Source organism: Dromaius novaehollandiae, chromosome 3, assembly GCF_036370855.1.
Source record: "Dromaius novaehollandiae isolate bDroNov1 chromosome 3, bDroNov1.hap1, whole genome shotgun sequence".
Classification (NCBI taxonomy): Eukaryota; Metazoa; Chordata; class Aves; order Casuariiformes; family Dromaiidae; genus Dromaius; species Dromaius novaehollandiae.
In genome coordinates, this window is record NC_088100.1 from 127,854,349 (window position 1) to 127,959,288 (window position 104,940).

Genomic DNA, 104,940 nt, shown 5'->3' on the forward strand with positions numbered 1-104,940 from the left:
CTGAGGACACCTGTAACAAAAGGTGGCAGAAAGAGCACCGGGAAATGCTTTCTGGTTCCTTGCAGATCACCTCTAACTTCGTCGCACATCCAACGCCGGCTCAGTGTTACCAGCTCACCGCTTTTAGCTGACAGTAGTTCTGTTCCCTCCCTGCTTCTGCTGCTCGAGAGCTTTCTGTAGTCCTGACGTAACACGCACTGTTTACATGTCACCGAGCCAGATGGATAAATATATCTTTTGCAGGTGCATTAGCAAAGCTACGCCAAGAAATCCTGGATCAGAGGACGCAGACGAGAGCCTTCCAAAAAACCTAAAGGGCTTGAAGCATAAATGGCTCAGCTTCATATGGCGTTTCTTACTGTTTTAGAGGCAAGCCCCAAACCGTAGCTGGATAAAGGACCTTAAACAATAGAAGCCGCTCCGTGCAGGGAGATTTCCCAATAGATGCTGATGAAACCAGCTATTTTTAGCACCGGTTTTAGCAGCTTTGGTCAGACGGGTGGTTGGTGGGTTGGATCACCCGCATCAGCCTCTGCTTCTGCCTGGTCTCCCCGGCACGGAGAGAGGGGCCACTTGCTGCTGGAAGAGCCACGTCCAACGTATTAAAGCGGGCTAAATTGGGGAAGCGGCTGTCGTTAAACAGAAGATCATTCCAGGAACAAAATGGCAAGACCGGTGAGGTGTGTAAGGGAAAGACACTTGATGAGCAGGGCTGCGGTGGTCGTGGCCACGAAACCCAGCCTGGGGCATCAAGCCCCTGGGGCAAGCCCATGCCCCACCAGGCTCGCTAGCTTCCCGGCGGGAGACCTGCACGGGGCAAAATAACCTTTTCTTTTGAGTCTGTGGGGAGGGAATGGCAGGAGACAAGTGTTAAGGGAGATGACTGGAGGGGGATCTCTGGCTACTGGCGGGACTCATAAATATCTGAGACCGGCAGAAGGGTTTCAGAAATACGCTCTAAAATTACACCATGAGCCAGTGGGGATGACCAGGAGAGGAAATAAAGATAGGGAGAGAGATTTTTCTAATGCGTTTGTATGATTTAGGGGGCCAAGGGCTATTTTCAGAGGGACTAAGGCATCTGTGAGACTAGGATTGCTGACAGGCAACATGTCTGTGGCTGTTGCCTGTTCACGATTTGCTATTTGCTTTTACTTGGGTGTATAACTGTGGTAGGATGGTTCTGAAGAAAACGCACAAAAAACCCACAGATTTGCAGCACTGATAGCAGGGCCTGCGGAAAATAGCCACGGGCAGCCCTTCGTGCTTTGAGCCATGGCAGTCAGACAGAGGACCTCACTGCAGACAAGGTAATACGGCAGCACGTCGAGCAGTGACTGACCCAACTCAACTCTAGCAGGAGGGCAAGATGCACCGGTGCCAACGGCCATGCAGCAACACGTCGTCTTTCCAGCGCAGCTCCATCCTCACTGCTTACCCCAGGCAGCCTGTCTGCCTCATCTACTAAATAAATGTACATCAGCTTGCAGAACGAAGGAAAGGAAGGGAAAGAAGTTTTCCACCTGTGGTTTGTAATTTGCATTTGTCACAGACAGCTCAGTCCTGAACATAGCTGCTTTCTGCAGGCTCAGGCCTATAGTCCTCCTGCTCAAACCGACCTTTTGCATCTGTCTAAACCTGTCTCACTCCCCTCACTCTGGTCTTGACACCATCCTAATCCAAAGCAAGGGGTGAAATAACGTCCTGGTGCAGAACTGGAAACGCAGGACCCATGGTTTCTTTCTGTCCAGGGAGGAAAGCAGTGTAGGGATGAAAGGGGAAGAGGCAGAGAGCAGGGAGCACCAGGAGCCAAGGGGCAAGGGAAGGGCAGAGCTTACAGGGAGAAGTGAAGCCAGGCCCCCCAGAAACGGTGCCACTGGGACAGGCGGGATGTGGCCGCCAGATGGGCTCTTGTGGGAGCAAGAAGGAAGCTTTTCCGCAGAGACATTTGCAGCGCATCTTGATGCGAAGGAGCTGCCTCTCTCCCCCGCGCTCCCAGCTGAAGTGGATCCGAGCAGTCCCGCGCCTTCTCGCGCTCCCACCCTGGGAAACATGAAGTGGTCAGCATCCTGCCGGCGCGGCCCGCTTCGCCCAACGCCCCCGCCACAGAGAAGGGCCAGGAGCGGTCCCCAGGGGCCCGGCTGCGTCCATCGTCCCGCAGGGCTGTATCTTTTCCCATGTCACAACCTCGACGTAACAGCAAAGCGGGACTAATGAGTCTCGCTGGAAACTGCTCCCAGCAACAGCCAGGCCAGCAGCTGCGTTTCCCAGCGTGACCCCACCGCGGAGCATCATCGTGGGTTATTGGTTTGGCATCCTCCAGCATTCCCAGAAAACCACACTGGCAGTCAGGTTCCTCCGTTAACCGAAGCGCCCGCCCTTTTCCCAGAGAGCTGCTAACGTGCTTACAGCCTGCGTCCGCTCTGGGTTTGGAGCGAACGTTCTTCTTTTTCAGGTGGGCACGGGGCTAGTGGGGCTCACCCCACCGCCGCCCGCACCGCAGGAGAAGACGGGAGCTGAGCCAGGCCTTCAGAAGCGGGCAGGGGTGGAGAACCAGGCATGCGCCGGCTCTGCTGCAGGACAGAAAAGGAGAAAGGCACCCAACGCAACGCTTGAAAGCGAGCAGCTCTGGTGCGGCTTCGTGGGGGCACTTCCTCGCCGAAGGCGACGCTCTCGCTGTTGCGCGCTGAGAAGTGGGTGCGCGGACCTGCTCGGCCCGTGCAGCTCCTCGGATCAAGGAGAGGCTCTCTGCCCTCACCTCCACCGAGGGCTGATGCTGCCACCAGATTTACTCAGTCAGATGCACAGATAAGGGCAGGCGAGGAGAGTTCACGGTGACAGCGATAAATTTACGGTCTCTCCTGCGCAAGCCATGAACGTGATTTTAAAAACAGTTAAAGGTCACAAGCGAGGAGAGCGCTGGGTGTGTGGGCTCCCGTCCCAGCCTTCAACAACACAGATGACAAAAACACTCTGCTCTGGCAATGAATCAACTCAAACGTCTCATAACAAAAGCTGCATTGTCTGTGTTTGGAGGATCCTTCCTCCTCTCACCCCGGCGCTGGGGAGGTTATCGGTGTCTGCGTTATTTCATTGTTCAGGAGTTCAAATATCAGCTGCAGAGGTTAGGAAAATACCCCTCTGAGAAGGAAAGGCATGAGGGCGCACGTGTGGGACGTGGTCTGCCTCTCCCCACGCCGGGCGGGCTGGAGGGACGGGCACCGAGCCGCAGCCGTGCAGAGCTCCGCTACCTGCGGCCCCACCTCTCAGCATCCCCCTCTGCTCCGGACCGGGGCTGGGATCCGGATGGCCCTGCACGGGAAACCGGGGACCGCGGGAAGAGCTGCCTGCCGGAGCACAACGCCGGGGGTCACTGAACCCAAAGGTGGCCTGTCCTCTCCTGGCAACGTGCGTCTGCCCAGAGGGAGGGGGCTGTGACCGCAGGGAGACGACACGTCTGCTAGAGGTACCGCGGCACCGCCGAACCCTGTCCCTGGGGCAGGACAGCCCCTTGCAACGGGCCGGGGTGGCTGGGAGGGGAGCAGCGCTGCACAACAGGGCCTGGGGGTCCCGGGGCTCTACACGGTGCCTGTGAGCCAGCAGGGCGTCTTTGTGGCCATGGAGGCCAACCACCTCCTGGGCTGCACTAGCAAGGGTGCGGGAGGTCCAGGGAAGGAGGTGTCGCCTCTGTTTGGCATTTGTGAGCCCACGTCAGGATGCTACACCCAGCGTGCGTGCCCCGGTACAGGACAGACACTGATGTACTGGAGCAAGTCCAGCGGTGGCCACTGGGACGGTGGGCAGCCGGAGCACCTGACGTAGGAGGGGAGGCTGAGGGACTGGGCTTGTCCAGCCTGGGGTGGGGAAGCCCGCAGGGGATCTCATTGCTCCCCACGGCTGTGTAACGGGAGGGTGCAGAGAGGACAGAGACAGACTTCTTGGAGGTGCACAGCACAAGGACGAGGGGCAGCGGACACAAGTTGCAACACAGGAAATCCCAGCTAGGTGTTAGCAAAAAAGACTTTCACCATGGAGGCTGTCAGACACTGGGACAGTGGCCCAAAGAGGATGTGGGATCTCCACCATTAGAGATGTTCAAACCTCAAATGGGTGCAACCCTGAGGAACCCCAGGCCCAAAAGAGCCTGTGACATTTGACTTGCCTTTGACTTCTCCTGCTCAGACAGACGGCTGGGTGCTGACAGCCATCCCAAGCACTGGAGCCAGCAAGGGACATTTCTAAAACTAAGTAAAGTTTGCAAGCAGAGGTTATGTCTTCTAATAGGGCAATATATAGTGAGGAGAAAAATGACATAGCAAAGCTTTTGGGCACCTGCACCCTTTTTCAGCTTGTCCTCTGGAAAGCACTGTCTGGTTTTTTTCCCGTCTCTATCAGTCAAGCTAATAAAAGCTGTGACCTCTCTCCGCAAACCTTGCCTCTCTCAGGATGACATGGAAAAGGCCGCCTGCTCACCCGACAGTGATGGAAAACATGCCCATCCCCATGGTCTGAGAGAGACTGTTCGTCTGCAAACAGCTCCCTGTAGAAACACTTGTCACATGCTCTCCGCTGGCAAGATGCTTGTCCTGACTTTCTCGGTCCGGTTCATTCCTCAACCAGCATTTTCTGCTCTTTCTGGACACCTTTTTACCCAGTTTTCTGTAACTGTCATCTGGCTGTTTTACACGACAAGTACTGTGGGTTAAGGGAGTTTTTATAGCAGCACAGTATGTCAAGGACAGAGGCAATATTTCTTCCTCCATAGGAAATGGGGCTGGAGGTCCACGACCTCTTGTCCTGTCTGTACCAGTGTGGCAAATTTCATCTTTGCAGCAACCACATTCAAAGACTTCTTTGTTCTGTCTCACCTCAGTTTTCTGCAGACTGGACAACCCTGCTTCTTCCAGGGGTTTTCCAGACCTCAGGACACTTACTGCTTTTCCCAGCACCAGTTCCCACTGCTCCAAAGCCTTCCCGACGTGCGGTCCACGAACCTGCACGCAATACCTCAGAGATGCTCTTTCCCATTTGTCCCCACCTGTTCCCATATCTCTTTCAGACCTCTCAGGTTGGTCAAAAACAATTCCCATCCCAGTCCTGCCCTCCTGAGCACCTGCAGCCATTTCCAGCACGGCCTCACGTGACATTTCCCAAGCCTGTCCCCTGTTCTTCCAGCCAACGCATTTGTGACACTGGGAGTAGTGCTGGCCTCGGGACGCACATTTCCACCACCACCCCCAGCTTGACGAGGCCCCATTAAGAGCCTATTCTTCATTGGGACCATATTCCCTTGTTTACTTCTCAGATAATAACGCAGGTGGAAAGGGACCTCTGGAGGTCTCTGGCGCAGTCCCCCCCTCCGAGCAGTGCCAACCTGCAACGGGTTGCTAAGGGCAATGTCCAGTAAAGTCGTGAATATTTACAAGGATAGGAATCGTGCGTGCTCAGTGCACCTCTAAAAAACACCTGGCTCCATCACCTCCATACCCTGCCATTGGGCAGCTGAGGACAGCAACGAGATCCCTCTTGAGCACCCCAGGGGAAAAGCTTGTGTAAAGCCCCTAGTTGGGAACCAAATCACCGTGGGACGAGCAGGGGCATATTCATCATCAGGGTTAGAGCATCTCCATGTCAGATAGTGCCTGATCCCCAGATGCCCGCTTCCTGCTGCCTCTCCACGTCTTTCTCAGCTCTCCCTGGGTCCTCGGCTCAGCATCCTCAAGGCCAAGGAAGCAGGCTCCCTGCCCCTCCACCTCCGCTCATGATTCAGAAGTTCACCAGCTAGAAGTTTCATTTTTCTTAAAAGGAAAAAAAAAATTGCAGAACTCTATCTCTTCGGCTTTTCTCCCTTTCGCTCTGAAAACAGCTCATAACACTGGTGGAGGGAAGAATGACTCCTTTCTTCTACTGCCTGGGCTGTTAACTGCTCCTGTGCTGTAACAGTCCTACGTCAGGGCAGCAAGCGATGGCTACGTCAGGAAGAGCCAGCACCACCGGTGCACGGGCGGTTGCCATCTGGGGACCTGCAGCCCCACAGCTTCCCTGCCGACAAGCCTGGCGGGTGACCTACAGCCAACACCAGCCCCCATGCAGCACGGGGGCTGTCCTAGGAGCCCCACGTGGGAGAACCCCCTCCTAAATGCTCCCTGTCCTGTTCACCCCAGGAGAGAAGCTACATGTATTGCTCAAGCAGGTGCAGTGATTTAGCTCAGCCCCTGGATCAGCCTTTCTGTAACCTCCTTCCTTGCAATACGGAAGATTTATGGTCCAATGGCTTGCACCATGGGCTCTCCTGTAAATTTTTACAGCATATTTTAAGCTTTGTCAGTACTGAAAAGCAAGCACAGATCACATTTACGTATCCACATTTTAGGCCCAGAACAAGCCTTTTCCTTCCATAAGATCCATTATTTGAATCTAGCCTGTAAGTTATTCAGTATTTTACAGCATCATTAAATTCATGAATTTTGTAACACCATTAGAAAGAAAACTGCTGATATACAGGGTACAGGATCAATCGCATCTACTAGAGAACAGGAGAGCAATGATGCTCCTTGCACCTTTTTACTGGCAACAGGAGTCACAGAAACTGGACTCGAATGGCCTGCCCAGATCGCGGTGACACGCTGGGGACGCAGGAGAGAGTAAACGGGCAAAACCCTTTTGGTAGCACAGCAAGGCTTGTGCATTTGGGCTGCCAGCTGGCTGAACCCGCTCTGCAGATGCAGAGCAAATCAGGAGGGTTGTGAAGACACTGTACTCGGCCTCGGAGGCACTGGAGAACATCACTTCAATGTCACCAAGGAAAGAATAACTAAGGCCTGCTTTTGGATACACAGCTCCAGGATATTATTTGCTTTGGATGAGCTAAGCACCTGCACGCTGAAGCTTTACGCTTTGCCATCCTCTCCCACTCTTCAGCACACCTGCGGTCCCAGGGTTTTGCTCCCAAGAAACCAGTCCAGTTGCCTTTCAAAGACACGTGGCCATCAAAGCATTTGCCCAATACACAGCTCTGAACTCATATTACATTTGTGCTGGGCATGCCTTCTTTAGGCCTGTTGTTACCTTTTTTTTTTTTTTTTTTCCTCTGTTAGGAGGTGGTATTTGTAACCAACCTTGTTTGCTTTCCCTCTGTTTATTACACCGAATTTCTGTTTTGCATAATTTCGGCACGGTGAGGAGTACGGTTCTTATTTGTTTCAAGAAAATAAACCAACCTGAAAATGTCTTACTGGTGTGTTTTTACTCTCCGATTAAGATCAAGTTCAGAAATTAGTCATTTATCAGTGAATAACCCCACGAAGTAGTAAAACAAAGACTGTTTTAATCAGCTAAAACCAGGCTTTTTCAAACTCACTCGATGTAAAAAAATGGGCTTTGTGATATCGAAGTGGGCCGTAACAGACACTCAACCACTGGCAAAGTTTGACAAAACAAGACAAAATGATTGCTATATTTCCTCCCCAGCTTAATAGTCTCGCTGTACGAAGCGGTGCAACAGGCAGGATGTCAGCTAGCATGAAAGGCTGTGGAGCGATGAGATAAGCCCTTCCCATGGGCTCCTGCTGAATTTCCCAGAATTTAGACAAGAAGAAAACCTCTAAGCCCAGCACACGTTGAGCAAACAGAGATTTGGGGTCTAGGACTACTGAATGTGTGCTGTGCAGCCTCCCACGAGAGCTGTCTCAGGGCTCAGAGCCCCGAGCAGGGTAAGCATGACTCCTTGCTCAGAGATAGCTTCAGGATGGACATGCCGGGCTGCTCTGACAAGGTGGCCCCAGCCCACTCCAGACCTGCCAGGTTGCTGGCCGTGAGCAAGCTTTCCTCCGAGAGGTGCATCTTATTGGCATCACTCAGATTCCTGCAAGGCTCTTTCAAATAGGGGCTGAAAGCATGTCTTGGGCCAACCTTGGGACAAGCTGTTTGACAGCCAAGGGCAAACAACGCATTGGCATGTCTGCAGCACCTTTCACTCACCAGTGCATATGGGAAATGTTCACCCATGAGTAAAAGGCATCTTCTGCAGGTATGGTGCCTGGCATCAGTTTAACACCAAGCAAAACCTCTGCACGCAATGGTTTGCGTTTGTCTCCAAACATTGGCATGGCTGAGCTGGGCAATCTCTAGCCTTGAGCCTGGGAGCATCGAGCCCTTGACATCTCCAGGCCAGCTGGGAAGGAGGTGTCAGTGCATATGCAGTAGTAGTTAATCCCCCATTTCAGGGCTTGTCTTCTGCTTCCAAAGCACTGGAGATCAGCTGCTGCTGGAGAAATGGGGTAGGCTCATGCGTATGGGGGAATTAACACCTCTCCGTGGTGGGATAACAGGTCCTGCTGATCTAGCTAGGCTCAATGGGACCCCCAGATTTGAAGGCAGAGTTGGGCAATGTTTTTGCCTGTATGGTGTGGAGCGGGTAGCCTGGGGACGCTGCAGGAGAAAGCATCACTTCCAGGAGTGGGATACCAGATCCCAGTGTATTTTGCTACAACTTTGGAATACAGTGATTCCCGAGGTTTCTCAGAAAACCTCTGCCAGTGATGTGACTCGGATCTTCACCCAGGTCACGCAGAGCACAGGATCTCTTAACGGACAGTTTGAGGCACCTCTGCTTGGGGGAAGCAGCGCTGCTGCTTCCAGGGTCCCTGCTTCAGGCTTCACTTCTGGGGTCACAGCCCCATCTCCCTTGGCACCTCCTGGCTGGGACTCCAAACGGGGGTCTCAATCGCTTTCCCGAGGCATCACCTGCCCGCAGCCACGTGCCCCACGGCAGTGTTTCGGGACACGCTCCAGGCATCCCCAGCGTGCTTCTCTTTGTAGTTCGACACAACCAAATTCTGTGGCAGTTTTAACTCTTTCAGCACTTTTACAATCAGCTCCTAATCTTACGACTGTTGGTGCTGTGGTTACTTCAGTGACAATACACGTAGCCACAATGACAAGACAAACCAGCTGCTAGCCACTAACTGCGCTGCTTGGCAAGCACCGACACTGCCGCTGCGCTGGGAGGGACCGACCTTGCCTGATGGACTCGCCACCGACAAAGCCGGGCCAAGACGAGCCGGGAAACCTGAGCGGAGACCGAACACGGTTCAGTTTCTTTGGTGCGTTCTCTTTTGATCTGATAAGAGCTAGTGTCTGTGGGCCAGGGAAAAACACAAGCCAGTTAGTATTATAATCTGTGGCTTTCATATATTTCTCACGTGAGAAGCAAAAATTCTTTCTGCACAGATGCTGCCGGCGACTCTATCACAATATATTTTATGAAAGAAACTAACTATAGCATTGATGCTTCCTATCATGTCAGAAACACATTGAGGGCAATTTGGGATTAATTATATAGGGTTCAACATCTTTGGACAGACAAGAATTTGAGTTTGCTCTCTAATGTCAGCTCCCCGTTGAGCTCATTTTGCTGTCATGTTTTTCTCTTCCCTTTTCCCATGAAGGGCTGGAGATAGCTTAGCAGGCTTTGTTTTGTTTTTCTAGAAATTGGGAAAAACATGCATCCTGCCATGCTGGTTCCAATTTTTCTCTGCCATGTCATCTGAGATGGTCCGTAAGAGGTGAGGGCCTGGCAGGTTACTTTTGACATCTGTCATGAGTGTGAGCGGATCAAGCTGGATTCCACAGCAAAAGACAGTAGCTGTTAGGGGGATACAGGAGGGGATGCATGTGAGTTCTTAAATACATCCGAGCAGAGGCACCATGTGCTCCTCTGACACAGTTTTGGTCTGTGGCGGGTTATTTTCATTGGTTTCAGAACTGGCTGGAATTGGCCATGAGCAGCACTGGATGGTTCGTGGCATCCTCCCATGCAGGGCACCCCGCAGCCCCTGCTGCCAAAACCCTGCAGTTTACGCCCAATACGCTCCACCCTCCACCTCTGCAAAACACGTTTAAGAACTGTTTGAATAGATATCCATAAAAACGCTATTTTTGACATCATCACAACCTTAACATACATTTATAAAGCTAACGCTTCCTCCCAGACAATTGGCACCGTGCAAGGGTACATACACTCAATAAAACTCCTCCCTCGCCCCGGGAACCAGATTATCAGGGTTAACGCTGCCACAGTCCGAGTATGCACTCTGCACAACCTCCACCCCTTGGCCCTGCAGAGCAGGCTCCGGGGGCTAGCACTGCCACAAGCTGAGCAGGTACATCTTGCAAACATCACCCTTGTCCCAGTAAAACACAAAACCCAGAAGGTTACAGCAGTTTGAATATTCAGTGTGCTTTAGCATACAAGCCAACGACTGAGATAGCATGAGCAACGGGTAACGCTGCTGCGGGAGGTACCGATAGGTTAATGGCTCCGGTCACTGTAGGCTTCATCCAGACCTGAAATGAGTGGTGAACAGTGTCCGCTCGATGCAGTAGGGGCATTTCCTTATCTGGGGAGCAAAACGATGAACCAAACAGTTTTGCTCTCCTCAAGCTTCATACAAAAGCATTAGCTGAGCTCCGACCTCTGATCTCGAAAGGGCTTTCTGTCCCACCTCATCACATCCTTCCCCTTTTTCTTCAGGAACATCCATAAGTCCCAGCATGTCAGGCAGAAACGTGGAAAATTTTCAGCCTTTCTTGACACCTTTTCCCAGGCTGACCACGCTACTGGACTCTCTGCAGCATCCTTGGCCATGCTGCTGATCTCACACCTGTCTTCCACCATGCTCCCCCCAGTGCAACATGTACAAGTCTCTCCTTGATGAACAGGACTTCCCACCAGCTTATGAGGTGGTACCAGCAGAGGGGTGTTGTGACTGCCTGGCTGTCAGAGCCTTTGGGCATCAGCGATCACTGCTTTTCCAGGGTCCCTTCCCCCTTGCACGCAACCACAGCTGATCACCTCCTCCTTCCCAGTGCCTCCACAGAGGTTTCTTACCTGCAGGATCACCAAGACCGGACCATTGCTCCACATAACCCTCCATGAGCTGACCCCAGAGCCCTCTGTTGCACAGGGCACTGGCACAAGCGGTGCAGGCCCCGAGCTCCCCAGTGATGCTCTCTCGAGCTTGTGTTTCTTGGCTGCGTCCCACCAGCTCCCATTTCACGGCACTGCCACATCCACCACAGGAGCACCGCCCCGGGGCAGCGGCTGTAGGTGTCCTGCACTTCTTTAAGTTCACTCTGGGTAAAGACATCCGAGTCCTTAGTTTCCCACCTCCGGCGCTGGGTGCAGATTGCATCCATCCCTCCACCCAGTGAGCACCCCACTGCCACCACAGCACGCCGCCACAGATGCCCAGCGCCAGAACCAAGGCTCCTTCCGCAGTCTCGAAAACGCAGCAGTTCCTCCAGCACCAGGCTCTGCCCAAACTGGGGGTTGCCCACGTCTTCCACCGATTATTATCACGGGCAAAACAGCCCCTTCCAGGGTGAGCCTGCCCCGGCATGGGTCCTGCAGACAGCCCCTCGGAGGGCTATCTCCCCCAGCACGGAGCACCTCCTTCCACGAGTGTGCCTCCAGCTGTGTCCCCTACAGTGTCCCCTTCTCCTGGCCTCCTCCACTTCTTTTCTCTAAACGGGTTTCTTCGTATTTCTCCTTACACGTCCCCTTTTGTGTCTTCTCTCACATCCCTCATTCTGTCAGTGATGGGGCCACAGCCCTCAACCCAGAAGGTCCGTCAATGAGCACCACAAGTTGCATTGAACCAGGTCTCATTCCCAATTTTCCTGTTCTTTCCCTGAAATCCTTGGCTGGCAACGTGAGGGAAGCCGCGACCACCCTGCAGAGCACCAAGCCGGCAAGAGGAGCCACAGGCTGTGCGTGGGAGGACGCGGCGTGCAGGTGAGATGGTGGTGGTGTTTGTGCTAGAGCTGCGCGTCGGGCGGCAGATTTGTGGCACATCCTAGAGTCTGTGGTTTGGGGTTAGGGGTGCAGTATCTGAGGCAAACAGGTCTGCCTGGAAATGACATTTTCTGCGCTCTGGGTAAATATCCTCCCACTGGCCTATGGTCCATGATGGCCTTGGCAAGAAAGGGCCCTTGGAAGGGCACTGGGGTCAGCTATATGGAAACTTCCTGGATAAATGTCTGTCCTGCACCTTTTTAGGGCCCTCCAGGGCGATGTCAAGATACCACAGGATGGGACTGTGGGCAGGGAGCAGTGAAGTGTTCACCCAGCACAGCAATATGGGGTATCCTTGTCTTTAGAAGGATTTCTACAGGTTTCCCCACTGCTTTTTGAACATCTTTGAGCGCTCAGAGGACCCTGCACCAGGGAGCTCCACAGCTTAGCCCCAGCTGCACAGAGAAGCATCCCCGGCTCTTTGGTTTTGAATCTGATCCATCAGCGTTTTGTTCAGTACTCCCTAGCCCTTGTATTGGGAAAACAGTGAAGGCTGAAGGAAAAAGGTGCAGTAAAGGTCTGGGTTTGGTTTGACCCCTTATGTGGGATCTGACTGGGAGTGAGGGCCCCTCTTACAGATGCCCTGGTGCCACAGCCATATTTAACGACAGCTATAGCTATCCCCCCATCAGTTTCACACCAGAATTCACCATCGGTGGTCATTAACAGTTAATTAATTCATGCTGGAGCACAACAAGCTGTGAAAGTGCAGACACACTCAACAGAGAGGGAGGCTGATGCTCCTCAGGGCTATTAAATCTCTGCGTTAGTGCGTTGCATGCCCAAAGAGGGATGGCAGGTGGATTTTGGAGCCCAAGGAGAACCTGGCCACCAAACCACAAGTTCTTGGCAATCCCTGCTCAAGCAGCATGATGCCCAGCTATAATAGGGGCTTTGTCCCTTTTCCCATGGAGAAAGGGGTGACTTTTTCCCCACGTGGACACGCTGGCAGCAGAGAGCACTGCTGATTTGCAGCAGGTTGAGGTGGGTCCCAGGCTTTCATTTGGGACCACTGGAGGTCATTACAGATGGATTAATTTGGGGCTTTTAGTGTCTGCCTATCCCAAAGAGCTGTAAAAATACCCACTTGCCGCACGACTGTGCCTGAACTCATCTCCGCCCCCTTTTCCTTTTGGTTAGGAGAGAAAAAAAGGGAGAGAGAGCAGCACATGATCCCTCCTTTCTAATTATTTCAATATGCGGATAAACGAGACTTACATTGGAAGCGATGTGCCGTTTTGTGGCCAACTTGGCTGAATTTCAAGGGATAAAAAGCCCCAAAATGAACCCAGAACCTGTTTATGTTAAAGGCATTAGAGCACGAGGCCTTCTACCTTGCAGGGTAATCCATTCAGCTGGGCTGATGACCACGCAGAGGGAGGCATCTAGGACAGGTCTCCAGGGACCTGGGGGGATTTTGTCCCCTTGCTGCCCGGCAGGGACGTCCCCCTGGGGAGGAAGGACCTGAGCCTGCCTGCACCAGCCCGGGGTAGCAGCTCAGATGCACGTTAGCTGCTCCGAAAAGCAATTGCAACCTGCAGCAACGCAGCACGGCCGAGCTACACGGGCATCCCTCTGCATCCTCCTGCTTGCAGGGGTGCAGTTTTGCCTGGCCCCCAAACCTCTCCTCCCCTGCATGCTCAGCAGCGCCGTACTACACCGAATTGCCAGACCAGGCCGCCAGCATGGCAAGGATTAGCAGCCGGGGCTGAGCGGAGCCCAGATCTTACCCCAGCACAGGTGGAGCGTGAAGGCGGGCGGAAAATGTCCTACCTGCAAGAGAGCCAGAAGAAACAGCCCCAAGAGCATCACTCCTGCATCCACGTCCCTGCTCACGTGTCCCTGGGGCAGGGAGAGGCAGAGACCTAAAACAGAAGCATCAAACGACGTGTCAGGCACGGGCTTGCAAAGCTCCTTTGCAAGCATGTGGGCATATAGGTATACGTGCAGCAAACACACGTGCCTCCACGCAAACACGCTCACACGCATAGGCTGCACGCTATCCACGGGGAAGCATAAAGAAATAAAAACCATGACTCCCCTCTTGTGCGTCTTCCCTGTAGCAGCTAAATAAAACACTTTGCAAGACAAGCCTTTGCACTGCACGTGCCCCGGCTCCCACGGATGACACCTCTAGGCTATTTCCACTGTGGGTTGTGACAAAAAAGGTGAAACTTCATTTCTAGGGATAAAACAGTAACGTTTGCAGGCACGCAGAGGAGGAGGGGTGCTACACAGGCAGCTATTGCTCTTTGGAAAACATACAGTGTCTTCCCCTCGCATGTCCTCCCCTTAGAATATTGCAACAAAAATGGAAAAAATCACTACAGGCCTTATCTGTGGAAAAAGTTGGTTTTCTGGCCAAGCTTCAAACCCAGGAAGATGTAGCCAGAAAACACCAAACCTTCTCAGCTTGTGGAAGCATGATTCATTTTAAGCTTCACAAGAAGCTAAAGCTTTCTGTAGAAAGGAGAAAGGCTTTTTTGGTTAAATTTTTGTTGTTGTCAAAAATCCAATTTTCCTTCCAAAAAAAAAAAAAGAAAAGAAGAAAAAGAAAGAAAGAAAAGAAAACCCGGTGGAAAATTTTCAACCTGCCCTCAGTGTAGCTATCAGCGAGCTGGCCTTACGCCCAGGATGTGTAGAGAAAATGTGTAACATAAGACGGACCCAGCTGTTCAAAGAAACAACTGACTCAGGCAGAAGTTAGACACACGGTATCTTTTTGGGGTTGGAGTGGAAAAAAAAAAAATCTTTTAAAAGCAGCATTTGCAAGAAAATACACAGGTATTTTCTTTTGGATGTGTTGGTCCTTCCTTGGTCATGCATTATGCAAGTGCAAAAAGTATTGCACATGCTGTTAATTAAAAAAAAAACACAAAAAAGTTAATTGTAATCTGTGAAAGTGTAATTAGATCTTTTCTGACCCTAACGAAACCAGAGCCCCAAAATGGGTATATACTCATATAACACCACACTCGATACCGCGAAGGCCTTCTTGAAGGGTCGGTTTACGCTTTGCTGAGCCGTCGGAGACATCGCACGGGGCTGCGGGATGCGGAGAAACGCCACGTGCGTGCAGACCCAGCACGCCGGGGGGGTATCGCTTTTTGGGGGGCAGATGGGGGGGTTGGAGAAGGCGCCCGGCAGCCCAGCGCTGCGGGAGAGGGAGCGTCGTTTCCGACGTCGCCTGCCCTTCCCGCGGGTCCGGCGAGCGCGGGAGCGGCGCGGGAAGGGCGAACGGGCGTCGGGCTGCCGCCCGCAGCACCTGCCATCCCGGGGAGCAAAAACAAGTCGCTCGTCACAGCAAAACCATGAAAGAAAAACCGCAAAGACCGACGCACTTCTGAGTCATTCCCCCGGCCTGGTGCAGGGCCGCGTTCCTCCAAAACCCGCCGCCACCTGCAACCCGCCCCGAGCTGCTGCTCCGCGCTCCCCGCGCGCCCCGTTTCCCTGCCCGTCCCGGGTCCCAGCACCACGGGCTCGGCCGGGCGAAGCCTCCGGGAAACGGATCCCTAAGAGCTCCGGCGGGACCGTGGGGACGGGCGCCGCGGGCCAGCGCAGCTCCATCTTAAAGAGCGGAGAGCAAAGCACAGCGCGGAGGTGGCAGTTTGCAAGGTCTTAGCACCCTCAGCTGGGCCAACGCGTGCTCTGCCGAAGGTCTCCTTCGGCTTTGCTCTAACGCAGATCCCGCGGCCGCCTCGGAGCCCCGCGCTGGGAGCAGACGTCCCCCACCGCGGCGGGCTCGGAGGTCACGCACGGCTCAGCGAAGCCTCCAGCCCCTTTCCTGTAAAATCGCATGCGTTTTTTGTTGCTTTCTTGTTTTTTTCAAATTGTGAAGAGGCTCATTTGAAGCTTGAATGGAGATCAAGCCTTCACAGAAAGCGCTATCAGAATTAGTCACCGGCCGTAGCCCTGCTGTTTACGTGAGTCACGGAGGTTAGCTGCGAGGCTCCTCGATTAAAGCCCCGCCGGGTTTTCAATTTTTGGGCTGTCCTCGGAAGACCTTTCGGTAACTTTTCGCCAGTTCTGCTCAGAAGTGGCAGCTGCTCTCGGGCATGTGTGTTTACCGAAATACCAGTAGTCACTGCAAACACTTTACACGTGATTACGGGCGGCAGCCGAGGCTGTTTTGGCCGCGTGTCAGTCAAGCTCCCCCAGCTGCTCGGCCCCGCCGGGGCTCCTCGGTGCCCAGAAATCGTGGATTCGGAGCCTGCGGCGCTGGCTCGCTCCTTGCTTTTACACGGGAGCCTTGGAGGCTCTGCGTCCCGGGCCGCCGCGGGCTTGGAAATTCCCCGTGTTGCTCATAAGAGGAGAAGGATGGCCAGCGTTGGGTGGTTGGAGAAGACATCTCCACCAGAGCTCAGGGATGCTACGAGCTCAACCAGAGCGACCGCGGCAGCGTTGAGCCTCCTCCGCCGGGACCGAGCCCGCGCTTACTGCCACCCCGGCGGTCGCGGCACGGCGAGAGGACCCGGGCGCTGGTGGCTTGGCCTTGGAGGTCCAACAGCTCGGAGAGCCAAAGCCAGCCCTGCCCACGGGGCCGGCGCCGGCAGAGGTCACTGTTGCCGAAAAATTGGCGCGGCGTGCGCGCGCGAGCCAAAAAAGGGAACTTTGCGGGGGGAAAGGCGCTCGTCACCCATTGGGCGGGCCGGATTTTGAAAAAGCGCGGCGCCCGCGTTGCCTGGAGCGGCCGGGCTCCCGGGGAGGACGAGACCCCGGGGTCGGCCGGCGCGGGACGACGGGCCGCCTTCCCGTGAGCCGAGCCGAGCCAAGCCGAGCCGAGCCGCGGGGCTGCCGGAGGCCGGGCGCTGCGCTAACCGCTTCCTGCACCGCAGGCAAGCTGCCTTACTGGAAACGGGAGAGTCAGAAATTACCCTTCAGATTGCTCAAAGAAAGAAAAAAATAGAAAAGAGAAAAAAAGCAGCGTCGCTCCACCTCGGACGCTCCCCGGGACCGCACTCGCTCATCGCCCGGGAAGCCGGGTGCCCAAACCCGACTCTCCTCCGATCTGCCCGTGTTTTTCACTGCTGCCTCGCGAGCGCGGAGCCGGGGCTCGACACCTGACTAAATTTATGAATCGTTAAAGGAGGGAAACTATGGGGGGGGGGTAAGAAAGCAAAACAAAAAGATGTGGTTTGAGGCAGGCGGGTTGCTTTTTGACGGGGCGCCCGGCACGTGACTGGCGCTGGCAGGAGCGGAAAGTCACGGCGAGTTTTTCGAATTTCTGCGGCGGCAGATTTGCTCCGGTTCGCCGGAATAGGAGAGCGGCCACCGTGGCTGCCGCTGCAAGGCCAAACTCTGCCCTACCCCTCAACATCGTGTTTTTCCCTGTCTCAAGCTTACAGTGAAGCACATGGATCAAGCTGGCTTCAGTTCACCCCCGAGCACCACTTGCCCATCCTGGTGCCTCCTGGCATCCCTGAAGGAATCCGAGCAACGATAGAAGTTTCCGATAAAGAAAAGCTCTGTTTTCACCCCAAAGTAGCAGCAGCCTGGCTAAAAGGTGGCCTCGGCCAATTCGCTTTCAAGAGAGTTTGAGATTAAGTTCCCAGCGAAAGCAGCAAAGAGGAGGGGAACGTGATAAAAACCTGCATAACGTGGGAAGGGGTGGAGAAGCCGCCTTCTCCTCGTCCCTTAAAGCCAAGCGAGGGACTTCTGGTAATACAGAGCCACCAGAGATTAGAAGAAAATGAGAAAAGGAAATAGCCTTTACACATAGCGTGCAGCTAGAAGGGGAACTCATTGCCACAGGATATTGCTGAGGCCAAAAATTTAGCAAGACGCAAGGCGGGACGGGATAGCTACAGCCGAGAAAGCGCAGTAGTTGGAGCGCTAATGATGGGAAGAGGGCCGAAAGGGGCAAAAAATCTCCCCCCACCCATGGATGGACTCAAACATGGGGACAGGTTACCCCACGCAGGGGATCTGTCCTGGTTGGCAATAGCCACAGCAGGGAGGGAAAGCCAGGGCCGCTGAATATTGCATCTGCAATGACATTGCACCCACTTTGATGGATAAACCAGTGTTTCCCAGCATGAGCTGGGGTGCTGCTAGCTCTCCAATTAAATCCTATTAGCAGATTAGGAAGGCTATTAAACCCTTAGTAAAGAGATTTGGTTCCAAAAGGGCAATAGCAAAACATAAACTCCCACTAAATGAGGTCTGAGATGATCTGAAAAGACATCTTTGCTTCCCATGGCCAGAAAGGTGCCATTCCTGTGGATTTGGTCAGGGGCAGGTCCTGAAGTCTGAGTCAGGCCAGCTTGTTTTCACTGGCGAACAAGCGAGCATCCCAAAATACGGATGTCCCGTGTCTTGCCTGTGCTGGCCCACCAATGAGTGCAAGGGCATTTGTTGCGTTTTAACTCTGGGATCAGGTCCCATCAGCTCAGAAGAGAGGCTGTGCTGGATCCAAGCCTAAATCAGGGGCAAGATGACATCTCACTGCTATCTTTCCTCTCTGTCCTCACCCAAAGCCCAAGGGAGAGCATGCTCGTGCTAAGCACTCTTGGTCTTATCCCATGACTTCAGATGTCCCCAGCCTCAGTTGCTTGCTGTGCCATACCACTGCTACAAGCCCTCGTCTGAGACTAATCTGGGCGCAGGAACCCAGACCTGAGAGGAACAGCCTCACAAGTCCTGCTTGCGTGTGGCAGAAACCCTTGATGTCTATGTTTCACCATCTCTCTTCTGCTGGGAGATGCACACGCAACAAGCCCCATGGCACGAGTGGAGCTGTCACCCTCTGCAAATTCCCCCCATGGGGCCAAGCCCTTAGTGAGCACCCCATGGCCCAAGCCTCAGCGTGTGGGCAATCTTCCCACCTCTGTTTGACTGTCCAAGGGACCTGGTGGTCCCACAGGCTGCAGGAGACCCAGCACAGGAGCTGGATGGAAGCAGAGGTCAGAGCAAACCTCGATACAGCAGTCACGGGGACCAGAGCGAGGGGCTGGACCCCAATGCCTCTGGGCCCAGCCACACAACTTGGACAGTCAGCTAGTTGTGGTGTTGGCCAGGTCTTGCCCGCTCAGAGCCACAACACACCCTTCAACCAGGTTCTCTTGCCAAAGCGGTGCTTGTTAACACGTCCGCTCGCATGGAAGAGCACATGCCCACGGTGGGAACAAGCTAACGGCTTCAGTCCTGCGAGTGGGCTGGGACAGGCTTCAAGGTCCCAGGATGCTTCGCAAGGAGGCACCACCCTAACAGCACAGTCACAGAAGGCAAGGTGAAGCAGAAGAGAGGTGCTACAGGATAATCCCTCTCTGCTGGGCAGAGAAGACACTCCTCTGCAAGGTCCCAGCGCTTGCTGAACCTCTCCTTCCCTGGCAGGTCTCACTCTCTCCACCACCCAGGCTTTGTAGTGTCCACACGTGGACCTGCGGACCTGTGTGGGAGTCTGGAGCCGTCCTCCAGCTCCCTCCCAGCTGGGCACGCATCCCACTGAAGTCCTACACCATGCCTCACCCAGAGCCCAATCTTTCCAAACGAATGACCCTACCCAGGACAAGGTCTGAGGGAGAGGGCCAGCGAGGCTGCCCTACCGCTGCCCATGGACCTGGAACGGTCCTGGCAAAACCAAAATATAAACTTGCATATCCATAGGTTTCATGAGCAGACAGATCTCAAGGGTTTAAACATGCAAACTTTAAGCTACATCCATACCACATTGAGGGCACAGAACCCAGTCCAAGCAAGAAACAGCAGCACGAGGAACGCAAGGGCTTGCAGAAACTAATCTTTTTGCAATTTAAAGACACCAACAGATAAATCAACCAGCCTCAGCATTTTAAGTGACTCCCAAAGACCTGCCCATACCAGTAAATCACATCTTACCCTTGCTTGCTGGAAGAGCAGACAGTGGGTGCCCAGCTGCATCTCAGCCTGGCTGCCTTCAGGAGCGGCCCGCAGGCAGCCCCGTCTCGCCCGTGCTCCACGTGGGGAGGAGAAGGCCAAGCTGGCATTCGTAACGGGCGCCAGGCGCAGCTGAAACTCCCCCGTCTCTCTGCCCAGATCATTGGTCCAGGTCGCAGCAGCGGCTGCTTTCAAATTCTGTTAAGCCTTAAAAAGGAAACAGGAAGCTTCTCAGCTCTTGACTTCACGCAGCTCGTGAGGCTCACACACACGCACACACACACTCTCCTTCCTACCCCAAGGGCTGAAGCAACTGCAGGCAGGGTGCTTGCAGGAGGAGTCGGCCACAGACTTCAGGTCCATGCACTGTTGCTCAAAACTCCTCTAAACTTGCACAAACCCCCCATTTGTCGGGTAGGAGAGTGACACTTTCCTTAGTGAACCTCAAATTCAGGTTTCTCAATTTTTCTGTTGAAATCTAGCATTTTCTGTGTCATCTTCCCTTCCTCCCACAGCACAACAACACAGAACAAACAAGAAAGATAATCTTGTTCAGCTGATTCCTACTTATGCAGTATGGGCTTCAGGAGGCTAATAAAACATCTGTCCTCATAAAACTCAGGGGCTGGAGAGCTGGGAGAAGCATGGTTTTATTTGCTTGAGGTGTATTTAATGCTTCATGGCTCTCCAGTTTAGAAGGAAGAAGAAAACAAGTTCCTCAAGCTGTGAACAAGGGACATGAGCATATGCACTCACATGTACATATACAGGGGACAACAAAAGTATGTTCTACAGCTTTCCTAATCCTTTTACCACCAATCAAGACTTTATGTATTGATGACAAAAAGCAAGTATTAGCCCTTTCTCTCTCTCCTGTAATGGTATAAACCTCCTATTGAAGAGTCACTGAGCAAGACCACTTATGGCAGAATCAAAATAAACTCTTTTGAGCTCTTGTTCCCAAACCTTTGCCTTCCAAAGTTAAGTTTATTCAAGCTCTGTGCTCTGTATACAGGTAAAGACATCAAAATCACCTCAAATTTTCTACACAGCTTGGTCTTTCACACACTTAACAGGTTTGTGAAAATTTTACCCTTACTGGCCCTAGTTTGAACTGCAACCCACACTCCCTGTCCACAGGAAGGAATAAACAAGGGCACTGGCTTTCTAAACCTCTGTTTTGAGCTGGGAACATAACTGTAATCCAAGCAGAAGACTACAGGTCCATCCCTAGCCTGGCAAACAGGTAACAGCTCTCATCTGGGTAGCTCAGGTGACAGCGGTCTAACACAGAGGATGTGAAAATCCAGGGCTGCGTGGCTAGGTCTCATGACTCCATGTGACAGAAGTGGATTTTCCATATTTCTTCTAAGTAAATGGTTTTATTTAATTCACATAGCAAAGAAAATATCTTTACAGAAGGGTTTTCTTTTTTTCCTGTTTTTCTTTTAGCCAGAACAGGTTGTCCAGTCAGGTTTGGAGTCTCCCCAAGGATGGAGACTCCATATCCTCTCTGGACAACCTGTTCCAGCATCCAACCACCCCCACAGAGAAAACCAACTTTCTTACGGTCAGACAGAGTTTCCTGTGTTTTAGTTTGTGCCCGTTGCCAATGTTCCTGGGTTCCAGGTGTCCGAGGGGTCCTGCTAGCTGCTCCTGCTCCTTTCCAGAATCTGGAATGCAAATTCTTGCCAGCGTTGACTTAGGCATCTTCTCATGCACTCCGTGCAGAAAGTGCCCCAGGACACATCTGATTTCCTCCAGCACTTGCTGTTCCACCCAGCAACGTGGTATGTGTCAGGCTCATCCTTTTTTGTAACCTCTCTTCTGACCCAGAGGCTACGATCACGGGCCAGAAGCAGAATCTGTCCAGCTAGCACACCCAGAGCGAAAACCCATGCGCTCAATTCCCATTGCTAATGGTGGAGCCATGCAATTCAAAACCAGATTAGCTAAACGCACAAACATCTGAGCTAAGGCTCTAAAGTGCTTGTGTTTGAACTCTGTACTTTGCCCATCATGCTGGTTAAAGACTTAACTTCTCCTGAAACAAAAGATTGACTTTCCTGTGATGGATACCCAAAGAAATTTGATCAACTTCTAAACCGTTCAAATAAAAGGAGATTTGCCATGGGTTCCACATGGCTGTCACAGGCAGAGCTGGTAACAGATCTCTTCTTCCTTCAGAAGGCCTGGAACCACTGCAAACCTTTGTGAATAAACACGCCAAACTTGTTTTTAATAATGTCTTAAAAGTCTGTAAAAGTTTTCTACCTTTGCTTTTTTCATAATCACTCTTATTTTTATTCCTCCTTGCATTTCCCCCCTCATCCCAATCTTTTTGTTCCCCCACTTGAGGGTTCGGAAAAGGGGGACCAAGATCTGTGCAAGTCCCACAGAAAAAGATCAAATCTGAAATTTCAGAATAAGCAAAGTCCAACAACTTGGCTGTGGCTACTTTTCTAGTAGTAACTAATTCCACCTCTGGCTGCTTTTATTGGAGTAACTCCACCTGTATTATGAAAAATTAAGTGCTTTGCCTGCCCAGAACAAATATAGAGCGAGCCATGTTCCAAGTTCAGTGCTCTGGGGAGATACATAAGGCATGTAGCAGAGATTAAGGAAACGCAAACGAATGCCCAATTATTTAAATTGTCTGTGACTAGTTTCAGTTCTTGCCCAGACATAACGTAACATTGTGGAGGCAGGTGTTTTCTCAGCAGCCACTGACTAATTGCAGAACAAAGATTAGAAAAATTAAAAAAAAGACATAAACAGTGCAATAGTGAGTATGTGGCAGAAGAGTCAGAGCAGAACAATTTATACTTACAGAGTAAGAACACTTATGCAAGAGATACCCAGTAGCCTGTCTGAGACAGAAAGGTCACGTGAATGAGACTAAAAGATCATGCCAGTTCTTGAAAGGCATTACTTGGCAAAATCCAAGCAGCACAGCAGGCAGCTTGCTCTCCTTTCCAGCCTGATACCCCAGAGGAAAAGCAAGTTTGGCTTCCTCCAGGCTGCCTATCTTCTAAAATCTACAGTACCTCATCGAAGCAGATTAAGATACACCACAGGCAATGAAGTTATAAAAACAAGGAAATTACATGGTTCCCAGCCAAGGCCTTTTCAGAATTCACCACAAAAGACGTATTTGTAAACAAGCTTTAGTTACAAAAGTAAATTTATTATTAGTTCACTTTTACACATTTCTTAATTCATTGTAACAATTTATAAATAACTCCTGCTCACAGTCACCACATCTAGGGACAAGTTCGAAGTTTTTGCTGTTTGGGAAGTTACAAAATTAAAGCACATTTTACCTGTCTGTCTTTCAAATAACATGAATCAATGCACAGCTGGCTCTGTCGTTCAGTCGCCACATGGAAAATGAACGCCATGAGTTTCCACGCTGGCATAACTACAGCACCATGGATTGTGGATTTCTAAGCAACAGAGGAGCGAGCCTTAGTAGCGCACGAACTGGCATATTCAACTGCTTGAACTTCAAAAGCAGCTCAGAGAAGTTTGTACTTCCTAAAGAGATTAAAGAAAAAGAAAATGATTACATATTGGTGTTACACATGCCCAGGTAGAGAGTTATCAATAGAGCACGGAGAGTCAGCCAGTGTTCAGGTTTGTATTTCGAGATATGTGCTCCTTGCCACTCATTTTGTTGCAACACTGTATTAATGAAAATTTTACTGCCTAACCAAGCAGAAATTAAAGAAACCTCAAATTTGTTTAGGATGGCAGGAACTCCCAGAATAGAGGCTTGTAACAGAGAAGACACAGCAAAACAGGATAGAGGTCATTTGACCTGAACAGATGCCCAGGCACCTGACCTAAAAATATCCCAGAAAAGCCCAGGGTGCAATGGCCTGCGCAGTCTCCTGGGCCAGAGGGCTGGGCCCTCTAGTTAGGCTTCAGCAATAGATTCCTCTCATTCACCACTGAGATAGTAACATTCATTTCACACCCCTAAGGAAGCCACGGAGTTCCCCAAATCAAAGCCTAGCTGCGTTTCTCTCACAACCTGAGAAACTAAGTCAGTCCTTAGGCAAGCAAACAAGGACTGGTATATCCTCAGGTTGGGCTGATGGGGGGCAAAAGAAAAGCTGCCAAATGGGCTCAGAATTTCCATGGTTTCCAGATCAGACTACCATTAGAAACCTAGAAGAACAGGTGATCACTCTGACTAGGTTCTTAAAGGAAAAAGACTTAACGACATCCATTTTTGTTACGGATAACTACATAACAAAAAGGTTGCTTTCCCCTGTCACAGCCTCTCATCTGGTCTTGCTACCCTTTAAGAATGTTGTTGCTTGTAGGTCAGGAAAAGGCCAAGATGCTTTTACATTGGCTAATTCTGGCCTTCCTAGTCCTACTTAAAGTGTCTACCTTACACGTTAATACCATTCACAAAGAGGAAAAAGAAATGATGGAACAGCTTTCAGAGGAAATGCGCATCGCCACATAATGTACAGGATTTACTCCTCTTAATATACAGCACAAGCCCCCAAAATGTGTGTCTACATCAGTTCAGCGTGCTGTGTCACACTCCAACCCTACCTTCCAAGCCTCCAGCTGCCAGCTGGCTTGGTGTTGGGACCGAGTGGTAAATGAGGAAGCAAGCCAGCATGCTCAGTTGGGATTCTTCCGTAGGCTGCCCACTTAAGTAGGAATGCAAAGAGATGTCCCCTCCAGCTGTAACATATAAGACAATCTGATGAAGCTTAAGGAGCATTTGTGGGATGAAACAAAGGCGAGACAATTTTTCTGTGCCACAGGAAGAGCCTGCTGAAAAGGGTCTCCATCTCCCCACACAAAGTGGGCTGAGTTTGCAAACTTTCTTCCTTCTGCTGTGGCCACTTTTCAGCCTAATCCCCTTCTCTGCTGTGGTCACCCCTCACTTCTGCTCCTAGAAAATTCTCCCAATGCAACGCTAGAAAAGCTTTCCCTAGGAAACATAATAACCTTTCCAATTAACTCAACTTGCCACCCAATAGAGCCATCAAACAATTCTTCAATGAATAGTTCACACCCAAACCACTACACTAAAAACTTAATACTGGTTGTCCCACATGACTGTCTTAATTTTTCACTCAGCTGTACAAGATGAGATAGATGCCTTCATACACATACAAATACACACAGAAGTACTCAGAACAATACTGAACAGTACGCACTATATTACTACTTTCTTACTAAAAAGGACACGCATCACTAGATTTTGGAGATTTTAAAATTACAGTAGGACTGGCCTTAAGAGAACACTTCAGCTTTTAAAGCTGCCTGTATTCATGGAAATATTTAAGAGATTAAGACGTGCACAAAAAAAAAAAAAAAGAAGTACTGACTGCTTTGAAATCCATAACTGAAGCTTACATCATTGATTCTATCTGGCTAACGATTAGAAAAACAGATTAAAAAGTGCATAGCCTGATCTATTCTTTCCCTTGATTGACTTCCAGTGGCAAGTTAAAGAAAACCTAAACAAACAGCAGGTAGGCAAAATATGAAAGAGAGAGTTACAAAGAAGCCCTATATGGACGTGACTTCAGATCTCATATGTAAATTGCCTTATATAAGTCTTCCCCTCAGTTCTAAAAACAAAATGTTGTTTTGCTCATATATGTGGCATGTGATCGTAAGGCTAAAAAGGCAGACAAGTTGTTTTATGCTAACATACAAGTGCCTTGCCTTCTGTTATCATTTGGCAGTATTTTGAAGTAAAAGTGCACCTGGATAGGCAGAAAGGACAAGAATGCTGAATTGCACCCATGGCTGTAGCATTAAAGTAATGTTCTCCATACCTTGGAGCCATTGATCCAAAGCATTATCAATAGTGCACTTCATCACCGGCAGAAATTCAGAGTTCATGAAGAGTCCTCGGTTTGGATTCCTGCTCATCCTCTCCTGGTGACTTCGGGAACTGAAAAATTCTAACACCAGCTTAATCTGCCACAGTTCAAATGTCTCCGACATTTCTCTTCTTTCTAATCGTCTCACAGCCTAGCAGAGGGGAAATACAAAGCAACTGTAAGAACGTGAAGTATAGGAGGAAACAAATGTTGCTGTCATAAACGTGAAGTGAACGAACACGCTCAAGAACACACTCCAAGTGCACCCCTTCTCAGTACCTACTGAGAGAAACTGCTGACTAATGTTTCTTGTGTAATTTCAGTCTTCATTACCTCAGACTGTTTTCCAATTTGATTTAAAATCTCTGCTGTCTCCCTCAAGCTCATTAATATGTTTACCGCTCTTCCTTCCCGATGTTTGTAAAAGTGTGTGCAACTAACAACAGTCTTGCACCAAAGTATGGCTATTAAACAAAATAGTATTTACTTCACCTGATCTATTGCTATGTACGTGGGCAGCATCTCTGGATTTTCTTGAGTAACACACTCATAAAGAATTGAAGAGAAAAGATCCAGGATTTCCTGTTTCTGATAAAAGACACATGTTTTACAAAGTGCACATGCTAGGTACAATTTATTACAGGTTCTTACATTGCACACATTTCCTTCCATTAAAGTTAACCCGTGCACTGACATTACATAAATTAATGATGGTTAATAATGGTAGTACACAGCTTGCTTTAGTTCTCGCGCTTATTAAAACTAGCCAAGATGTGGTTATATTTTACTCCCTCCCTTAAGTCATTTTGGACAGAGAAGCAGTTCTCCATGCAAAAACCCAACACTTCTGCTGTGATTTCACCTGAAAATTGCAGGACACTAAACAGGACTCTCAGTATTCGTTAAACACATCCTGCAATGAATACAACTGGTGTATTTTCTAACACAACTAGCAGAAACTATGAGGTAAGTAATGGAAAAAACCCTGTAGGGTCAACACTGTTTTGCCTCTTTTGTATTACAGAGCATCCCTTACAATATTCCCTGTCCCCACTACTTGAAGGATTGTATTACTGAACTCTGCTCCTTGCAGTTTAATGTAGATTTTCCTACTTTCTATTTATGAAAACAAGAAACCATGTTAGTCCACCTCTAGGCATCATACCTGGCCCATGTTCACAGTTGGTTTGCAAAAATAATCAGCAAATGAAAACAGAGCAGGATCGGAAGTGAAAGCCGAAATTGCTTCTGGCTAAAAACAGATTAAAACATACTGTTAAAATGAACTTTTTTGTTTTACTGCACAAATGAAATAGCAATTTACATCCACCCTTTTCTTCCCAGCACACAAATGGGAACATTGCAATCTACAGAAAGCACATCACGGGCAAGATCAGTCCAACACTTCTGTCTGTCCACAACAAATGCACATGCATGTGGTGGCTCTTGGCCCAAGCTCATCCCATGCCCTGTGAAAGCCACCAGACTTCCTTTCCCCAAAGTCAAGTAAATAACTTCAATACTCATAACCATGTGGCAGAGCTGAAAAAATACAGCATAAGCTGTTGTGCCTCACTTAACCATTCCAGAGGGGCCATTCCCATTTCCCTGCCAGTCTGTCCTTGGGTGCACCTCACTTCACTGCTAAAGCTCTTTTTAACAAAGATTTACCAGCGTTCACTGCTATATGCAATATTGCCTGGGTAAGCAGAGGTCTCCCTGCTGCTCTGCTCCAGCTCCAAAACCAGTTTGGGAGCAATACCTTGAACGCCCGAGCTTCGGAGTTGCGGTGAGTAACAGTCTGTGCTAAGAGACTGCGCCAGCCCATTGGGTCCTCCTTGTACGAGAGCTGCCCAGCTCTCAGTTTCACATACAAGACGCCACCCTTAGAAAGAATCGACCTGAAATAAGAACAACTATGCTTACTTCACAGTGGTACTTATATGCAATGAGGCGGACCTGTAAAAGATACGTGAAATGCAACAGCCATATGTGATAATATCCCTTGCCCTGATTATTTAAACCCTGTCTCACATGCACATACATAGAAATCTTGCTTTCTTCTGGGGCAGGTTGCTCTCAAATGATGATGTGGTGGCAGACAACAGGAGAGCAAAAAGGGGTGAGCCATACTGATACAAGGAATATAACCTGGAGCCACTGCAGGTTCTCGCTAGATCATTAAAGGATGAGCTCCCACCACCAAGGACAACCACATAAGTTGTGTAAGTATCCACAGCTTTAAGGGCATGCTGTGATGGTGAAGCGTCCTTCCTCGATGCAAAAAAACCCCCCTGACATTCCTGACCAAGCCTACAAACAGAAGCGTGCAACAGTTTAAAGTAGCACTACTGCAAAGCAGCTGCATGTTTTATCTGATTTAGAACAATATCAACTGTGCAATTAACTTCAGGCCCCTGGGTGTCCTTAAAAATAACTACATTACCTGTACTGAAACTAACTACTTAGCATAACAACGTAGTAGCAATTCACATGTAGTAAGACAGGAAAAAAGATTTCTCCCACACATGCACACATCTCCAAAACACCACCAGCCAGCCAGCTCTCTACCATTTTTAAGGGCTGTGGATAGGAAAACATATCAGCCTTCTGACATGAGGGAAAGCCGACAGATTGAAAGCATCTGGAGTCCGAGGGAACAGGTGAATCCCAAAGAAGGCAAGTTCCCTGATCACCCATGTAGCTTTCTGCTGCAGCAGCACGAAAAGGCTTTTTTAGACAGATAAGTTCCAAAATGTGATCAGTCTAAAGGAAAGACTCAACCCAGGAGGAGAAAAGCGGGTTTCTGCCAGCTACGGTGCGGTAGATGAATCAGTACATGCCTTCTGATCCAGGCAACTCTGCACTCCGCAGCAGTTCTCTCTTAGGTATCTTTAAAGGCACGGACCAATGCATGCTGCATTGCAGTGCTTAATCTAATCTCAATGGAGTCACTTAAAGTAATCAGAATAATTATATTATTGATGAAAAATGCAGCTGGCTTCTTCTATACTAGTCACAGTGACAAGTTACATTGCAAGCTGTTAAGCACAAAGGTGAGAATTATTTTGCCTACTGAAACTGTATTCCGGTAAGACTTCTGTTTTGCACAGTTGCCCGATAGCGAGTTAAAACGTTAGCTAACGTGCATTAAGTAGGACTTTGTATACTTCTTGTAACATCAGAAAAATAGTATTTCACAAAGCAGTAACAGTTAGCTAACTCACGTATCAACAGCCTGGGAAATATGACATCACATCAACTCAACTCAAAACTAAAACCATGAGTTTAAGGTAGTTTCTGATACTGCTCAATCCCGCTGCCAATATCTGTGGTTTTTACTATTAAGTTTTCCCCCACCCTGTTTTTGCATGAATAATTCACAACAACAGGTGAAACCAACTACGCAGTTTCTTTCTTCACCTTAAAGTGCTGCCAAATGCACAAAAGTGAACCAATCAAAACCCAAATTCTTTCCAAACCGTAGGTGTTACAACTACAGGAGGTTAAAAAAAAAAAACCTACAAGGTCATTAACCAGTTAAGTAATATAAAGAATACTTACTTGAGATGGTGTGTTCCCTTGCTTAAATCTATTAATAATTCCCAGTACCGTGGTCCCTTCACTCTGATCTGTCAATGTAAGCATTTTTATTACTAGATATAACCAGAATCATAAAATCAAGAGTTTTCTAGATAAGACTAAAGTTCTTTCTGTGCCCTCAGAAGGACACGTGCCCCTTTATAGTACTACCTGCCCTGAAAACTCAGAGGGAAGAGAATCCAGCTATGTTTATCCTGTGAACAGTGAAGCTCTCCAGCATAGGGAATTCTCTGCTACATCAGATCTTAAAAGCATGACAGTCAAGTCTGAGGAGCAGTGCAGGCAAAAAGTTAGCATATGCATCCCATAGCAATGGAATTGTCCTCAGAGCCATTACCATAGCACAGAGATGCCCAGAGTCTGGCTAAGGTTGAACGGGGATCTGTCTGAGGTTAGACGGGGAATCAAAGAAAAGTCACTTAAGTCTCTCTTCTTGCAGTGAGTGTGGCACAGAATCTGGGCAATTAAATTTCTCATTACAGTGAAGACTTCCTTTACCTGCTTCAGTAAGTGAAGCTCTGGAAGAAGGGTGGGTGCCATCAATTCCTCCGTGGCTTCTGCATACCACTGCGTGCCCTTTAAAATGCCACCAACATTCACGTATTAGTAAAGCTCATTTCAGTGCAAAGAAAAAGAAAATGTGCACCTCATTTAAAACAATTTAGTTGGCACAAGTCAGCCAGTTTCTATCCCTGGGTTCTGATTAAATACATGGCCAGTTTTTGGCAGAACTAGGGAAAGGCTGTTAAAACCACTGCCAGTTCCAACCAGCTCTGTGCCTTTGAAAAGTTCTCCCTCTTCAGAAAGATGAGAACTGTGACCCTGGCTCAGTTTTTACACACTTGTCTGTCTGAAGACTTTGTGGTGCCTTTTACTTGTCCCATGTTCTGCTCTCAAGGTGTCATCAAAGCACATGTAACGTGTGAGTGGGCTGAGCACACCCCTTCAATTATTTGCCTACAGAGCATGGCTTGTCTCCACCACAACTTGAAAATAAACCCAAGACTGCTGGCCACAACAATGAAAACAGCATGCCTTTGGTACATCAGCACTTTTGGTCGTCTCCCACACCTTCTCAAAGGCCTTCTCTCTTTCTCCCCCCTCCCAGACACATTACCTTGTATGTAACCTCTATCAGCGCATAACAAGGGGTGTTCGAATCCACATCAACAGGCGTCAAGAGTCTAGGTTCTGCTGCCAGCACATACAAGTGGCGCAAGGCCTGAAGATGGTACCTGTGTGTGGGAATGAGGAATTCAGCACCTTTGTATACCAAACTGCACACAGCTCAATAGCCAAATACAGTTGTCAAACAAGCTAGAGTGAAATCTGTAGTAATGTAGTAGTTCTTCTGATTTTGTTAACATATGCACTTTAGCTAAACAGGACACGAATTCAGGGATCACATATCTAAAACTGATTAAGAGTCAGAAATGGATAGATCTTGCAAGTAAACTTTTTTGCTGGAATAGCTATGTCACAGCAGCATAGAGTAGAGCCTCAAGAAATCTGCTTGCATTTCTTTGCTGATCAAAGATCACTACCACCATCCTAAATCTTCACTTATTTCTTCTGGTTGTCAAAGGTTTTTTGGAAAGCCTCAAAAAAAATTATTTACAGGGCACCTAGGTAAAAGTTCTAGATCATTTGTCTGTAGATAACTTCTTTTGCAAGGAGATGATTTAGCTTAAATTAAGAAAATACAAACCATAGAAAACTCTTACCGATTGTCCGTGCTGTGAACAGGGAAATGAGGGTACAGCGCACAAAGGAGAGCAGCAATTGAAGAATTTGAAGTGCTCAGGGAGTATCTGTAGAAGAAACATTTTCTGTTAGTTTTCAGTGCTAACAGTTACTGGCAACTCAACCACAGGTGCTCAAAATATTTTTGTGTCCCACAGAAGGGAGGGACAGTAGCAAAGTGCAGAAACGCAGTGAACTTCCAGATGTGTTCCTATAGTAGACAAAATGAACACGTAGCGGTGGTAAATGAACACAAGCCAGAAACATTCCTATGCCATTTCTAAGTAATGTAGTATCTAGAAGACAGTAAGATTTGCATTTGCAATAGAAAACATCTCTATGCAACTATATATTCAAAAAAAAAAGTAAATGTCTAGATAAATGTCTAGATCTTCCAGACAATGGGGAGAGTTTCCAAGCTGCCACACTTAGAGTTTTTTTTTTTTTTTTTTTTTTTTAAAGGCCTCGACAAAATGTAAATTACTTTTGCATCGATGTTTGTCTTGTCTCTTGCAAAGCAGGGAACGATACAGTTAGAAAGGCAGCGCACTTAAAATAGTAACAATCCTAGGAGATGACTGTGCCTAATATATAACGAAGATGATGGAAAAGCCATGTCAGCATCAAGTAGAGACGAAACAGAGATAGCTGCCAGTTCTCACTTTTACTGACCCAGGAAGAATGAGATGTGCTGTGCTCTCTGACTGCAGCCTCTGGAAGTAAAAAGCTCTGTTCCAGTCAATAGAAGGCCAAAGAAAGGAATGTGGCACCACAGAGATGACCAACAGAGAAATCCATATTGCGTGAGCTATCTGTCATGTAGCTCTATAAAGCTTCATGCTAGAGTATGCATTTAAGGAAACTAAGCAGAACAAAGAATTAAGCAGAAGATACAAAATTTTGGCCAACTGGAGTGCGGCAGGAAGGTGGAGGATATTGCATTGAAAGAATGCTTAAGAGGGGGCAAGTGATGAGCATCAAGACACGGGAAAAAAAAAAGAAAGATGAGAATGATGCAAATGAATCTTTCCAGAGAAGAATGCCTGGAATAATGGAGCCATTGCAGTCAAGTGGTTTTTGCTTACTCATTAAGTTGTATCAGGTCACCCTGACAGAAAAGAGGACTAAAGGAAGGGGCAATTTAAGCAAATGGAGAAACAAACAGAGGAAAGGGATAGTTCTCTCCCAGGGCAGACCCAAGCAGCTCACTTAGAGCAGTTCCTCCTCCCAGTCCCAACATTGGGTGGCTGTTGTGCTTTTTTTGGTATATTTATGCACAGCACTTTAAAGCACTGCACTTACTAGACTGCCATGGCTTTATCCTCCTCTACTTTGTTATATACAAAGATATTCAAATGATAGTAACTACTAAAAACCTGACCCAAAACTGTTGTGTGCACAAGCTGAGCTCTGACAAGAAAACAAGCTGTTAATAGCTGTGACAGTATCTGCTGTTCGTGTCATCAGCTCTCTAAATTCTAAGCGACTATCCAGTCTCCAGGAGTCCAAATATGAGGTTCACTGTGCAGACAGTATCAAACACAAAGTGACAAATAAAAGATCAAACAACTGATACTGAAATATCAAAAGCAGTAAGTGTAGGTATGAGTACAGAAAAAGAGGAAAAAAGTCCCCTGGACCCAAAGCACAGTCAAAGACATGCAAATCCTCCTCCTCCAGAAAACGTCTCTGTCATTTGCCCATGAGTTATCTTCTCTCTAACTTACTCTTTGGATCTCGAGAACTCGCATGCTTTTCTGCGCATTGCTCCAGCTTCCACAGGAGAGGTGGAAGATGAAGAAAGTTGTCTTTGGAGATGGCAAGTTACCTTCCTCCTCCCAGAAAGAGAAGCCCCAAAGCCATGTGGTGAGCCAGGTGGAACCCGTAGTTCATCTCTCCGCCTGTCTTCTTGTGCATGAAACGGCAAAGCTGAAGGACTTTCAGGTTTCCAGAGCCAGCCATCACCATCGCGAGAGACAGCAACAAGACGCTCAAGCATGTTTCGAGATTATAGTGACCTGTCTTCAAGTAGATTAGGGAAAGAGTTATTACACTTCTGCGGTCAAACACATGCTGTTGGTCAGACCTAATACGTTGTTCTCTACCCCAGAGTTCAAAAACCACATTCCACAGAAACAGGGAGAGTGGAGAACCAGCAAAGTCCTTAACAAAAATGATTCACAGCCTTGTCACATTCTGTAAATACATCCGTAAGACAGAAAAGTAAAAGGGATGTTTTTGTTTGCATTAAGGCTTCAGTGAGGGTAGAAGTATATCACACAACAAAGCCTCCTTTCCATTGAAAAAAAACTTCAAAGAACTTACTATTGAAGCTGTTGGAGCTGACAAACACTTCAGGAAATCTGTTGCATATTTGTACTGGAAAGAAAAGAAATACGTATTAAATAGAGATACAAAGGATAGATTAGAACTCTACAGGAAATCAAGGGGAAAAAAGTACAAAAACCTCTTACCAAGCACTTAAACGCTGCCAGATTTTCTGAACCAGCAAATCGAAATCCCAGTGACAAACATGCACCAGCAATGATGTAGACATGAGCTTGCCTAATAAGCAATACAAACAGGAAATGAGTAAGTGTTTCTCTTTTCCTAATCTGAATAAGCATCACACACTTCTTGATTATATATATATATAAAAAAAGACTCCTGCTTTAAAGAAAGCTGAGAATAAAATTCCCCTAATATCAAGGCACAGATTTTCTTTGCATATTGATATCTCTATAAAAGTTCAGTTGCATGTTTCAGAAGTAAAATTTGGTTTGTACAATCTTCCTCTCTAGCTGCGACTAATCTTTATATGCAGTACTTACGCCAGTGTCTCTAAACTCAGGTCTTCAGATGAAGGCAGCTCTGTTGCATGAAGGGATATACTATTCTCTCTTATGATCTAAAAAAGCACAAGACGTAGAAAAATTAATCCAGCGGATCCTCTCTGAACCTTTCTGGACATCTAGGGTTCATAAGTCACACAAAACAGAAGGTCTGTTTCACAGGATTATAAAAGCTAACTTTTCTTCCACTAGCTAAAATTCCAGTGGTGGCAAGTCCATGCTCTGTGCAATATATCTTAGAGTATCGTGGATGAGGAGAAAAGTTTAATCCTTTTCTCTTTCTGGCACTTTCTTCTGTCTTGAAGAGTTGTATCTCTCCCCAGTCCTCTCTTCTGTAGCTCTAGAGCATCAATATACTCTACAAAGAGTCCCCAACACTCCCATCATGGTCCAGAAATCCAGTGCAACAGTCATCTCTGTCATGTGAGTATCAAATTCAAAACTTATCTTGATTGGAGTCCTTGGCCCAACACCACCTGAAATGTCTCATAGGAAGGGAAGTCTGGAAGTCTCTGGTTCAAGCTCCTGCTCAAAGCAGGCCACCTTCAAACCTAGATCAGGTTTACTCAGGGCCTTATCCAGTTTAGCTTTGAATAACCTCAAAGACAGAGATCACACAGACTCTCTGGGCTCCTCTTCTAATATTTGATTACCCACACTGTGAACATTTTTTTTTTTGTCCTCATATATAATCAGAAATTCCCATGTTGTAATTTGTGTCCATTACTTTCATTCTTACTGCCTTTCTTCAATGGCCCACTAAGTTTTATTTAGCCTGTCAAGACTTCTTTGTAAAAACAAAGCTGTCAGTCCAGCTCACGGTCTCTCCTACCTCATATTAAGTTTCACATAGCAAAGAAATATTACAAATTAACTTGTGTTTTATCATGAAGCTCAGGTGACAAAGGAAATGCTCACATGTGTAACAATACACTGAGTTGTAAAATTGGGAAGCAAACACATTAAGCGTAAATACCTACTTGAGGCACATTGCTATTAACCCACTTGGAATTGGGCAAGATGTCATCCCACAAAATCAGGCATCGAGCCAGGGTCTAGAAAGGTGAGAAAGCCAAAATGTAAGGATGGAAAAAAAGTACACAATGACAACTGTTTTTTGGGTGCTTTTTTTTTTTTTTTTTTTAAACATAATAAATGCATCCAGAAAAAAGAACAGAAAATCTAGCCACCCCCCAGCAGCTCTTTCATTGCTTCTCAGCCTTCATATCAGAAACAACAGAAAAGCTCTTTTGTTTTAGGAAATTCACATTGTGTTTGCAGACAAAAGATCCACAGAATAAATTCTTCTGAGGTCTGTATTTTTAGCTGGTAAATTTAGCTGAAAGTACAACATATACTCGTAACAGATCCTGAGGCCTGACTGAATTTTTTAATAGCTGAAGGTCATTCAGAAAAGCTACAGAAATTTACTTAAACTGTCCAATTTAATTTAAGACTCCTCATAAAACATATCATTCAAACATTTCTCATTAAATTCTGCCTCTCTCTAGGGCTGCATGACAAGCAAACTGCCCTCCTACAAGCAGAGATATGTTTGAAGGTCAAAGTTCGGCAGGCAAGCAATGAATTTCTGAGTTATCAGATATCTAAGGTCTTCTACATGACAGACGTGCACTGGATTTTAAGATGCATTTTTAGTATTGTTAAATAAACTGAGAAATGAAACAAAAGAAAATCTTACTCTCAATAAAAGGAACTCTGGTTTTACAAAGTCCAGCAGATACATCGTATCTGGTGCTTGAAGCCAGTCAGCAATGGATCTGCAGAGCACAGTAAAGGAACAGGGTTTACAGATCATACTTCCACGGGGTGCAAAATTGCCTGAGCCATACAATGCAGGGCTAATATTATGGCGGTTTAATTATTACAAAAAATCCAAGTAATTCCAAGGTCAATACCTGTTATTAGTCTTCAGATAGATCATCGCAAGTGCGAGTGTGGCACCTGGACAAGTAACATCCACATTTATGGTGTCTCCTTCCTGTGAAAATACAAAACACTTTCAGCGCAGGTAACTAGGAAGGCAACAGCCTGTAGCGATGAGCATAAGCATTCAAAACTCCCATGCTGCACTGAGAACTTCTGCAGACTTCTAAGCCACCACTATGTTCAGCTTAAGTGAGCAAGAATGACAAACAGTTAGTTATAACACGTACCTTAATCTGGTAACTGGGAGACTTGTGCTTCTCTCTGTGCATTCCTGCCTGGAAGCGCCGGTGACCTCCAACCATGTACTGGTAAAGCTGCTCAGGAACATTGAGGTCTGACATGCCTATCAAATTACTGCCATGCTAAGGAACAAAGAGGAGAAGAAATAAGAAGAAAGTGCCTTTTTGTACAAGAAAAAAAGTGCATTTGGCTGAAAGCAGTTGGAAGTCAAGGATGAAACAGTTCTCAGCGCCCCTACGCCAGCATATAATGATTCTTCTACTAATTGCAGCTTAAACAAAAAGACGCTCTTACCCCCAGGCAAACCATGCCTAAGGCTAGCCCAGATGCAAGTGAGTAGGACTCTCTGTCTGTGCAGTACTCCATTTCTGGTCCGGGGGGACGTCCTTGAGAAAACAAAACAGCAAGATTCATCTTCTAAAATTCCAGCTAAATAAACATGGTTTAATTAAGCATTGCATTTCTAATGAAATGAGAAAAAAACCTGGTGCTTCAAGAAAATCAGGAAAGTTCTCTCTCCAATAATTGTTATTAAACTGTCCATCATCAATCCATCAGCAGTATATATTGCCAAGTGATATGGCTGGAATTCACAGACCCGGTGAAAATGCATTGCTACAACTACATATACTCTGAAGATACTTATACCTACCAGATGTTGGCTGCAGAGTTCAAAAGCTGTAGCCAGAAAAGACTGCATATATCAAACTACCAGAAACACAATAGATATAATTTCATCCTTAAAATTTATCCCATTCTCAATTTAGTAAACCATAGTCTCTTTTAACAGAAGAGTTACATATAAACATGAATTAAAACTTAACTGTCAGAAATAAAATCAGAACAGCTATACAGAGAACTCAGCTGATCAGAAATTTACTGCTCAAAACCACCCATCAGAGAGAGCTGTTTGGAAGGCCTTACACCACACAATTTGAAACAGGAGACTTGAGGAAATGATGGCTCCACTTCCACCAGCTTAGTGAGCCAAACGGACTGTCCTTGCTAGACACAAGCTTTTTTTCCATGCAGTGCCTCAGTCTCTAGTTTCTACCGGGACAACTCCTTTATGGACAGACATGAATAACAACATGTCTGGGAAGCGCCAGCTTCATCGAGGATACACAATGGAACAGATCTGCTCAGGTGCTGTAGAGGGTCAGGATTTCCACATTTATAGCACCCAAGTCAGGAGGAACATGTCATTACTGGAGGCCATTTACAAAACAGCTGGCAACCCCAAACCAGTTCTACTCGGACAAAATGTCCACGTGCAAAGGTAAGTAGGTCCACTCCTGATGCTGTTATTACATTTCTACTAATCCAGTGAGCGCTCTCTGTGCTGCAGAACGCACTGTTCACAGTAGCGCCCATTCCTTTGAACAGCAGAGGATAAGCTTTGGCAAATGAGCGGTGAATATTGCAGTGGCAGAGGTACTACTGAAATAAAATATGCATTAAAACTTTCAGGTCACCAATGCACCCTGTAAAACACGCGTGTCTTGTGTCTCTCTCCCAGTCCGCACCCAATTTTTCCCGTGTTAGCACTTACCTATTTCAGCCAGCAGAACCTCAGCCGTGTGCCTGTGAGCGGTGCCTTGATAAACGAGGCCTATTCCGATCACGGCTGCCACCTGCACGTTGTGCGGGACATCCAGCTCCGTTGAAGTTGGTGGCAGGAGGGCAGGTATGTGAATGCTGAGGAGCCGCGTAATAGCCATATCCATTGTGCCCAGCTTGGCAGCAGAAACACCAAGCAACAGTCCAATACTCGTCATCTCATGGCCCTGAGACAGGAAACAAGTATGCACGATGACAGAAGGCAGGGATGTTTGGAAAGGGAAAAACGCTTGTCCCAGCTGAAATTTCAATCTTACATTCTCAAATATACACAGCGGTTAAGCTTTTTGAATCCACCTCTTACGGAAAATGAATGCTCACTGTTACAGGTGTAAAGCTATTTTCCAAATTTACGCTCTTGTTGCAGAGGCAGACTTCAATCCAAATGGAAATTCTTACACAATGAAACGCTAAGCATGGTTATAATGGGGACTTTTAGTTTCCAAAAAGTAATTTGGCTTGTTTTAAAAACAAAACCTGAAGTTTTTGCTTTTAAAGGTCCTCATCTCCCTAGCAGATCATTTTCAGTCCTTCCCTCCCACCAAGCCTGATGTAATGTTCATTGGTGTTTAAGTTTGGAAAGAATCACATATTTACAACTTCTTACAATATAAGGTGGGATTTTAAGAGCACATATGATTTTCAGCCCTTTAACACAAACTCCACAAAATCCCGAGTGGCTAAGCTCTCACTCTGTATCGCAGAAAGATTAACAACATGAACTTTTTGATGCAAAATGAGCAGAGGTAATTCATCTGCCACAATGAGCTGTGCATCAACATAGTGCAGAAGGATCTAGTGACAAAACTTCTGGAAAACTCTTAAACAGAAATAAAGTCATACACTACTAACATTAATAACATAATTGTGAGATTCCCCTGTATCAGTGTTTCAGAGTAATTTTTTTTTTTTAATGTTTAAAGAATTGAAGTCCTATAGATATTTCTCTCTGTTGCATATCGAAGAAGGCCTCACCTTTGTTAAGTAGTCATGTATATTGAGCGTGGCAAGTTTTGTGAGATGCCCGTTGAGACCCAAAGCCATGAGGAAGCCTGCATATTCATTTGCTAGTTCGGCAATTTTTGGTTTGTTATAGACAATCCACGCAGAATCTATCTGCGAGGCAGGTGCTATCTTCAGCCCAGCAGCCACGCCGTTGTGAAAGCTAGCCCAGCAAGCCATGTTTGGAGGTACATCGATGTTCCCACTGTTTAGGTCAACAGTAGTGTTCCTAGGAGGGGCACGGCCTGCCCATGACAGAATCATTAAAAACAATTAAGACAAACTAAAAGACAAAACAGCAAAGAAATAACTCTGTTTAGCAGTGCTGCCTTGCTGTTTCATTGATATCCCAGAGGAAAAATATATAAAAAAAAATCACTAGAGCTAATCCAAAGAACTTCAGAAACAGCTCTCAGCTTCAGTAGGATGCTAAGTAAACAAACACTGACAGCGTGCTAGGTAACACTTCTATTCTGAAGACAGTCACAGGTATCCTCAGACATGGCAGATGACAGAAGCACAGTATACGAGATAAAACAGCACTTCGGATTTTGAAGTATCTATGTCCTATATGGCCCAAATACTGACCTAATACTGCATTGCCTTGGGCAGCTTTTTTCACTCATCTCGCTTCTCAAAACATAGCTCACATAAGAGCTCAATGGTAGATAACAACACTGGCCTTAACCATAGAGAACAAGAAACTAGCAGGTGCCAGATTCAAAACACTAAAGAGTTACTTCTACACAGAAAGCACACTTAAGCTATGGATTGTTACCTAAGCTACATGTCTTTGTGAAAAGACACAGAAGATGCTAAAAAGTTTAGATAGCTTCAAAAACCAATGGGATAACTGCTGAGAGAAACTCCATCATATTCTGTTAAATGCAAAAATAGCTCTAGGGGCACAAGTCACTGGCTATTGAAAGAATATATCAGGGTAGCATCGCTGCTGCTTGTTCTCAGTCTTTCCTTGGCAGCTATCAGATGGGACACTGTGCCAGAAGCCTGAGGACCACAAACTTAGGCTATGTGAGGGGAAAGGAGCAGGGCAGAAAAGCAAGAAGGGAGTGGGAGGACCTGGAAAGAATAAGGGGAAAGGAGTCAAGCTTGGGGGAAATGGGCAGAAAAAGAATCTGACCTCTAGCACATGTTCCTCCTCCAGAGCCTAGAGCAGAACTGAGTTTCCCTAAAGCCTCACCATTCCTCTGCTGTCAGGAAATACCTGTGAAGCCCACTGGCCAAATTCCCCTTTTCCTCTCTGGCTAGTCCACAAAGGACAATAGCTTTCTGCTGCAATTTGTTTTATCTACCATTGCACTGAATTCAAGTGGCAGGATCTTTGTGATGGCTGCACAAGTTCCAACGCAGCAAGAAGTTACTGTCTGCAGATACGTATTTGGAGACACAATTTAGGTACTACTTGCAGGGAAGACAAAGTGCTCTCTTCACTTTAACTGGGTTACTCGTGTTGACAAAGTCAACACAATTAGCAAAGCACGTTCCTACATTCTTGAGAAGGGCACTACATCTGCTTTGCTGGATAAATATTCTGGCAGGCAAACCCCGAAGAAAATGCTGACCAACGTACCAGTTAGATTCAATTTTGGGATAGGCAATTGTTCTGTTGGAACAGGATGATACGAGAACAAAGTAAACATTCCTCTTCCGACAGGCAGTGCCATGGTTCGCTGGCACAGCTGTAACAACCTGTTGGGGAGATGAAATCAGAACCAAGACAACTCCTTAATACGGACAAATATTCCAAACACAGGATACAGAATGAACCTACAGAACAGGCACCAGAGAGAGTCATTTTTCTGACTATGAGACAACATATTGTCTTTACTTTTTTAGTAGGATAAACTAGTGAACCAAAATTTTCAGTGTTTAAAAGGTTAATCTCAAAGATATGCTGTAGCTGACCACATGTTGAAACTTTCCTCTGTTTTTTTCTTAAAGCTGGGGATTGTTAAATAAACATGCTATAGACAATTTACTAGGCATATCAGAGAGAAAGAAGAAAGCAGAAAGCAAAACAAAGTTGATTGCCATATGCAATCTTGCTATGACTAGTGATCACATCTAGTAATAACCTGTGTACAGAATTAATAACATACTTCCAGGAATGCTGACCACAATTCTCTACGATTTACTCTGGAAACACTTTCTAGACTTGTTAGATTACTCAGCCTGTTATGTCAGACAATAACTCACTGCATTCCTTCTGCTTCCAACTTCGCAGAGTGCTTTGCATGTTAATGATCTTCTGAAGATTTAGTTTTCAGTGAGAAGATGCTTTTAAAATCCCCAAAACAAAAAGCTCAGCGAATATAAGACTGCATACATCCAAGCTAATGTGAACAGCCTGTGCCAAGCTTACTAAACTGTGTAGCAATTCTGTGGCCTGCAACCACTGGCTTTCACCTCACTCAGCAATATATTCAGGAAGAGCTGACTATATGAATATATTTAAGATGCGTGTGTGTGTGCACGCGTGTGTGTGTATATTCAATACATAAAGATGATTGGATAGACAGCCTGGCAGCAAGTCAAGATTCAGTGAAATCTGTTGGACATCTTAGCTTATCAATGTTACGTGGTATCTTCTATGAACAGTATTTCCCTGTACCTTTTCCTATGAAGAACTGGGTGCCAATGGAAGTAAACCTAGTTAAAGGGAGACAAATGAGGAAGCACAGGGTGGGTGAAATTCCACTGCTGCATTATATACCCACCCCTAAACCCACTAGCACCTCCACAGGAACACTTCCACTGACAAAGAAAGGGACGGTCTTTAACACAGCAGTCCAAATGGGTGCTTGAAGCCTCGCAGCTCTGGGTCTGCAAGGACCTGCATGCCCAGGAAAGGACAGGGGTGTAGGGCAGCGGATGGCATGACACCAGAACACAGCAGGCAAAGGGGCTGGAGCGAGTCCTGGCTTTGGGGGCAATCAGAGGATGGAGGGAGGGCATGAATGTTTGTGATACATGACATTATTCAGACCAGGGCTTGAGAGAAGGAAGCAGGACTGACTGACATATTACCTAGACTGGGGAGGGAGGGTGCCTATGACGTGTAGAGTCTGTATCACACACAGACTAACCTTTACTAGACAAATATGCCCCATTTAACCCCATGCTATGACTACGATGCCCTCTCTACAGTGTGTTTCTCCAGAGTAGCTCCTGCTTATATTTAATCTGCTCTTATCCTGCTTTTTAGATGGAGAAAAGAATGCTGCAACCTGCTCTCACGTCGTAATTGATCTCAACATGCTGTTTGGAGTTCAAACCAACAATCTTTCCCATATGCAGCTTCAGTCCTGAGAGCACTCCAGCTCCATACGGAACAGTTTTGATGTCCACTGAACCTCGAAGACTTTCATTCTGAAATCCAACATCTTCTATGAGTGTTTACACTCAGGCCTGCCTATTTTAATGTTCAGTTCAGAACTAGAATATATCGCACTGCTTGGTAGGCATACTTAACTTTAAGCCACCAAAAATATTCACAGGTTTTCGCCTGAATGAAATACTAATGAAAAACTGCCAGAAACGGAGAGAATCCTTTACCGGTTTTCTTTTTCTTCTATGTATTCATGGTCACTAGCTTCTGGCATCTGCACTACGTTGACACGTACAGGACGGGCACTTTGCAGGAGTCTTCGTACTTCCTGTACTCTCAAATCCTCACTCCATATTAGCGACATCACTTCTTCATTCATATCATTCATGCCATCCTCATCCTCTTCCGATTCAGATCCAGAGGGAATATCGGAGGACAGCACTTGGCCCACAGACTGAAAGGGAAAGAAAAAGGAAAAATATTATTTCCAGAAGTACAGACACACACAGAACACTAAGTACCAGAAAGGCAGCAAATACTAGCACCATAACTGGAATGCGCTCAGCAGTTACCCGCACTGAGATTAGTTTGCAAATCAAATGGACAGAGATTCTTGCCATCACGAGTGACATCATTCATGCATTCGTGCCATTCATTTAAAAAGCCCCTAGGACTTCCGAACATTGTAATCAACTATTTTTGCACAGCTGAATGGGATAAATAACTATCAAGAGAGGAGGAGATGACACCTCAAAGATGCAGCAAAGGTTCTTGGCAAGGATTGAAAAGCAGGAGCTTGAAGAGGTGATTTCAGAAATCTTGCTCTCTTTCTTCCTAAACAAGCTCTTGTTTCAGAGCTGTAGGATGAAAGAGCTTTCCTTCCTTGCCTATACAATTATCTATGACTGCTAAGAAAACACTTGTGCTTCCTCTCCAATTTCAGCAGTGAAAAACAGAAACCTAGACCAGCATTTCAACAAGTATTTGAATAGAGGTTAAACTCCTGAGGGCACAGATACAGTCTGTTGTGGACAACCTGGGTTTTAGATCTGCCAATACTCTCACCCCTACTGGGACTGCTGTTCTGCATACCTAGTGCATCCCTATTCAGGCACATGCTTTATTGTCCTGATTATGCATATTCTCCTGAATCAGAACTTTAATTTGGATTTGATTTTTTTCCAACAACCTTTGGAAAAAAACAGGCTACCTATTAAAATAAAGAGTTAACCCACAGAGAAGTGAAATCCAACTGTTGTCGTCATCAACCAGCTTGCGTTTCATTGTGGTACTGGAATGTTTTTTTGAACTCACATGCCAGCTTCTTCGTGACCAGAAGATACTGAAGCATTTAAAGTGTTTGGAAGCACTGTGGAATTGCCCTCTCTTTCTTTGCATGATTTATAAAATCCTGGTTTAGGTCTCTGTCTCCCCTGTTCATTTGCATCACACTAGTGAGGGACAGGACTAACAAGAATGACAAGGATGATATCGGTCAAGATGCAACAGAGTATGCCCACAATTTGCATACACTACACTTGCTCCAAACTAGTCTGTCACTCCATATGAAGCACAAATTCATTTAATTTGTAAGAAGTTCTACAGAAATAAGCCTTCCAGCTGAATGCAGAATTTCCTTATGGCCTGATCAAATAATCTGAACATCAGCCCTATGGTGGGCTAGCACGTTCCTCTTTCTTCTCCATCTGTCATGAAGACAAATATTGATATGATTAACCTAGGAACAACAACAACAAAATCACTAAACTGGTTATTTTTCCTGTTTTACTCCTCAGAACTTTAGCAAGCTGACAGATACAGAATCACACAGACGGCACCTAACACAAGGTCTTCCTAAGCCTCACTGGTAAGACATGACACCAGGAATGCAAGTAAATTAACAGCTGATGAATGAAAACCAATTTCTTCTGATAAATATGCACTAAATCTCAATACATAACTGCACCACCCATATAGCCAGCGTCCGTTTTGAAACAGGAAACTCCACCCTGCCCCACTGAGAAATGACAAACAATTTGGCGTTTGAAGATCACTTTATCCTTTTAAGGTAACACATATTTGAGGCATTGTTATAAAGTGGTGAGATTGGATTTATCATCGTTTTAGATTTAGCACTGTTACATGAGGGCAGAAAGTTCACCAGCTGAAAATGAAATGGATTTTTAATGAACAGTGGTAAATAAGATCTGAACAAGTAATTTGTTCACTTTTCCTCCAAATTAATTTAAAAAATAACTTTTCTGATATGTAGTTAGCCATGAAGGCCTTGTTTTTAAAAAAAAAAAAAAAGAAAAGAAAAAGAAAAAAGGCAATTTAAAATCACTTCCAAAGCTAAGACAGCATTTAAAGAGCCTTGACCAAGATGTACTTGAGAATGCAAGTTTCCTCTTCGTGACTTCTGAGAAGACTGCAGACAATCTGCATAATAGGAGCAGAGAGTTTTATGCATTCCACTAGCCAGCTTTCAAGTAGAGTTTTGGCTTACCATACAGTCCTCGACAAAAAACACCTAATTGAGCCGAGAAGCCACATTTCCACTATCAGAAGAGAACGTTTTAGGGAAAACAACATAAAACACATGCTTTTTTCTCTTTACTTCAGGATACAAAGAATTAAAGCCTTTTCGAGAAAGAAGAGAAATATGAAGACAGGGTATTTCAGCATACCAGCTCTTCCAGAGAAAAGAGATCCCAGCTATGCCAACTCACGAAGGTGCCAGACTGACAAAAACCCACTTCCCTTCACTGTGCCATCACCTGTTTTGATGGCAGTCTCTCTGCATGGAGCACCAAAACCTCTCTAACACCTCTCAAAAATGAAGCTATTTTGGAGCAGAGGACTTACAGAGGCATTACTCCACAGGCAAAACTTTTGAACACCATACTTACATGAAGTTTAAAATCTATTTGATATCAATAATCTCCAAAGTTATGCACAGTTACTCTTCCTGTGCCAGATGCTGGTTTTTATATTGAAACCCTCACAGGGGCATAGACCATACGCTGCCCTCTCTCTCGAATCCTGAACCTTCTGTATGATGTAACCTATAACGCTGAACATCTACAGAGGGTGGGCAGGTTTCTAAACAGCCAGAGTGCTCTGCCCAGTATGCAGTATCATGAAATCCATGTATGCCCATACTCACAGATTTACCCTTTTGCAGGTTCCCTTCACATGCTTGCTTGGACAGATCCTGGCGCCCAATCAAGAGACAAACTGCTTCTGGCCAGTCTGATGCAGGCTGCTCTCGGCAATAATATATTGCATCTCTAATAGGAAGGGCTACACCGAAGGGGAGAGACTCCAGATCCCTTAAGGTGAAACCTTAAAATTAGCGAGGGGAAAAGAAAAAAAAGGAGAAACTTTTAACAATCAAAACTAGGCAAAATGCATTTCAGATTATGCAAGCACAAGACTATTATGCATGGTTGTTACCATTTCGCACATTGACAAAGCTGCTCTTACCAACATTAGTCATCCAAATAACTAACTTTTCAGCCAGGCTAGAAACAGATGTGCTCTGTCTGAAGCTACATCTGTAAAATAATGGGGAATAAAGGAGAAGCCAATAAAAGCTGGTCAGAAACTCAGCAGAGAGTCAAAAAAAGTATAATATGATAATTGAACAGCATTAAAGACATACCGATTGTCATCCTGCTCTATTTGCTGTTTTCGTTGTCCTAGGAAAGATAAATAACGCCATGTTAGTCCCATGTTCTCCAAGCAAAAGGACAGCATGCAACACACACAAAAGACACTGGGAGATATTACGAGGGCATCAGAGCAGCATTACCTGATGTAATTTTGTACAAGTAATGGGAGGCTTCATTAGACACAGCTCTCTCATCACCAAGTATGTACAGAGCCACACTCTGAATAGGAAAGAAACACCATGATACTAAGTCATTTAGTCTGCAGCTAACACTATATTGCCTATCAAAACCGACAGAAGATACCTTTAGTAACTTAAGTAGTGGGACAGGTCTATTATGAAAACATCATTAGTAAACACAGATTAAAAACAACTGAAGCAAGTAAATGAAACCCTTCTGCTTTAGATTTTTGTCTCTAAGTTTATCAAAACAAATCTTGAAGCAATTAAATGAATTTTCCCCGATGATTGTTTCAAAGGAAAAAAATATATATATACGTTCTCTAAACAGAAAACATATTCCCAGTGATTTTTGCTACGTTCCTCACATTTCTCTGAATTCCTTTTGTTAAACACACACATTTTCTACAAACACAGTTTTTCATACACAGTCCCTCCACATCTTGAATGTCGGCTACTTTGTGAAGGCTGCAAGTGAAAGCTTTTCCCATGCAAAACAGGGTTCATTTCATCTCGCTAGCCAACGAAACCAAAGTGATCTGTCACCATATTTACCTTTTGATACTGCCAAACAAGATGGCATGCCAAAGGCAAAAAAAAAAAGAAAAGAAAAGAAAAAAGAAAAAAGAAAAAGAGAAAAGCAAGAAAATACAATCTTTTAATTTGAAGGAATTTCAGTGGTGCTGCTTCAACTCCCCACACTTTCAAGGAAAGGACAGACTGGCTCCTGGCCACTCAGATCAGCGACTCTGCAACTAGTCCTGGACACTTGGGTCACAGCAGAGTCTCTTTGGCCCATTTTTCCTCTTCAGGCATGTCAGTCTCAACGTTTCTGTTTTGAATCCTGTACTGAAAAGTTTTCTCCATATATCTTTTGTGAATAAGGGAGCAAGGCTGGCCAGAAAATACTATCAGCACTGATAACTTCTCACGCAACTAAATGCTTATGTTGGTACATGCTCAAGAAAAAAAAGCTGGGAAATTCTCACTCACAAAATACGGTTAACTCTGAGTTACATTATTACTTTGCACATGCCATTGCTGCAAACCACAAAAAAAAACATAAGCAGTGAAGCGTAGGCCACTCACTCTGCATTCACCAGCTCTTCTTCCCAACCTCAAATATCTCCTCCCACCTGCTAAAACCCATCCACACCCTGAAGTAATATTGATGTGATAACAAAGAGACAGGGACTCTCAGGGATTTCTCTCTGCTAAAAGCATATTATTCCCATTGCAGAGAGGCTGACACCACACAATTCATTATATTAGAGATACTCCAGAGAATTTCATGCAGATGGGTAAGGTTTATTCAGTATGGAGCAGCAATGCTCAGAGATTGTGTGCTCAGGTCTCCAAACAGCACAGCCAAAGTTATATCCCTCAGGAGAGTTATTTAGCACAGGCTCAACACTGTTCCAGTACAGCTACTAATCTGCTTCAGCATGCAACCTCTGCTCCACAGAGGACAATTAAGCCCTTTGTAAATTTGATTTTGCTCTGAGGACACTTCACTTGCAGGAAATTAAACACGTGGGGGACAAACCCTGGCAGCACTGGTGCCACTGTGCTGCTATGCCAACAGAAGACGAAGCATCCTTTTTGCCAAATTACATACCAGTACTACCAGTTTGCTCCTTTCACAGATTCCTGGTAAGTAAGGATAAGGCTGCACTCCTTCTCCCTTCAGACAGGAACTCAGCCACTGAAAGATACTTGGAGGCTCAGCAGAAAAAAATGAGGGATGGTGCATGAAACCTGTTTGGACTTAATCATATGAATAGTAATGACACTGAGCTCATAGCAAATGCACAAAAATTCTCCACTATTCGCAAGGCAAGCCCTACAGTATTTCTAACTGAAAAAACAAAATAAAAAAAACAGTATTTCCTCAAAACATTATAAATCTCACCTCCCTACGGTTAGATAGAGGTTTATAGATGGACCATAATGAAAGCGTGAAACATCTGTCTGTCTTCCAAGAACAAACATCTCAGCCCATAGTCAAAAGAAACATGCATAATTAGTAATTCTCAAAACCTCAGTGGAACAGTCCTGCAATACAACAACATTAAATTGCTAAAGTAAGAGGACAGCTTAACTATAATATATTTGCCTTTCCTGTCCACAAACACAGGCAGGAAAGGCTGCCCAATCCTTTGAGATAATTTTTTTGGTCAGGAGAGGTAGTAGTTTGTCTTACACCACTAGTGAATTTCAGCTGGTAAGACAGTAAACAGATGCGCAAAGAAGATATGCCCTTATTTTATCTTCAGGGGTTGCTTGCTTTTAGCTCTAATTTAGTTCTTAACCAAATGTGAACTGAGAGCCTGCTGGCCTGTAGATGCTTGTCCACAGGAGAGGCACAACTCATTCCCAGGCTTTTGCACAGCTTTCTGCTGACATTTCTCAGCCAGCCCAAGAGGGAACCATCATTCCCTCCCAAGCCCTTGTTCCGTAAAGGGTCCCATGAGGCACTGGACTGAAGGCACCAACCCAGGGCTGTGCAATTCTAATAGCTCTCCAGTCTTTGTAAGAAGCTATTAAAAGCAAAGGAGCGAGGCAACCTCAGCACTGTGAGCATGGTTTTGCATGTGGGGACTAAGCCCTGACCAGCTTTACAGAGAACAGTTACCAACAAACAGTTTGAGAGAGATTACTGGCACACCATTATCAGTGACTTTTCAGCTTCACATAGCCTTAAGCTCACCTTGATCAATTATGCAAGCCTGTCTGGAAGTCTTCACAAGGGCTGGATAGTCTCTGTAGTAATAATCTATATAAGCTTCAAGTTTTAAGTCTCTAGAATGAAAGATACATGAATCATATTAGAACACAAAGAAACCTATGTGCATTTCTGTGACATTTTCTGTTATGTTTATTCAATGTCTGTGTACATGCTAGATATGTGAGGTGAAATTCTGACCTGCTTACCTAAGACCATGCTCATGGACACTGTTCCTTTCCTAAGTAGCTAACTTATATGTTTAATTTTTCCCAAGTGCAATTCTCTCCAATTATTCGCTTGGTCTGCTTTGTCCCACACCACCACCACCAGTGGTGAGGCCTGTCACTATAGTTTTCCCAAAATTTTACTGGGAAAAATTTTAAAGCTAGCAATACATTTGGTTATCTGCAAGACGTGCATACATACAAAGGCTAGGAAGTTGGCAACCTCAAAAGAAAGATGCAATCCTTCATTGTAGACTTGTTTTTCACTGGCATGACACAATAAAGAACAGGGCAACCCTTTCAGCATTAAGGACTAGATGCCACTTCTGGGAAATATCCAGCTAGTCATCAGTGCTACTGGGGAAGAATCTGTTGCCACAGGGATATTTTGGTAACAATAGCAAATACCACTTGGGGAGATGACACTGGGTCTTTTATTTATAGGTGTATCTGTATCTATACTTCATGTATAGAGATATAATAACTTCATGTATAGAGATATAATAAAAATTGAAGGCAGTTGTGGAACAGACACATGAAGATGCAGCCTTTGGCACAGAGGAAGGCACAAGAACCCATGTGTCCCATGGAAGACAGAAAGGAGGCCATTAACAGAGGGAGAATAATCTAATATAACAAGAGCACCGTTGCATGGATTCTCAGAGAATCCTCAATTATTCAAGATATTACTTAGGTAGTTTCTGAAGCACAGGATTACAATTTTATTTGGCACCTAAGAGTTGAAATCAAGAAGTCTAGACAGAGAACTGAAGTATTAGATCTCTTTACCACTCTTTACCACCCCATGGCAAAGCTGAGGCCTCCATTAGTGCCCCAGCCTCCTGTTCACCCCAAACTCAGCTATGCTTTCCAAAGAAGCTCTGTAGCTGGCTCTTTAGCCTCCTGAAGTAATGCCGGCCACAGTACACGAAGTCCTGAGTCTCAATATTCCATTATTCCCCAACAGTGATAAGTTGCCTCCAAGCTGTATACTGGGACCCAGCATTACCCTCGTTCTCAGCACAGTCTCTCCAGTTTGCCCAAGCCTAAGGATACAAAAATATCCCACAGTTTCTCATTATGACCCAAATTTTACCAGAAGACTGCTAGATGATGGGTTGTAGGTGTTTTAACTCTCATGGGTTACAGATCAAAAAAATGTGCGAAATCACTAAATGCAGAGACTGGAAGCCAAGAACGTCTATGCTAATTCTACTTCTGCCTGCAGCAGGGTTCTCCACACTCTCTGGTCTGGAAAGTTTGTTGAGCACTCTTCCGCAGTCTCCTTTTCTCGTGCCAGACAGGGATAAGAGCCATCTACCAAGAACTAACATTTGTGAATCACGCTGATGACAGGAAGTGGTAAGAACTGTACAAGGAATTTGCTACAACAAACATCTCTAAGTATGGAACTTTTTGAATATTCATTTTCTTCAAATACATGGAAAGTCAGTTCCACTTTGAAGGTAATCCACAAATTCCCCATAAAAATAATACACCTGCATCATCAAGAGACAATGCACAATATGTATTTTCTGTGATTTGTCAGTTAGACATACCTGGCCAGCTGAACCAGAAGAACAACAAGTGAACGAATTCCTTCTCCCATTAGACTGTTCAATTTAAGCTCCTCATAGATCAGATGAAGAACAAAGAAAATAGCAGGAATGTGGGTGAAAAGGAGGGTTGAGGAATCCAAGCTAAGGCTCTGTGAAAAGTCGTCCTTTGGAGGTGAAATTTCCAGAGGTTCCAGTCGCAAAGCTTTGGCTACAGGATGAGACTCAAAATTCCTATGGTAATCTGAGTTCAAGAGATATTCCCAGTCCTAGACCAAACAAAGAGGAAGAAGAGGCACAGGTTCCATGGTGAGCATAACCTGACTGCAAGGTAACTCCAAAGCATTTTTAGAGAGGAGGTTTTGCCCTGCACAAGACTAATGTCAATGTGATTGTTCTGTGGCAAATGGGCATGAGTATCACAATCCCTGCACGCTACAGAGCACAGAGACTCAAGTGATTTTTTTTTTCCGCTGAAGTGCCTAAAAGAATCAACAAAGCCTTAGATTTAAGGGAACAAGATAAATGCAAACAGATTTAGAGGGCCTTCTTTGCACCACTATTCTGTGCATGAGACTTGACCGAGTACTTGTACAATTCACCCAGCACTCCCAGCCTTTATTGTACCTTCCCTGCCACAGCACATCAGGCATTAGATTCTGACCTCTTTTTCATGTAGACAATGATCTGTAACCCCACAGGCTCACTGAGCTGTCCCCCCACAAAAAGTTAATGGCATGACTGGAGCCCCATAGCTTGTAAGCCGCTTGTGCAAGATATCTTGGAATGATTCTAAGCTTCATCCACTTTACTGTTTGACTGTGCAAAAACATCCTATTTCTATCTATGCAAAACCCAGTGAATCAGTCTTGAACGCTCCACTAAATTTTGTGAGAAATAATGCATTCAGTGAAGTATGTAATTTGACACTCCTAATGTGCTAAAGGCGCTGAGTGGCCAGGAGAGTGAGCCAACTTTAGTTTAAAGGGATAAAGCATCTAGGAGAGATTTGACATTGTCAGGAGACTATCTAGGGTTGCTGTGTAATTCATGCTAGACCCATTCCCGAGTGCAACTTACTTCTCTGAAAGTAAGGCCCTGACAAGAAAGGTCAGGTGATACCAGCCACTGCATTGGGTAACATAACTTTTCTTCCTCCAAAGGCTTGTAATCTCAGATGAACTCAGATGAAATGCACCACTCAAATGGCATTTCCTCTGGCTTGGCTATTTTATTAAACAAAAAGCAGACTCTTATTTGTAAAACAGAACAATTTCTTACTTCATCTGACCCTGTTTCTGACGGCCTAGCCTTCTTTGGAGCAATAACTGGCGAAAGTGATCCCTCAAAATCAAGCTGCAAGAAACAAAGAGACCAAAAACAGTTCAATACTAGAATTTGCAGGGCTGCATAACTGAATCAACAATCACAACATCTGAATTCAAACCAACTATTACATGACATTGCATTAGTATTCTTATATTCTGCTTTCATACAAAACTTATACTACAATTACATCTTTCTATTCACAGCTAATTAGGCTAACATTTGGTGCATAGACTTCATAGTTGTCTAACATCTGGTATTTACTAGGCTAGAAGAAATACTGTGGATGAGTTAGTGCTAGCAATGGAGGTATATTTTAAATTGTTTTCATTGCTAGCCACATATCTATGCTGTCTGTTTTCTGCAACTATTGCAAACATATTTACTAGCAGGAAACACGCACAGAAAACTGTAAATACATTCAGTAAAACAGCTGCAAAAATAGAACTTTAAAAGCAGTAATTCAAAAACTGCATGGAAAACCCTCTTTGAGAAACAGCAACCTGAACTGTGACCTATGCTTCCAATCAAATTAAGCTTAATATGGATTTGTAGAGTCAAACCTTTAATGTAATACTGTCAGTAATGAAATGGAATAAAGTTTTCATAATTCATTTTTATTAGACCAAGACAGTTGGTGGTAATTATGTTATAAATATCTTATATGATAAACACAGCTTAAAATGTATACCTGAGATTTAAAAACACGGAACTGATTCAGAGGCATCTTGTTATTTAACAAAGGATACACACTATTTCCAACTTTGGATGTTTCTCTAAACATTTTGAACCTTGAAGAATTATCAATAGTATTAATATAAGCTAGAAAATCAAACGTACAAGCTTGCTTACATTTCGTGTCCAAGCTAATCTCTCTGTATTGTAACCCATCATATTCATGAGACATGTTACAAATAAATTCCATTCTGAGTGATAGCTTGGTCCTCCTGGAGCATTATAAGCATTGTACCACTTGACAAGCATCTGTACAGCTACCTCCTTGGGCAGGATAGATTTGAGCCCTTGCAGACATCTTTTCACTGTTAGGAAAGAAAAAACAAACAGGCATATTTTGCATTTTACTTCCTGGTACCACTCTTCCCATCACTGTTGGAAATCTCTACAGCTTTTGGGCCTACTTTTAACTTTCTGCAAACTGTTTAAAGACAAGCCACAGCACACAACCTCTATCAGCTGTTTGTTTAGTTCAGGCTGAGCACAGCCCTTCCAAATCACCACGCAAATGGAAAAGCTTATTTTGCTGTTCTCAGTGTTGCTCGTCTTTCATCTGTGGTCCACAGAAAATGTCATTTAAGCAAAACAAACAAACAAAAAACTACCCCACCCTTTTGTCTCATTCCTGAAACCACCATGTGTCTGAACTGACATCTCAAACCTTTCTCAAGCTATAACATACACAACAGTAGAGAACAGCGCTACCCAAAGAACAAAGGAAATTTTGAGAGTCCAGCTGGTGAGGCACTAAGAAAGCAGCAGAATACACCTAAATAAGTGGTAGCAGTTCTAGAGGGTAAGTTAATGGAGCTCGGAACACAAAGTACTGAATCATTATAGTCTAAGCAATGCATAAACTACTGCCTTAAAAAAAGCTCTCTCTCAAAAATCATGGAACATATTTCATGGGATGGATGCTGATTCATACCTAATTCTGAAGTGGCAATTTCAGGAATTGTAATCCGAACCATCGTATTATTGCTGAGTTCCTACCAAAAAAAAAAAAGAAAAAAAAAAGAAAAAAGAAAGGTAAGTGCTGAATCATAAAACACATCTTCAAGTAAAAACATGGCCCCTTTCCATCAACTCTGAGCTCATTTACACATTAAGCCTATTCCTAACACTTGGCTATTTGCTACACTAAAGACTTGCAACCTTGGATGCTAGCTCTATGAAACACTTAAAATGGTTCTTGAACTGAATCACTTGAATGAGTCAACTAACTTCAGCGAATTCTAGGGTACCCTGAAGAGAGAAAAACGTGGAAGCACCAATGCAAGTGTGATACTTCACTTTGGTTCAGGAGCTGTCAGCAATGTGTCACTATACAGCAGAAGTAAATTTGATCCTCATTTTGCTTTAATAGCAAAACAGTGACTCAGCCTACAGGAGAACACCTACCAAAGTTACTCTGTTGTGGACAGGATCTCTCAGAGCATGAATGAAAGTCCCAAGCTGCTGAAAAGTACAGTCCTCAATGTAAGATGAGTCATGAAGTTTGGAAGAATCCCTTAGCTCTGGAACCGGTGACAACAGCACACCCTGCAAAGTGGGAAAATGATTGTCTTAGGATGGTGAAGCGGATCTGAGCAAAGAAGAGCTAAAATGACCACTTTTAATGTACTAGTCTATTTTGAAAACAACTGTCTTTCAAACTTCTATCTCAGAAATTTTATAAAATCGAAAAAGAGCAGCACTAAATATACGCAGGTTAACCCCTGTTTATTCGGGAGCTATACTGAAGAAGAAATAAAAAAATAGTTTAGCTCAAGAAGACAGCCTCAGAAGTTTTTTAAAAAATCGTCTGAAGAAATGCCCATCTTTTAATTGCCAGACAGACATTAAACAAACAGGTTCTTGAAGTGCTTTTTCAATTTACTCTGTCCGCTATTCAAATATTTTGAGCAGCGCAAGGCAGCAGCACAAGGTTAGTCTTCCATCACATGCTCAGCTTAGTCCTCAGCCACCACACTATACGTTTATTTATCCTAACGTATCAACACATCCAAGCTAAACAGGGCAGTGGAATAAGGGGCTGTGGTAGCCATGGATGGAGACTGTGGATATGCAGCGCCAAAACTAAGGTAGAAAAAAGAAAAGCCACAGGGTTTGATGAGCCATTGATAAGAGAAGCAAAGTCTTAAGGAGTCTTCCCAACAGTGAGGCAAGGTTCAAAGCAACACAGACTTTCTCTGGCAAAACACTTAAGGGTTTTCTCTCTCCACTGTTTGTCCACTATTAAGCAATAAGAAGGGACTGGAGACCCCTCTGCAAGACAGTCCATATATCTGCCTTCAGATTTTATGCAATTAAGAAACATATACCTCAAAGTGTTTGAAAGCTTCATTATTATATGCTCTGAAATGTTCATGGGGAAGCTTTTATGCAGAACTATTCATTTTTAACTACAAACCACTCGCAAATATACTAGCAATTAACACCATTTCCACTACAACTGAGACAAGTCTCTCTCCATAAGAGTAACAGAATATGCATGAAATTTATATTCACAAAAGAATAAGTTCTGGCAAAAAAGTTTACAGTTACTTAGTAAGTTGCGTCAAAGCTGCTACAACTAAACTCTTTTCGAAACAGGACATTTTTTTTTCCCCTTACCTCTTCTAGGGGCCCCAGATGCTTATTCAAAGGCTTGGATGGAGTGCTGATACCATCCAAAGGAGTGCTTGGCCGAGGCATTTGGTTGGACATTGTCAGGGATGGAGCGGGCAGTCCAGGAATAAAAACCTTCCCCACCTTTTTGTGTAGAATTTATAGGAAAAGATATAGTTGGTCTTCATGCCTTTTCCAAGAACTTGCTTACAGATATGGACGCTTTCAGTCTTTAACATCTTAAAGGAAATTTTTAAGTAAAGTGGCTATATACTGAAACTAAAGCCTGTAATGATGAGATTAAAGATTGTCTAATTTACTTCCTTTCTTCAGACGACAACACACTGGAAAAGTACCATATAGGTTAGCATTGCACATTATTGCCACAGGTCTACCTCCACTAAGAGTCCTGACAGGATTTCACTGAGAAAGCCCTATTTTCAAAGGGCATATAAAAACAAACAAATAAAAAGTACAAATTCCAACATTGAAGGTTTCTGTATACAGAGAAAGAACACAGTGCATCTCTCCACAATTAAAAGAAACAATTTTAATTATTTTGAATTCATTGCGCCCATCCTAATAACAACCCTTTGTAAAGCAAGATAATTTGACATCTAAAACTCTCTGGCCTGCCACAGTGAAGTTCAAAAACTTTTAGTTTAGGAGATACCTTTACTTTCAGTGGTCTTGAAATTTTCTTTTTTAAAAAGCATTTAAGTACTTTACTCTTTTGCTACTACAAAAAATAAGCTCAAGGGATTATTTAGTTGTACCACAAGGTGACAATGATTCTTCAGAACTATGTTTCCAGCACTGCACATAAATTGCACTTAATACAAGGGCACATCCACCTTCCTAAGTCTCAAGTGAGAAGCATCCTGCAGTAGCTTAAAATGAAACCTCATGAAGTATGATGCACACAGCATCCCACTGCACAGCCTAGTTTGTAACCAAAGATTCAAACATTTATTTCGGGACAGAAAAATTGTGAGTATGTTCAGTTACTTACCCGAACCACTCCAGAATAAAGCACTAGATTTCCGCTGCCTTCCAGAACCAGTAATGTATCAATGCCCTGTAAGAATAAGGAACTGAATATGCTGCTTGATGTTTAAGTAAAAAGATGACAATCAGATGACAAAAGTGACAAAGTAGAAAGATACTCCACAGCAGATACTCCATACAGCAGTACATACCTGCACTGGAGCTGCATCCTTTGCTTGAATATTGGTGACAGAACCAAAGATCAACTGTGACTTATCGTTACTCTCCTGAAATTTTACACAGCTAAAGATTTAAGAAAACAACAGGAAACATAAAAGGAGTGTTCTTCTATCTGGTCTTATAGAAAGAAAACAGAAAATTAAAGCTATGTTGCAGTTACTTTTATTGTGGTATACCTGGTTCCTTCCTCCTTTCTTTGCTTGTTTTGCCCTGCTGATCAACTTACTTTTACTCTGGTAGTCTAATTAAAATCCCCAATGCACTTGTACAGGCTCAAGTTGACAATAAATAAGAACACCATTCAAAGTACAGTGAAGGCTGTCTAGCAATTTCAGTCCAAACTGTCTACACTACTGTGGTTATAAATACGTCTTATGACAGTCAGATTGATGTACCTCATTTTATCATTACAGACTCCACTAGCTGGGGCAGTATGTATGTTAAAACCCCTATCTAGCTAGTAATTTTTTAGAGTGCTCTCCTTTGTTCAGCTGTCCCCAAGATATGCACGGGAATGCTCACCGCAGCTGGAGCTGGGATTCCACTAAAAAGCACAAGAACTTTTGCCCACAGAGGTCAGTGGTAATAAACACTTTTGATGCTTGGGAATTCTTCTCTCTGTAAATAAGAGACAGTGATCAGCAGAGTGTTTCGTCCACTATAAAAACGTTAATGGAGGAAAACATGATGTCCAAAAAACTGTTGGGCCACACTGAACTTCAATTAGCAGCACATCAAGTGGCCAGAACGTGCCAGTCTGTTTCAGCCACTGCTCTACAAACTAGTTTTCCAGCATCCCAGTCTTCACATTCCCTACTTTTTGGTGTGCACAGCACATGCTAATTGGCTTTACTCTCTAGTTAAATGTTTTATGCTTCAGTTTCACATTCCACCCACGGTCATATCTCCTCGCAGGCAGCTGTGCCCACTGAAAGCTGCGTTATCTGCACAGCACATCAGAAGAGTTCACTGCTAGATATGCCACTATCGGCCATCTCACATTTGATGCTGCAGACTGACACAGGCACAGACAGCAGTTAAGCAACTTGAGCAAATACAAAGTTACAGTTATAATCCAGTACAAACCAAAAGGTAAGTCTAACACAGAGGCAGTTGTGGCTCTTCCTGGCCTCAAGCGGCACTTCCTTTTCAGACAATTAGAATAAGCTTCCCTCAGCAGACACGAAGAGAGAGGGGTATAATCCCTGTTTATATTGTGTTTCTCTGTCTCCCCTCCTTGTGCTGGATCAAATGGAAACAGGAACCTTCTACAGCTCTGGAGATATGTTTTAGCTCAGTCAGAAATAAGACAAAGCCCTTATGTGTGTTTCAACCCTTTTAGTGGTGGTGGAGAAAAAGGCCTAAACCTCTCCACCTAAAAGATTACAAAAATCCAAAGCAATGATCAGGCTTGAACCTACTTTGCTCGAGGTATCTCATGAAACCCCTCTCCAGCCCAGAGGGCCACGAGCCAGAGTAACACAAGTAAAACTGTTCCCAGTGCCTAATCCCCTTTTCAGAGCAGAGCTAGGCACTTTGCGAGCATCATTAAAAACAAAAGCAAAAAACAAAAAAAAACTTGGAAGTACAAGTCCACCCACCCATTTTAAGAAGGCACCATTTGCAGAAAGCATACATCAAAACGGGTTATCATTTTAACTTATTTTTTCCCCAACAGAAATCCAGAACCTCTGAAATCCAAACACAAGCACCTAACCTCATGTTTGTGATGGTTTCTGTCCACAGATGATCTATACACAGCTCTGGAACAATTGGCTCAGTTTCTGGTACAAGGAAGGAATCACTGGAAGTGCTGTTTGGAGAATGGGTAATACTGTGCCTCTTCGGGGACTGAGCATTACTGGAAAAGTTGAACCTCTGCACTCCTGAGAAAGAGTGCACGCCCAGGGCAGGGGAATGAGAGCGGCTGCAAACCAAGACATAAAACACTACTGAGAAGTGGATTTACAAAAGCACGTACAGAATTCCTGTTAAGCTTGGGAGCTCATACAGTGGCAGAGAATTTGAAAAAAAGGAACCCCCTCACCCAGACCTGAGAAAGTAGCTAGTTCAGTATTAGCTTCCTTTAGCAATACACCCCGGCAGAGGAAAACAATTCTCTAATTCATTTTCAGACAGCTCTGTCTGAATCCAATAGATCAGATTTCAACAGGAAGAAAACCAACATTTTAGTTGTGCTGTCTATTCTGTCAAAAATCCACCCCCACCTATTCCTTCTAAATATGATTTGTTTTAAAAATACTGACTGAAAACTCTCCTGGGACTCTAAAGACCTGCAGATAATTCCCAACTCCCCTACTGACTGGCTGTGTGACCACAGGACAGTCTCTCTGGCTACTGGACGCCAGCTACCCTCTTGTACCGTGGGGATAATAGCACACCCGTCTCACAAGAGCATCCCCAAGAGGCTTTCAGGTGCTGTGACAGTGGAGGCACATACACCTCAGACAAACAGAATTGTAAGAGCAGAGAAAGAGAGAGCAATACAAGGTGTGCTGCCTATTCTATAGCTCCTATTCTTTTGGCGTTGTCTGTCTACACAGTATGTTCAGGACTCACCTCAAAGCAGCCATGTTGGAGATAGATGGGGAGCGGGACTGCAGGCTGGGTGACGACAGGGATCTGCTCTGGCTGTGAATAGACGAGTAGTTCTGGAAAGGGGAAGCCACAGGGGAGTCGCCTTTCGAGAGGCTCCTGAGATGAGCGGTCAAAGAGCTGCTGGTGGCCACGTGCTGCGGCGTGCCCATCTGTTCGGCAAACTTCAGCACCGTGTTCTGCTCCTGGGAGAGAAAACAGAGTGCTCTGTGCACAAACAACACGTGGGCAACAACACAGCCAGGAACACACTCAAACAGCTCGTTTCAACAAGTAGATACCATGTCTTCAGACCAAGCTACCGCTAGATGTGTTCAATCTTCTGCTCTAATTTCAGACTACTTCAAATTAAGGCTCCTCACAGAGCCCACACAAACATGCCAGGGAGCAATCCTACTGCCTTGCGACTCTGTGCACATGAGACATATGGAAGAAAAGGTGAGATTATTCAAGTTATTTCCTTTTATGCATAGGTAGAAGCTACTCCTTCCAACCATGTTTTCTCCCTCCCAGTCACAGAAATTACTCCTCTGGTTTTCAGGCCAGTAAGTTGTCATTGCTTTTCTCAGAGAAGAAAACTGCTTAAGCAGAATCCAAACTTTCTGGAATTACGCAAGTAACATCATGATGAGCACAGCGTCCCGCATGACTATCACCACTGTGCAAGTTACAACCTCACATTTAGTATCAATAAGTGATTGGGAAACTTGATCCTCTGACTGTGAGACAGGCAAACACATGAAAGAATCTGCTTTCTTAACATCTTACCCTATTATATAAAATAAATCACAAATATCAGGTGCTTTGACAGATACATGCATAAGGGCATATAAACACACTGAAGTTTTTTGATAATGATGTTTAGTCAACAATAAATTTGTACCTCTGGCTTTACTCTACGAAGAGCCCAAACAGTGTGTAAACTCTGAACGGTATCATACGTCATCATGATGGAAGGTTCAGCATTAAGAAATACAATCCTCAAGGTGTAATCAGCAACGTACTGCACTCTGGCAGAGCCAAACACACCTGATAAAGACACAGTGATCAGGTTAATTTCGATTAAGGCAAAAGGATCATTTCTGCAGCAGTGTTATCAATTACAGGGCTGGCATTCTTCATACCCTCTTTCTTTTGTAATTTGAATTTCTTAGCATTTTCCTTGATTGAGTGGGATTGGGAACTCTACTGAGCTTCACACATTAAGAGCAAGTATTAAACACTCAGATGCCAGAGAGCAAATGCCAACGTGCTGCATTCACATTTTAAAAACTCCTTCAACAGGAGCTTCATGGGACTATCCACACACACAATTCTCAAACAAAAACTCGGCAGACAGACTGTTCCAGTACTATTGTATATGCTGCCTGCTGAGTGGTTTGGACAAATCACTAAACCTTCCAATGCCTCAGTTTCCCCATCTACCAAAGGAAAAAGGCAACTCAACATAAATCATTAATAAAACATTGACCACTTAATGAGAAACAAATATTTCCTAATAATCATACAACAAAAATCTAAGCATTGTTATAAGCATATATATGTTTAATAAAGATGTATGGATATCATATCTACATTTGATTACATAAATTTTGTCCTACGTTTACTACAGGATACATTCAGCTGGAGGCCAATACATCTCATTACTGTTTAACCAATGAGAAGTAACCTTTAAGAAAATGACTAAAATTTGAAAGATGATTAAAATATATAAATATATATGTAATATATATAAATAGCTATCAACCAATGTTTTTGCTTATGATTAAAATTAATTATTTACATAAACCTCTTGGCTCATTAATTTAAATCCCAGCTGCATGTGCATGTAGCAAAAATCCTGATTGGGTGTGACGTTACTGTAATTAGATGAAACAAATTGTTAAATAGATGTGCTAAATATACTACTCTGTTATTTATAAATATCTTAATCAGAGTTCAAGTATACCCCACTTCTGTCAGAGAGGGATCTTGTCATGACAAGCATGCAGAAGCTGACTGAAGATGTGACACCGTTTCAAGGGACTAATGAGACATAAGGGAAAGGGCTTAAACACAGTAACCACCACCCCTGAGCAAAAGACTCTGCATGTCTATGAGGGCAGGCACAATGTATTATGCCTGATCTAAACACCAAATGTTGCACCAGGAGACCTGGACTTTGTTCTACAAGCTCATTTGTGTAACAGAGGCAGGGGTATAGTTCACATATGCTTCATCAGCATGCCAGAATATCACCCAAAGATGGCAAAGCTAAGGTTGTGCTGAAGCAATGACGTGTGCTTGAACTTTATATTTCCTGCTCTGAAAATGCTTGAGTGTGTCTGAACTCAACAATTCTGATCCTTCTTTTTTTGTCATATGTCACCATTTCAATCTGTTAGCACTCTGTGAACAGGAAGCATCTCTGTTTGACACCCCTCCTTCAGTCCCTCCACCTGAGGAGCACAGGACAAGAAAAAAGCTGGTAGTCATGGGTTGGGATTGTGACTAAACAAGGAAGAAATGTGCCCACTCAATAGTCCCAACCACTGCCTCTTTTGCTACCACCTTCTCTTTCCCTTTCACTATAAAATGCTTTCACCATGCCTAATCTTCCTTGCTCTGCTGTGCATTTCCTACTATCTTCCTTCCACAGTTTCAAATCTCTCTTCCTCTTTGCCTACACTCACATCAGTTCTCGTCTTTCCCCTCTCCCAATGGTTCATGACAATAACACACAAACTTCTTGTTTCCCTGCTCCAACTTTTTAGCTCTGCATCAAGAAAAGTTACAGGAATCTGAAGAAACCAACAGCAGGACACAAAGGTTATTTATTAGGAAACCAGTCACCGAAAAACCTAGCAGTATTTCTTCCCTAGATCACACTGAGTACCCCGCTCAGAATGTTTTGCTTACTGGGCTTTGAATCTTATTCTTCCCTCTAACTTGCACTGATTTTCTTGACAACACCTCAGCTATAAAAACCACTACCTGCCTTCAGTGTTTGATAACGCTTTAAAACGCTGCCCTTAGAAGGGGACAATTTTCAAATAAGCGTCTGAGGAACGCAAACGGAAAAGGACAGAACTCAGCATACTTCCCCAACCACTGCCACAGGCAGATTTTAGAATCACCTACTCCATAGAGGTAAGTAAGGTTTGGTGACCAGAGCACTAGATGACCTGAAAATACTTCAGTTTCTCTCTCAAGCTACCAACACTTCTCACTGGAATTCCCAATTTAACTATGAGTAAATTAACCAGTATAATGTCTGAAAGGGGCGACAGGTGCCAATGTTAGCTGAATATGTCCCAGGTGGATTGCAACTAGGTTGGAGAGGATAACAGCCTCAGTCTGAATACAAAGGACATGAAACCTCCTTTCCCATTCCCTAAAACAAAGCTTTCTAGAAAGGAGCCCGTGTAGAGAGCTGATGTTTAGGGGTAGATCTCAAAAACCCCTTGGTCACCTAATCACAAATTTGAATCACTGACCAGTTACATACATAAGTGTTGGATTTTAGAGCATTTAGAATAGCTTTAAAATGGACAGTGACTTCAGTAGCACTACTATATATTCATCACAAAGACATAAAGGGAACAACCTGCTTCTTGGAGTTCTTAGCTCTATATCCAGTAACATGCCAGAACACCACCACCACAAAGATAAATTTGCTCTTATTTGGACTCCTTGAACATCTTAGAAGATAGAGCATCAACTGCTCCTAACAGTAGATGAAGCAGCTAAAATAACCCATTTCTGAATTCTTAAAAGAGTGATTATTTGCAATTTTCATAATACAGAAAATGCTTGTCTGCTACATTAAGCATTTGATGCCACACTGATGGACTCCAAGTGACATATCTAAAGGTGTAAACCTACCTCCAGACTTGCAAACAAGAGGTGTTATCTCATCTAACGGATGTAGCATGCTGAACATAGTAGGCAAAGGTTCTCTGGAAATAAACAGAAGAAAATATGTTCAGAACCAAGTGTTATGAAGTACAGTTGCCCTCTCTGGTAGCTGGTACACCTGCTGTGATTCCAAACCAGCTCCTCAGGCCTTAACAAAGTCAGAACCTGAAATCTAACACAGAGACATATATTCCATTAACGGAAGCTTGCTGGATTCATTGAGCAAGTCGAAGAGTAGTACATCGAACAGGATGGCTTGGTCTTGGCTGGGTCTTCCCACAGCACTGGCAAATGACCCCATCTGCTGGCCACACCAGAGACTTTGGCTGGCCCAAATGAACAGAGCTGGCACCAGCTGAGTTACGGCGATTCTCTGAGGCCTGGGAAAAAAGGTGATAAAGTAGTAGGAAGAGGAGAAAATCCTTCTAACCCAAACTCAGCTGAAGAGCTTGGGTTCCACAGCTCCTCAGGGTCCCAATGCAGCAGACACCCCTGAAGTAATTTTCATCTAACATAGGGTAGCAATCAAGCCAACCATTGACAGTGGCAGGTGCGAAGGGGGAACTTTCGTGGCAGGCTGGACTGAGCACAGTCAACCAGGAGTTTTGCAAATCATCAGAGAGCAGGAAAGCCTGGGACTGGTGCAACTTTACTCTTCACTGGACCACAAAGAGGTCCAGTGCAGACAGGCAGCCAACTGCTAGACACCAGGAATAAAGGAAGATCCTTAGCCATGGCCAAGGGTTCAGATCCAGCAGAGCAGGGCTCCCAATTCTTTGCCTAACTCAGTTCTTAACTGGACCAGGACACTGTGCTATCCCCAATTGATAGGGCATAGAAAACACACCATACCCGCATACTGAATGGGCCGTCCAAGCTAACAATTAAGCTGGTACTAAAATTAAAATGCAACACCCACTTCAGGTAGCTTGAGCAAAGATTTTTCAGGTGATCCCCTCTTGAGCACTTTGAAGATCTCTGTCTTTAATCCCAACTCTTCCAAGGACTAGAGAGAACAGTGCCTAGGATGGACACAAAGCCCAAGAGAGAGCAAGCAGATATTCAGGCTGCTCATCAGCATACCAACCAACTCTTTACTCTGCCTCTCAGCTGTATGTCCAGCCATGAAGCACAGGGTCTGCAACCCTAACCAAGTATGTGGAAGAGACTGCGCAGCGGAGACAGCCAACGTCAGGGAGGGATGCTCTATCTATTCAAAGCATTTTGCAGCTGAGAGAAAATTTCTCCACAACAGTCCCTCAATGAATCTCCCATTCCACCATCAAATTCATAGCCGGGAACTAATTTCCAGGACAGACCTTAATGAAATTGGGTTAGTAATACCCTGCCTGCCTCCCATACCCTGTTCCCAGGATCACCACTCCCAACTAGTTCTTAAGACAACATAATATCAGATACAGAGTTATGACTGTTAGTATACAACCCCTTCCTGCAAGTTCATGACGTTTCATCCAACTTCTAAGTTGACTTGTCCCTAAGAATCACATAGACCCTTTCATTATCGCTCTTCAGCTCTTGTACTCATACATTAGATTTGCAAACAGTCTATAATGAAACAGTCAAAAGCTACTAACTACATACCTGGGTGGACTTGGAGGCATTTCATGTGAAGAACTACTGCGCTCAAATAACAAACCATATTTTGTTGGCCAGACATTTGCCACCTATAAAAAATTACAAACATATTTATGACAAAAAAATCAAGTTTTTACTATATTGCATGTTTGAATATCTACTTATAACAAAGTGAAATGTTTAGGCCTTTCTTGACAGGAGTGTAACGTAAACCAGAGCCCATTCTCAAACTACGAGGATGGCATACCTGTACTTCCCCACATCCTACATCTGACTGCTGTTACTATTCAGATCTGATAACATAATACACTTGTCTAAGTCTGTGACTTTGCAATCATGCAGAAATGGCTGCAGCGGTTTAAAGCAGTATAATCTCCATCTCACAGCCTGTTGCCATGCATACTTTAGCCAGCAGAATGAATCAGGTGAATATTCTTGATATGCTCCAATTCTCATAGGTCCATTCCTTTGGGCAAGCTTCTAAGGTTTTGCTATTTCATCAGAAAAACTTGCTCTGGGACCCATCATTACAATGTCTGAGAACCCTCAAAGTACAGGACATCAATATAACAAAACATTCTTACATAACTCCACAGAGTTTTCAATTCTTTTCATTTAGGTTATAGGCAGGACTAGAATGAAGTATTCTAACACCCAACTACAAAGTCACACTTTAATCAACATTGTCACATTCACCCACTGGAATGAAGAATTCATGCAGTCACTGACAGTAGTGTTTCATATATGCCTCCCCATCCCAATATCCTGTACAACCAGATAAAAGGACTTTGTTTGGGGGAAAAGATAAATAAATAAAGCACATACCTGAAAAGGTAAAGCAGCAATGTAATCCTTTCCCTCTATGCTATGCACATTTATACACGAGTTCTGCAATATGCAGATACATTTCTCTACTATTTCATTGCTACCTGAAACTGAGGAAAAACACACAGTGAAGTTTCTCTATTTCCTTAGATATCTCCTATATACAAAATATAAACATATTAACATAGCAGTTCTTGATGACTAAACTTCTCATGCCAAGCAAACTAAACTCAAAGTATTTGCTCAGCATTAAAATAAGCATAAAACTTACCTTCAGCTTTTTCAGATTTTTCCTGGGGTATAGTGAAGTCACACCATAAAGCCTAAAGCCAAATACAATACAATTACTTCGGAAGAACAATCTGCTGTTACTATTGAATTTGATCTTTCTGTATTTCATAAAATAAACCCACCTTAGAACCCTGAAGCACCTTTTGAAAACAGTCAGCTAGTATCCTTTAGCTAACATGCACTCATTCAATTGCTACCTTTCCACATTTTCATACCTGTAGGACAGGGCTGTCAACAGTGAAAGCCTTATAAACAGTAGATGCTTGGTTTTTACTTCCTTTGCTCCAAATGACCATATTGCTGGCCACATACAGCTCTTCATCATAGTCCACTTCTTCCCCAACAGCGCTGACACCTTTCCTCAACTGCCAACTTTCCTGAAAACCAAGAGTTTTAGGAAAAGTTACAAGATTCAACCAACAGCAGGACAATAATCTAATAAGCCGTATGATTATGGTTGGTGATAATTTCTCAATGATCATTTTTAAGTGATCACTTTGCTTTTCAAATAAATCGACCAAACCAAGTTAAGATTTTTGGAAGCTACTGAAAAGCAGAATAAGCACTGGTTTGCACTTCTGATGTTTTTCCCTGCCTCCTCCCTTTCTTTTAAAAAAAGAAAGGTCCCACAGTCAAAACCAGAAGAAAGTAATTTGACATAGTGGGACAGATGAAGAGTAAAAACAAGTCCTTATTAGCAAGCACTGTGCCTGCTGTTCTCACTCTGCCTCCACTGCTAAATCCAAGGAACACTTTTCAGGAACATCCTGCTTCACTGCTGCCAGCTAGTACAACGGATTCGGTGTGCCAGCTAGCAGTCTGTTGTTTCTGAATAAAACAAACAGGACCGACTGCAAGCAATACCCAATGGGGTCAGACCACAGGTCCATCTACCCATCACCTTCACAACAGCATCAGCAAGAAAAGCTATTTAGGCAAAGTGCCCGAGCCTGGTCACTTCTTGCTCTCTATTCCACTGCTATCCGTAACCACCGGATTAGCGGGCTCACTCTTTGCCTGTTCTCTTTAGTGTCCATTTACGGGCCTGCTGTCTAACCCTTTTCTGAGCTGGACGGTGCTGTCTGCCTCCACAACTCTCTGTGGCAGCTAGTTCCATAAGTTCTCTTTTTTTGTGCATAAAGAAGTAGTTTCTAGCACCTGCTTTAAACCAATTGTCTCATTAATTTCAGCAGGTGTCTCCCAGTTCCCTCACTATCATGTAATTTGGGGGGCAGCAGCTCCACGTTCACCTTCACCATCACCCTCATTATCCTGCAGACCTTCATTACACTCCTCTTCCCCGTTCCCCCCCAAAACAAGGGGTCTTGGTCTTCCTCGCCTCTCCTCATGGGGCAGCTGCCCCGACCCCTTTGGACAGCCCTTTCCTAGCCTCTCCATGTCCTTGAAAGGAGCACAGTGGTGCCAGACCCACGGGGGACGGGGCGCACAGAGGCTTCACGCTCTCGGCATGGATGATGCCCAACACCTCACTGTTTTGGCTTGGTTTTGGTCTGTTTTTTTAGCCGGTGCTGCTTTGAAGAGCCATCAGTGACAGCTGAGGACCTCTCTCCTGAGCTGCGGCCGCCCGTCCCGGCTCAGCATCGCGGGGATGTAGCGCGGAGAAGAGGCAGCGCTTCGAGGAGAGCCCGCGGCCCGAACACAACAAACAACAAAAAGCAGAAAGAGGCCCCAACCCCCCAATTAAAACCAAACCAAACCCAACCCCCCCAAGCACGGCAATGCCGCAGGCGCCCGGCCGCAGGCGCCCGCCACGCTACCCTGCGCTTCTCGTGGATGGTGACCTCCTGCAGGGAGCCCACCAGGCCGGCGGCGCCGTCCGAGGACCAGAGCTCGGAGGCCGGCTGCAGCCGCCGCAGCTGCAGGGTCAGGGCGTGCGGGTGGCGCTGGCAGTGCTGGCGGCCGCAAGGGGCGAACTCCTGCAGGTCCCCGGCCGCAATCATCGTCGCCCTCTCTTCACACTTGTCCGACATGGGGGCCCGATATCAACATTATTTCTGCAACGGAGACGAGGCGCACGGCTAAGCACCCCCCACACCGGCAGGCCCCGGCAGCGGCGCGGCCAGGCTCCGGCGGCTCCTTCCCGGGCGGCGGCGGCGGCGGCTTCTCCTCACATGGGCGCGGCCATCTTGGCGCTCCCACAACCCCGCGCGGCGGGGCGGGGCGCGGCGCGGCGCCATGACGACGCCGAGGGGCCGGGAGGGAAATGGCGGTGGGGCCGTGCCGCGCTGCTCCGCGGGAATAGGGCTGTGGCGGGGCAGCGGCCGCGCCTCCTAAAAGCTGCTGTGCTGAGGGAAAACTGGCTTCAAACCCTCACATGCACTCGCTGGAGCCTTCCTCCGGTCCTCCTGCTGCCTCTTCCCGGCGGGGCTGGGGCCCCTGGGGAAGGAGGGGGAGTCAGGGCACGACGGAGTAGCCAGAGGGGTGTTTGCCAAGGGCCTTGCCTGGGTGGCACAGCCACCTCCATCTTCCAGGCAGCAAGGCTGGCGTGGGATTTCAGCAGGCACCGCACCAAGGCTGCTCACAGTCGCAGTTCTCTGCAGAGTCAGGGCGGGATTGCAGCCATTTCCAGATCCCACTTTCTAGCCGAGGCAGCTAGCGCCAGCATACTCACCATTAAGATTCATTTCATCCTCAACAAGTTGTCTTTGTCAAGGGATGGGCTTGTGATGCCACACTTTGAAACAAAGAACCCGTGACCTGCAAGGCAACTAGACAGCCCAGGTGTTTCACAGCTTCTGTCCAGTAACTTAGCATGCTGGAAACACCCATGCTAGGGACTGCGATGGTCAGATGGGACTGAATATCCACAGATGAAAAGAAAAAGTGCCCCAAAATTATGTACAGTTCTCCTGTACCTGTCCAATTTGCTTCTATCATCCTTTTCCAGGCAGGAGTATATGCACTCACAAGCTTTTCATCATATGCCTTTTCATTATATGCCTTCAGCATATGGCTGAACTGTTAAACAGCTGATCAGTAGCCCAGACTGCTGGGGGAACAAGGAAACACTGGGGGGCTGTTGCTTTCTAGTCAGCTCTCTCTACCTTCCTTCTTCTGGGAGCAAACAGGACTTTTTCAGCACAGCACTGTTCAGCTGCCTGACACCGCTCAAGTTCAGTTGCTTTTCCTGCAGTATTACAGCCTCTGCTGGCACTCAGAAGGACACTGTCACTGAAATAGCCTTTTTCTTTCTAGATGTTTTTAACTCTCATTGGTTATTCTGCCATATAAATTTATAATGGATTAAATGGAGAGCACTAGATACATTGTTAAAATTTCTTGAGGGTTTCCTCTTGGCATTTGAGGTCCCTTCGTGTATTAGGGTGCTGATGGGACTCCCTGCCAAGCTCTTAGCGGGAAGAAGTACCAAGCCCTAGAGACTGCTTTGTGGCTCCGGTGCAGGGACCATGTTCTGCACACATGAGACTCACAATGGGCAAAGGTGCTTACTTCAGGTGCTTTCCTCCCAAGCATAAGTGTCTTTCACCCAGCAACAGCAAGAGAAAACCCTTTACAAATAGAGAAACTGCTCCAGGTTAGCTAGAACCCTAGATGACTTTTATTGCTTTCTTTAAGAAACTTAGCAGCCATGACACAAAAGGGAAGGTCATCTCATGGATAAATGATTGGCTGTGGCATAAGAAACAGAGGATAGGAGCAAACAGGTATTTCACAGGGGAGAGAGGTTTCCAGACTGTGAACAGGAACCAACTGCCTGTTTGCATTCTGATGGGGCATCACCAGAGCTTGACTGTTGGGTCAAGATCAGCTGTACTGATGGATACAAGGAGTGCATGTAAACCCTACCCTGTAAGCCCTATAGTACTCTACAGGCAGCTGCTTCCCAAAAACAGGAGCCATGGTACTTAAAAAAAAAAGGAAATAAAATGCACCTTAGACATATACATAGGACTAGCAGGGCCTCCCAGATCCCTGCTACCCTGCAGTCATCAACAGGCATGCTGTACAATCCCCTTCACAAATTTTAGATGCTCATGTGATATGGATTAGCATAGCTCCTTGGCAGTCTGAGCTCCAACTTACACCAGCTGAAAATCCAGCCCCTTACACACCTGTGGTCAGTAGCTGGGGTGGCTCTTCTCCTGTCTTGAGTGCAAAAGGTGCTGTATCATCCACAGTCATTCCTGAATCTGTGCAGACAGCCTGTTGCTGAGGAGGCTGAAACCTTCACAGCTGCATCTCTGTCTACCAGCACTAGATGTCAGGCAGTTAGCATGGCTTTTTGCAAGAGAGCAGCCAGATTCTCCCATGCTCCAAAGGAATGATGTGTTTGCCTGCATTTATATGTAACCAAATGTCACCTGTGTGTAATTAGGCCATTTTGGCTTCCCACACCTGCTGTTCTGCCTTGGTTGCTGTGTTACAGCACAACATGCAGAAATAGTTCTCTGGGATTTGGCATGTACTCAGCTGCCAAAATCTAGCAGGAAAATCAGATTATTTGTGTTCTGTTAAGAACAAGTTACACCCATGAAGTCATCACCATGCTATTAGTCTGCCCATCTTGCAGGCACTGTAACATATACAGGGAGCCATCTGTACCGTGCAGACATGCCCACAGTAGGCAAGCCTAGCCTGTGTCATTTTCAATCATTTGTACATTGTAATTTGAGCTGCTTTCTTTAACTCTCACATTTATAATTGCACACCTAAACAAGAGGGTGTTGCTGGCTGCATTGCTGCACAGGTACACTTTCTCCATTCGTATCAAAGTAGTATAGCAGAGAATGCTTTTTTTTTTTTCTTAGCATCTGTGTGAAATGCAAAAGGATCTGAAAGGAAAACTGAGGGAGGTACAGTCAGCTATTTCCTTTTCAATTATAGACTCATAGGTGTTGCATTGTTTAACAGACAATAATCAACAGAGAAAGAGCAAAACATTTAAGAAATACCCTGACAGGAACTGGGAGATATCAGTTTCACAGGAGAAATCAAAAACAGGAGAAGCTGAGGAAGCACTGAAAGCATATTTGAGACCACAGGTCAAACAAGTGGTTTTGAGAATCCTTAGTTCAAGTCATGACAATAATCATAATCATTTTCTCAGAACTGGGAAGAAGCCTGCTGGGGAAAACCAGATTGACCAGAAGTGGTGGGGCTTCACCAGCCTGCAGAGTGCTTTCAAATCGTATCACAACTGCTGGCAGGAAGACAGCCAGAAGAAATGGTAGCCTGGATCTACAGAGCAAAGGACCAAATTTCCATATAAAGACAGATGGTGTTTGCACCAACAGGACTGTGAAATACAAACAGCAACTTTGTGGGCAAGAAAGAATGCACAGCGCTCAAAACTAAGAAAGTTTAGGCAGCATCCAGCCTTCGGAGATGGCTTCTGCTTTTGCAAAGCTATCTGCAGACCAGGAGAAATTACTGTAGGAAGAAACAACTGAGACAAGGGACAGAATGTGCCTAGTAAGAGACGCAGCATGCACAATGTGACCAAAGAAAGCAGAAAAAAAAAAAGAGTAGTTTTGTAGCAGCAAAAAACATTTAGTCTGCTCTGTGCAAATTGTTTGAGAGCTGCATCCCTTGACCAGGATATAACATTTAACACAAACGGGACATCTACCTTGAGCTGAAAACATGTCACTAAAAGAGTTTGCTATTTAAAAGAACAGAAGTTCCTGCAAATAGAAAAGAAAAATATATACAAAGAGGAAGCAAAAAGAAAAGGAAAGAAAAGATTTAACAAAAGGAAAATGAAAATACGGAAACAGCAAGTGGTAACAGCAGATAACATCCCGCAACCCGATTGCTGTGAGAGTTGCATTTCTGCTAAACAGTCTGATTTCATACATATTACATTGAGTCCAAAGTCTCTGAATGACCTTGTGGAGAAATGTTGTCAATGGTGTGAAATGAAATTGCAAAAAACCTGAAGGATCAAATTCTGGCACTGCTACATTCCCAGGCACTTATGAAAGCTCATATAAAGGTTGCTGAGACACTGCTTAAGGGAAAGCTGAGAATATCTGTGAAACTGTTGATGTTACCAAATGGGGATTATAACTTCTCATAAAGCAGCAGAAGGCCTATGATGAGGAAGATCTGCATCTCTGCATCCACAAACAAGACTCTGCATGTGTGTGTGTGTGTGTGTTTCTGTGCATATGTATACAAACGCAGTAGCAAATTAGGACTCAAAGGGCACTGGCCCCTTTTCAGTGAGAAGTCCTGAACCCACCATGTAGATATGATAATCTTTGTGTTGGAGAGCCACAGGATGAAGCAGGGACTCAGAAACTGCTGATACCTGTGCAGTTTTATAGGCACTCTCCCCTTCTCCTTTGGAGACCACACTCACCAGCATGGTCTGTGCTATACTGTATCACCTGGAGAGCGGCAAGCACAACTGGTTTAGCTGGTTCAGAAACATATCCTGGCACTCAAACAGACAAGTCAGTCAGCTTTTGTTTTCCTCTCTTAAGGTCTGTCCTCTGGCGAATAAAGATTCTCCCTTTATTTCAGCCCTTGTTCCTTTGACATGGGTTGATTTTTTTCCTCTTCCGCTTCCCAGGAAGGGCTGTGAGGTATTTTTCAGGGCCAAATGTTGGCTGATGCCCAGCCCTAAAAGGAAAGACCACTGGAGACGGTGGGAAAGGAGATGATATTTGGAGAGATCTTGCGAGTCTGACCACACAGATACTTTGGGACCAAAAACACTTTGAGTCCTAATTTGCTGGGGGGAAATGGAAGCTGTGTGTCACCAACCCCAAGAGCAGGCGAAGTGGTCAGATTCATTCCCAGGGCAGCTCATGCCGGCTGCTTCCTTACCTTTCGTAGCATGATCTCGGCACGAGCCTTTTCCTTTGATTCCCGTTTCTCCCTCCCCCTCCATGCACCAGCATCTTTTTCATGTCAAGCTGTGCCCAAATGAACTGAAACAAATCATATTGAGCTCCAGACACCAACTCCAGACACCAATTTACACCAGTGCTGACAGAAACCAACCTACTGTAAGTAAGTGACCCAAATAAAGGGATTTCAAAGAGCTGCTAAAATCCTCTTTAGGTGCCCATGTGTTTTCTTTGTTTTCTTTCATAAAAATTGGTCCTGCTTCCTCTCCCTAATCCAAATAGATGTTAGCAGGGCAAATTACATTATGCAGTCCCTATGTGAGGAGATGTTTCCACTCCATAGCCCACAAAAGCTCTTCCATTGCTTTGTTCCCAAATAACACAAAGCCAGCAGCAATGGGAAACATAGCCAGATGAAAGAGCACCCACAAATGACAGGCTTATATTGTGATTTCCAAAAGCCAGCCTGGAAAGATGGGAGGACAAATTCCTGTTCCCCGGTCTCCTCCTTACTCTTGAGTGACATCGAATGCATGGGGAATTTGCTCAAAATCTGGAGGAAAAGTAACACTGCTGAACTTGCAAGGAAGGCACTAGCTCTTCGGCACCACTGGAGATGTTTAGTCTTCTCACAGCAGCTGTAATACATTTTTCTTCTCCCCTTTAATCTGGGCCTCCAGTGACACGTGCCCTTTCTTAGCTTCTGATCACTTCAAGATGTTAGGGGTTGGTCTGGAGTGAAAGAGGCAGTGAAGGGGAAACTCAATCTCTGTCACCAGGGCCTGAGAATATGCAATGAATAAGCAGCTTTGCAAATCAGAGAAGTCTGGAAATGATTTGTTCTCTTTTCACTGAACTTAGACTTTTTTCTTCCCAATTGGAATAGATTTCAGACTAGATTTCATAGAGCTTTTTTGTTTCTAGTAGCCTGAGAAGTGTACTACCCTTCCCAGCTCTCATTGTAAATTACACACAAATAAAAATAAGCAGCATCAACACAGAGCTGTCTTTTCACTACCTATTTCCATGGCGCGCTGATGCTTTTTTAGTTGGAAGTGAGCAAAACATACATCTTTTTAATAACTCCATTCTTCCGCAAAGCTATGAGAAAACTGTATGGAGTTCCGGGAAGAAAATTACGCTTGTCTAATAGTTTCAGGGAATTTTATGCACAGGAAACAGAGAGGTTGCAGCAGAAAAATACACAGAGTCTAGTCAAACATGAGCCAGTCAAGACTGGCTGCCCATTTCCTAGATCCCAATCCCTTCCCATTTATGGTGGATGAAATGCTTATGGTTTCGATATAGCTTGTTTCTAACCTCATCAAGCATGTCCAGCATTCAGACCAACAAAGACACACAAGCAAATCATCTAGGCCAGGACAGAGATGAGTTTCTTGGACCTGCATGTCCTCTTGTCACCCTCTGCCACCTGGCCCATCTAATCCAGTGAGGAGCAAAAGCTTTTCTGTAGTGATGTGGGAGCCTGAATGCCTTGGGCCAACTGAGCGAAGAGCAGTGGGGATCCCTAGCCCAGGGCAAGTCCCATGGTTTTGGAACCAAGGGCTTGATTCTCAAAGACTTGCCTGGTCCTCAAGGTTTTATCTTCCCCAGAAGGAATGACAGGCTCTTTTCAAATATCCAGAAAGTCCCTCATTTCCTCTCAGTGCCATCAGGAGACACTTGTTCTCATCACATCTCCCCTTACATCAAAGGTACTATATCACACACTGGTTTCATTTGGCTTCTTTCTCTTCCTGCTTTTCTAATTATGGCCTGTTTTTATCTCTCTCTGCTCTTGTCCTGCTTTTCCCGTCCAGGAGAATGAAAAGGAACTGATGAAAGCCCTTCTTTCACCACACCATACTCTCCCCAGGCTGCAGCACAGGGCTCTGCATCTGCTCCACCACGCAGCAAGGTCCCAGGCTGTCTGGGTACCCAGCGGGATGTGGTGCTCTGCAGGGGAAGGAGGTGAGAAAGAAAAGAGCCAGTCTTCCCAGCATGGAGGTACCGCTGTAAACACCCTCCAGGAGATAAAACTCAGGGGCTCGGCTGTCATGCCCCAGCGCACGGTGCACCATGTTCCAGTGCACGGGGTACCGTGTCCGAGCACCTGTGTCCCACTGCGGGGTGTCCTCGTGTCCTAGTGCCCATGTCCCAGGGCCAGCTGTATCCATGTCCCAGTGCCCACATCCCAGCGGAGGGGCTGACCATGCCTCAGTGCCAGGTGTCCCCATGTCCCAGTGGCATGTCCCAGAGACGGGGCTCCCTGTGCCTTGGTGCTGGGTGTCCCCGTGTCTCAATGGCATGTCCCAGAGAAGGGGCTGCCCATGCCCCAGTGCTGGGTGTCCCCATGTCCCCATGGCATGTCCCAGCGGAGGGACTCCCCGTGCCCCAGTGCCAGGTGTCCCCATGTCCCAGTGGCATGTCCCAGAGAAGGGGCTGCCCATGCCCCAGTGCCGGTCACCCCATCCCCGTGCCCCATGGCATGTCCCAGCAGAGGGGCTCCTGTGCCCCAGTGCCGGGTGTCCCCATGTCCCCATGGCATGTCCCAGCGGAGGGACTCCCCGTGCCCCAGTGCCGGGTGTCCCCATGTCCCCATGGCATGTCCCAGCAGAGGGACTCCCGTGCCCCAGTGCCGGGTGTCCCCATGTCCCCATGGCATGTCCCAGCAGAGGGACTCCCATGCCCCAGTGCCAGGTGTCCCCATGCCCCATGGCATGTCCCAGCAGAGGGACTCCCATGCCCCAGTGCCAGGTGTCCCCATGCCCCATGGCATGTCCCAGCAGAGAGACTCCCCATGCCCCAGTGCCGGGTGTCCCCATGTCCCCATGGCATGTCCCAGCAGAGGGACTCCCCGTGCCCCAGTGCCGGGTGTCCCCGTGCCCCATGGCATGTCCCAGCAGAGGGACTCCCCGTGCCCCAGTGCCGGGTGTCCCCATGTCCCCATGGCATGTCCCAGCGGAGGGACTCCCGTGCCCCAGTGCCAGGTGTCCCCATGTCCCATGGCATGTCCCAGCAGAGGGACTCCCATGCCCCAGTGCCAGGTGTCCCCATGTCCCCATGGCATGTCCCAGCGGAGGGACTCCCGTGGCCCAGTGCCGGGTGTCCCCATGCCCCATGGCATGTCCCAGCAGAGAGACTCCCCGTGCCCCAGTGCCGGGTGTCCCCATGTCCCCATGGCATGTCCCAGCAGAGGGACTCCCCGTGCCCCAGTGCCGGGTGTCCCCGTGCCCCATGGCATGTCCCAGCGGAGGGACTCCCCGTGCCCCAGTGCCAGGTGTCCCCGTGCCCCATGGCATGTCCCAGCAGAGGGACTCCCCGTGCCCCAGTGCCAGGTGTCCCCATGCCCCATGGCATGTCCCAGCAGAGGGACTCCCCGTGCCCCAGTGCCGGGTGTCCCCATGTCCCCATGGCATGTCCCAGCAGAGGGACTCCCATGCCCCAGTGCCAGGTGTCCCCATGTCCCCATGGCATGTCCCAGCAGAGGGACTCCCATGCCCCAGTGCCGGGTGTCCCCATGTCCCCATGGCATGTCCCAGCAGAGGGACTCCCATGCCCCAGTGCCAGGTGTCCCCATGTCCCCATGGCATGTCCCAGCAGAGGGACTCCCATGCCCCAGTGCCAGGTGTCCCCATGTCCCCATGGCATGTCCCAGCGGAGGGACTCCCGTGCCCCAGTGCCGGGCACCTCCTCCCCCGCCCCTCGCCGCCGGCGAGCCCGGCTCCGCGGGAGGCGGCGATGGGCCGGGCCGGGCCGGGCCGGGCCGGGGGCGGAGCCGCTCCGCGCCGGGACGGCGAGGCGCAGCGTCGCGCCGCGCAGCGCAGCGGGGCCGGGGCCGGGGCCGGGGCCGGGGCCGGCGATGGGCGCCGGGCGCTGGGTGCTGCTGGCGGCGCTGCTGGCGGCGGTGCGCCCGTCGCGCTGCGGGGCCGGTGAGTGCGGGCGGCGGCGGGGCGGGGGGGGGGAGTGGGGTGCCGGCGGGCTGCGGCAGCCCCCAGCAGCCAAGCCGGGCCGGGCAGCTGCCCCCCGGCTCTGGGCGCTGCTGGGGCCGGGCAGCGCGGGGGGAGCAGGGCTTGCCCAGCCGGAGCAAGGCGCCAAGGCGAGAGACCCCCAGCTGCAGCGCGGCGGGAGCCCCTGCGGCTTGGGAAGGGGCCCAGGCAAGAGCGGGGCGCTTGCTCGCGGCCGTGGGGCCTGCGTGCGCTGTGTGCCCGGGGGGCCGTTTGCCCCGTGCCGTTGTCAGGGCTGCCTGATGCTCAGCTGCAGCTTGTGAGCTCTGGTGGGTTCACAGTCCGTGTTCAGGGTTGCTGGATATCTTGGTGTCGATATGAAGATGTGATTCTCAGCGCAGATGGCAGTCGTGCAAATATTCGTTTGGGGCCGAGTAAGGTAAAAGTCTTGGCTATAACAGCAGGAATCTGCAATAGTGGGAGCTCAGAGGTGTTTTCAGATTTGAATAGCAATCAGGGAATGCTTTATAAAAAAGCAGCCTTTGAACGCGGAGAGTCTCTCTGCAAGTGAAGCGTAGCCCCTGGGAAAATCCACTTCTTCTGACAGCTCCCCGAGGAAGGTAGGAAGTGCCACAGGCTGAGATGCAAATGCTCTTTGCATCTCCTTGTATCACATTCCTACGCATGAAGATGCACTTCAACAAGTTTGTGAGCAGAAGGCTGTTGTCATCAGGTGAATTATTTCCAGTGATGGGAAATCCAGGGCTGTCCAGATGTAGTGATTTCTTTTGGCAGATCTATATGTTTTCTAACACATTCCTTACCGGGACGGTAGCAGAATGGCTTACTGTTTCATGCGTGGGGTATGTCGTTTCCCATTTGTTGTTTTAGTCTGTAATAAAGTATCTTGCCTCTAATAACAGGCAAACTTGCTTGTTAAGACTTCATTCCCTAGGCTGGTAAGGGAAGAGGAATGCCCGACCTGCCGGGTGCACACTGAGCATCTTTATTTCTTGAATATCTGCTTCGTCACAGCGGTTGCTTATTCTGCCCCTAGGGCTCGGGCTGCACGTTAACATGTGGCATTGCTGCACTTCAGTTTTGCTGTGATTCCAGATGTTGCTTCCAGATGTTTCAGGAGACCGGCTTTTTCTTTTTTTGCAAGTAGATTTTTTTTTTCCATGCCGGTTTTTCTGTCGGTCCAAGCTGTGGTAAGGCAAGGGGGCTGCTCCAGTATCTCGGGCACCCGTGCGGGACTTTCGGAGCTTGGTTTCAGCTCCTGTGCTCTAGGATGAGCTTTCAGTGTGATCCTGAGCAAATTGCTGTGAATGCAGCAAGAGATGTCCTGTGACACAGGGCGAATCCCCTCTCAGACGCCGTAAGGATATCAGTATCCCAAATGGCAAGGTGTGGAGGGGTACTTAAAAAGAGAGCTCTAGATTTGAGAAACTTCTGTTGTTGCCTAAGTCAGAGCACAGAGAGTATGTCATTCCTGAGCCAGCAAGCACCTTTCTCCAGTTAATCAGTATAGAAATTGTGGCTAAGGTCCCCTTTGCCCTTACAAGTTTTTCTTTAAACTTTAATAAGTTTTTCTTCACTTTTCTTGAAGCAACTGAGCTTATGGGGGTTGTTCCTGGGGAAGAGAAGTCAAAGCGTGCTTCTCGGTGCCCTGCGGACTACGGGCAGCGTCCGCGGAGGGCAGGGACCGCAAGCGCCCGCGTGGCATCGGCGTCCTCCCCGCACAGGCATCCCCGCAGCCTGGGGAAGTTGTTCGGGGCTGCACAAAGCTCGGAGGAAAGCTGAAAAGCCTCGAAATGGAGCATGAAAATTGCTGTTTCCATCCAAGCGCATGCTTTCCTTTAATTCAGCGATTAAAAAAGTCTGGTGTCGGGAAGTGAGTGCCTCCAGTTCGGGTAACCTCTGCTAACAGGAGGGAAGGGCAGGGGGGTTTCTGGGTCGCTCGCTGGCTTGTTTTCACCAAATCTTTTGGGAGCCGTTTTAGAGCCGGTCACCTGGCCAGCGGGCTCAGTGGCACAGCAGTGAATCGCAATAGGCTGCAAGTTTAGCAGCAGTCACATGGCCTTTGTTTGTGTTACGATAGCAAAGATTAGGAAGCACATTTAAAAGCTTACAGTCTTTTTTTATCCCCCCCCCCAAAGGGAAACGCATTGTTTTGTATGGTGAGCAGCGAGAGCGTTTCTCTTTCCTCCCTACAACCGGCCTAGGCAAACTTGAAAACTCTTCTCAAATTTCGGTCTAGAAGTATCATTTCTCAAGAGTTAAAAATAGCGAGCAATTTAGTAAAGGAATATATCCAGCCTCAAAATTAGGTTGTGTTTCTTGGCTCTCCATAAAGTACACCAGACTCATGCTCCATTACTCACAATAGTAATGACGTAGCTTGGAAATCTTGGAGTTGTCTGATGTTTCGGGACCGATACTTGCCTCAAAACAAACTCAGCTGAACTCTGCTTGAGTAAAAAGATCATGGTTTTTACCTGCATTACTCTTTTTTAAATTGTAAGTCATTTTTTTTTTGGAAGTGGCAAATTAATTTAGATAAAATTCCTGTCTGGCACAAAGCCTTTGTTTGTTGAAAGCAGCAAGGTAGATTTAGTGATCTGCTAGGGATCTTTGTGTACCTGGGAAAACCTCAAGGAGCTTGGAAACGATCTAGTAGAAGCATCTATTTGTGGATTATTCTTTATTCTCTTCCCTTAAGAGTTTTGTTTTGGAGGAGTTGCTTTATATGGAGCTACTCTTCGTCTTGCTCGGGGCTGGTGTGGGAAGCGCTGGGAGGGAGGAGGAAAACGCAGTCAAAGGACTTTGTATGTTAAGTAATTTGTAGGTGGGGGAATGAAGCCCTTTGAAAGATCTGGTAAATAATCTTCCCTTGGGAAAAATGTCTGGAAAAAAATAGTCTGCGGAGTGGAATGCAGCACTGGGAAAACAACACTAAATAGCACCCGGCTCCTACACACCGTTCGGAGGCCTTTCTTCATAAATCCGCGGTTATTTTCCCTCTGAAAGCAGCTCAGTGAAGGCAGTCTGCAGAAACGCCTCTGTGATTGCCTCCCGGAGTGTCTCTGTGTTGCAAAGCAGCTGCCAGCTGCGCAGAGCAGTTGCGCCGAGATACCCCCAAATGCTTTCTTTGCTCTGTGCGTTTACCTGGTGTTTGCAAGCCGGCACCTTCCCCCTGCTGCAAATGCAAGCTGCTCCGCTCCCCCTGTCCTGGTGCAAATTGCCTAAAAAGAGACACACAGATCCCCTCCTGGGACTCCTTCTCTGCCTGAGGCCCTTTCCCCTTTCATTTTTGTCACGCTCATTGAACCAAATCGAGCAGGATCATCTTACATCACCCCCGTGACCCCCCATGGTTGGTCAGAAAGAAAAGGCTGGCCAAACAGATGCCTTAAAATGCCCTGAAATCCTGCACAGGTCAGCTGGATGCCTTTTCTCATCCCGCCCTTTGACCACAGAGGCTGCAACCCATCTCGTTTTGGCCGTCTCACATCTGGACAGCTGAGGTCCAGGTTGCAACGAAAACAGGTCTGGGTCAAAGCTGGCTAGAGATGGCCAAACTCAAATCCTGCTCCTGTGCTGTTGCCGCGGCCGTATCTTCCTTTTCCTTCCGAAACATCTGCCTCTGTTTTGCCAGCTGGCTGTGGAGGACTCCGATGGAGGGTGGCACGGGCAAGTCGGAGCGTGGGCAGCTGGGGAGGTGCTGGGTGCGAGCAGAAGTGCTGCTGCGGTTCTTGACGCTGTCTGTGCGCTTAGTGAGGGCAGGGTAGTCAGCTGGAAGTGCCTGGGATGAGGCCCCCGAGAAGGGTTTACTGAAGCACTGTGTCCCAAATTCCTGCTGCTCGGGAATCCTTTTATATTCCAGTCCCGAGGGTGTGATTCAGCAGAAATAGCTGCCTGCAGCTCCTACCTCTCCACTGCCAAAGCGAAGTGTAAGCAACCAAGCGCTCTCTTTAGCTTGGTCCCTCTAGTTTGTTTTAAGAGGCTTTTGGAGGTGTTTCTTGTGCCTCCAGCTGTGGCACAGCCCCTGGCTCCATGTTACCTCCGTGGGACTCTTAGAACATCTCTCTTAGAGGGTCTGAATTTTCAGTGCATCTGCAAATGAGCAGCCTTTAATTATTAGTTGAAGCAGGTGGGCTTTGGTGTGGGGGGGGACTTTTAGGAGAGTTACTGGCTGGTGGTAACAAAACTGGTGTCTTTTTTTGCAGATGATACTGACGGGAGTCAAGGCCTGAGGCCGTATCTGTCACTATTAGCAGGAGCACTGTCAGCAGAGTCCCACCGCGCTAAGAGAGGCATCGCTGCCGTTAGTCATTGGCCTCACGAGAGCGCAAAGCAGACCCAAGAGGAGCCTTCAGCCAGTTCTCTAGGACAGATTAAATTTAATCCCACAGTAGGACATATTCTGATTAATGAGCACAAAGACGTCACGTTCAATTGCTCCATTAAAGTACCTCATTCGCTGGTCAGGCCAGACACCCCTGGCATTTCCCTGTGGAAGGATGGGAGCGAACTGCTCATGCTGGACCGCATTGCCACCAGCCACTTTGAGATCTCCGATGAGGAGGAGGTAGCGATGACGTCCACCTTCAGGTAACGGGTGCAGTCCTTCTTGTGCAGACGGGCCGGAGGGGCTCCTCTGGACCCCCGAGTGCTGGCTCGTGGGGAGAGGCTAGAGGGCAGACAGGTAGCAAGAGCAGGAGGTTGGGACTGGGACTGTGGGAAACTGGTTTGGGGTGGGGGAGGATTGAAATTGCTGTCACTGCATATCTAGAGCTTAACTCTTCCTAGGTGCTGTCCTCAATGAACAGTGGAGGAAAGCAAACTGCTGTACCTCATTGACTGAAGTCTGCCCATCCTGCCCATTTGCAATTGAAGGTTGTGCCAGCAGAGCAGCCAGCAGCAAAGATAATCTTCTTTCTGGCACTCCCTAGTCCTCGAAGCTTAGTTTTGGAAACGCAGCTTTTGTTAGATATGTGTTGTGGGGTAGCTGTTTTCAAACCCACCTCCAGCTTAACAGTATTGTGTCCTTCTGTGGAAGCTGTTTGCAGGACAAGTCTCTCTGTGAAAGCCCTTATATGGTCTCTGCTCTCTTTTGTAGCATCCGTGCCGTCCAGCGCTCAGATAATGGCTCCTACGTCTGCAAACTCAACATCTCTGACGTGGAGATTGCCTCGGATCCAATCTTCGTGCAATTAGAAGGTGAGCTGGAAGAGAGCAAGGCCAAAAGCGTTGGAGGTGTAAGATCTGCTGAGATCTGTCTGAGGGGCAGCCCAGGGTCTGTGACCTTGGAGCTGACAGCTGCTGGCTATCCACCAGCAATGGAGAGTATTGGATGGGAAGGGGCTTATTGCCAGAGCCTGGGACAGCCCCAGGCGGGACAGCTTGGGGGCTGTTCTTACAGACATTGCCCACATGCACAATGCTGCGATCTCTGAATCTCCTGCTTCTCTGCTTGTGTCCGGACAGGGCTCCCACACTTCATTCGTCAGCCTGAGAAGCTGAATGTCACCAAGAACAGCCCTTTCAACCTCACATGTCAAGCTGTGGGTCCACCAGAGCCTGTGGAGATCTACTGGTTTCGGAACAACATCCAAGTCAATGCGAAGCCTCACATCTCCCCGTCAGTCCTGACTGTAGCAGGTAAGCCTGGCAGCATCTTTGCATGCTGGGGAGGCCTCTGCATGGCCTTCAGGAAGGGAAGGGTGGGGGATGTGTCTTGAGCAGTCCCACAGCCTGTCCCCTTGGCCTTGCAGCTCCCTGTTAAGCAGGTGATGTGTTCCCATGCACCATCACAAGGTTATTGCAATCTGTTTTATTTTTGTTTGGCACCGCCCATTGCTGATGCTTGGCTGGAAGGCTGTAATCTCGTGTCACCAAGGACTGAGTCAATGTTGTGGGACTGTGGTGGCCCAGGACAGACCTATTCCGGGGGACAGATGCAAGGCTTGTCAGCCAAAGTGGGCAACGTGGTGTCAAGGAGGCACAGGAAAAAAAGCACGTTCAGTGAACTCACAGAGCATTTGTGTGGGTGCTGAACACCTTTGCTGCGTGCATAGCTTGGCATTTGGGCATCTCTTTGAGGACCTAGATGCTGTTGTCCTGAATTTAGTTTAGAGCCTTGCAGTTCACATCGCATGTGTTCCCAGAAGTTCTGGCAGCAAAGGGAATGCATCAGGGCGATGCCAAGGACACAAGAGTCCGATCTCTTGTGGGAGCTCGTTCCCTGCCCCATCTGTGGTCACTTCCAGCCAGCGAAGGCTTTTGCCCACCTGGAACAGGCACCCAGAGGGACTGTGGGATTGCTGTCCTTGGAGATATTCACAACTTGGCTTGACCACGAGAAACCTGACCTAACGTAGAAGCTGGATGTAACTTCAAAGATGTCTCTGCATTGAGTGGGCGTTTGGACCAGTGACCTCCAGAGGTCTCTTCCAATCTCAATTACTCTATTCTGACTCATCTTGTTTTAGTGAAGGACCACTTAGCCCAAAGAGTCATCCGTGTTTTCCAGGCACAGCAGCTAGTCTAATAATAATAATAAAAAAACTCCTCTCCCTGTACCCTTACTGTTGTAGGTAGAATATGATAGTGTGTGTTGGGAATTTCCTCCTAGATTCCTCCTACCAGGAAGATAAAACCAGCTCAGCATAGATAAGTTTCCCAGGAGGTTTGGCACAAAATATGAATGTCAGATTGCATACAGCAGGGCTCAGCAGTCCAACTGAGTTTGCAGAGGTACCAGTTTGCAAAATTAGGCCCCAACCTGCAAGTGCTCAATCCGTCTCCCTTGCCCCACTGATTGACCATTTGTGCCAGTCTCCCTGAGCTCTCTGCTGCTAAATTGCTTAGACCTAGGGCCTTGTCCCAGCTCTTGCCACTCTCCGTCCTTACCGCTGAGAGCATGGCTCTGCCCAGCAGCCATCTGTGCTGCTTATTCGGCAGCCCTGGGGACTGCTCTGTCGGGGTGATCTGGGGCAGCAACCCCCAAGCAGCTGCCTCTGGCTGCAGAAATTTCTCCCACAGAAGAAGAAGGGCATGCAAAATGTCCTATGCAACAAGCAGCTTTTTCTTGTAGCCTGTGGCCAAGCCACCCAGTACCTTGCAGCTGTTATGGGCTATTTTACTGGTTATCTGCTCTTTCGTCTCTGGGAGGCCTGGCGTTGCCCCTACATCATGTCTCCATGCCAGCCTGGTGGAGCACAGGGAGAGAAGTCCCCCACTGCAACATAAAACCTAGTGTGACTTTGCTGCAGATGCGGAAAAGAGGGAGGATTTCTTGATTTGCTCTCAGAAGGAGGCCACTAGCTAATTAGCAGCTAGGCTATAACTGACTTGTCTTGGCTTCCAAAGATAGGCTTTAAAAGGCAGTGAAAGCCGGAAGAAGTGACTCATTCCGCCTGGATTTTCTTGCGTCCGGTTGGCAAATGTTAAGTCGAGTCATTTGAACAGTCTCCCTCCTGGTCCAGGAGTCCTGTTAAACTCAGAGATTGCTGCTTTTTTGAGTAAAGGCTTGGCATGTCCAGGTCACTACAGCAAGTCCCTCATGTTGCAGTAACAGGAAGGCATTTCACTAAAATCAACCCAGATAAGGTTGTTTTTAATCCCCCCAATAACAGGCTCTTGCTACAGGATTGTGTCCTGGTACTGCTAGAGCTGGTGTCCAAATATCCTTGATTTCTCTCTGGGCTTGGGTTAGTCCACAATGAATGGGTTCATTCTAGTTCTGCAACTACAGGGGACTGTTTTCCTTCCACCGGAGAGGAAAAGGCTGTAAAACCAAGACCTGGACATTACCCAAAAGTGATGGGGTGTGCTGGTATAGTGGAACGGGCTGGGATATCGTCTCCCTTCCCCCTTTCCATCCAGTGACAGTCACTCCCTCCCTCTTCGCAGCCAACCTCCCAGACACTGCTGTGTGCCTGGCTAAATGGGCTGCAGAGGCAGATGGCTGAGTTTGTGCACTTTAATGCAGATCTTTGAGGGCTGCTGAGCTGAATTAAAACTTGTGCGAACGTTGCGAACATTGAACCTCTCTTGGGGAAGGCAGCAGGGGAATGCTCCCAGGTACCCTGGGACAGCTCTGCACTCGCAGAAGAGCCCTTGCACGAGACCAAAATCCTGAACGCTGTGGCTTGTTGGGATCGTCTCGCACAGGCCTTGCTAACGCAGTAGGAGTAATGAGCCCGAGTCTGCACTCGGGTATTTCCAGTGACCCCAAAAAGCAGTCTTATCAGCAGGGAGATTTGAGCAATCTTCGAAAAGTATTAAGTCATCTGGTTCAAGCCATGGTGGTGGGCTCTTCTGCTTTCTGCCTTTCCCTTTTTGAATACGAAGCAAGTGCTTACTCAGGAGGTTGTGCAAGGGGTCCATGAAAACACACAGTCCTGTCCGTTCTGCCACATCTCACACGGCCTGTGCTCACATGCACGTGGTGCGGAAGGTGGGTGGGTTGGGTCTTGGGGGTCACCCTCAGCCACCGTGCTGCAGAAGAGACGAAGGAAGTGGTTAGTGCAGAAAGAGAGGTCTTTTGTGTTACTGGAAAAGAAGAAAGTAGCCGTAAAGCAAAGGAAGCCGCAAGGGTTTTCTGTGAACAGCAGGTGGAGGGTTGATGTGATTTGGGCATTTTGTACAGTACAGCAAGCAGGTTCTTGTTTTTCCCACGGCAGGTCTTAACGAAACAGCACTCTTCAGCTGCGAGGCTCACAACAGTAAAGGGCTGACTGCGTCGAACCCTGGGCAAGTCAATGTGAAAGGTAAGCGGGAACGCGTCGATAGCCTTATCTGTACCGTACAGGTGTATCCAAGCAGGAGCTGTTCTGGTCTCCACCCTTCCCAGTAATCATTCTTACCCTCGCAGACAGGTGTATTTTTAGGATTTCCATATTTATTTTTCCGCATTCAAAACCTACATTTGAAAATCAAACAGGATGCACATAAGAGCGTGGTCACCCAATGCGGTTCTGTCATCTGGAACAAGCGTAGTCCCAGTGTTGCAGCCATGGGAGGAAGCACCAAAAAGCACATTTGAAAGCAGAACTGTCAAACTCAGAGTAGGTTTCGGAAGGGCTGTATCACTCTTTTCCTTCCTTCACAGCCAGGGCTGTGCTCGTAATTTTCCATAGGAAATGATGGAAATTCTCAACATTCCTGATGGGAACAACTCTGGCAGTGTAAGGAAGGTGTTCCCCAAAATATGTCATTGGCTCTAAGCAACCCAGAGTGCTGTTTTCAGCTCACAAATACGTAATAAGGTTGAAATAGATCTGAAAACGGCTCTTTCTGCCTGCCCATTGGTCTAAAATATCCATGGTATGCTGATATTGCAGCTATAGCCATGGCAATACGTGTGTTTCACTCGCAGTCTGACAGCTCTGGGAGTTGCCTGTGGGAAGCTGGACATGCCATGTTTGTAAAAAGGCATAAGCTTATGTGGGCTCGTACCAGGCATCCGGGTCGTGCTTTTTTACAGGCCTTTCTGTGGCCACATGTCCTCCGGTACCTGCCCAGACCCCCCCAGTCCCATGTGCCCTTGCTAATGCAGCCCCACAGCCTCCCTGAGGTAGGCTGAGCATCCCACAGCTCAAGGCATAAGGATGAGATTCAGCTCCATCCCCCATCTTGGAGCCTGGGGTTTCTGCAACCTGGAAATTTGGAGAATTAAGAGCGTGTGAGCCCGTGAGTTCAGTGTCATGCTGCTTCTGGACAAAACTGGCATGCTTCCCTTGTGGCTTGGCAGCCAGGTGCCTGCCCGTGGGGTGCACTTTGCACTAGCAGTGTTTAGGCAGGATCAGAGCAGAGTGGACTCATGTTTTCTCTACAGGAATACCATCTGCACCCACTAGCGTGCACGTCCTGAACAGAACGGCCCACAGCATCGCAATATCCTGGGTCCCAGGCTTTGATGCATTCTCTGCTTTAAACAACTGCAGCGTCCAGGTAAGCATGTGGCCCTTGTCCCTACATCCTACTCGTACATGGATGTGCAGGGGCAGGTAGAAATCGGTGTTCCTGCACCATCTTCGGCATGAACCACACAGGTTTTACCAGCCAGTGGTTTGGGCAAATTGAGTCAGACTTTCTCGGTGGTTTTGAAAGAAGAACTGTCCTGCCTGGACCCTGCCATCTGGGTAGCCAGCAGATTTGTGGTCCCAGCCTCTAGGGACTCTGCTCTCTGCTGAACTTGGACTGCTTAACAGGGCAGTTGGAGCCCTGTCGAGGTGGGCAGGAGGCTTTGAAGAAGCTGCTGGAGACCAGCTCTGGGCCTGGTGTTGTCTGCTCACAAACATCAGCTTTGCTACGCTTGCTGCAAGGGTGGAGAGTCTGCAGGAGGGGTCCCACAGAGAAGCCAACAAAGGGAGTTGTGAAGCAGGATTTTGTCCCAGGAGCAATGTGGTTGAGTGGGCAGAAACAAGGGGCAATGGGAACAGCAGAGCCCCCCATTTGGAAGAGCCCCCGTGGGCTTGTGCCTGTAAAGTGTGCAGGAAGAAGCCACAGTCTTTTGCACTTTTAGCCAGCTGTGCTGTCCAGTTCAAGGACAACAATGATTTCCACTGGCTTGCAACTTCCCCACAGAGTCCGTCGGCATAGCCACATGTGCAGAGCTGGGTGACGCACTGGCAGAGAGGTTTTGACATGAGGAAAAGAGAAATTCAGTGCAGATGGAGGGTTGCGATGGTGCAGGCCAGTTTCCTCTGCAGTGCAGAGGTGCTGCTCAGCTGCCTGGTCATTGCTAGCCCAGGACAGGAGGAACAGAGCCACAGACTGGGCTGTGCTGGGTGCCACTGCCCAGTTGGCTGCTTGAGTGGGCAGAGGGATCAGGATATGAGTCTTGGTCCTCAGGCTGTGAGTCATTAGGGCAGAAGTTCATCCTCTCCCATTTTAGACTTCTGCAGAGTAGACAACCAAGGAGAGAAAAGAAAACTTCATACATGGGGTTTTAAATCTCTCCCTTTGGCCAAGACAGTCAGGTTGTTATGTCTCCTCCTGCAGAAATGCCCAGAAATGGTCCAAGAAGCTCTTTGGGAGACTTTGCAAGTCTTGAGTTTCTACTATCATATGTTTCTCCTTACTTTTTACCCTACTGATTAAACACTTCCCAACCAAGTAGCATTCCTGGTGGGGTTTGGACATGGAGGCTCGTCTCAGCTCTCCACTCCTGACACATTGCAAGCACTTAGGAGGAGCTGAGGGGTTGTCTGTCTCCTGGACGGGTCAGTGAATGCCACCTGTATGCATACAGTCCTGCAAGTAGTTTCCACCTGCTCCCTCTCTTTGATGTTGCTGGGTTTTCATCGTTCAAGCTTATTGCTTGTTCTCTTGTGGATGTGTTTTTTTATAATTGGTTAATTTGTACTCCACTTCAGATAACACGGAGTGCATTCTAAGATGAAGAGTAGCCATAGGCCAGAAGAAATTCTACATAATACAAATTCAGCATATTTTGGCTTAACTAAAGTTTCACCTTTTACAAACTCTCTGTATTTATTAACCTTAATGTCAGAGCAATCTGTCTTAGGTACTTATTTCAAAAGTTTCATCTCTTTCAGGGCAGAAACAGTCATCTGCTTTAAAAATGTTTCATGAAATTTTGTTGGTTGGAAGAGAACAAGCTTTGGGGTCTGGGTGACAATGGTGACAACTGAGGTCAGGGTTCAAGCCTGGTCCAATACCCTCCTATTACCCTCTGATACTCTCCCATGAGCCAGAGCTCTGTTAGCAGCTACTGATGAGCAAAGGACCGCACAGTGAAAAGAACCAGGAAGACAGACTCTGTTTCCTCCCGTTTCCTCTCAGCAATCTCCCCCATTTCTGTGTGACATCTCTCCCTCCTCAGGAGGTAAAAGTGAAAGGACTTACAGAGGGGGAAGGTACCGGTGCTAATGTTAGTGCAGTGTCCACTGCTACGTTCCTACTAGAGCTCAGGAAGCAGGGTGGAGGGCCAAAGAATTTCCTATGACTTAACATTCACGGTCTGTTGTTAGGAAGTAGCCTTTCAAATTGGAAAACGAGATGTATTTCTGGCAAAAACATAGCTGTGACTAAGCCTTTTTGCTCCTGTCCTCTTCGATAACCCCCTCATTTGGGTAATGTGGCCCACCCACCAAGTAACTCATTTCTGAACATATGGGTGATTAAAATGGAAGCTATTCTTATCACAGCAAGCAAGTTTCAGCTATTTAAGTTTACAAAAAGCCTGATTTTTTTTTTAATATATTGATCTAATAGATTTTCTGGAAAGACAAGTTTAGGATAGAGATAACTCAGCTGGCTCAGAAGAATGGCCAGTCTCAGTGGTGTTTTCAGAAGCTGCTTGAATGTTCTTCTGATCACTGGTCCCCGCATCAAAGTATTTTGCCATGGCTTTGTGACCTTCTGAGCCTTGTTCCTATCTGCTCTATGAGGTTGAAGGCAATTCTCTTTCATTTTTGCTGGAAAATACTGAGAATGTCAATCCTGAGATTGTCTTGTATGGCCCAGGCTGCCCAGTGGGTACTCTCATTCCTCAAGCACAAAGACAGGCTGCCTGCCATCCCCAAACCATGTACAGAGGCTTTTGGGAGGACTGTGTAACTTCGTCCTTGTGATTCATGCTAAAACATAGGTGAGATGAGATGAAACCTGCCCAGAGCTGGAAGAAGGCCTGTCTCTTCAAGGACATTTCATCCCAGCTTGGGTTGTCTTCTGAGTTCATTGTCTTGCTCACACTGGTGTCCCTCATTTTTGCTCTTTTCACTTTCCTCCCACCGCCCTGGTCCAGGCTGCTCTCACGGTATTTGTTTTGTTGCCAAAACTTTGCAGATGCACCTGACGGCAGGTCCCAACGCGCTCTGGGGCACTTGCTGGAGAGCTGCATGGGCGATGCGTGCTGTTACATGGGCGCTTACAGCCCAGCTTTTCAGGGAAGCTCCTTAGCCCTGCTACTTGGAGTGAGGAGGTTCTCTTTATGTAAAAAGCATGATTTGTTTTTAATACACTGAATTCATCCATGCTGTTAAATGTAATGATGGAGTTTAATGAGGTCTGTGTTTAGTTCTTCTAGAAGGTTTCTTGGGAGGGAAGTCAGTGCTAATACAGTGAGAGAAGGACAGTGGGGAGAGTGCCTTTAGGACTTTCAGGAGTCACAGGTTGCATCTAAACCTTTATCTTTAATAGCCTTGGCAGCCCAGTCCTCCCTGAATATGTCTAACTCTCCTTTGAGTCAGTTTATACTCTTGGCTTCTGCAACATCTGTTGACAATACATTCTGTAGTATAATGTATGAATATATGTGTTTTATGAAAAAGGACTTGGTTTTGTTTGTTTGAAACCTGCTACCTGGTAGTTTTTTGGGGCGCTCCTTTCATTTCTTATGTCACAAGAAATGGCGATTCATCACTCCCCTTTCCGCAGCAGTCACAGTGTTACACACCTCTGCCTCGTCCCTGCTGCAGCTGTTTCTTCTCTGCGCGTTTGCGACCTAGCCCTAGGCTCTGTGAATGGCCTGCTGTTGGCTTTGCACTCAGCAGAGAGGAGGCAGCATCCAAGAACAAGGCCCTGGTGTTGTTTTGATGAAAGAGCGAGCGAGGCAGAGCTCTGGATCCTGTTTAGAGATGTGAAATTCCTGCTGTGCGTCTCAGCCTGCAGGTTATTGCTGACTAATCCCTGTTTGTGGACTGCTTTTTTTTCAATTAAGGTCAGGGAAGCTGTTCCACGAAGCAATGTCTCACTTCTGCTCTTCAACACCCCGGTGCCTCCCCATATGTATCACATCCAGCACCTGTGGCCCATGGCGGACTATAACATTAGTGTTTCCTGCAAAAACGAAGTTGGCTGGTCGGCGTTTAGCCCCTGGATAACAGCCAGTACCACTGAAGGAGGTAGGAAATGAGTAGCTAACATTGAAAAGGGCTTCCCTGCCTAAGTCATGCAGCTGGGCTTTGTGCAGGGCTGCCTGGATAAGATGCTAGTCTAGAGTCATGGGTGCTTACAAGGTGGGACATCTTCACTCTATTGACTGGAGAAAGGAAATTTACCCACAAGCAATCACATGCTGGAAATATTAAAGGCTATAGGAAATACTGTGTGCTTTCTGGTCGAGCTATGGCTCTTCTTAATGGCAACGCAAGCCCTCTAGGGAGTCATTCTTACCCTGTTCCTTGATCGTGCCATTAGGAGCCCTGCAGAGAGGGAGCAGCACGCTGAATACAACAGCCAGGCTGCTGAGGGGGGAGGCACAGCCGCTGGGAATCGCAGGGATGTGGGAGCAGGGGGACTGACTGGGAGTGGGCCTTCGTTAGACAGCAGGTTTTGATTTGCAAGAGTCATTTGTGGTCAGCCTGCGATGCCCATGAGGGCTGGACACGTCTGCCTGACTCCCTTCACCTTCTTTCTCTTTGATTCCTGCAGCTCCGACCACCCCACCACTGAACGTCACGGTGTCATTCAATGAATCCAGCTCCTCCCTGGAGACCCGATGGGTGAAACCACCCCTGGGGAGGATACATGGGGAACTGCAGGGCTATCGCATCTGGTACGGGTGCCAGGACTCCAAGGGATTGGTAAGTCACTGGGGGAACGGGGAAGAGTCACTGAAGCATAGCAAAAATCCCAGCAGGGAATGAGCAGTGAAGCCCAGTTTGATCTTGGTGCTTCCCTATATTCTTTCTGAGCCCATTTGTCTGTCATCTCGTGCTCTCATCTCAACCTCTTTGATACAAGTGGTCTCTCTAACGTATGTTTAGGGTGTGTGTAGCCCATATAATTAATGTTAGGAAGAAGGAGTTCTGCTTAAAGGAGACAAGGTGTTTGTCCACCATGGCTGCTTGCTGCTGATCACAACCTGCTTTCTCTAAAATAGAAGTGAGATGCTCTTCCTTGTGTTGAAATCCTTCGGTATTGTCTTTGGAGTGGCAGTCTGGGTTTGCTGGCATCCCTTGGCACTTTTATCAGTGGAATTAATCATAAGGCATTTGGGCGAATTTGTTCACTGAGTCATTCCCCACTCACATGGGAGTCCTCTCAGTGGAGTTGTGGATCATCATAGCTGTTGGGCAAAACAGCACGGGAGATGGGAGATGCAGCTTCCCGGCCAGGCTCTGCATGTGGTTGGAGAGCCCTTGGAACGGAGACCTCGGGACGCTCCCAGCATTGTGCAGATGTATCCAGTCACTGCCTCTGCGCTGTGGTTTGGTCATCCTCTGTCCCAAGCTGAAAGCACAGAGAGGCACTCAAGGCCTATATTCTGTGTGGAAGGAGTGACTCACACTCTTTTTTTGTAAGATGCTGCATTTTCTGTTCTCCTTTTAGGCCTCTAGAAAAGAGCATGTATAGATCCAGCACGATGAAGTCAAGGAAACAATGTTATGGTCTTGTGACTATCACGAAAAAAAAAAACGCTGACACATTTGTTGTCTCCCAAGCAATAAGTAAAAAACAAGACTTGCCCTCTGGGCAGCTATATCTTTTTCCTTTTTCTAAAGTCAAGTGTTTATACAATGAAGTTTCAACTTGGAGCCCAGGCCAAATAGCTGTTCTCATTAATGCTGGCTTTCAGGAGGCTCAGAAAAAGCCTCTGATGAGGAGCAGATTCAGATGGGAGGTAGGGGTGAAAGGGAGATTTCCTCTGGAGGGCTTTGGCTCTTTGCAGACCGGAGGTTGCAGTTGTGTTTGTTGCTGATTTATTTCATCAGCTTATGGGTTTTTTTATGGAAGGCCAAAAATGCATGTAGTGATGTCAGGCTGCAGACAGCCAGGGTCAGGGACCAACACTTCTTTTTATAAAGACCAACAGAGGATTAAGAAACAGGGGAATGGCTTTATGCCTGTGCCGTAACCTCTCTCCAGAGCACCTGTGAGCTGGCTAACCTTACTGTGGCGTTGGACACTCGAAAGCATCCTGCCAGGCTGCCTATGGTCTTTCTGCTAGAGCAGATGGACAGACGGACTGAAGCTCAAGAGCAAAGTGCCTTCTGTCAAATGAAGCTCTTCTCTCAAAAAGAAAGTTTCGGAGCTTTGTCCCTGGACAGGCTAAATATGAAATGCCAGATATTCTCTACTACTTTGGTCCTTCCTGTGCTATGGCACCAGATGGCACAAGTACAGCAAATAATACCTACCCTTCTCAGACTCCTCCCCCCAAAAATGATCAGTTTACAAATCCCACCACAATAAATATTATGAGATTCTTTATTTCTGTGTCAGCAGGGCCACCTGCAGGCCTGTTTTTCTCTGCAACCACTCAAAAAAGGATTTAAAAACTTTGAAAATTTGGTTTATTTTATTATTAAACCAGCAATTATTGTATGACCCAAGGCACCAGAGGTTGGGACTTGAAGAAATTCCTTGACTATCACAAGACTCATAAAAATCCTTAGATTTGGCAGTTTCGTTCCAGAATTGCTGTCACTGCTGAGTGACAGTGAACATAAACACAGGGACAGTGATTTTTTGCAAGGTACCAGTTGTTTGCAGGATGGCTGTGCATCCCACACCGAAGCCTGTTGTCCAACGTCTCGATAGATTGTGCGATACCAGCAGTAGTGACCGATGGGTCATCTCTCCCACCACCTGCACTTTGCTGGGGCTGGGAGTCTTACACCCTCTGGCCTGTGCCCTCAGCAGGGGAGTCTTTAGATGGCTTGAGGAGGCAGCATAGATGGGGAGAGGGTCTCATCTGCAGTCCCTTTTCACTGACCCCACTGGCTGTGTTGCAAACATTGCCGTCCTGGCATGTGCTCTCTGTGGTCTGATATCTCCATAGCTCTGTCCTCAAATAACATAGCAGAGCTGTGTGAGACATTAAAGGACCCCAGTGCATTTCTGTGGTGGCAGTGGGGAAATGGTCTCATATGCGTTTCCACCTAAGGGTACCGGGAAAGCAAAGCTATTGGGAAAGGAAGGGGAAACGAGGGTAGGAGCTGAGCCAGCAGCACATGTATCAACACAGGCAGGTTTCTCAGGACAACGTCTTCCACTAGTGTGTATGGAGCTGTGCCTGGTGCTTGTGCATGTTTCACATCCATTTCTGTGGCTCTTTTATCTGGCTGTAAACAGAAATCAGTTCCCTCTGAATGCTTATTTCCTCGTCCTTGTCCACCAGTTCTCCTCCGTTACTGTTTTGGCTTGGCCCCGAGACAGCCAAGCTCTGCTGTCCACACCAGCCTGCCAGATGTTTTGCACATCACAGAGCAGTTGCTTTGCAGCTGGGAGTCAGCGTGGAGCAGCGGCAGGCACTTTCTCAGCTGTTTGGCTGACTCACAAGAAGATCAGGAAATAACAGGGAATTTGCAAGGAAAAGAATGACTTGTATTTTTATCAAGGAAAAAAATCTGTGCTGCAGAACACACTGACATCTACAATGTTACCAAGCAGGGAGATGCACTCTAAAACTGGAAATATTATTAGCTTGACACAAAACCACAGTGAGAAAATATCTGCCCCGAGATCTGCTTTCTGTGGCACTTTAATGATCTGACCAGAAGTGCTGTGTCTAAACGCCAACAGAGGTACCCTGCAAAGGAGCGGAGGAGACGGATTTCTGCTGCCGGCAAGCATCCAACCTCTGCTGCTTTCGAGGCTTGCAAGCCTGTGCGTCTCAGCTGACCAAGCCGAATGCATTTACTGGTTGTGACAACGAAGGCTGTGGGCCAGCGTGTGCGTTCCCAGTTCTGGCTGTGTTTTGCTAGTGCTTTCCTTTTGCACTCCCCTACCGTACCAGGCAAAACACCAGCACCGCTGCGGATGGCACTCTGCCAGCAGCCGCACAGAGCACACACTGTCTCCGGACAGGGCTGGCTCTCCCCCTGCGTCAAATCCCCCATGTTACATAAGACACACCACGCAGTCCACAGAGGGACAGAGCAGCAGCGGCGTGGCGTCTTTTGTGCCAGCTTCCATAAATCTGCTTCACGCTGTCAGGCAGGAAAGATGCCTTTATTCTTGCTGTAGAAATGAAGGTTCACATCCAAGTGTTTATAGGAAATATGTATTTTCAGGGAATGGAGCTGACGCCCTGCAGAAGGGAGGGAGTTAGGAAAAGAGAAGCATTTCAAGCCTCAATGCCTTTCCTCCTTCCCTGCAAGACCACTCCTCAAGTGTTGCCTTCTTGCCTCTTTTCTGGCTAAGGCTGTCTGTCCCACTGCCGTGACAAGCAAGGAGCAATAGCAGCTGGAGGGTTAAATGGGAAACACTGCTCAAGTCCTTTCCAAATCCCATCCGGTTCTCGAAGGGCTATTATTCTCCATAAATAGCTTGCTGCTGCTGTATTTCCTCTGGGCTTGTAAAAGCAAAGTCATGCAAAACCTTAGTAAGGACACAATTCTCAGTAAATTTCGGGGTTTCTCTCCTGTTGTGCCCTTGGCTGGTAGGCTGCTCTCTCCCTCAATACAGGCTTTTCTTCTCTTCCCGTTTTCAGCAGAATGTCTCCTCTGAAGCCCACCGGAACGCCAGCATGGCCATCCTGCCTGTGGACACCACAAATGCCACGTGCTATGTGCGTGTGGCCGCCGTCTCCAAGGGGGGAGTGGGGCCTTTCAGCAACCCTGTGGAAATCTTCATCCCTGGCAGCGGTGGTGAGATGCCTGTCTCTTGCATGTGCAACGTGATTACAGGTGGAGGGATGGGTCTAGCTAGCGAGGTGCGGAGGCACGCAGCTCACCTTCTGTTTGCCCACTGGTTTGGCCATGCCTGTCTGATCAGAATCCCCCACTGCTGTCTCGCCCTGCCAATGCCATGTGGCATCCCCATGTCCCCATGTGGATGTTTTTGCCTAGGCCAAGCTATCTGGATACAGCACTAAGAATATGGGGTCTTAAGCATGCTTTGATAGCCAGAAGAAAAGTGCAGCCAGAAGAGACTTGCTCTCCCCGTGCCACTCAGCCTTGCTAAGATAAACCCACTTGCTGATGCGTGCTGTTCACAGGCTGTTTAACTCGTGCCCTCATCTCCCAAATAACCCTCTGAGTTTTATTGGGTTCGATGTCAGCCACTGAGAAGTCCTCCCCCGTTCCCAGGGCGCCGCAGACTGACTATCTCTCCCCATCTCTGTTATGGGATGTTTTCTCAGGGTTAATAACCTCAGCTCCCTCTTCGACTGCAGCCTCCAGGAATGCAGACTCCTTTATCATAGCCCTGGGCTTTATCTGTGGGACGGTTTCCGTTGGGCTGATCCTCTGCTTGTCTGTGGTCATCCAGAAAAGATGCATGGAGACGAAGTACGGGTAAGCCAAAGGGAAAACAATCTGTGGTTGTGCTCGAAGCTGGGCAGGTCACAAATGCCAGGCAGGGGCATTTTGCTTGCATCTGGCACTGCACGTAGGGAGAAGGCTTCTGCCTCCAGGACCGGTGTCATTCCTGCAGACAGCCTTGTGTGCGCCAGTGGTGAGGGGATGAGTATGGTTTTAGTGTGTGGTACTTCCCTTTCCTCCTTAGCCCAGCAGTTCACCTTTCACTCACTATTCTTATTTTTAAAGGGAAGTGGACTTGTGCAACTGGGTATAGGAGGAGTGCTCTTGACATTTTGACACAGTGATGAGAGAGCAGAGATGTATAATATCCTCTGCGTTGTGACCTTGAGAAACCCCTCCTGCCTCATCGAACACCAAACCTTTCCTGGTCCAATGCCTGAGTGTGACGATCCTCAGTCCATCCAGGGGCACACTTGTCCCCACTCTCAGCCTCCTCCAGGCAGAGAGACTGCCCGCTGGACTGCACTTAATAGTGTTTTTAATAACGTAAATAAAGGACTGTTTTCTACTATAGTGAGCCAACAGTACTTCCTCACCCTTGTGCCTTTCTAAGTGGCATTCATCTGCCCTGTGCTATTGTTTGTGGCAAATAATTGTGGTGTTCGTAGCTTTTCTTATAATCAGGATGATTTTGATGTCCAATGCCAAGTGGGAATTTAATTAATTCCTTTGTAAGAGCATCATTTCAGTAAGGGAGTATATTGAGCTGGATAAGGAATCACACCTACTTTGATCTCCCAAGGCTTCACCCCTGATCCCAGTTTGGAAACTGGTTGTATGTCAGGATCCCTCTTCTAACTGGTGTAACATAACTGAAATCTCTCCCTCCTTGCAATGCTTGTTCCCTGGAAGGTCTTGAACAGCCAATGTGTTTTCCTTCTCCAGAGCTGGACCTCTGCATGGTCTCACATCAGAGATGTTGCACAGCGTCTTCCAGCAGCATGCACACAGCTGTTTCAGGGCTGTGGTGTAGAGCTCCCTTTGGTTTCTTTTTGGCTAAAATCATACTGGCCCCATGTGCTAATGCAGAGCCTTGAAAGTTTGGAGTTGTGTATCACACAAGCAAACAGATCGCTTTAGGAAGTGATTGGTCTGGGCACCATATTCCTACCAGTGCAGACTGCTGTGTGATTAGGAAATGAGTATCCCATTTCCTCCCAAAAATACCTCTGTGACTAACTCCTTTATAGATCAGCCGTGTTTATCAAGTGGCTGTTTTGATCAGACATTGTAAGCAATGTCACTGATCCAGTAAGAGGGAAATGAAAGAGATTAGGGCAAACGTGTATTTCCTCCTTTACTGTGGATTTCATTGGTAACAGCGCAGTCACCCACCCCTGCAGCTGCGGCACTGTCTTCCTTGAATAGATGAGAAAAAGCCCTACGTGGCCCAGCACGTTCTGTTTCTGTCCCGCCAGGAATGCTTTCAGCAGAAGTGATTCAGAGCTGGCAGTGAACTACACGGCTAAGAAGTCCTACTGTCGCAGAGCTGTTGAACTTACATGTAAGTGTTTTTTGTTCCTCTCCACTGCCGAGGAGGTGACAGAGGATATCTCAGCAGGGTCAACAGAACAAGCCAGCAGAAATGTGTGTATCCAGGTACAGGCATGATCCCTCCAGCTTCTCATGTGTCTGCCAAGCTGGGCTTTCTTGCCTGGTCAGCCATGAAACTTTTATGCTCCATCTCTGGCTGAACAGCCCTTGGGCATCAGCAGAGGCTTGGCTGCAGCAAAACTGAAGTCCTGGCCCTTGACCATCTTCCCCCGTTCATACCATGCAGCACCCGGTGTGTTTAGTCACAGGCTCATTGTAAACGGTTATCTCAGGTCCGCAGTCTGTGCTGGGGGTGAACTGAGCTCCTGCTCCCTTCTCTTACAGTGGGCAGCCTGGGCGTCAGCACCGAGCTCCAGCAGAAGCTGCAGGATGTTGTCATTGACAGAAATGCCCTCAACCTGGGGAAAATCCTGGGAGAAGGTGAGCGATGGTGCTTTCAGGACTGGAGGGCCAGGGATGGACATGAGGCTGAGCCGATGTGGTATGGAGTGTAACTGTTGCTTCCATGTACCCTTCCCTGCATCATTCTCCAACTCCAGACCCAGGGGATGTGGAAGAGGTGGTAGGTCAAGATGACCAAGCGCTAGGCTGAGAACTACCCAGACGCCTGGGTTTGTGTCCTCATGCTGCCACTGATGAGAGACAAACCGCCCCCAGGTAGCCTTTGGGGGATGAGGTCTCCGTCTTGCAGCCTGTCAGATCTTTGAGGATATAGTGATGTCCCGAAAGGTGGTGCTTTGGGGTGTGGGTAAAATGTTTGCTTCTTTCCCGTGCTGCAGGGGAGTTTGGGTCAGTGATGGAGGGACGTCTCAGCCAGCCCGAAGGCACTGTGCAGAAGGTGGCTGTGAAGACCATGAAGCGTAAGTTGTGCTGGCCTTGAAACGCTTAACAGTTTCTTCCAGTGGGTGCCAGAGCTCCCCGTCTGGTGCTCTTTTACCCTAGACCATGTAGCACTTAATGGGGTCATCAAAAACATGTGAGAGATCCTTGCTCTGAGCTCCCACAGCATCCGCCATTCTTCCTTTCCTTCTCTGTGAGATTCAAACCTCTGGGCCTCATGGCTCAGTGGAGTCACTGGACAAATGTTGCATGCTCTCTCTCTCTCTCTGCATCCTCCATCTCACAGCTCCTGGTGCCAGCCAGAGAGAGATGAAACCAGGGCAGGTGTTTTGAGTAGATGCTGAGCAGCAGAGGAGAAAGCACAGCTTTCCCAGCATGTGGGAAGAGGTGTGTGGGTTGTCATATGCCCTTTTCCAGATGGTGGTCAAGGCTGAGGTTTTTGCTTGTTTCCCACAAAAGCCTTGCTGGAAAAGGACACTCATGTCTTTTGGCCAAGATTATCTTGAAGCATCGAGAGGTGGCAGGACTCATCTCCTGCTAGATGAGAGACTCCTGTTTTTTGGGGGTCCCTAATCAAATCTAACCTTTTCCTCACACCACAGCCTCTGTACCCCCTGGGCCTGGTGCTACTGCATGAATGGGACAGGGCTGCTCCCTGCTTCTTCATGCTGAATAAACCCAGTGCTGGTGCAAACCTCTGGATTGAGGTCTGCCCCAGTCTGTCTCTGTCATCCTGGTGTTCCCTTTCCTCCAGCCCTACATGGGAGATGTGCTGGAGCAAAGGGCGATGGCAGCAGTGGTTTAGGTTGTTAAAGCTTTCTGTGTTTTAAACCTCCTCCTTTCCTGTGCTTTCCAGTGGATAACTTTTCCCAAAGGGAGATAGAAGAGTTCCTCAGCGAAGCAGCGTGCATGAAGGATTTCGACCACCCCAATGTCATCAAGCTCTTAGGTACAGACTATTGCTCCCTGCCTTCTCGCTGAGATGGGCTTCCTTGTTTTGGGCTAGGGAGCCAGGCTGGGGAATGCTCAGGTCTCATGTATCTGTGGGAGCAGGGTGGTGCCTTTGCACACAGGGCTCTGAAAACTGTGTTTTCCAGGTGTGTGCATCGAGCTGAGCTCTCAGCAGGTCCCCAAACCCATGGTGATTCTCCCATTCATGAAGTATGGCGACCTGCACAGCTTCCTGCTTCGCTCACGGCTGGAGATGGCCCCCCAGGTAATGAATGCAGGGAGCAGAGAGCCCTGCGTCTGGGAGGAGCGAGGTGGGACCGTGTTTCTTTTGGGGACAATAGGCAAAACCTGCCTCTGTTTTTTGAGAACATAGAGGACTTGGTTGCAGTCCTGCTTCCTGCCTTTGTCAGATGACGATGGTGGAATCTGGTTGGCACAAAAGCCTGTGGGATTCTTGCCCCAGAGTTCACCAGGGCTGAACTATTTCTGTTATCTGCTTCAGCTGAGAAACTGAAGCCTTTCAGATACAGAGAGGACTTGGCACACACAGCCATAGTCGTAGAAAAAATTAGCTTGGAGGGGACATCTGGAGTTTTCTGGTCCAACCTCTTGCTCAGAAAAGGCCAATTTCAAAGGTAGATCAAGTTGCTCAGGGCTTGTCTAGTCTAGTCAAGTTTTGAATATCTCCAAGGACGGAGACCCCACAGCCTCTCTGGGCTCCTGGAACCTCTCTCATTTCCAATGTTTGACCACCTTGAGGGGTAAATATTTTTTCCTAATACCTAAAGAAAATTTCCCTTGTTCCACCCTGTGTCAGTTGTCCTTCATTCTTCCACTGTGCACCTCTGAGAATTGTTTAGCTCTGTCTTCTCTGTAACTCCCTGGCAGGTAGTTGGAGACAGCAGTGAGATCTCTCCTTTGCCTTCCCTTCTCCAGGCTGAACAAGCCCAGCTGTCTCAGCCTCTCCCTGTACACCACGTGGTCTCCTCTGCACTCGCTCCAACATGCTGATGTTTTTCTTATACTGAGGCGCCCCAAACCAGTGTCCACATGTGGCCTCACCAAGGCCAACTAAAGAGGAAGAACTGCTTCCCTCAACCTGACGGCTGCACTCTTGCTAGTGCAGCTTATTACAAGATTGGTCTTTGTTGATGCAAAGGTGCTCTGCTGAATCATGGTCAACTTGCTCTACATCAGGACCCTGGGGTCCTTTTCTGTAGAGCTTTTTCCAAAAATATGTGGTATTACAGCAGCTGGAGGGAAAGGCAAGGAGGAAAAATATCTAGTTGCAGGCTACATCCAAAAAATCTGAAAGGAGGAAACAGAGGTGTGATGGGCATACACTGTTAAAACAGACCACAGCAATGCGTGGTTTGCCAGGACAGGCTCTTCTGCTGGCAGGACAGCCTGGCAGACGGTGTGTGGTGTTGTTTCTAAAACAACTGTCCCAGCATGTGCAGCGCCTGCAGGTTCATGATTCAATAAATCCTGTGGTCTGAGGCTGTTAGCCCAGCAGGGATGACGGAGTCCACAGTGGCTACTGTTGTGGGCTCCTTGTATTCTCCCGGAATAGCTAAACCAGTGGGAGTTCAGCCAGTAGCCCTGAACAGGGAAGTGTTTCAGATAAGACAACATCTGTCAGAGCCTGGGGGAAGCCAAACGCTCTTGTGCCTTGCAGTTCTGCAGCAGTCAGCATGGCCTGAGCACTGTCAGTCTTTCTGCGGAAAGGGCGAGTGTCCCTTTCTTTTAAGGAAGGACGATGCACACTGTCCCTGCTCCAGTCTCAGCCCTCTGAGGCCCTGGTTACCTCGCTGAGTGCTCGAGTTGAACTGGGGTATTCTTTTAAGATGGTCACCTGCCCTGTTGTGTCCTTCCCAAAAGCCTTGCGTGTTCTAACCAGCGTGCTCCCTTCCCAGTTTGTGCCCCTGCAGACGTTGCTGAAGTTCATGGTTGATATCGCCCTGGGGATGGAGTATTTGAGCAGTCGGCATTTTCTCCACAGGGATTTGGCAGCTCGAAACTGCATGTGAGTTTGTTTTCCTCCTTTTCGTCGTGGATAGACGAACAACAGTGGAGACCCTGTGGTTTTATACCACTTGGAATGAACATTCAGCTTGGGTTTCCTTAAATAAAACCTCCCTTAGCCTTGAGAGACATGGAAAAATAACTCAGTCTGAGGTTTCTAATTCAGAATTTGGTTTGTCAAACTTTTTCTTTTTTGTTGTCTTTTTTTAAGCTGTAGAAAGCAGTAAGAGGGAGAGAGAGTCACGTACAGTGTGTTCCGAGGGCTAGCCTGTTGGAGGCATGCACATCAGTCTTTTTGTTTGCCGACTTTGCTTCTCCAGGGCTTTCTGACACGATTTCTGCCTGACAGGTTACGGGATGACATGACGGTGTGCGTGGCAGACTTCGGTTTGTCTAAGAAGATTTACAGCGGCGATTACTATCGTCAGGGCCGAATAGCAAAAATGCCAGTGAAGTGGATTGCAATAGAGTCTCTGGCCGACCGCGTCTACACCACCAAGAGCGACGTGGTAGGTAAACACAGTTGGTCGTGCAAAAACCAGGGATCAATAGTTGGAGGACTGATCCTGAGGGTCGCTGGGCTGAGTTGTGTACGTTTGCAGCAGTCCGTTAAGGTTGTTTGTGTACCCTATAAATGCAAAGCTGGAGGAACAGGAGGGTGTCCGTAATAACACGCGCTGACCTTTCGTTGCCTGCACAATATCCTGGAATAGGTTTACTGAGTGGGCTGCTGGGCTATTCTGTACCACTGCTTATTTCCAAATTTGGGTAAGGCAGGGTTGGAGACACAACTATTAGCATTGTGCAAAAGCCCAGTGGACATTAGGAAATGACCTTTCCCGATGAAAAGACTCATTCATTGCTCCTGGAAATGTCCCTTCAGCATGCTTTGCCTTTGTTCTTGCAGTGGGCATTTGGCGTTACCATGTGGGAGATAGCAACGCGAGGCATGACGCCGTATCCAGGAGTGCAGAACCATGAGATCTATGAGTACCTCTTCCATGGGCACCGGCTCAAAAAGCCTGACGACTGCTTAGATGAGCTGTGAGTATTTCTCTCTACTTCTGCCTCCAGACTGCAGTGCAGCCTGTTTGCTCGCTGGCCGGTTGTGGACTTAACCTGTGTATTGCTTATCCTTGGCTGAGGTGGTTTTTCTGGGGTATTACTCATCGTGATCTTCCCTTTGCGGTTCTCGGTTCTTAATGTCCTTTTTTGTAAGGACACAACAACTAACTCACGTTGTGGATTTGTGGCTTAGCACCATGTTTGGCTGAAAAGCCCCTAAAGCTGTGCCTGATGGTGCAATTAAAGAGCGTGCCTTTATGCCATATTCCCAGCTGTTGCAAGCCTCTCTCTCTAAATGGAATAAGACAAGCCTGTACCAGAGCGGGGATTACCTTCTATTTCACCCTAGAAGGGTTCTCCCTTGATTTCTCTGGCAGTCCCCAAAACAAAAGTTGTTAAAGAATGAATCTGTAAAATGGCAGGGACTTAACCTTCTCTTCTTTGTGTGGTTGACAGGCAGAGGGCTTACAGGAGCACACAGGTGGATGCTCAAAAGAAAGCTGACCAGAATAACAGTTTGGGTCAAATTTTAAATGAAAGCATCACAGAAAGAGAAAGTTCAAAACCTTTAGAAATTTTCATAATCTCTTGAGTTTTGAATGGCCTAATAAGAGCCAGATCCCAGAGCAGAGCAGAATATAACCCAGGGATAAAAAAGAAAAGCATCTTTCTAATTCCAAGCAAACTGTTGCACAGAAATCCCAATGAAAATCCTCAAAGAAAGCAATGCGTTTGCAGGGTTTTCACAGAGGGCTGTTGCGGCATGGTGGCATGGGGTGGTGGGAAGTGTCAGAGATCACCTAGCTTGGTCCTAGGCTGTGAAGATAGGAGCAGTTCGCCATTTGTGGTGAAGGGATCAGACTTTTTTTTCCCCCACAAAGATAGTATATATTTTAGCCAAAAGGTCTTGGCTGGCAATGCTGTTCTCTACCCCGTAAGTTGCACTGGGTCCTTCTGTTCCTAAAATCAGCAAATCTGGAGAAGGGAAATGGCCACATTAGAAACCTCAAAACGTCTGTGTTAGAAGGGAAATGGCCACGTTAGAAACCTCAAAACGTCTGTGTTTCTCAGCGGATGAGAGAGGGCTCTCGTTTAAAGTTGGCTGAGCTGCTGTAGTCCATGGGTTATTCTTGAGTGCCATTACAGCTGAAAATGTTTAAACTGCCCCGTGGCCAAGAGCTGCAAACAGATAACTGTTAAATTAGCAAAGTCGGTAGGAGTTGCACAACGATGCTGCAAAGGTCCCTATCCAGGACAGTAGCCAAAAGCCTGCAATCCCACACAAAAGAGTGCACTTGTCATAGGCTTGAGGTCCTTCCTCCTTCGTAGCCACTCGCCTGACCTAAGAGCGCAGGGCAGACCTCCAAGGCAGGCACGGCACGTGGTGCGTGCCAGCACAGCCCACGGGGAGAGGCTTGCAGCCGTGTCCTGCAGCTCTCGCCCTCTCTCTTTGCACAGATGTAACACGTCTGCTACGTGAACCACGTGCAAAGCTCGGCTCTCCCAGGGGACTGCTGGCAAGCAATTACACTCAAGCCCTGGAGCTTGGGTGTTTGAAAGGCCTTTCCTTGAAGTAAGCAGCAAACAGACCTTTTATTGGATCCAGCCTGCTGGATGGCAGACGAGGCGGTGCACGTCCAAGCAGTTAAATGCTTTCAAAGGGGTGCTGCGAGTTTCCAGGTTGCCCTGACGTCCCAAATGAGAGTGGGCATCTGCAGAAAAAGCAAGAGATTGACTCAGTTCCCCGGAGCAGAAGCTCGTGGGATGTTCCTAGCGAACAGCTCCTGCAGGGCTGCAGCTTGCTGCGTCTCCTGGCCAGTCAGTAAGTGTCAGGCACTATGAGGAACTTCAGCAGCTGATCAGAGCTGCTTGGGCCGATAGTCCTGTAATTGGGCAACTGGCTGTTTGTGGTGATAGACCAGCCTAAGAGGAGGAGTTGGTTTTGCTTTGTTTTAATGCATGGTAGCTCAGGGCTTCACCAGTTTTCAGCTGTCTGCAAGAAGCAGAGAAACCATCACACGTACATCCCATAGCACAGCACCTGGTAGTATCCTCCATGATACCAGCTTCTTCTGCCACTTTTCAGGTACGAAATAATGTCTGCGTGCTGGAGAGCTGACCCCGCCGACCGACCGACGTTCTCGCAGCTGAAGGTTCATCTGGAGAAGCTGCTGGAAAGCATGCCCACCGCGAGGGGGTCCAGGGATGTCATCTACATTAACACGAGCCTGCTGGAGGAGAGCCCGGACTCCACCCAGGACTCGGGGTTCCCGCAGGCGGACTCTGATTTGGACGCTGCGGACATTGCCGAGCCCTGCTGCTCCCAGGTGGAGACAGCGCTGGTGGCCGTGGATGTCCACAACGATGAACGATGGGGGGTGAGGTACGTCCTCAAGGGCACCAGCGAGGAGCAGCTCGGCAGCCCCGTGGAGGAGCCTTACGTACCGCTGCTGCCCGATGCGGCAGCCCCCGCGGGCCCGGCGTGGTCCGAGGCGAGCACCTTGCCCGCGGGCAGCTCGCTCGCACAGGCGCTGCCGCACGCCGACGGCTGCGTGGAGGATGCTGAAGTGCTGCTGTGAGACAAGAGGCCTCTGAGAAGGGGGATGGAAATCAGCCTAGTGAGAAAGTTTCTAGTGAGAAAGACAGAGATGTTATATTTTAATAAACAACGGTCTGTTTTATTTCTTCTTGCTTTATTACTTTCATATTGGAAGATGCCCCTTCCCAGGAGCTGGTTTTTGGGTTGAAGTTATGAGGTTTTGTTCTTGGTTTGTAATTAAATGCTAGAACTGTTTTTTCTGTGTATGGGAGGCTTCTGGTATTTAAACTCTCGGGGCTCACGTGTCAGAGGCAGCCACTCTTCCCCCACAGTGGTGGAGACAGAGCGAAGGCAGGGGCTACCCGGTGTGGAGGTGTGAGGGGAAACAGCTGTGCTTGCAGGTCCCCCCGGCGCCAGGAGAAGATCCAGCTAGGAGAAAGCCCAGCCTGCTTTTCGGAGTGCACTTCGGCTGAGGACACAGGCTCGTGGTGACTTGGGGAGGTTTGGGCTCTGCC

At 47.0% G+C, this 104,940-nt stretch overlaps 2 protein-coding genes across 7 annotated transcripts; one reads left to right on the plus strand and one right to left on the minus strand.

The window, feature by feature from the left end:
• Positions 1–22,877: 22,877 nt before the first annotated feature.
• ANAPC1 (anaphase promoting complex subunit 1) lies at positions 22,878–67,587 on the minus strand. Of its 4 annotated transcripts, none has more exons than XM_064510067.1 (47): positions 67,239–67,587; positions 65,634–65,795; positions 65,399–65,450; positions 65,128–65,237; positions 64,309–64,391; positions 62,674–62,747; positions 59,693–59,838; positions 58,774–58,994; positions 57,911–58,120; positions 56,716–56,811; positions 56,166–56,256; positions 55,979–56,044; positions 54,973–55,110; positions 53,758–53,898; positions 53,285–53,345; positions 52,462–52,661; positions 51,577–51,651; positions 50,299–50,564; positions 48,498–48,589; positions 47,406–47,554; positions 45,749–45,827; positions 45,599–45,635; positions 45,421–45,491; positions 45,101–45,279; positions 42,162–42,388; positions 40,177–40,295; positions 38,559–38,830; positions 37,516–37,750; positions 36,258–36,349; positions 35,951–36,085; positions 35,693–35,775; positions 35,476–35,554; positions 34,754–34,828; positions 33,753–33,829; positions 33,396–33,486; positions 33,247–33,300; positions 32,750–32,943; positions 30,903–30,989; positions 30,296–30,413; positions 29,677–29,754; positions 29,140–29,207; positions 27,338–27,476; positions 26,741–26,827; positions 26,068–26,163; positions 25,528–25,726; positions 24,284–24,418; positions 22,878–23,248 (listed from the first exon to the last, which is right to left on the minus strand). In XM_064510067.1, exons 1-47 carry the CDS (start codon positions 67,407–67,409, stop codon positions 23,133–23,135), a joined length of 5,826 nt encoding a protein of 1,941 aa, XP_064366137.1. In that variant the 5' UTR covers positions 67,410–67,587; the 3' UTR covers positions 22,878–23,132. The 4 variants fall into 4 exon arrangements, with proteins under 4 accessions (XP_064366137.1, XP_025966249.2, XP_025966248.2 ...); XM_026110464.2 differs by having other exon boundaries at positions 67,221–67,587; XM_026110463.2 differs by having other exon boundaries at positions 52,474–52,661; positions 67,197–67,587.
• An 8,443-nt stretch (positions 67,588–76,030) lies between these two features.
• On the plus strand, positions 76,031–104,567 carry MERTK (MER proto-oncogene, tyrosine kinase). 3 transcript variants are annotated; one of them, XM_064510068.1, is made up of 19 exons: positions 76,031–76,189; positions 80,434–80,818; positions 81,327–81,427; positions 81,695–81,868; positions 84,895–84,981; positions 86,049–86,164; positions 89,901–90,084; positions 90,614–90,765; positions 94,620–94,776; positions 95,271–95,424; positions 96,870–96,955; positions 97,330–97,425; positions 97,785–97,865; positions 98,702–98,794; positions 98,943–99,061; positions 100,713–100,822; positions 101,171–101,330; positions 101,729–101,865; positions 103,973–104,567. In XM_064510068.1, exons 1-19 carry the CDS (start codon positions 76,120–76,122, stop codon positions 104,463–104,465), a joined length of 2,955 nt encoding a protein of 984 aa, XP_064366138.1. In that variant the 5' UTR covers positions 76,031–76,119; the 3' UTR covers positions 104,466–104,567. The 3 variants fall into 3 exon arrangements, with proteins under 3 accessions (XP_064366138.1, XP_064366140.1, XP_064366139.1); XM_064510070.1 differs by having other exon boundaries at positions 95,304–95,424; XM_064510069.1 differs by having other exon boundaries at positions 94,623–94,776.
• Positions 104,568–104,940: the final 373 nt, after the last annotated feature.

Bases quoted from the DNA above. Each gene is read 5' to 3' on its own strand.
- ANAPC1 (XM_026110462.2), bottom strand. From the start codon at position 67,409: ATGTCGGACAAGTGTGAAGAGAGGGCGACGATGATTGCGGCCGGGGAC. The intron at 50,565-51,576 runs GTAAGAAATTGT...TGTTTGGTCTAG, and splicing joins CAGAAACAGGGTCAGATGAA to GACTGGGAATATCTCTTGAA. The intron at 36,350-37,515 runs GTAAGTGCTAAC...TGTTTTCTCAAG, and splicing joins GGTTCTGCTGGCTGAAATAG to GACGTCCCCCCGGACCAGAA.
- MERTK (XM_064510068.1), top strand. From the start codon at position 76,120: ATGGGCGCCGGGCGCTGGGTGCTGCTGGCGGCGCTGCTGGCGGCGGTG. The intron at 81,869-84,894 runs GTAAGCCTGGCA...TTCCCACGGCAG, and splicing joins GTCAGTCCTGACTGTAGCAG to GTCTTAACGAAACAGCACTC. The intron at 97,426-97,784 runs GTGAGCGATGGT...CCCGTGCTGCAG, and splicing joins GGGGAAAATCCTGGGAGAAG to GGGAGTTTGGGTCAGTGATG.